Below are 143,017 nucleotides of genomic sequence, written 5' to 3'. Positions count from 1 at the left end.
ACAGTAATCCAGCCGAGTGGTCACAAAGGCGTGGATTACTGTTTCAAAATGCTGTCTCTGAAGGACTAGTTTGATTTTTGCCAGCTGCCTTAGCTGGAAAAAGCTGGACTTCACCACAGCTTTAATCTGGCTGTCAAATTTGAGGTCTGAGTCCACTTTTACCCCAAAATTTGTCACAATTGGCTTGGAATACTGTGCAAGAGAACCCAGATCAACTAGGGGGGGAAGTCACAGACGAGCCACCAAAGACCATGACTTCTGTCTTTTCTTCATTCAAATTTAGAAAATTTAAAGACATCCAAGCTTTAATGTCGTGTAAACACTGTAGCAGTTGGTTAACAGAGTAAGAATCAGACTTTTTAAGGGGGAGGTAGATCTGACTGTCGTCCGCATAGCAGTGAAAAGAAATGCCATGTTTCCTGAGAATGGAACCAAGTGGGAGTAAATATAGAGAAAATAAGAGAGGGCCAAGCACCGAGCCCTGTGGGACCCCACATGAGAGAGGAGCAGTGGAGGACATCAAGGCCGACACAGAAAGTCCGATGTGAGAGGTAGGACCTGAACCCTTCCAGTGCTGTGCCACCAACGCCCACCCACTGCTCCAAATGAGCAATGAGGATGTCATGGTCCACTGTATCAAATGCTGCAGTCAAATCTAAAAGTACAAGGATAACACAGTGACCAGAGTCAGTAGCTAAAAAGATATCATTAAAAACTCTTAAAAGCGCTGATTCTGTGCTGTGCAATGCTTTTAAACCAGATTGAAAAATTTCAAGAATATTTTGTTCATTTAAAAAGTCCATGAGCTGGGAATATACAATCTTCTCTAAGATTTTAGAGAAGAAGGGCAATTTGGAGATAGGCCTAAAATTGCCAAAATAGTAGGATCCAGCCCAGGTTTTTTTAATAAAGGCAGCACAACTGCATGTTTAAGATTTCCAGAGGAAAGACTGCTATTAATAACTGTGAGACAAGATGGCCCAACAGTGGTAAAAACCTTAAAAAATCGAGGTGGGACAGTATCATCAGGAGAACCCGAGGGCTTCAGATGACCCACAATCTCCTGCACAAAAGGCAGGGTCACAGGCTCAAACGTGTCGAACACAGCAGGGCAGGGGACAAACACCGAAGGATCAGAAGTAGAAGGTGAAATAAGTGCTCTGGTAGAAGTGACTTTATCAATGAAGTAGTGAAGAAAATACTCACACACAGCAGGAGAGGCCTCAATTACAGTCTGTGGTGCATTTAGAGCCGAGTTGATAACTTTAAACAACACACGAGGTTTACAACAGTTTAGAAGAACAATATCAGAAAAATATTTTCTTTTAGCCTCTTTCACAGTGGCAGCGCGAGGTTTAACTGTGTGACAGCAAACAGCAGCTTCAAAAAGTACAGGCATATGATCCGAGAAAAAAGCGTCACAGACCACCAGGTTAAGAACAGGCAAACCACAAGATAAAACAAGATCAAGTGTGTGACCACGTTCATGTGTAGGCCCAAGTACAGACTGTACAAGATTAAAAGAGTCAATGATGTTTAAAAAGTCTCGCGCCAAAGGGTTTTCAGGGCAACACACATGAATGTTACAATCTCCAACAATAAGGACCCTGTCATATTTTTTTCCTGTTCCCACACTGTTCTTATCTTTATGAGGATAGTCTGAGAGTTGCTTTTTTTCCCTCTCCTCTCCTTCATGTCATGCTGTATCTGTCCCTGTGAGAGTTAAGAGAGAGTTTTAAGTGCGCATGCGCGAAAGCTGCATGCTGCCTGTTCCTGCTCCAGCTGTTGTATATGTTGTTTGTATACCTGAGTGGTAACAAAAATAATTTCCCCCTGGGATTATAAAAGTATTTCTGATTCTGATTCTGATTCTGATATTTGGGCATAATATCAGCCAAAAACACAGAAAATTCTGTTAAAAAGTCTGTTGTATTTGGGAGGCCGGTAGACCACAGCACACAGCACCGTGTGAGAATGCCCCAGCTCAAACAAACTGAGTTCAAAGCTGGTGAAGAGGGATGACAGCGATAACTGTTCACATTTAAAGTCACTCTTAAAAACAGTCGCAATTCCTCCTCCACGACCAGACATCCGAGGAGAGTTAAAAAAGCAGCACTCATCAGGTAAAAGTTCTGTGAAGACACTAGACTCACCAACACTCAGCCAGGTCTCGGAGATAAAGAGGAAATCCAGTTCCCGGATATGAAGAAATCCTTAAGGATAAATGATTTATTCGCAAGCGATCTGGCGTTTACCAGGCCAAACCTGGCAAAAGCTGGTGGATCAGGGCGAACAGCCGACAAGGATGCCCGACACAGAGGCCGCAGGTTCCCCAGATTTACTCCGCGCCAGCGGAGACGAGGAGAGCAGGGTCCGCGGGGGCGGAACACCACATCCGGGCCCGCCACCGGCACCAACCAGGCAGCGACAGGCTCCAGCGAACGTCGAGAGGCAAAAAGGCGAGGCCCTGCTCCACATCCACCCCGATCACGACGTACCAACCCAGCCCTCAACCTCACAAGATAGCCACCACGCTTACCTCGACGGCGGTGCTGCTTTCGCCGCGGGAGTGGTGCTGCAGCGCGGCAGAGGTGTGTTGGGATGTCCAACAGAAAGGGAGGCAGAGTTTTTTGTCCATAACAATCAAAGTTGGCAAGGTTTTTGGCGGAGGTTCTCAGATCTAGCAGCGTTTGGCGATCATACACCAGCAGAGTGTTGACGGTATGTGCAACAAGTGTTAGAAACAACAGAAACACACAACAGTCGGAGCAGCTGACGGCCCGCCTCACACACTGGCGCCATCTTCCTCAAACAACCCAAGTAAAACAGAGCTAGATTTTCTGTGTAGGCATCTTGCACTTTATCACTCTCAGCAGCCTTACTTTGGTCTACATCAACATCATTACTTTGGTCTGCATTACTCACATCAATTCCTTCATTCTCTGCAACATGTGCCCTCTCACCTGGAAAATACTGTTCTGCAGCTTCACACAGATGAACAGGTGCTATCTGGGTGACACTCCACCCTCTGTGATATCTGGACAGATGAGATGAAAAGGATGTATTTACATTAAATGTCTTAGAACATCCATCAAAGGGACAAGTTACAGTCAGACCCTCTTGTATGTGGTCACTCAAGTGAGACACAAGCCGTTTAACATCTGCGTATTCTCTGCTGCAAAAATTGAACAAACACTTCAACTGCACAGACACACTCCGGTTCCAAGTTTTTCTGATCCCTGTGTCTGTGTGTGTTCGTGACATGTGAACAGCAAGGCAGTTGAATGAGGAAAACCTTCTTCCACAATCTTTAAGGCCACATGATAAAAGTACATGATTAAGATGTCTGTGCGATCTGCAGTGCTTCAGGTATTCTGTCAGTGAGACGCATTTAAATTCACAGACATTACAAGCCAATGTGACGGCACTCGTTAACTGGCGTTAGCCGGCCCAACTAGCCAAAACAGACGGCTAATGGCTAAGTTTGTTTGTGCATCATAACCGAATAGGTGGATCGACTGAGTCTGGTAACTAAAGCTATGGTAACTTTAGCCCGTTGTCTCGCTAACTGGTGTTAGCTAGCTGGTTAGCTACTAATGGCGCATTGTACTTATCCGGTAATGTTAACGGTAGGTTAACGTTAAAGACAGGTTAACACAGACTGGACAACTCTTTCTAATTAAAACTATACAGAAATATATATATATATATATATATACTACATTATTTTAGTTAAAGAAAATATAATTTGTACCACAGAAGTGCAATAAAGATTTCCCCAACTCCGAAGATGAAACTTGAAAGGTAAACGTCCATTGATGACCGCTTCTTCATTCAAACGTTAGCGCGTAACGGCGCGTCATGCTCCCACAATGCAATGCGTTCTTAAAAAATACGGTTAAAACTCCTGTAAAAAAATATTACGGAAAATTCCTTCACATTAACATGGTACATTGTGCCGTATATTTACGGACTTTTCTTACAGTGTATTTTCATAAACGGATATTTCAACCTCTCTGTTTTCAAAAATAACATTGTGCACAGCTGTCAGTTTTCAGAACAGTGTTCGTTTACATGTAACCGTGTATATATGCCATCAATGCCGTCAAGAGCATGCCAAACCTGTAGGTGGCAGTGTAACGAGAAGCTCAAGCCCTCGTTAGCCAATCAGAATCCCGAAAATAGCAACAACTCGGGGCTCCGGAGCTGGCCGGCTGCCAGCTGCTGGCATAACTATCGTATATTTACAGTTTGAATTTCGTCACGGCATGTATATCACAGCTACCCTAAGGTCTTAACAAAGCTAACACTTTTGTCCAATTTCAATTTAAGGCATTTTTGTGAATTTGAGGGGTCTCCTTAGGAGGAGCTCTAAACCTTTATTGCACTTCTGTGGTACAAATTATATTTTCTTTAACTAAAATAATGTAGTATATATATATAGTTCTGTATAGTTTTAATTAGAAAGAGTTGTCCAGTCTGTGTTAACCTGTCTTTAACGTTAACCTACCGTTAACATTACCGGATAAGCACAATGCGCCATTAGTAGCTAACCAGCTAGCTAACACCAGTTAGCGAGACAACGGGCTAAAGTTACCATAGCTTTAGTTACCAGCCTCAGTCGATCCACCTATTCGGTTATGATGCACAAACAAACTTAGCTAGGCTATGTGTCCCATTTAATCCTATGGGAAAAGATCACCGCTACACTTTCGGCATAACTATAGTATATTTACACTTTGAATTTCGTCACGGCATGTATATCACAGCTCCCTAAGGTCTTACAAAGCTTAGCTAACACTTCCGATTTCTGTCCGATTTCAATTTAATGCATTTTTGTGAATTTTAGAGGTCTTGTTAGGAGGAGGCAAGCTAGCTCTCATTGATAGAGCTCCATCCAGCTCACTCGCGGACAACAGACGTTTATTTCTCCGATCGTTTGTTTAAATAACTCAACACACATATCCATTATAAGATTAACTGGAACCTGTAGTAAGATATTGCGGGCGTAACAAGCTCGCTGGCCGCGCTCTCACTCACACATACCGGCCATTTAGCAGGAAGAGGGGAGGAAGAGCAGCGAGCTTCAGGCCCTGGAGCTCTGTCAGGGCAGCGGCATTTGGTAGTCCAGTAACCCAGAAACGGTGACTTTGCACGGGCTGCCGGCCGTGACGGAGCTCCATCTAGCTCAAAGCGGGCCGAGGTCTGTTAAGGACAGGCCGGGTGGCGAGGCAGTAACCCAGGCAGCACCGGCCGCTGAATTCCGACACACAGTCGGACAAAATTTGCAATTAGCCATCAATTTTTGTAAAACAGCCCATATTTGACCTCTACATAGTTGATTTCTCGCATTAAAAAGTCTCAGAAGTGAATTTAGTGATAAAATAGCAGATGAACAATGTATACAATTTCTGAGATCTGCGCGACCTATTCAGATCAGTGGTGTAGCCTATGTAAATGTTGGGGCGTGACAAAGGTAGAGACTAGAGCCAAATAAGGAGGAGTTGAGGAGTTGACGTCAACTCGGTGGTTCGTTGAGATTCGCCCGTTTTCAGAGGCAGTTTCAAATTGTGAGATTTGCAGAGGAAAGAGGTGTCAATGGGATTTTGAGGTTCTATGTATGTCCTATGTACCCTCCAAACTGTCGTTTTTCAAGTATGACCGGGTAAAATCGGTTTTGCATTCTATCACCCCTTTAATTGTTGTTTTACTTGTCTTACCTCTGTGACTACTCTTAGATATTTAAAACCTGACTTCAGAAAATATGTCTTAAAGGTCCTATGACATGGTGGTCTTTGGGTGCTTTTATAGAGTGGTCCCCTTGATACAGTATATGTAGTGTCTTTCCCCAAATTCAGCCTTGATGCAGAATTACAGCCACTGGTTTCATTCCCTCAATGAGCTTTCTTCAGGACGTACCATTTCTGTGTCTGTAGCTTTAAATGCTAATGAGGAGGAGATTGGCAGGGCAAGGTGAAGGGTGGGGGTGTGGCCTTGACCAACTTGGGGCCACGGCACCATGCGCTAATGTTTACAGTGGATGTATCGCAATGGCTTGCAGACTCGCAGTCGTTGAAGCTTTCCAGTTTGACCCAGAATCTGGTCCGGAGGGAGAAGCACCTGAAGAAGTTGCAACTCTGCGGCTACAACAATAGGTCTCTGAATGGTTAGTTTAAAATATTGTGTCTGGATACAGTACTTTAGTTGGTTTGTTTATGTATGCTGTTACAGTTATTATCATGTAGCTAACGCTAGCCTACATTGTTGGTTTTTCATGTTGCTGTAATTTGCTAGCGTTCTAAAGCTGTATTAGCATCTATATCAGTCATATCAGTAATCTTTGTATTTTAGAGAAGACTGTACTTTGGTTTATTTTTTAATTGTGTCTGGATATGGTACTTTAGTTGGTTTGTTTATGTGTGCTGTTACAGCCTGCGTTGTTGGCTTTTCATGTTGCTATAATTCTAAAGCTGTAATGTAATGTTTGTATTTTAGAGAATACTGCACTATGGCTCATTTTGTAATTAGGCCATGTACTGTATATTGCAGTCATGTTACACATAACCCATGATTTACCCCGGAAATGTTTCCTATATATAATAAAATATCAGCTATAGACACTAACCAGCGCCATTATTACATCTACCTTTTTGATGACCTCAAAAATGAGGTCCATCATGTCAGCAACATAACCTGTATCATAAAACAAAAGCACAAACATATTTCTGTTTTTAATTGTTGTTTATTTTTACTGTGTTTCTGTATTTAATTGTCTTTTCATTAAGAGAAATAAATGTTAGAATTCGAAAATATGTGTTTTTTAATTGAATTGAACCCTTACCAAAGGTCGGCTCTGTCTTTTGTGGTTTAGCTCTGCACTCTCCCTTCCTAGCCTTTGGAAAGTAGATTTTGAAGAGAGGTTAACCTTCCTGACAATATACCTTTTGCCATGTGCCAGACATCATAGTAATGGGTTATGTTTCTCTCCCTGAGGAACTTCTGTACTTGTGGATGACGATCAGTGACAATGCAATCAAGTTTGACGCCACGTGACTCCAGTAATGCTAGACTCCTTGTCAAGCCCTCTTTCTCCATCTGGTAGCTACCACCAACCTCGTTGCTCTGTTAATACAGAAAACAATATATTAAGAGAAAATGCATTACAGACTTCGACTTTCAAATTCCAACCAATAACCCCTTTGCAAAATAAATTTGGGCAAATTACCTGAACCAACTGAATGTCCACAACGGTGTTACTCTGGAGATCCATCGTTGTATAACTCCCATACTTTGCAGAGTGGCCTGTTTTTGTTCAAATAGGGACATTAGTAATCACTATTTAATGCTTATTATAGCTGGCATTTTATTTAGGTCACTCCTTTTAACTTCAAACAATATCTAACCCATGTATAAACTACACTTATTCAATAAAGTATCAATACCTGGTGAGTCAGCTCTCATGTCACCACCAAGGATTACTTTTTCCTCCTGACTCAGCCGCTGCAGATTCACATCCTGTGTGACTTTCCAGTGGTGAATAACTGCCGGTTCAATGAAAGATCTGGCATGGCGGCGAAATGTTTCATACCGAAACAACTGTAGCTTCATTGCCTTGAAGACCTGTTGGTTTGGGAGATAAATAATACATGTAATTTGATCTAAATGGAAGTAATTCACAGTGAAAGTAACTACAGTTGCACATCATTTACCTTTTCAATTTTGATGAAAGATGCACCACTGAGGTACACGGCGGCAGAAAGGTGTAGATTTCCAGCTGGCGTGCTCCCAAGGACAGGCTGGCTATTCCAGTGTCTTGTAAATGTGCAATGGGGGCACCACTGCTTCACCGACAGGAATGTCCCCAGCCTTTGGGTCTTCACATCACATGCCCGTGTGCAGACTCATCATCATCATCATCATCATCTTCGTCCACTTATCCGGTATCGGGTCGCGGGGGTAGCAGCTCCAGCAGGGGACCCCAAACTTGCCTTTCCCGAGCCACATTAACCAACTCCGACTGGGGGATCCCGAGGCGTTCCCATGCCAGGTTGGAGATATAATCCCTCCACCTAGTCCTGGGTCTTGCCCGAGGCCTCCTCCCAGCTGGATGTGCCTGGAACACCTCCCTAGGGAGGCGCCCAGGGGGCATCCTTACCAGATGCCCGAACCACCTCAACTGGCTCCTTTCGACGCGAAGGAGCAGCGACTCTACTCCGAGCTCCTCACGGATGATTGAGCTTCTCACCCTATCTCTAAGGGAGACGCCAGCCACCCTCCTGAGGAAACCCATTTCGGCCGCTTGTACCCTGGATCTTGTTCTTTCGGTCATGACCCAGCCTTCATGACCATAGGTGAGGGTAGGAACGAAAACTAACCGGTAGATTGAGAGCTTTGCCTTCTGGCTCAGCTCTCTTTTCGTCACAACGGTGCGATAAATTGAATGTAATACCGCACTCGCTGCGCCGATTCTCCGACCAATCTCCCGCTCCATTGTCCCCTCACTCGCGAACAAGACCCCAAGGTACTTGAACTCCTTCATTTGGGGTAAGGACTCATTCCCTACCTGGAGAAGGCACTCCATCGGTTTCCTGCTGAGAACCATGGCCTCCGATTTAGAGGTGCTGATCCTCATCCCAGCCGCTTCACACTCGGCTGCGAACCAATCCAGTGAGTGCTGAAGGTCACAGGCCGATGATGCCATCAGGACCACATCATCCGCAAAAAGCAGCGATGAGATCCCCAGCCCACCGAACTGCAACCCCTCCCCACCCTGACTACGCCTCGATATCCTGTCCATAAATACTACAAACAGGATTGGTGACAAAGCGCAGCCCTGGCGGAGGCCAACCCTCACCTGAAACGAGTCCAACTTACTGCTGAGAACCCGGACACAGCTCTCGCTTTGGTTGTACAGAGATTGGATGGCCCTGAGAAGGGACCCCCTCACCCCATACTCCCGCAGCACCTCCCACAGTATCTCCCGGGGGACCCGGTCATACGCCTTCTCCAGATCCACAAAGCACATGTAGACCGGTTGGGCATACTCCCAGGCTCCCTCCAGGATCCTTGTGAGAGTAAAGATCTGGTCCGTTGTTCCACGACCAGGACGGAATCTGCATTGTTCCTCTTCAACCTGAGGTTCGACTATCGACCGAACCCTCCTTTCCAGCACCTTGGAGTAGACTTTACCGGGGAGGCTGAGAAGTGTGATACCCCTGTAATTAGCACACACCCTCTGGTCCCCCTTTTTGAAAAGTGGAACCACCACCCCGGTCTGCCACTCCTTAGGCGCCGTCCCCGACTTCCACGCAATGTTGAAGAGGCGTGTCAACCAAGACAACCCCTCCACACCCAGAGCTTTAAGCATTTCTGGACGGATCTCATCAATCCCTGGGGCTTTGCCACTGTGGAGTTGTTTAACTACCTCAGCAACTTCCACCAGGGAAATTGACGACAATCCCCCATCATCCTCCAGCTCTGCCTCTACCATAGAGGGCGTATTAGTCGGATTTAGGAGTTGCTCAAAGTGCTCCTTCCACCGCCCTATTACCTCCTCAGTTGAGGTCAACAGCGTCCCATCCTTACTGTACACAGCTTGGATGGTTCCCCACTTCCCCCTCCTGAGGTGGCGAACGGTTTTCCAGAAGCACCTTGGTGCCGACCGAAAGTCCTTCTCCATGTCTTCTCCGAACCTCTCCCACACCCGCTGCTTTGCCTCTTTCACGGCAGAGGCTGCAGCCCTTCGGGCCCTTCGGTACCTTGCAACTGCCTCCGGAGTCTTCTGGGATAACATATCCCGGAAAGACTCCTTCAGTCGGATGGCTTCCCTGACCACCCGTGTCCACCACGGTGTTCGTGGGTTACCGCACCTTGAGGACATGCATTAAACAACTCCATGATGCAGTTCTCATACACCATGTATATTTTGCTGTTGTGGGTGGAAGTGGATGAATATTCTCTGTATAAAAAAACAAAGAAAGGAAATCTCATTTTGAGTTAAACAGATTGAGCTTTCATCTGGACTGTACTTTAAACCATCATTCTGTTTGCAGCTGGTTTAACAATCTTTATGCACATAAACAGTCCGAAAAGTATTGATAAAAACAACAGTCTCACTGAGACTATTCCTTTATGTCAGAATGGCATACAATTTAGAAAAATTATGAAAGTTATCACGAGCATACATATCTTCACACTCAGTAACTTACGACATTAGCGTAGAGTCTAACGATACTGTGATGGAGTCGGCAGGATCATAACTGGAATCCTGTCCCTTTGAAGCTCCCACAAAAGAGCTGCCCTCCAATGGATTGTCCTTGAGCTCTTCATCAAGGTCTAGACAAGGTCTTTTGGGTGGTCTCTTTATAGGTGTCGATGACAGGCACAAAGGGTCTGCATTTGAGGGCCCCACACCAAAATCTCTGCAGGAGACACTTGCCTGGATACCTACGGCCAAAATTTAAAAAGGCAAGTCCAATGAAACAACACATAATGAAAGCATTGGCAAATGCCAGAATACTTACTGAGTACATGAAAAGTAAATGTACTGAAGGTGGCAAGTACATACCTTCACTTCTAAAGTGGGGCCGCAGAGTCTTCGAGGCTAGCTGTGTGCCTATAGTACGTGTTTCCAGGTGGTCTGTCTGGCAGGCAACATGCCTTGAGAAAGGCAGCTTAATGGAAGCAGTTGATGTGCTGGCCTGTGTACAGACAACAATGTCAAATTAGCACTCAATTTATTACTTTGTATATATTTGCAGAGGTGCACACTCAATAATTTAGAAGATGGCATAGGCAGATATTGCACGAGCCATAACACCAAAAGCAGAACGGTTATCCAAATAACAAAGAAGTGAACAACACACACGTTACAGTGTGTATTCACACCAGGGCTGTTGTCAAGACAAGACAACTTTGTTGAGTCCAAGACAAGAACAAGTCCAAAAAGGTTCAGGAGTCCAGGACATAAAAAATAATCGTATGCATGACAGTATCAAGACAATAAGTTTGGGTTATTATTTGTTGATCTAAAAGCAAAAACAGTGTCAACACCGACGATTTGTATGTATATCCATTCCCCTTGATATCATATAATCTAATGATCTAAAGAAAACAGAATGACATATGATGAAACCTCATAACAGTAGTGTTATAACTGATACAAACACCAATCCACTACTATTACCACTGCTAGGTACTAGTACACAGCATTTGAGCAACTAAATGACAATATAGCTTCACTCCAGATGTACCGTAGAAAAGAAGTGACCAGTATTACAGAGTGTACCCCTATGGTTGGTTTAGCTATGCCTTAAAATAATGGCCTGGATCTCCGTGAAAAGGCAAAATATGTGTGTCTCCATTTCAAACATTATTGCAGGTTAAATGCTTTTAGCAGCAGAGGTTGATTGTGGGCGACAAGAATGTCATGGTTAGCTCGTCGAAATTCTACTGCCGCAGTTGCTGGCTGGCTCTGCAAAGTTAGCTAATGTCCGCTAGCATACGTACAGGCTAACTATAGCCAGTTATCTGTGTGTATAACATAACAAAAACCCACCCATTTCGACCCAGGTCTTATGTTGACAACGTAGATATAGCTAGGAAACTCCGAAAGCATTCGTAATATTTTGCTACCTAGCAGGCTTGGCTAACGCTGTTGGGCTAACGTTCGTTAGTGTGAACAACCCTGTCCAAGCTGTGTTTCTCCAAGACCGGACTCCAGTAGCTACTGCAGCCCTGATTCACACACATACTTGATGCTATCCATCTTTACATTAGCGTCAGTAACTGGGCTGCTAGCTGCAGAGCTAGCTAATGTTACAGCCACGTTCTAAGTGTAACAACCTAGGTAACCATATGCAGTGAAGCAAAAAAATATGGCGTTAGTTGACTTACCTGTCCGAGGTTTGTAGCTGAGCCACAAAGAGTTGGTACCGCACCAGGCTTTAACCTCAGACGATCAGCAAGGCCAGCTTTGTATTGGCCCAAGTTGAGGAAACTGTCGTCGGTGAAATGTTTTTCGCACACTAAGACAAGTTTGGGGATTTCTGTCGTCGCATTTACAGATAAATAAAATTAACCCACTGGCTCTGCACAGGCTCAGATGATGGAACAGAAAAAACATATTTGGGTACTTCTGAACATCCAAACACTGAGCAAACATGCTTCCCTCGTTTGCTAGTCATGATGTCTCTCGATGAAAAACAATGGCGCACGTACGGTACGATGGCTATCTCTCTACCCTGGAAATTCTAATGGGCGGGGCCCAAATGCTCTAGGCGGGCAAAGCAGAGAAAGGGGAGGTAACCTTACGCGATATGACGACATATGGAGCAGGTTCCTGAATGGCTCATCTGAGCTTTCATTTTCTCAAAGGCAGAGCAGGATACCCAGGGCTCGGTTTACACCTATCACCATTTTAAACCAATTGGGGACCATAAAAAGGCTGGGGGAACTCATATTAATGTTAAAAAACCTCATAAAGTTAACATGTGTGCTTGTATAGCAAATCAAACAGAGTAGTAGGCCTACTTATTGCAATCAGCTTTTTAGTGAATTAAGGAATAGATACATAGTAGGACTTTTAGTTTCTGAAGCCACATTACTCTTACTACAGTCTCAAGAAAAGTATGTTTATGAGTATGACAGTATGTGGACCGTTTGGAATTATCTGGGTTTCTGCATTAATTGGTCATAAAATGTGATCTGTTGTGCAGATCGGAATCAGTTAACAGGAGAATATGCTTGAGCTTATTCCTGCCAAAAGGAGTTCAACCAGTAATGGATAAGGGTTCACTTACCTTTCCCAACAGGACTAATGTTTTAGGGGGGTTTTCATTCATTCATTTTTGAGCCAATAGCTTCTAGCTTCTGCTATACTTGTGACATTACTTTCTATGTGCAATTAATGCAGAAAACCACACAACCTCAAAAGGGTTCCCTTATTATAATTTTTAATGACGACTGTATTAAAAGATTATGGGAATAATAATAATAATTAAAGCTGCAAGCAGCATTGGACGGGCCCTCGCGCCTCTGCGTGCGTCGGGGTTACTGGCGGACGCTGCTCCTTGCGACCGTGCATTTGCGCGGCACTCAGATACTGCAAATCGTCACCAATGAAAAGGGAACTCCCTGCTGAGTTCAATGATACCTCACACAAGACTCTACATCAAACGGGTCAATAGTTCTGAAAAGGGGTGTGGCTAACACATAGGGGGCGGGCCAAACCATGACCAATGAAAACAGAACTCTCTGTTGAGTTCAATGGTACCTCACACAATAGTGTACAAGAAACGGGTCAGTAGTTATTAAAGGGGGCGTGGCTTAAGCATATGGGGTGGTGCAAATCGTCACCAATGAAAAGGGAACTCTATGCTGAGTTTAATGATACCTCACACAAAACTCTAACTTAAATGGGTCACTAGTTATGAAAGGGGGCATGGCTTAAACATAGGGGGGAGGGGGGGCAAACCATGATCAATGACAAACGAACTCTCTGCTGAGTTCAATGATACCTTTTTTATTTATTTTTTTATTATTTCAGGACAATGCACATTTGATGAACATGTACAGCAGTACACGTAAAAGTGCCAGATTGTTAGCCTGGCTCTGCCCTCCTACTTACTTCCGCTCAATTTTCATTTCCCTTCAGTACTACGTCTGGGTTTGCGGTATATTCTTGGATTTTCTCCGGTCAAATATTTGTAGGTCCAATCAGCGAACAGAGGGAGTGGCTAAGAACGACGTTGAGGACGTGCACTAGAAAGATGCGAGCAAAGCCATTCGGTCTGTTGTGGCAACGCTGCCGAATATCCAGAAGTTAAAGCCCGAGCAAGAACAATCTTTGCTGAGTTGTGTTGGTGGCCATGATGTTGTGGCCCTCCTCCCCACGGGGTTCGGGAACAGTTTGATTTTCCAGCTCGCTCCGTTAGTGGTGAAGGAGTTGGCTCAGACGCCGCAAATCGTCATCAATGAAAAGGGAACTCCCTGCCTAGTGCAACAATACCTCAGACAAGACTATGTCATACAGTTAATTTAGTGTGAAAAGGGGCGTGGCTAAATTATAGGGGGCGGATCAAACCATCACCAATTAAAAAGGAAGTCTCTGCTGAGTTCATTGATACCTCACATAAGACTCTACCATAAATGGGTCACCATGTATGAAAGGGGGCGTGGCTAAGCACAGAGGGGCGGGCCAAACAATCACCATTGAATAAGGAACTCTCTGCTGAGTTCAATGATACCTCACACAAGGGTCTACCTTAATCGGTTCAAATGTTATGAAAGGGGGCGTGGCTTAGCCATAGGGGGCGGGCCTAACCATCACCAATGAAGAAGAAACTCTCTGCTGAGATCACTGATACCTCACACAATGGTCAACCTTAAATCGTTCAAATGTTATGAAAGGGGGTGTGGCTTAAGCATAGGGGGCAGGCCAAACATCACCAATGAAGAAGCAACTCTCTGCTGAGTTCAATGACACCTCACACAAGACCCTACCTTAAACGGTTCAAATGTTATGAAAGGGGGCGTGGCTTAAGCATAGGGGGCGGGCCAAACGATCACCAGTGAAGAAGGAACTCTCTGCTGAGTTCAATGACACCTCACACAAGACTCTACCTTAGATGGATCAGCATTCATGAAAGGGGGCGTGGCTTAAGCATAGGGGGCGGGCCAAACCATCACCAATGAAGAAGCAACTCTCTGCTGAGTTCAATGACACCTCACACAAGACTCTACCTTAAACGGTACAAATGTTATGAAAGGGGGCGTGGCCTGAGTAAGTGGGCGTGGTTATATTATAGGGGCCGGCTCATTATCACATGTAGACCACACATTCTAAGTTTCATGTAAATCGGATGATGTTTGTCATATAAGGCGCATTTCCTGTTGCCAGCGGGGGGCGCTATGACCAAAAGTCAAATATGGCCTGTAGGTGTCCTCAGGCTTGGACCCTTGTCAATTGTGAGAATTTTCGGGCAGATACGACAACGTACACTCAAGTTACAACAACTTCTTTGTTAATCGCTAAACACTCAAAATGGCCGCCACGCCACGCCCACACCGTCAGACGAAAAGTTTTTCTTTTAATAACTTTTCATCTTTAAGGTGTTGGGATGATACAGACCAAGTTTAAAGTACATCGGATGAAATCTCTAGGAGGAGTTCGTTAAAGTATAGCACCTTGACTTTTAGGCCTACTTCCTGTTGCCACTAGGGGGCGCTATGACTTTAAGTAAACATCGGCCTTTATTTGTCCTCAGGGTTGGACTCTTATAAATCCTGAAAGGTTTCGAGCCAATCGGACAATGTACACTCGAGTTACACCCACTTCCTGTTTCGGCGGCGAAACGCACAAAATGGCCGCCCCGCCACGGCCATGCCCTATGACGAAAAGTTTTTCTTTTAACAATTTTTCATCTTTAACTTCTTAAAATGACACAGACCGAATTTGAAGTTGATCGGATGAAATCTCTAGGAGGAGTTCGTTAAAGTACGACATGTGGAAATGGCCAAAATCGCACTAATTTCGAACTTTGACATCAAAATGGCGGACTTCCTGTTGTTCTTAGGGTATGACTTCAATGAGGTTTTTTGTACATCTTGAAATGATACATATGTCTACCAAGTTTCGTGAGTCTACGTTAAACGCACTGCAGGGGCTCAATTTTTTTAACTTTGTAGGGGGCGGTAGCGAGCCATTTTTGCGCGCCTATTCCCGAATCCCTTAAAATACGTAAATTTTCACCAGACTTGATGCGACCGCCATATTTGGTGAGTTTTTGAATATGTTAAGCCCCTCAAAAAGCCAATTCATTTGCCGGGAAAATAATAATAATAATAATTCCTTCAGTTTCAATAGGGCCTTCACCACTGTCGGCGCTCGGGCCCTAATAATAATTCCTTCAGTTTCAATAGGGCCTTCGCCGCTGTCGGCGCTCGGGCCCTAATAATAATAATAATTCCTTCAGTTTCAATAGGGCCTTCGCCGCTGTCGGCGCTCGGGCCCTAATTAGTATGCTCCACTGGGCTAATACGGTACAGCATACAGTTAGAGGTGGTTGCACGTTTGGTTAGCTCTAAGCCACACCTTTACCTGGCTCTTAAAGGTGGCCAGAGTGGGACATTCCCTTATAGTTGGGGGTAGTGTGTTCCATAATGCACTACCTTTAATAGATAGTGCATTATGGCTGAAGGAGGTTTTTCTAAAAGGAACCTCACAGTCCCTGTTTACAACAGCTCTGGTGATCCGAGTCTGTCTGTATTTAATAAACTCTAGCAGTGGGGGTGGCGCCAAGCAATGTAGTACTTTATAAATTAAGCATATTGAAGAAAATTTACAAGCTTATATTTATAAGTTATGTTTCTCTAAGATCTTGCAGTGATGATAAGAGAAAGGTTTTTTATCTAGAGTTTTGAGTGCCTTTTTGTACAAAAGCTCAACTGGTTTTCGGATAGTAGAACCCAACATAGACCAGCTGGTGATGCAGTAGTTCAGATGTGAAAATATCACTGAGTGCAGAAACATCATAGCAGCTGCATCTGACATAAAATTACAAAGATTGAATTTAATTATTTTGGATATCATTTTAACATGATTTTTGAAAGAGAGTTTGGAGTCTATAATCACGCCCATTTTTTAAAACTCATTAACAACTTCCAACTCTTCTGTGCCCAAGAACACCCCAGATTGAGAAAGCATAGTAGTAGAAGGTTGCTGCGAGACAAGATGAATCAAAACAAGAGGAAGACACAACAAAGTGCGGCAGTGATCCACCACAGCCCCCACCTGAACAAAGATTTGAGCATGGGAGACCACAGAGCTAGACGAGAAATCTCAACCCCCTTCACCCGTCCAACACTCCTCAAACCCCCTTACCAACACCAACGACTTTGAGGATCCATCGCTTTCCCCATTCACCCTTTCCCCTGTTTCCCCCTGCCACATGTTGGGGTTCACTGACCGGATGGAGCAGCTGGTAGATGCTGGAACCACGTTTGCCCCACTACCTTCTCCCATCATTCGCCCCCAGCATTAAACTGACCCTGTTTTGACTCAACCACTGAAAGTAAAACGCCAGGCACCTCTGCCCCCTCAAGGACGGCAGCTAACTCCTTCTCCCCAGACTGATAAGTATGCTTGTGTACAAAATGCAACAAGCTTTAACTGATATGTGCTGGGTCCAGGCTGCATGCCTAGTGGCACTCATGACTCTTTCCAGGACAAGCCTGGGCCCTGTGTATTCAATTCTTCCTCAATCTATGTTGTGATAGGTAATAGAAAAAGAATGGTGAATCCGCTAAGTAAGAAAAAGAAGCACTTAACTGCCAACTTAGCAAATTTAGCATCCATTCCTCGTCAGCCACAGCCTGTCCCAAAAAACGAGACAGATAATTATTTTAACACACTAACATTAGCCTTACTAAACGTCAGGTCTTTGGCGGGTAAATCATTTTTAATCAGTGATTTTATTATTAAGCACAATCTTGATTTTATGTTTTTAACTGAAACCTGGTTAGACCATAATAACAGTGATGCTGTTCTCATTGAGTCAGCTCCCCCTAACTTCAGTTTTATGAGTGAGAATAGAGCGAATAAGAAAGGAGGTGGAGTCGCCATTTTGTTTATTGACTCATTCAATGTACTCAAATAGCTTATGGAAACTTTGCTTCTTTTGAATATGTGGCTCTTCAGTTAAGGTCCCCCTTTCGACCTATATTTCTAATTATCTACAGGCCACCTAAATACTGTGCATCCTTCTTTGACGACTTTACTGAACTGCTGTCTATAATCTGTATTAACTTTGACTGTGTAGTTATTGCTGGTGATTTCAACAACAAGGGGCACACTCTGGACTTGATTATCTCGAAGGGTCTGAACATTTCCAAGGTTGTGGTGACTGATGCTGCTCTCTCTGATCATTCCTGTGTTTTCTTTAATGGCACTATCTCTGTGCACAAAAGTGTCCAAACAAAGTTAATAAAAAAAACGGTATATCACTGACAACACCAGTGAAACATTCATTCAGCTTTTCTCCTCCACACCCACCCTCTCAGGGATCTCAGTCACTGAGCTTGTAGACAATTTCAATTGTAAAATTACAAATGTTATTGATGCCATTGCTCCCATTAAGGTAAAAACTGTCTCTGATAAGAAAAGATCTCCATGGAGAAATGCCATACTGGTAAGAACAGAAAAAAGAGAGTGTCGAAAAGCAGAACGCAGGTGCCGAAAAACTAATCTCCAGGTCCATTACAACACCTATAAAGAGAGACTTAGCATTTATAATTTGAAACTGAGGAATGCAAGGCAGTCCTTCTTCTCGGACATTATTGCCAAAAACAATAATAATTCACGTGCTTTGTTTGCTACTGTTGATAGGTTAACAAACCCTCCAGTACCAGTAGCATCTGAACTTTTATCCACCAAGGCCTGCAATGATTTTGCCACCTTCTTCAATGACAAAATTCAGAAAATTAGACAACAGTCAGTTCTTCCATATCGAGTACAAGTTATGTGTTGTCACAGTGTCCAGGCAAAACAGATTCCAATATGACCCAATTTCATATGATTAACCGTAAAAACCTGGAGGACATTATACAACATCTGAAAACCTCCTCCTGTTGCCTCCATATTCTACCAACGGGCCTTTTCAAAAATGTTGCAAATTGTTTGGCTACAGATCTTCTACAGATTGTAAACATGTCTCTTCTCTCAGGTATCTTCCCACAGGCCCTGAAAACTGCAGTCATTAAGCCACTCTTAAAAAAGAACAATCTAGACACGTCACTAATGAGCAACTATAGGCCGATATCAAACCTTCCATTTTTAAGTAAAATCATTGAAAAAACGGTTTCTCAACAACAACCTTTTCTTGTCACTAACCAACAGTTTTGATGCCTTCCAGTCGGGTTTTCGACCACACCACAGCACTGAGACAACTCTTGTTAAAGTCTTTAATGACAACACGCAATAAGTCGGCGTGTTCCTTTAAGACAATTACAAAGTCAGCCTATTACCACCTTAAAAATATATCAAGGGTTAAAGGACTTATGTCTCAGCAGGATTTGGAAAAACTTGTCCATGCTTTTATCTTCAGTAGACTTGACTACTCTAACGGAGTCTTTACAGGTCTCCCTAAAAAATCAATCAGACAGCTGCAGCTGATTCAGAACGCTGCTGCTCCAGTCCTCACTAAGACCAAGAAAGTGGATCACATCTCTCCAGTACTGAAGTCTCTACGGTGGCTTCCAGTGCCTCAAAGAATTGATTTCAAAATACTTTTGCTGGTTTATAAATCACTAAACGGTTTAGGGTCAAAATACATTTCTGATCTGCTGCTTCACTATGACCCACCCAGACCTCTCAGGTCGCCTGGGACAGGTCTGCTTGTTGTCCCCAGAGTCAGAACTAAACAGGGGGAAGCAGCGTCCAGTTTTTATGCTCCAAATATCTGGAACAAACTCCCAGAAAACTGCAGGTCTGCTGCAACTCTTAGTTCTTTTAAATCAAAGCTAAAGACCTATCTTTTTGATGTTGCCTTTCTTTAAATAACTCTTCATTTGTTACACTGAAGTTGCATTGATGACACTGTATGATATTCTATAACTGCTCTTTAATGTTTAATTTCTTATACTGCACTGTAACTTTTATTTGCGTATTATATCTCTCAGTTCTTTAATTTCTTATACTGCACTGTCAATTTTATTCTTGTCTTTTATCTAGTGGTATTTTTGAACAGATAACGGACATATTTCTGAGAATTTCTCCAATGTCGGTGTGACATAGATTAAAAACAGGATTTAGAGAAGGAAGAGAAAAACATTTCTAGCTATGAGAGCTATGCGAAAGCCTCGAAAATAGAGAAAACGGACATATTTATAAAATATTACCTCTCAAAAAACACGGGTGTGACAATAGATTATCCATACAAGGACCACGTCTGTGAACTGGTCAGATTTAGTCTGTGAACTAGGTCAATAAGAAAGACAACGTCTGTGAACTTGTCAGATATTTCTGTGAACTTATCAAGTGACAGACTGTGAACTGTCCCGGATTTAGCAAGGTTTACTGAGATTAAACTAAGCTTTGTAGCGACGGCTACATCGTAGTGAAAAGTAGAACTACTGCAGTCTTGTAATGGGTAACGAAAACACAGATTCACCTGAGCCAAAAGGACCTGTGGTCAGAGAAATGACAAGAAGAAATATGGACCGGCAGATAACGGACATATTTCTGATATTACCTCTCCAACACGGGTGTGACAATAGATTATCCATACAAGGACCACGTCTGTGAACTTATCAGATATTTCTGTGAACTTATCAAGAGACAGACAGTGAACTGTCCCGGATTTTTGTACGTCTTGATATGCTTCATATGTGTACCAAGTTTTGTGAGTCTACGTTAAACGTACTGCAGGGGCTCAATTTTTTAAGCTTTGTAGGGGGCGCTAGCGAGCCATTTTTGTGCGCCTATTCCCGAAACCCTTAAAACGCGTAAATTGTCACCAGAATTGATGCGACCGCCAATTTTGGTGAGTTTTTGAGTAAGTTAAGCCCCTCAAAAAGGCGATTCATTTGCCGTCCATGAGATATAAACTTTTTGTACTTACCCCCTAGTGGCCAATTTTCGTAAAATGTGTGGGGCACCTCCAGAGGGTCATGGCAATTGAGAATCTAAAGTTTTGCGTTGATAGCATTCATTTTGGCCGAGATATGGCAAAGGTGGTGTTTTCATACTTAGCTACACAAATTTGTTTGTGTGTAATATGCGCTAACTTAGATAAGATGCCAATATTTGTGCTTCAACCACCAAATTAATTTGTAATAGCCAACAGAGGGGAAAATGAAGCACTTACCATAGACGTCTTCACAACAAAACAATATGTCTGATGCTGTGATTGAGTTCGAATACATCAATGATGTTGTCGCAGTCAAGGGTCCTCGTGTCTCCACTGCTGTTCCTCAGGTAGTTTTTTACACGACCCAGGCAAGAAAGTCTGCGTTCACAGCCTGATGAGTTTGGTCCACATAGTCCTTGTCTTTTCATCCGCCAGGAAGCAAAAGAAATATAGATAGGTCAAAGGGGTCAAAATTGGTGGCCTGTAGCTGATCTGACATGAACTTTGTTGTTCTAAATACATTTTCAAACATGATGAGATGCAAAACAAACTTCTCATCGATGATGGTACTGATGGCTCTTGCCTCTGCCCTCCAATGTGGGTTTGACTGAGTGATGACATCACGCAGGGTGGCTCGGATAGCGGGGAGAGTTTTCTTGACGGCGCAGATGGCATTATGCTGGCAAGCCCAGCGAGTATCGCCCAGTCTCTTGAGTTCCACTGGTTGTGCTGTTGGGTCGAGCTCTTTTTGTTTTCTCATGAATAGATCGTGCACCACGGATCCAGAAAAAAACTTGTAGAGCATTTGTAGTGTCTCAAAAAACTCTACTGCATTGCTGACATTATGTACACAGTCCACTAACACTAAATTCAGCTTATGTGCATGGCAACGTATATTAGAGCTTAGATCTGGCCCAAAAAATCAAGCCTGACCCAACCTGAGCCCGTGCACATTGTGTCCGAGACCGGCTCAGCCCGACACATTAACTGGAATTATGAGCCAGAGCACGATTTAAACCCGACACTTTTTTAATACGTGGGCCGTTATAACTGACGTTCTCAACTACAATTCTGAGTTGTTTGAACTCAACGCATTTCTCTGTGAGGGCTTGCTTCGCCCTCATGCTTGGAGAAGTAACAAAAGAGGACGTTGAAGGCTGACTATCATCTTTTCTGTCACGGCGAGCCTGCTTCATGTGTCTGTTCATCATCCAAGTCCCCGTTTTATTTGCTGTCATAGGCGAGCAGCGTGCCACTTAGCCTAATGCACTCGACAAAGCCGACACATATGTTGTCACTGCCCACGACTTGTTTAAAATGGTTCCATACCTCCGACTTTCCTCCAAACTTGCTCAAAGGTAATTCTCCTGTTTTTCTTTTTTTTCTTTACATCCTCAAGTTCCATGTTGCACTTAAGCTACATCATACAGCCCAGCAGCCCTGGTGTGATATGTGCGAGAGGAGGAGACTCCGCGCATGACACGTGTTGCATTTTGTAACTGCAGTCCAACTTGTGTAAATTTTTGGACACATTTGTTACTTTGGCCTAAATATAGCCTATATAGATAATATTTCTGATTATGGCATAGCTTTCTCCCCACTCAATTAGGCTAATAAAGTAATGATTAAAAAGAACACAAATGCTTGATCAAGGGCCCGGCCCAGCCCGAGGATAGTGGCGGAAAATAACGGCCCGAGAATCTAAACTGTAATGTATATAGATGGCTTGCGGCACCTCCTTTCTGAATTTTTCCTGCACACCATTATTACATCCTGACATCACAGATGCTCCATCGTAGCGTTGACCGACACAGCGATGTATATCAATATTACACTGACTGAGTGTGTGTTTGATGCTGGCTAGCAGAGAGTCTGCATCCAATCCAATCCAATCTGCGGCAGTGAAATGCAAAAACTCCTCATGCACTTCCCCTGACTCTGGTTGCAAATACCGCACGATAACCGAAATCTCCTTTTTACTCATATCTTTACTCTCATCCACCAAAACAGCAAAGCACTCGGCATCTCTCACCTCATCACTTATATTCTTTCTTATAATTTCTGCCATTACAGCAAATATCTCATTTTGAATATCATGGTGAATGTATTTGGCGTTTGATGGGTTAGTAGCTAACTTCTTGTCCACTGGTGGATCAAACTTAGCAATGACATGCAGCAGCTCACGAAAGTTTCCCAAGTTGTGTGACTCCTCACCCTCTCTGTGGCCTCGCTGTGCAATCCCCTGGCAGGCTGTGAAGCGCAGGCTGTCCACCACAGCTTTCATGTATTTTCTGTTCTCCATAACTAACGCAGAATGTCCCTTATCAAGCATGTTTGCTATTTTAGATCCGCTTGTCTCTTTTTGCTTGACATCACTTCATCCTTCCATTGCAAATTTGTGCCCCATACTTACATGATGGCTCTTCAGAGATGCTGATGCTTTCCGCCAGTTGTTAAATCCGTTGCTGGTAAATGTTAGCTCTAAATGAAATCCGTGCCCTCGTTTCAGAAAATGCCTACACGCAAAACAAAATGCTGCATTTTTGGCCACGCTGTATTCCAGCCATGAATACTGATCCATCCAACTTTTGTTAAAACTTCTCTGCTGATTCCCAAATTGCCGTGTGGGGTATTTTTGAAGGACTAGCCTTCTTGGGCCCTCTTGAGGATGGTTGCTAATATCACCTGCAGCACAAACCGTAACGTTAGCATCCCCAATGGAAACCGCTGCCGGCGATTCTCTTTCGTCTTCATCCCCAGGATTTTCTTGTTCCTGGGGCTCTGTGACGACGAACGCTGTGTCTGCACCTTCACAGTCTCATTTCCCTTCAGGTTGTGACTCAGAACGTGGACGTTTAGGGAGCAAAAAACGATCCATTTTGGTGTATTTTACTTTGCTAAATTTCCAAAATCGCTATCAAAAACAAGCTGCCATACGTTAAGGTCAAAGGTTCACCGGGCACTGTGCCCATTGGCCAAAGAAGATCACCTGTTTGGGCCTCATGTTATTTTAGACTAAAATATATATTTTTAAATTATTATTTAATTCTCATTTTTAACAACATGAAAAAGACTATTCAAACATGACATTCAAATATAAATATATAAAATTACAGACATTTCTTGGGGGGTGCTGGGCAGGTGCTATGGCAATTATAGGGGGAGCTACAGCACCACCTAGCTCCTCCCTGGCGCCACCACTGCGTAGCAGGCAGAGGCGGGGGAGAGAGAGATACGTTTCTCTTCGGGAGACTTGTTTAAATTATGACAAATATGCTATATACATACATAGATTTAGTATTTAATTCATACTTTTTTTGGTGTATTTGTTTTCTGATTTTAACGCTATAAAGACCATTGCTGTGCTTGCATCACTCCCTTACCCCTCCTACCAGTCCCTATGGCCACTTGGCCAGTGCGAATGCAATTGGAAAAAATGGTTTTGGGGAGAGTAGTTAGTAGATCTCTTTAGAAGTGGACTTTTCCTATAACTACGTTCCTGTAACTACTTGGTCGGAAAGCGGGTTATGATGCACCCGAGTTTCAGAATATGCCAAAAAATGACTGCTTGACCTGTGGCACATCTGTTCCTCTTCAGTTGCTGCCTACCACTTCAAATCCTGTCAGTGTCATAATGATAATGTAAGTGATCTGATTCAATGCTGTTGCAAAGAACAATACATTCCCTTTGTTGTTTAAGGCTTTATAGTCTATACCTATTCCTAACATATAATACATGTATGTGGGTTGTGTTCTGCATATTAGAGTTAGATATTACACATTTGTAGAAAAAATGATAATGATACTTTTTTCCCATTCCTTGTGGAGAATTTTGAACTTGTGGCAGAAGAGGAGAAGGACCAGGAACCACCCAGCTAACAGGGAACGTTCCCAGAACTTTCACTAACGTTCTTTAAAAGTTGTGTAAATGTTAGTACAAAACGTTATTAAAATAATGTTTTCGGAACGTTCATGTAACATTATTAACGTTCTTGTAACGTTGAAAAAAAACGTTCTTGGAACGTCTTCATGCCGTTATTTTTGATTGATGAAAGTTCTCATAATGTTGATAGAAAACATTCTTAGAACGTTATCGGAACGTCTTTATCATGTTATTTGTGCTTGATGAACGTTCATAGAAAACGTTCTTAGAATAATGTTCTTGGAACGTCTTTATGCCGTTATTTTTGATTGATGAACGTTCTCATAATGTTGATAGAAAACGTTCTTAGAACAACGTTTAAGGAATGTCTTAATCACGTTATTTGTGCTTGATGAAAGTTCTCATAATGTTGATAGAAAACGTTCTTAGAACAACGTTTAAGGAATGTCTTAATCACATTATTTGTGCTTGATGAACCTTCTCATAAAGTTCATAGAAAACGTTCTTAGAACAACGTTCTTGGAATGTCTTTATGCCGTTATTTTTCATTGATGAAAGTTCTCATAATGTTGATAGAAAACGTTCTTAGAACAACGTTTAAGGAATATCTTAATCACGTTATTTGTGCTTGATGAAAGTTCTCATAATGTTGATAGAAAACATTCTTAGAACGTTATTGGAACGTCTTTATCATGTTATTTGTGCTTGATGAACGTTCATAGAAAACGTTCTTAGAACAACGTTCTTGGAACATCTTTATGCCGTTATTTTTGATTGATGAAAGTTCTCATAATGTTGATAGAAAACGTTCTTAGAACAACGTTTAAGGAATGTCTTTTTTTTTTTTTTTACTTTTATTTAACCAGGAAAAAATCCCATTGAGATTAAAAAACCTCTTTTTCAAGGGAGTCCTGGCCAAGAAGCAGCAAAAAAGTTATAAACATACAATACGATTACATATGCATTATGAAAAACAATTACAAAGGATCGACTCAAGTGCTCTCTATCTGGACTTAAAAGCGTTCAATGAAAGTAATTCAGTCAATTTCCAGTCTTTTTGCAACATGTTCCATGTGTGGGGGGCTGAGTGAACAAAAGCCCTTTTTCCCAGTTCTGTACGGGCAAGTGGAACAGCGAGCAACAAAAGATCATTCGAACGCAAACAGTGAGAGCCAACACTCCTCTGTGAGATTAAATTACAGATGTAGGAAGGCAAAAGACCAAGCATGGCCTTATAAATGAAAGTATACCAGTGACCCAGCCTCCTGGAGGACAAAGAAGGCCATCCCACTCGAGAATACAGTTCACAGTGATGGGTCAAGACCTTGCAATTAGTAATGAACCGCAAAGAAGCATGATATGCAATATCAATCTTGTGGAGACATTTAGCAGAAGCATTCATGTACAACAGGTCTCCATAGTCTAAAATAGATAAAAATGTTGCATTAACAAGGCGCTTTTTTGCCTCAAAAGAAAAACAGAATTTATTTTGAAAGAAAAAGCCCAATTTTAGTTTAAGCATTTTCACAAGATTGTCTATATGGGGCTTAAAAGTCAGGGAGTCATCAAACAAAATACCAAGGTACTTGTAGGTGTGAACCATCTCTATGACATTCCCCTTAAGAGTGGACACAAAGGGGATAGATTGAGGGACCTTCTTATTGTTTGAAAACAACATTAGTTTGGTCTTTTCAGCGTTAAGGACCACTTTTAGCTGGATAAGTGTATGCTGGACCACGTCAAAAGCTTTCTGCAGAGATTCTACAGCTTTAACAGGGTTCTGTCCAAAACAGTAAATTATTGTGTCATCAGCATAAAAATGCATATTAGCGTCAGACACATCTTGTCCTAAATCATTAATATACATGATGAACAAGAGGGGTCCTAATATAGAACCCTGCGGCACCCCCTTGTGGACATTCAAAAAATCAGAACACAGACCGTCACATTTAATGCACTGGGTCCTGTCACTCAAATAATTTGTGAACCATGAAACAACATGATTAGACAGTCCCAGACATAAAAGCCTATGCTTTAAAATAACATGATTCACAGTGTCAAAAGCTTTTGACAAATCAATAAAAAGGGAAGCACAATATTGTTTTTTATCAAGAGCAACAAGTATATCATTTATCACTTTTGCAGCAGCCGTGATGGTGCTGTGTTTTTTCCTGAAGTCGGATTGCAGTTTAGAGAGTAGGTCACTAGAGTACAGGAATTCTTTAAGTTGATCACAAACAAGAGATTCAAGAAGTTTTGACAAAACACACAAGTTTGATATTGGTCTGTAGTTCGTCATAACAGCTGGATCACCTCCTTTTAATAAAGGGGTAACAAAAGCAGACTTCCAAACAAGTGGAATTTCTTTGTTTTGGATTGAAAGATTAAAGAGGACCGTAAGAGGTTGAGCTACATAATCAGCTGCTATTTTCAAGAAGTAGGGATCTATCAAGTCCGGTCTGTTTGATTTCCTGTGATCTAATGCTTTGAGAGCTTTATGCACTTCCTGCACAGTAAAAGGAACAAAATTAAAATACTCTCCAGAAGACATTTGAGGTTCTGTGCAGGGAGTCACGGGGGCCACTCCTGTGGAGTCAAACAAAGAACCAGAAGCTATGAAATGGTTGTTAAAGCTATTTAAGACCTCGGTCCTATCGTAGACAGGGACAGAGTTTTTTAAGACATATTTTGGAAGAGCCTGAGGTCTTCTATTTACAGATACTTTATCACTTTCCAAAATTTCTGTGGATTGTTGAGGTTTTCTGTTGTGACAGATAAGTAATAATCTGATTTAGCCTTCTTAATAAGAGAAGTACATTTATTTCTTAAATGCCTTAAATTAGACCAATCAGAGGGAGAATCGCCTTTTCTGGCTTTGGCCCATACCACATTGCGCTGATGGATGGACTCTGACAATTCTGGAGAAAACCAAGGGTTCTCTCGTCCCTTGACTCTAAATTTCCTAATAGGAGCATGTTTATTTACAATCTTAATCACATTATTTGTGCTTGATGAACATTCTCATAAGGTTCATAGAAAACGTTCTTAGAACAACGTTCTTGGAACGTCTTTATGCCGTTATTTTTCATTGATGAAAGTTCTCATAATGTTGATAGAAAACATTCTTAGAACGTTATCGGAACGTCTTTATCATGTTATTTGTGCTTGATGAACGTTCATAGAAAACGTTCTTAGAACAACGTTCTTGGAACGTCTTTATGCCGTTATTTTTGATTGATGAACGTTCTCATAATGTTTATGCCATTATTTTTTATTGATGAAAGTTCTCATAATGTTGATAGAAAACGTTCTTAGAACAACATTTAAGGAATGTCTTAATCACGTTATTTGTGCTTGATGAAAGTTCTCATGTTGTTAGAAAACATTCTTAGAACAACATTATCGGAACGTCTTTATCATGTTATTTGTGTAACGTTAACGTTGATTTAGCTCGGTTTAAGGAAAGGTTACTAACGATAGCTAATCCACCGACCGTTAGTAATGTACGGACATTGCCAATGGTAAATTATTTTTTTATATTTTAATTTAGAAGTGTAAAAATGGGCGGCAAAAGCGTTTTTCACCGGCAACTGTCACTGTCCTCAGCCGTACATTGCGCTACGTTACGTAACGTCTATATTAAAAGATGAACGCCGCCATCTTGCTTGCTGAAAAGTGAACATGCAGAAAAAGGAGGAAAATTTGTTTTCGCCGATCATGTAGCCTATTTTGAATGGTCACCTTTCCATGTTGTATGTGTTTTTAATTGTTTGTGTAACGTTACTATATACGTGTGTGTGTGTGTGTGTGTGTGTGTGTGTGTGTGTTTTCAGATTCAGACCTCAATGTTAAATGTTACTCAGATCATTTTAAATGTGTGTTCACAGGAAACTACTTCCGGGACTACCAGCTGTACCACAAGGGCAGCTGCCCCACTGCCAAGCAGCTGGAAAATGCACAGTCCAAGGTGTTGAGAGTCAGGTCTTTTATATTTTACCTGGCAGGTAAAACCAAGGGTCAGACTGAATTGTTCAGTTGGCTGTTTTTAAGGAATATTGATGGCATCGAAAAGTAAGTGACTTTCCAAAACAATTATTGTGAAGTGGTTATGACACACGCCTGCTGTGAACAGTGACTGACTCAAAGCCTATGTTTCTGCAGATACCCAGCCCACCTCCAGTCCGTAGGCAAGACCATCACAACGGCAGATTTCAACCTGAGGAACATACAGGAGTTCCTCGAATACTTTCGGGAAACCCTACCTGCCCAGTCTCGCCTGAATGCGATGGATGTGGTGAGCGTGCTGCACAGGGGATTTTGTGATCTCTGTATGTATTAAAATCTCGACTTGTGTCCTGTTGTCATCACTGCTTGTGAGTCTGTTGTTTTTGTTAATGTCTCCTCTGAAAGAGTCTGTCCGTTTTCTGTGTCAGGGAATACAAGACTCTTGGAGACTGACGAGTTTCGCTGGCTGGAGAGGTGGCTGGAGCTGCGGGCTTAATATCTCAAGTTATTAAAAATGCAATGGTGTGTTCATGTATATTTTTGATGTTGAGTACAAATGCAAACATATGACTTATTTGACCATTAAAATAAACAGATTGTGATGTATTATGATCTTGTAAATGTATAATATATTCATTCAACTTGTTATCGTATTTCTCATTTTCAGCTGATGTGGCCGTAGATGTTCCTGCATCAGGCCAGGAAACAAATTTGTGTGAGTACAAGTTTTGTATTTTTCTTTCATTCAAAAGTTTGGTGCCAGTAAGATTGTTTTTGAAAGAAGTCTCTTCTGCTCACAAATGTTGCATTTATTTGATCAAAAATACAGTGATATTGTGAAATCATATTACAACTTAATATTTGTCAAATTTAATTTATTCCTGTGATCAAAGCAGAATTTACAGCGTCATTACTCCACACTTCATCCTTTAGAAATCATTCTAATATTCCAATAATATAATAATTTACTGTAACTGTTGTTATATATTAAGTCATATTAAATTAAAATGTACAAAAGAACATATTGTACAGTTTTATACAATGTATAACATGTAATATGACATAATATGTCCCGCTGTTTGTTGTTCTGTATCTGTGTGGTATATGTTGCTGATATTGAAATTCTATTTAAAGCTGCAGTCTGTCACTTTTTTTGTGTTCAAAATTTACAAAATTTATATAATGAGCGAGTACACCATGAATGCATTTTCCATCTGTGATTTTGTCTTAACTACGGTACACCTGTAATAAGTGTTTATATGGGGACTACTTTAGACTGGTCGGGTCGCACAGCTGTGGAGTTGCCCAGTACCTGCGTGACTCGCCATCGACATAAACACAGACAAGAATCTCTGGCTACGATGTCCGTTTGCAAGACACATTATTTTGTTAATAAACACATGTTTATTAACCACTAGAGTGTCAAAAATTATGGACTGCAGCTTTACATATAGAAATTATTTTACATCAGTTGAATGTAGATAGTTATTTCACCCTGCTTTCTTTTTGCATGTTAACATGTGAACTGTACATTTCAGACAACACGGAGTTGAAGAAATTTGAAAGGGCCATTTGTATTCGTCTTGACAAAATGGACCAAAAGCTGTCAGCGATTGAAAATCTTTTAAGGAGGGGTGGCCAGCCAACAGGAGACATGTCTGAGTTTCTGCTCAATCCTTGCCGTACTACGCAGGAACTTAATGATTTATGCTGTAAAATGCAAGATGAATACAGGAAAAAAAACTGTAAGTACATTTAACAGCAGATTATAAGTATATATATAAGTACAATATCATCTCCCGACGTAAACTCTCTGTGAAGTAATACAGCTTTTTCATCAACGGGATCGTCGATAAAAGGACATGACATGTTTGAGAAAAAAACGTTTTATAATCTGCCTAACAATAAGTTTTATTTATTAAGTTTTTATTCATGCAGATAACAAACTGCATTAAAATGCACCTGATACAGACTGAATGAATGAATGAGGAAATGAAAGAGAAGAAACCTCGAGTTTCTCTCAGTCCCCTCCCTCTGACACAGTGTCAGAGGGAGGGGACTGTGTGAGTGTCTGTGTGTGAGTGTGTGTGTCTGTGTGAGAGTATCTGTGTGTGTGTGAGTGTGTCTGTGTGTGTGTGTGTGTGTGTGTGTGTGTGTGTGTGTGTGTGTGTGTGTGTGTGTGTGTGAGTGAGTGAATGAGTGTGTCTGTGTGTGAGTGAGTGAGTGCGTCTGTGTGAGTGTGTCTGTGTGTGAGTGTCTGTGTTTGAGTGAGTGTGTGAGTGTCTGTGTGTGAGTGAGTGTGTGAGTGTCTGTGTGTGAGTGAGTGAGTGTTGTATTGTCATGTCTAAAACGCTACAATCTGACCTTGCGAGCTTTGACCTCAGCAAATCTTGCTATCACTGATTCCTTATCCATAACGTTAGCAGCAATATCACTTGAGCAGCCTGGGCTGGCACTGTCGGCAGCAACAGGTAGCTCCTCCTTGCTAGCAGCAGTGCTAATGGTCGTGATGGTGGTTGTGGCATGGGTTGTAGCGTTGTTGTCATTGTCAGCGGCGGGCATCACAAAAAACTTTGTTAACTTTGGCAATTTTTTTAAAAACGTTTTGCTTTCCTCCCGCTTCCTCCTTTTTTCAGCACCACTTGGGTAGTTTCACTTCATTGTTACTCTACTCTGTACACTGTCTGTTACTCTACACACGCACGCTTTCTGTCTGTCACTTTTTTTCTCCGTATTTTGGCGCATTACAGCCTTGTCACTTTCGCAGATGCGCAGTAAGTGAGATAATGGAATAGTCCAATCATGTAGTGAGGTGGGGGGGCCCCCTCCGGTCTGCGAAACTAATGATTTGATGCCATTTTTCGCAAATGGAGTTTTAGAAATATATAATTTGCGAAAAGTAAAAAAAAAAAAAAAACCTTAAGCATAAGTTAATGGGGCATTTTGGGGGCCCCTAGGTAGCTCGGGGCCCAAGGCAATTGCCGACCTTTGCCTAATGGTAAAGTCCGCCTCTGGTGCTCAGCAGGTAAAAGTTATTTTTGTTACGGTACTGAGAGACCGGTCCATCGCTCATCACATGGAGAGTAGTAGGACGTGGGTTCTGACTGCCCAACACATCTTTTATCACAGGCTCAAGGTGGGCCCACACAGCTCTCTCATCATGCCGAAGGCACCCAGAGATACTGGCATAGGACTGCACACCAGCAGAGGTGTAGGCAACACAGGAGTGGACAGTAGCCTGCCTTCTGTTCCCACCAAAGTGAAAAGCCTGCACTTCTCTGTTCAGTTTGCAGCCAAGGTTTTCTGCAAAATCAAGGACCATTTCATCCTCTCTCGGGCTTTCCTTTAATGCCCTGCACTCTTTGGCCTGGTGAAGCCATTTGAAGTGGTGTTTCGCAAGGCCATCAAGCTTGCGATTAAAAAGTTCCAACAAATCAGTGAAAGTGCCATTCTGTGTCTCTTTGACGAAGTTCATAAAGGTCCTCTGCTCTTCTGTGACAGGTTTTCTTACCCACTGAGACCACATCACCATCTCTTCTGTCTGGGGTTTTGAAACTTCCACTTCATCATGGCAGCATTTTGCACAGACTCGGTACATGCAGGCCTTGTTGTCTGGATTGCACACAATTGCGGACAACAGCTGAGAGACACTGGTTGTTTTGAGAAGACCTTTCTGCTGCAGTTTTTCAGAAAACAGTTTGACATTCTCATGTTCCATGCTGGCATGTGTTCCTGTCAGACTTTTTTGGCTGAGTCACATAGAAAGGACATTATCTGACAAATTGTCTGTAAGAGAGCTTGTGGGACCTTTCCATTTCAGAATTAAATGAAAAATGGAGTTCAGCTAGGGGTTTAACAAGAACACGCCTCTGCTGTTTTGTTTTTTTCATTGTCACTGTGTCTTTTTTCCCTGGCAGCAAGCGACTGTTCTCATCACGACAGAGGAACTCCACAACTTTCTCTTTCTTTTCTACAGCCAGTTTCTTTGCACCTCTGTTTCCTTCTGTTGTAGATTTAGAATTTCCCTGTCTCCTGGCTCTGTTTTGTCTTAATCTTTCTAGGCGTTTTTGAAATTTTTCGGTTTCTTTTCTGGCAGCCTCCATTTCTCTTTTCATCATGTTCATATCACGGTGCAACTTTGCTCTCTCTCTTTGCCATCTAAAGCTGCTTGCTCTCAGTGGTGTGGAAGATGCTCTTGGTTGCTGTTGATCTAAACTGTTCTCTGCATCAATGTTAGGGGGGTCAGGCTGAAGCTGTGCTATGGGAGGTGGATCCACTGACTCAGGTGCTACAATGGGAGTTGTCAGACATGGAGGACTCGAGTCACATGACTTGACCCAAGTTAGACTCGAGTCACAAATTTTAGGACTTGAGACTTTATAAACATTCATAAAAGACTCGACGTGACTTTGACTTTATATTTATGACTTGAGACTTAACCCTTGTGTTGTCCTTCATGTCATGGGGACTTGTTTAGTTTATGTACTGTCCTACTACCCTGGCGTTGTGCTTCGGGTCCCCGGACCCTTTCGTGTGTGTGTGTGTGTGTGTGCGTGCGTGTGCGTGCGTAACATCATCTCACATCTCACACAGCAGACACATGCCAAAGGGTTTTTATTCAAAAGATTTTCAACAGTGTTGTTCATGTCACTTTGTTGCACCTGTTCACATCTCAATAGCACACACTGTGTGTGGGTTGACGTCGCTCGTCTCTCGTGGTGTTCAGTGTCAGGCCGTAGGCGATTCCAGGTCGACACGGTCTAAAGCACGAGCGAGACAACGGGTGTTGTCGTCGTCGTTGTCGTCGTCGTCGTCGTCGTTGTTGTTGTGTTTGTCTGCTCGTTGTTGTGCAGAGCAAAGCCCAAGCCCAAACCGGCGGATTCCGAGCCAAGAGGCTACAGTCCGCACACACATTCCGCGCAGTTGAGCCGCGTGCATCTCCCGCAGATGTATCTCTTGCAGGCCCCGCACGCGGTGTATGTCTTGCGGTCCTTTGTCTTTGGACAGAGCTGACACCTCTTCCTCTTGCTGGCCACTCTGGGCGCGGTCGGTTCCACATCGTCGTCGTCGTCGTTGTCACCACCCTCTCCGTGCTCTCGAGCGGCCGCGGCCCTGTTCGTCAAGGCTGTGACAAGCGCGGCGGACGCTTCCGTGCGAGGGAGACGCGAGCGTCTCTCGATGAGCGGAGTCAGGAGCGCCCTGCCCAGCTGCTCCAGGAACACGCGCCTCCTGTAGAGCTTGCCGCGCATCCACTGGGGCCTGAGCTCTCGCCAGAGCACAAGGGCGTAAAACACTATTTTTTGTTCCTCGTTGGTCTAGAGGTATGATTCTCGCTTAGGGTGCGAAAGGTCCCGGGTTCAAATCCCAGACGAGCCCCAATGGTGAAATCTGTGTAATACCGAATCCCTAATTTAAAATTGGCATTAGAATCAAGTCTGCCCACATGGTGGTAACAAGGCATATTTGTTCATGCAAAAAGTAGAAGAATGGGTAATACGCAATGAAGAAGACTTTGCTCTCGGCAGTCGATTTGCGTTTCAACCTATCTGACCTCTGAATGCCCTGGGATCCCATAATAGGTTTAGGAGGAAGCAAAAGTGTAGTATAGGATTTTGGCCCCTTTGCAGAACCTGCTTCAACTGCAATCAACAGAAAAATATGAGGAACAAACAAGCAGGACATGCCTCTCGTGGCTCGCTGGTCTAGGGGTGTGATTATTACTTAGGGTGCGAGAGGTCCCAGATGAGACCACTTTGCTTAGAAGAGGATGCATGGATTGAATGATGTGGCTTATTTATCAAGTGAAGGCTGAACCTGGCAGTGGAGCCATGGAAAGAGCCCATACCAACCAATGTAATCAGAAAGCTGAATCTGGCTGTGGAGACATGGAAAGAGCCCATGCAACCAAACTACTTGACCATTGCCTTTCAAGTCAGTGACAGACCGGAGCGGCATTTCCTTGATGGAAAATTGTTAAATCATTGTTTTACGTGGCTTGTTGGACTAGGGGTATGATTCTCGCTTAGGATGTCCTGTATTTAGTCCCAGACGAGCCTTAAGGGTAAATTCTGTTTAATACCAAATCCTTAATTTAAAATCCACATTAGAACTAAGTTCACCCAGGTGGTGGAAACTAGGCAATATAACTATTAACCTCTTCAGATTTAATCCGAAAACTGAAGACTTGGCCCTCAGCAGTCAATTTGCATTTCAACCTATCTGGCCTTGGAATGCCCTGGGTTCCCCTAACAAGATTGGGAGGAAGCAAAAGTGGAGTGAAGCATCTGGGTGACAATGCAGAGCCTGCTTCCACTGCCACCAACAGAAAGAACTGGGAAACATATAAGGAACAAACGAGCAGGATATGGCACTCGTGGATTTGGTGCCATGGAAAGAGCCCATGACAACCAAACTACTTGACCATTGCCTTTCAAGCCAATGACAGATCGGAGCCACATTTCCTTGATAGAAAATTGCTAAAACACTATTTTATGTGGCTCGTTGGTCTAGGGGTATGATTCTCGCTTAGGGTGACGAACCCCAATGGTGAAATCTGTTCAATACCAAACTCCTAATTTAAAATTGGCATTAGAATCAAATCTGCCCACATGGTGGTAACAAGGCATATTTGTTCATGCAAAAAGTAGAAGAATGGGTAATACGCAATGAAGAAGACTTTGCTCTCGGCAGTCGATTTGCGTTTCAACCGTTTCAACCTATCTGACCTCTGAATACCCTGGGATCCCCTAACATGCCTGTCGTGGCTCGCTGGTCTAGGGGTATTATTATTACTTAGGGTGCGAAAGGTCCCAGATGAGACCACTTTGCTTAGAAGAGGATGCATGGATTGAATGATGTGGCTTATTTATCAAGTGAAGGCTGAACCTGGCAGTGGAGCCATGGAAAGAGCCCATGCCAAACAATGTAATCAGAAAGCTGAATCTGGCAGTGGAGACATGGAAAGAGCCCATGCAACCAAACTACTTGACCATTGCCTTTCAAGTCAGTGACAGATGGGAGCCGCTTTTCCTTGATAGATATTTGCTAAAACACTGTTTTATGTTGCTCGTTGGTCTAGGGGTATGATTCTCGCTTTGGGTGCAAAATGTCCCAGATGAGACTACTTTGCTTAGAATAGGATGCATGGATTGAAAGATGTGGCTTATTTATCAAGTGGGATGAAAAACAGAGTGTCTAGGGGTATGATTCTCGCTTTGGGTGGGAGAGGTCCCGGATTCAAATCCCGGACGAGCCCCAATGGTAAAATCTGTTTAATTCCTAATTTAGAGTTGGCATTAGAATCAAGTCTGCCCACATGGTGGTAACAAGACATATTTGTTCATGTAAAAAGTAGAAGAATGGGTAATACGCAATAAAGAAGACTTTGCTCTCGACAGTCCACAGGCTTCAATTCCCGGACGATCCCTAAGGGCAAATGGGCAATGTAATCAGAAAGCTGAATCTGGCAGTGGAGCCATGGAAAGAGCCCATGCCAAACAATGTAATCAGAAAGCTGAATCTGGCAGTGGAGACATGGAAAGAGCCCATGCAACCAAACTACTTGAACATTGCCTTTCAAGTCAGTGACAGACCGGAGCGGCATTTCCTTGATGGAAAATTGTTGGCTTGTTGGACTAGGGGTATGATTCTCGCTTAGGATGTCCTGGATTTAGTCCCAGATGAGCCTTAAGGGTAAATTCTGTTTAATACCAAATCCTTAATTTAAAATCCACATTAGAACTAAGTTCACCCAGGTGGTGGAAACTAGGCAATATAACTATTAACCTCTTCAGATTTAATCCGAAAACTGAAGACTTGGCCCTCAGCAGTTGATTTGCATTTCAACCTATCTGGCCTTGGAATGCCCTGGGTTCCCCTAACAAGATTGGGAGGAAGCAAAAGTGGAGTGAAGCATCTGGGTGACAATGCAGAGCCTGCTTCCACTGCAACCAACAGAAAGAACTGGGAAACATATAAGGAACAAACGAGCAGGATATGGCACTCGTGGATTTGGTGCCATGGAAAGAGCCCATGACAACCAAACTACTTGACCATTGCCTTTCAAGCCAGTGACAGATCGGAGCCACATTTCCTTGATAGAAAATTGCTAAAACACTACCTTATGTGGCTCGTTGGTCTAGGGGTATGATTCTTGCTTAGGGTGCGAGAGGTCCCGGGTTCAAATCCCGGACGAGCCCCAATGGTGAAATCTGTTTAATACCAAATTCCTAATTTAAAATTGGCATTAGAATCAAGTCTGCCCACATGGTGGTAACAAGGCATATTTGTTCATGCAAAAAGTAGAAGAATGGGTAATACGCAATGAAGAAGACTTTGCTCTCGGCAGTCGATTTGCGTTTCAACCTATCTGACCTCTGAATGCCCTGGGATCCCCTAATAGGTTTAGGAGGAAGCAAAAGTGTAGTATAGGATTTTGGCCCCTTTGCAGAACCTGCTTCAACTGCAATCAACAGAAAAATATGAGGAACAAACAAGCAGGACATGCCTCTCGTGGCTCGCTGGTCTAGGGGTATGATTATTACTTAGGGTGCGAGAGGTCCCAGATGAGACCACTTTGCTTAGAAGAGGATGCATGGATTGAATGATGTGGCTTATTTATCAAGTGAAGGCTGAACCTGGCAGTGGAGCCATGGAAAGAGCCCATGCCAAACAATGTAATCAGAAAGCTGAATCTGGCAGTGGAGACATGGAAAGAGCCCATGCAACCAAACTACTTGACCATTGCCTTTCAAGTCAGTGACAGATCGGAGCCAGGTTCATTACGATTCTGCTGTCACTTTTGACTGAAATATTCAAATACGAATTTTGGTTAAATGTTTTGCGTCAAAGTATGGTGTCGTCCAATGTTATCTGAAGGCTGAATCTGGCAGTGGAGCCATGGAAAGAGCCCATGCCAAACAATGTAATCTGAAGGCTGACTCTGGCAGGGGAGCCATGGAAAGAGCCCATGCCAAACAAACTACTTGGCCATTGCCTTTCAAGTCAGTGACAGATGGGAGCCGCTTTTCCTTGATAGAAATTTGCTAAAACACTGTATTATGTTGCTCGTTGGTCTAAGGGTATGATTCTCGCTTTGGGTGCAAAAGGTCCCAGATGAGACTACTTTGCTTAGAAGAGGATGCATGGATTGAAAGATGTGGCTTATTTAACAAGTGGGATGAAAAACAGAGTGTCTAGGGGTATGATTCTCGCTTTGGGTGGGAGAGGTCCCGGATTCAAATCCCGGACGAGCCCCAATGGTAAAATCTGTTTAATTCCTAATTTAGAGTTGGCATTAGAATCAAGTCTGCCCACATGGTGGTAACAAGACATATTTGTTCATGCAAAAAGTAGAAGAATGGGTAATACGCATTAAAGAAGACTTTGCTCTCGACATTCCATTTGCGTTTCAACCTATCTGACCTCTGAATGCCCTGTGATCCCCTAATAGGTTTAGGAGGAAGCAAAAGTGTAGTATAGGATTTTGGCCCCTTTGCAGAACCTGCTTCAACTGCAATCAACAGAAAAATATGAGGAACAAACAAGCAGGACATGCCTCTCGTGGTTCGCTGGTCTAGGGGTATGATTATCACTTAGGGTGCGAAAGGTCCCAGATGAGACCACTTTGCTTAGAAGAGGATGCATGGATTGAAAGATGTGGCTTATTTATCAAGTGGGATGCAAAAGAGAGTGTCTAGGGGTATGATTCTCGCTTTGGGTGCGAGAGGTCCCGGCTTCAATTCCCGGACCATTTCTAAGGGCAAATGGTCAATGTAATCTGAAAGCTGAATCTGGCAGTGGAGCCATGGAAAGAGCCCATGCCAAACAATGTAATCAGAAAGCTGAATCTGGCAGTGGAGACATGGAAAGAGCCCATGCAACCAAACTACTTGACCATTGCCTTTCAAGCCAGTGACAGACCGGAGCGGCATTTCCTTGATGGAAAATTGTTAAAACATTGTTTTACGTGGCTCGTTGGTCTAGGGGTATGATTCTCGCTTAGGATGTCCTGGATTTAGTCCCAGACGAGCCTTAAGGGTAAATTCTGTTTAATACCAAATCCTTAATTTAAATTCCACATTATAACTAAGTTCACCCAGGTGGTGGAAACTAGGCAATATAACTATTAACCTCTTCAGATTTAATCCGAAAACTGAAGACTTGGCCCTCAGCAGTCGATTTGCATTTCAACCTATCTGGCCTTGGAATGCCCTGGGTTCCCCTAACAAGATTGGGAGGAAGCAAAAGTGGAGTGAAGCATCTGGGTGACAATGCAGAGCCTGCTTCCACTGCAACCAACAGAAAGAACTGGGAAACATATAAGGAACAAACGAGCAGGATATGGCACTCGTGGATTTGGTGCCATGGAAAGAGCCCATGACAACCAAACTACTTGACCATTGCCTTTCAAGCCAGTGACAGATCGGAGCCACATTTCCTTGATAGAAAATTGCTAAAACACTATTTTATGTGGCTCGTTGGTCTAGGGGTATGATTCTCGCTTAGGGTGCGAGAGGTCCCGGGTTCAAATCCCGGACGAGCCCCAATGTTGAAATCTGTTTAATACCAAATTCCTAATTTAAAATTGGCATTAGAATCAAGTCTGCATATTTGTTCATGCAAAAAGTAGAAGAATGGGTAATACGCAATGAAGAAGACTTTGCTCTCGGCAGTCGATTGGCGTTTCAACCTATCTGACCTCTGAATGCCCTGGGATCCCATAATAGGTTTAAGAGGAAGCAAAAGTGTAGTATAGTATTTTGGCCCCTTTGCAGAACCTGCTTCAACTGCAATCAACAGAAAAATATGAGGAACAAACAAGCAGGACATGCCTCTCGTGGCTCGCTGGTCTAGGGGTAGGATTATTACTTAGTGTGCGAGAGGTCCCAGATGAGACCACTTTGCTTAGAAGAGGATGCATGTATTGAAAGATGTGGCTTATTTATCAAGTGGGATGCAAAATTCAATTCAATTCAATTCAATTTTATTTATAGTATCAAATCATAACAAGAGATATCTCGAGACACTTTACAGATAGAGTAGGTCTAGACCAAACTCTGTACTTTACGAAGCCCCAACTATTACAGTGGTTGCCTCAATAGCAAGCATTAGCAGTAGCTATTGCGACAGTGGCAAGGAAAAACTCCCTTTTAGGAAGAAACCTCGGCAGACCCAGACTCTTGGTGGGCGGTGTCTGACGGCACCAGTTGGGGGAGTGGTGAATGGTGGCAATAATAGTCATAATAAAGATAGTGAAGCAGTGATCACAATGGTAGTCATAGTAGTTCATGTCATAGTAGGGCACAGCAGGGCGTTACGGGGTGTAGTGTGGCACAGCAGCCTGGGTGGACGCGGTTGGACGCGGCAGGACGCAGTCGGACACTGCGGGGAAACGCAGAGCGTAGCAGGGTGTAGTAAGTCCATAGCGTCAGCTGCACCCAGGACCCCGGTGTAGGTGCCACCCAATTCCAAGGCGATGTTCTGGGTGAAGAAGAAGCAAAGGGACTCCGGGGAGAAAACTCCCCAGAGCTAGGTTAGTAACAGGCATTTCTGGGACTAAGATGCACACAAAAGGAGACAAGTGAAAAGAGAGAAGAGGGAGCGGCTCATTGTGTCCTTGGAAGGAGCTTCCCACAGCAGTCTAGAGTTATAATAGCATAACTAAGAGAGGCAGGCTAAAGAGAGGGGCCCTGGACCGGGCTCGTACTCTCCCCTGCCGGAACGGGCTTGTACTTCCTGCCTCCCTCTACTCTACTCTACTATGCTGCAACTCCTCACTCCCTAACTATAAGCTTTATCAAAGATGATGGTTTTCAGTTTATTCTTAAATGTGGCGACGGTGTCAGCCCCCCGAACCCAAGTTGGGAGCTGGTTCCACAGGAGAGGAGCCTGGTAGCTGAAGGCTCTGGCTCCCATTCTACTTTTAGAGACTCTAGGAACCACAAGTAGCTCTGAGTTCTGGGAGCGCAGTGCTCTAGTGGGACAATAAGGTACTAAAAGCTCTTCTATGTATGATGGTGCTTGACCATTTAGTGCTTTGTAGGTCAGGAGAAGGATTTTAAATTCAATCCTGGATTTTACAGGAAGCCAATGCAGAGAAGCTAATACAGGAGAAATGTGATCTCTTTTGTTAGTTCTTGTCAGAACGTGCTGCAGCATTCTGGATCAGCTGGAGGGTCTTGAGGGACTTATTTGAGCAGCCTGATAGTAAAGAATTACAGTAGTCCAGCCGGGAAGTTACGAATGCATGGACTAGTTTTTCAGCATCGTTTTGAGACAGGATGTTCCTGATTTTGGCAATGTTACGAAGATGGAAAAAGGCTGTTCTTGAGGTTTGTTTTAAGTGGGCGTTAAAGGATAGATCCTGGTCAAAAATGACTCCTAGATTTCTGACAGTAGTGCTGGAGGCCAGGGCAATACCATCTAGGGTAGCTATATATTTAGATAATGAAGTTCGGTGGTGCTTGGGTCCCAGCACAATAACTTCCGTTTTGTTTGAGTTCAACATCAGAAAATTGTGGGTCATCCAGGATTTTATATCTTTAATGCACGCTTGAAGTTTAGCTAACTGACCGCTTTCGTCTGGCTTAATTGACAGATATAATTGGGTGTCGTCTGCGTAACAGTGAAAGTTAATTGAGTGTTTCCTAATAATATTGCCTAGAGGAAGCATATATAAAGAGAATAGAATTGGTCCAAGCACTGAGCCTTGAGGAACGCCATGGCTAACTTTAGCGTATTTGGATGGTTTATCGTTAATATTAACAAATTGGGATCGCTCAGAAAAATAGGACTTAAACCAGCTTAGTGCGATTCCTTTAATGCCAACTAAATGTTCCAGTCTCTGTAAGAGGATGGTATGGTCAATAGTGTCGAATGCAGCACTAAGATCTAATAAGACAAGTACGGAGACAAGTCCTTTGTCAGCAGCAGTTAGAAGGTCGTTAGTGATTTTCACCAGTGCCGTCTCTGTGCTATGATGCATTCTAAATCCTGACTGAAAGTCTTCAAATAGACTATTTCTATGCAGAAAGTCACACAATTGATTAGCGACTACCTTCTCAAGGATTTTGGAGAGAAACGGGAGGTTAGATATAGGTCTATAGTTGGCTAAGACCTCAGGGTCGAGGGTGGGTTTTTTCAGAATAGGTTTTATCACAGCTACTTTAAAAGACTGCGGTACGTGACCCGTTAATAAGGACATATTGATCGTATCTAGTAATGTGGTGTTGACCACGGGTAGTGCTTCTTTAAGTAGCTTCGTTGGAATGGGGTCTAAGAGACAGGTAGTTGGCTTAGCTGAAGAGACCCTTAACATTAATTGTTGGAGGTCTAAAGGATAAAAGCCGTCTAAATAAGTATCAGGTCTTATCGTTCTCTCTAGCCCTCCTGCGCCCAATGGTGAGTCGTTGGAAGCTGTGGGCAGAAGGTGATGAATTTTTTCTCTAATTGTTATAATTTTATCATTAAAAAAGGTCATGAAGTCATCACTGCTCAGAGCTATAGGAATAGATGGCTCAATAGAGCTGTGACTATCTGTCAGCCTGGCTACAGTGCTGAAAAGAAACCTTGGGTTGTTCTTATTTTCTTCTATTAGTATTGAGTAATAGTCTGATCTGGCATTTCTGAGGGCCCTCCTATAATTTTTTAGACTATCTTGCCAATCCACACGAGATTCTTCCAGTTTGGTGGAACGCCATTTACTTTCAAGTTTTCGTGAGATTTGTTTTAATTTGCGAGTTTGGGAGTTATACCAAGGTGCTAGTTTCCTTTCCTTCATCATCTTCTTTTTGAGAGGAGCAACCGAGTCTAAAGTAGTCCGTAGGCAGGCCGTAGCAGCGTCTACAAAGTTATCAAGTTGGGAGGGACTAGAGTTAACATAACAGTCCTCTGTTATATTAAGGCATGACATTGAGTTAAGTGCTGTTGGAATAGCTTCCTTAAATTTAGCTATAGCACTGTCAGATAAGCATCTAGTGTAGAAACTTTTATTTAATTTCGTATAGTCTGGTAGTAGGAATTCGAAAGTTATTAAAAAATGGTCTGATAATAAAGGATTCTGCGGAAATACTATTAAATCGTCAATTTTGATGCCATATTCTAGCACAAGGTCGAGGGTGTGGTTAAAACAGTGCGTGGCCTTATGCACCCTCTGACTGAAACCAATAGAATCTAGCAGTGAATTGAAAGCAGTACTAAGGCTATTGCTCTCAATGTCCACATGGATATTAAAATCACCTACAATAAGTACTTTGTCTGATTGAAGGACTACGCATGATAAAAACTCTGAGAATTCAGATAAAAACTCAGAATATGGACCTGGTGCTTGGTAAACAACAACGAATATAATTGGCTGTACTGTTTTCCATGTTGGGTGTTGAAGATTAAGAACAAGGCTTTCAAACGAGTTATAATTTAGTTTAGGTTTAGGATTAATTAACAGGCTCGAGTCAAATATGGCTGCAACTCCCCCTCCTCGGATTGAGCCTCGTGGAATTGGGGTATTATTATGACTGGGAGGAGTGGCTTCGTTTAAACTAACATATTCGTCATGGCCCAGCCAGGTTTCGGTGAGGCAGAATAAATCAATGTGGTTATCTGATATCAATTTGTTTACCAATAATGCTTTCGATGACAGAGATCTAATATTTAATAGTCCACATTTGATTTTCCTATTCTGTTCTATCGTTGCAGTGGTTGTTTTAATTCCAATTAGGTTGTTTAGTATAGCACCTCTTTTGTTAGCGTTTGGTTTAAACGGTCTCAGTCGGGGGACAGACACGGTGGTTATGGGATTATGAATGGGTGATTGCTCTGAAGGGAGCACAGAGGGGCGTGTAGCGCTGTATCTCTGATTATTGACTTTGGGAGAGTGTGTCTGGTCAGTGTGCTTGTGGGAGTGTTTACGGGATGTAAACAGTCAATCAGAGGTCTGGGTATGCAGGGCGTGGTGCAAATTTCCACGTAGCATCTGGGTACCGCGTGTATTGGGATGAATCCCATCCCTGCTGAACAGGGAGCCACGTTCCCAAAACAGATTGAAGTTGTCAATAAAACCTATCCTGTGAATACTGCATGTGAGCTGGAGCCAGGTGTTAAGGGAGAGTAGTCTGCTAAAGAGGCCTGATCCGCGACCTAGAGATGGAAGTGGGCCCGAAATAAAAACCGACTTCCCAGTGCTTTTTAAAGCCTCAATGAGAGTGGTAAAGTCTCGCCTTGTGCGCTCACACTCCTGAATCCGAGTGGACATGTCGTTATGTCCACAATGGACCACGATGCGTTTGATAGAGGTCGGAAATGAATGCCCTGGGATCCCATAATAGGTTTAGGAGGAAGCAAAAGTGTAGTATAGTATTTTGGCCCCTTTGCAGAACCTGCTTCAACTGCAATCAACAGAAAAATATGAGGAACAAACAAGCAGGACATGCCTCTCGTGGCTCGCTGGTCTAGGGGTAGGATTATTACTTAGTGTGCGAGAGGTCCCAGATGAGACCACTTTGCTTAGAAGAGGATGCATGGATTGAAAGATGTGGCTTATTTATCAAGTGGGATGCAAAAGAGAGTGTCTAGGGGTATGATTCTCGCTTTGGGTGCGAGAGGTCCCGGCTTCAATTCCCGGACCATTTCTAAGGGCAAATGGTCAATGTAATCAGAAAGCTGAATCTGGCAGTGGAGCCATGGAAAGAGCCCATGCCAAACAATGTAATCAGAAAGCTGAATCTGGCAGTGGAGACATGGAAAGAGCCCATGCAACCAAACTACTTGACCATTGCCTTTCAAGCCAGTGACAGACCGGAGCGGCATTTCCTTGATGGAAAATTGTTAAAACATTGTTTTACGTGGCTTGTTGGACTAGGGGTATGATTCTCGCTTAGGATGTCCTGGATTTAGTCCCAGACGAGCCTTAAGGGTAAATTCTGTTTAATACCAAATCCTTAATTTAAAATTGGCATTAGAATCAAGTCTGCATATTTGTTCATGCAACAAGTAGAAGAATGGGTAATACGCAATGAAGAAGACTTTGCTCTCGGCAGTCGATTGGCGTTTCAACCTATCTGACCTCTGAATGCCCTGGGATCCCATAATAGGTTTAGGAGGAAGCAAAAGTGTAGTATAGTATTTTGGCCCCTTTGCAGAACCTGCATCAACTGCAATCAACAGAAAAATATGAGGAACAAACAAGCAGGACATGCCTCTCGTGGCTCGCTGGTCTAGGGGTAGGATTATTACTTAGTGTGCGAGAGGTCCCAGATGAGACCACTTTGCTTAGAAGAGGATGCATGTATTGAAAGATGTGGCTTATTTATCAAGTGGGATGCAAAAGAGAGTGTCTAGGGGTATGATTCTCGCTTTGGGTGCAAGAGGTCCCGGCTTCAATTCCCGGACCATTTCTAAGGGCAAATGGTCAATGTAATCAGAAAGCTGAATCTGGCAGTGGAGCCATGGAAAGAGCCCATGCCAAACAATGTAATCAGAAAGCTGAATCTGGCAGTGGAGACATGGAAAGAGCCCATGCAACCAAACTACTTGACCATTGCCTTTCAAGTCAGTGACAGACCGGAGCGGCATTTCCTTGATGGAAAATTGTTAAAACATTGTTTTACGTGGCTTGCTGGACTAGGGGTATGATTCTCGCTTAGGATGTCCTGGATTTAGTCCCAGACGAGCCTTAAGGGTAAATTCTGTTTAAAACCAAATCCTTAATTTAAAATCCACATTAGAACTAAGTTCACCCAGGTGGTGGAAACTAGGCAATATAACTATTAACCTCTTCAGATTTAATCCGAAAACTGAAGACTTGGCCCGAAGACTCTGTACTTTACGAAGCCCCAACTATTACAGTGGTTGCCTCAATAGCAAGCATTAGCAGTAGCTATTGCGACAGTGGCAAGGAAAAACTCCCTTTTAGGAAGAAACCTCGGCAGACCCAGACTCTTGGTGGGCGGTGTCTGACGGCACCAGTTGGGGGAGTGGTGAATGGTGGCAATAATAGTCATAATAAAGATAGTGAAGCAGTGATCACAATGGTAGTCATAGTAGTTCATGTCATAGTAGGGCACAGCAGGGCGTTACGGGGTGTAGTGTGGCACAGCAGCCTGGGTGGACGCGGTTGGACGCGGCAGGACGCAGTCGGACACTGCGGGGAAACGCAGAGCGTAGCAGGGTGTAGTAAGTCCATAGCGTCAGCTGCACCCAGGACCCCGGTGTAGGTGCCACCCAATTCCAAGGCGATGTTCTGGGTGAAGAAGAAGCAAAGGGACTCCGGGGAGAAAACTCCCCAGAGCTAGGTTAGTAACAGGCATTTCTGGGACTAAGATGCACACAAAAGGAGACAAGTGAAAAGAGAGAAGAGGGAGCGGCTCATTGTGTCCTTGGAAGGAGCTTCCCACAGCAGTCTAGAGTTATAATAGCATAACTAAGAGAGGCAGGCTAAAGAGAGGGGCCCTGNTATCCATCCATCCATCTTCTTCCGCTTATCCGGTAACGGGTCGTGGGGGGTAGCAGCTCCAGCAGGGGACCCCAAACTTCCCTTTCCCGAGCCACATTAACCAGCTCCGACTGGGGGATCCCGAGGCGTTCCCAGGCCAGGTTGGAGATATAATCTCTCCACCTAGTCCTGGGTCTTCCCCGAGGCCTCCTCCCAGCTGGACGTGCCTGGAACACCTCCCTAGGGAGGCGCCCAGGGGGCGTCCTTACCAGATGCCCGAACCACCTCAACTGGCTCCTTTCGACGCGAAGGAGCAGCGGCTCTACTCCGAGCTCCTCACGGATGACTGAGCTTCTCACCCTATCTCTAAGGGAGACGCCAGCCACCCTCCTGAGGAAACCCATTTCGGCCGCTTGTACCCTGGATCTCGTTCTTTCGGTCATGACCCAGCCTTCATGACCATAGGTGAGGGTGGGAACGAAAACTGACCGGTAGATTGAGAGCTTTGCCTTCTGGCTCAGCTCTCTTTTCGTCACAACGGTGCGATACATTGAGTGTAATACCGCACCCGCTGCGCCGATTCTCCGACCAATCTCCCGCTCCATTGTCCCCTCACTCGCGAACAATACCCCAAGGTACTTGAACTCCTTCACTTGGGGTAAAGACTCATTCCCTACCTGGAGAAGGCACCCCATCGGTTTCCTGCTGAGAACCATGGCCTCAGATTTAGAGGTGCTGATCCTCATCCCAGCCGCTTCACACTCGGCTGCGAACCGATCCAGTGAGTGCTGAAGGTCACAGGCCGACGATGCCATCAGGACCACATCATCCGCAAAAAGCAGCGATGAGATCCCCAGCTCATCAAACTGCAACCCCTCTCCACCCCGACTACGCCTCGATATCCAGAGGCCAACTCTCACCTGAAACGAGTCCGACTTACTGCCGAGAACCCGGACACAGCTCTCGCTTTGGTCGTACAGAGATTGGATGGCCCTGAGAAGGGACCCCCTCACCCCATACTCCCGCAGCACCTCCCACAGTATCTCCCAGGGGACCCGGTCATACGCCTTCTCCAGATCCACAAAGCACATGTAGACCGGTTGGGCATACTCCCAGGCTCCCTCCAGGATCCTTGCGAGAGTAAAGATCTGGTCCGTTGTTCCACGACCAGGACGGAATCCGCATTGTTCCTCTTCAACCTGAGGTTCGACTATCGACCGAACCCTCCTTTCCAGCACCTTGGAGTAGACTTTACCGGGGAGGCTGAGAAGTGTGATACCCCTGTAATTGGCACACACCCTCTGGTCCCCCTTTTTGAAAAGGGGAACCACCACCCCGGTCTGCCACTCCTTAGGCACCGTCCCCGACTTCCACGCAATGTTGAAGAGGCGTGTCAGCCAAGACAACCCCTCCACACCCAGAGCTTTAAGCATTTCTGGACGGATCTCATCAATCCCTGGGGCTTTGCCACTGTGGAGTTATTTAACTACCTCAGCAACTTCCACCAGGGAAATTGACGACAATCCCCCATCATCCTCCAGCTCTGCCTCTACCATAGAGGGCGTATTAGTCGGATTTAGGAGTTCCTCAAAGTGCTCCTTCCACCGCCCTATTACCTCCTCAGTTGAGGTCAACAGCGTCCCATCCTTACTGTACACAGCTTGGATGGTTCCCCGCTTTCCCCTCCTGAGGTGGCGAACGGTTTTCCAGAAGCACCTTGGTGCCGACCGAAAGTCCTTCTCCATGTCTTCTCCGAACTACTCCCACACCCGCTGCTTTGTCTCTTTCACGGCAGAGGCTGCAGCCCTTCGGGCCCTTCGGTACCTTGCAACTGCCTCCGGAGTCCTCTGGGATAACATATCCCGGAAAGACTCCTTCTTCAGTCGGACGGCTTCCCTGACCACCGGTGTCCACCACGGTGTTCGTGGGTTACCGCCCCTTGAGGCACCTAAGACCCTAAGACCACAGCTCCCCGCCGCATTGTCCACTCGGGTTCAATGCCCCCAGCCTCCACAGGGATGCACGAAAAGCTCCGCCGGAGGTGTGAGTTGAAAGTCTGTCGGACAGGGGCCTCCTCCAGACGTTCCCAATTTACCCGCACTACCCGTTTGGGCTTACCAGGTCTGTCCAGAGTCTTCCCCCACCCTCTGACCCAACTCACCACCAGATGGTGATCAGTTGAAAGCTCTGCCCCTCTCTTCACCCGAGTGTCCAAAACATACGGCCTCAGATCAGATGAAACGATTATAAAATCGATCATTGACCTTTGGCCTAGGGTGCTCTGGTACCAAGTAAACTTATGAGCATCCCTATGTTCGAACATGGTGTTCGTTATAGACAATCCATGACTAGCACAGAAGTCCAACAACAAACAACCACTCTGGTTTAGATCAGGGAGGCTGTTCCTCCCAATCACGCCTCTCCATGTGTCTCCATCATTTCCCACGTGCGCGTTGAAGTCCCCCAGCAGAACTATGGAGTCCCCTACTGGAGCCCCATACAGGACTCCATTCAAGGTCTCCAAGAAGGCCGAATACTCCGAGCTCTTGTTTGGTGCATACGCACAAACAACAGTCAGAGTTTTCCCCCCCCACAACCCGCAGGCGTAGGGAGGCGACCCTCTCGTCCACCGGGGTAAACTCCAACGTAGCGGCGCTCAGCCGGGGGCTTGTGAGTATCCCCACACCCGCCCGGCGCCTCACACCCTGGGCAACTCTGGAGAAGAAAAGAGTCCAACCCCTATCCAGGAGTATGGTTCCAGAACCGAGACTGTGCGTAGAGGTAAGCCCCACCAGATCCAACTGGTAGCGCTCCACCTCCCGCACAAGTTCCGGCTCCTTCCCCCACAGAGAGGTGACGTTCCACGTCCCCAGAGCCAGCGTCTGCCGCCCGGGTCTGGTCCGTCGAGGCCCCTGACCTTCACTGCCACCCATGTGGCAGCGCACCCGACCCCTGCGGTTCCTCCCACAGGTGGTGGGCCCATGGGTTGGAGAGATAGGTGCCACGTAGCTATTTCGGGCTGTGCCCGGCCGGGCTCCGTGGCAAACCCGGCCACCAGGGGCTCGCTGACGGGCCCTCCATCTGGGCCTGGCTCCAGACGGGGGCCCCGGGCTTCCTCCGGGCAGGGTCACTCCATCTCTACCTCGTTTTTTCATAGGGTTTTTGAACCATTCTTTGTCTGGCCCCTCCCCTGAGACCACTTTGCCTTGGGAGAACCTACCAGGAGCACAAAGCTCCAGACAACACAGCCCTCAGGTTCATAGGGACACACAAACCTCTCCACCACGATAAGGTGATGGTTCGAGGAGAGGTGTCCAATGTTATCGGAAAGCTAAATCTGGCAGTGAAGCCATGGAAAGAGCCCGTGCAAAACAAACAACTTGGCCGTTGCCTTTCATGTCATTGACAGACCGGAGCAGCATTTCCTTGATGGAAAATTGTTAAAACTCTATTTTACGTGGCTCGTTGGTCTAGGGGTATGATTCTTGCTAGAAAGCTTATATGAGTTGATCAAGTCACAGTTACACACTAAGCTTTTTCATTACGATTCTGCCGTCACTTTTGACTGAAATATTCAAATTCGAATTTTGGTTAAATGTTTTGCGTCAAAGTATGGTGTCGTCCAATGTAATCTGAAAGCTGAATCTGGCAGTGGAGCCATGGAAAGAGCCCATGCCAAACAATGTAATCAGAAAGGTGAATCTGGCAATGGAGCCATGGAAAGAGCCCATGCCAAACAAACTACTTGACCATTGCCTTTCAAATCTGTGACAGATCGGAGCCGCATTTCCTTCATAGAAATTTGCTAAAACGCTGTTTTACGTGGCTCGTTGGTCTAGGGGTATGATTCTCGCTTTGGGTGTGAGAGGTACCAAATTCCTCATTTAAAGTTGGCATTAGAAACAAGTCGGCACATGGTGGAATCTAGGTGTATTTGCTCATGCACAAAGTAAAAGAATTGGCAATGAAACACATAATCTCTTTCTAATTTAATTCAAAAACTGAAGACTTTGGTCTCAGCAGTCGATTTGCATTTGAACCTATCTGGCATTGGAAGGCCCTGGGATCTCCTAACCCTTCTTGTAAGTAAGATGAAATGCCAGGTAAGTAACGTGCAGCTGAGAATGGTGTAGGGAAATGGTCATTGTGCTGGAATCCATTATTTTACATCTTTTCTAAAGTTGAAGAATGAGTAAAGGGCAATATAGCCATTAAACCTTTCTGATTTAATCCGAAAACTGAAGACTTCGCTCTCAGAGGTCGATTTGCGTTTCAGGGTATGGCTCTCGTTTGTCGCCAAATCCCTAATTTAAAGTCCACCTTACAGTTAAGGTGGTGGAAACAAGGCATATTTGTTAATGCAAAAAGTAGAAGAACGGGTAATAGGCAATGAAGCCATTTATCTTCTTTGCTTTTATCCAAAAAATGAAGACTTTGCTCTTGGCAGTCGATTTGCATTTCAACCTATCTGACTTCTGAATGCCCTGGGATCCCCTAACAAGTTTAGGAGGAAGCAAAAGTGTAGTATAGGATTTGGGCCCCTTTGCAGAACCTGCTTCAACTGCAATCAACAGAAAAATATGAGGAACAAACAAGTAGGACATGCCTCTCGTGGCTTGCTGGTCTAGGGGTATGATTATCACTTAGGGTGCGAGAGGTCCCAGATGAGACCACTTTGCTTAGAAGAGGATGCATGGATTGAATGATGTTGCTTATTTATCAAGTGGGATGCAAAAGAGAGTGTCATCGGTGTGGCAAGTTCATCACGATTTTACTATCACAGAATCGAGTCTGAGTTTTGGTACAACGTTTTGTGTCAAATGTTTCCTGTTGTCCAATGTTATCGGAAAGCTAAATCTGTCAGTGAAGCCATGGAAAGAGCCCGTGCAAAACAAAGTACTTGACCATTGCCTTTCAAATCTGTGACAGATCGGAGCCGCATTTCCTTGATAGAAATTTGCTAAAAGGCTGTTTTACGTGGCTCGTTGGTCTAGGGGTATGATTCTCGCTTAGGATGTCCCGGATTTAGTCCCAGACGAGCCTTAAGGGTAAATTCTGGTTAATACCAAATCCTTCATTTAAAATCCACATTAGAACTAAGTTCACCCAGGTGGTGGAAACTAGGCAATATAACCATTAACCTTTTCAGATTTAATCCGAAGACTGAAGACTTGGCCCTCAGCAGTCGATTTGCATTTCAACCAATCTGGCCTTGGAATGCCCTGGGTTCCCCTAACAAGATTGGGAGGAAGCAAAAGTAGAGTGAAGCATCTGGGTGACAATGCAGAGCCTGCTTCCACTGCAACCAACAGAAAGAACTGGGAAACATATAAAGAACAAACGAGCAGAATATGGCACTCGTGGATTTGGTGCCATGGAGAGAGCCCATGACAAACAATGTAATCAGAAAGCTGAATCTGGCAGTGGAGACATGGAAAGAGCCCATGCAACCAAACTACTTGACCATTGCCTTTCAAGTCAGTGACAGATCGGAGACAGGTTCATTACGATTCTGCTGTCACTTTTCACTGAAATATTCAAATTTGAATTTTGGTTAAATGTTTTGCGTCAAAGTATGGTGTCGTTCAATGTAATCTGAAGGCTGAATCTGGCAGTGGAGCCATGGAAAGAGCCCATGCCAAACAAACTACTTGACCATTGCCTTTCAAGTCAGTGACAGATCGGAGCCACATTTCCTTGATAGAAAATTGCTAAAACTCTATTTTACGTGGCTCGTTGGTCTAGGGTTATGATTCTTGCTTTGGGTGCGAGAGGTCTGGGTTTCAAATCCCTTACGAGTCCCAATGGTGAAATCTATTTAATACCAAATTCCTAATTTAGAGTTGGTATTAGAATCAAGTCTGCCCACATGGTGGTAACAAGACATATTTGTTCATGCAAAAAGTAGAAGAATGGGTAATACACAATAAAGAAGACTTTGCTCTCGACAGTCCATTTGCGTTTCAACCTATCTGACCTCTGAATGCACTGGGATCCCCTAACAGGTTTAGGATGAAGCAAAAGTGTAGTATAGGATTTTGGCCCCTTTGCAGAACCTGCTTCAACTGCAATCAACAGAAAAATTTGAGGAACAAACAAGCAGGACATGCCTCTCGTGGCTCGCTGGTCTAGGGGTATGATTATTACTTAGGGTGCGAGAGGTCCCAGATGAGACCACTTTGCTTAGAAGAGGATGCATGGATTGAATGATGTGGCTTATTTATCAAGTGAAGGCTGAACCTGGCAGTGGAGCCATGGAAAGAGCCCATGCCAAACAATGTAATCAGAAAGCTGAATCTGGCAGTGGAGACATGGAAAGAGCCCATGCAACCAAACTACTTGACCATTGCCTTTCAAGTCAGTGAGAGATCGGAGCCAGGTTCATTACGATTCTGCTGTCCCTTTTGACTGAAATATTCAAATTCAATTTTGGTTAAATGTTTTGCGTCAAAGTATGGTGTTGTCCAATGTAATCTGAAAGCTGAATCTGGCAGTGGAGCCATGGAAATAGCCCATGCCAAACAAACTGCTTGACCATTGCCTTTCAAGTCAGTGACAAATCGGAGCCACATTTCCTTGATAGAAAATTGCTAAAACTCTATTTTACGTGGCTCGTTGGTCTAGGGGTATGATTCTTGCTAGAAAGCTTATATGAGTTGATCAAGTCACAGTTACGCACTAAGCTTTTTCATTACGATTCTGCTGTCAGTTTTGACTGAAACATTCAAATTCGAATTCTGGTTAAATGTTTTGCGTCAAAGTATGGTGTCGTCCAATGTAATCTGAAAGCTGAATCTGGCAGTGGAGCCATGGAAAGAGCCCATGCCAAACAATGTAATCAGAAAGCTGAATCTGGCAATGGAGCCATGGAAAGAGCCCATGCCAAACAAACTACTTGACCATTGCCTTTCAATCTGTGACAGATCGGAGCCGCATTTCCTTGATAGAAATTTGCTAAAACGCTGTTTTACGTGGCTCGTTGGTCTAGGGGTATGATTCTCGCTTAGGATGTCCCGGATTTAGTCCCAGACGAGCCTTAAGGGTAAATTCTGGTTAATACCAAATCCTTCATTTAAAATCCACATTAGAACTAAGTTCACCCAGGTGGTGGAAACTAGGCAATATAACCATTAACCTTTTCAGATTTAATCCGAAAACTGAAGACTTGGCCCTCAGCAGTCGATTTGCATTTCAACCTATCTGGCCTTGGAATGCCCTGGGTTCCCCTAACAAGATTGGGAGGAAGCAAAAGTAGAGTGAAGCATCTGGGTGACAATGCAGAGCATGCTTCCACTGCAACCAACAGAAAGAACTGGGAAACATATAAAGAACAAACGAGCAGGATATGGCACTCGTGCATTCGGTGCCATGGAAAGAGCCCATGACAAACAAACTACTTGACCATTGCTTTTCAAGTCAATGTCAAGTCAGCCTTCAAGTGACAGATCGGAGCCGCATTTCCTTAAAAGAAATTTGCTAGAACGCTGTTTCACGGGGCTCGTTAGTCTAGGGGTATGATTCTCCCTAGAAAGCTTATATGAGTTGATTAAGTCACAGTTACACACTAAGCTTTTTCATTACGATTCTGCTGTCACTTTTGACTGAAATATTCAAGTTCGAATTTTGGTAAAGTGTTTTGCGTCAAAGTATGGTGTCGTCCAATGTAATCTGAAAGCTGAATCTGGCAGTGGAGCCATGGAAATAGCCCATGCCAAACAAACTACTTTACCATAGCCTTTCAAGTCAGTGACAGATCGGAGCCACATTTCCTTGATAGAAAATTGCTAAAACTCTATTTCACGGGGCTCGTTAGTCTAGGGGTATGATTCTCCCTAGAAAGCTTATATGAGTTGATTAAGTCACAGTTACACACTAAGCTTTTTCATTACGATTCTGCTGTCACTTTTGACTGAAATATTCAAATTCGAATTTTGGTTAAATGTTTTGCGTCAAAGTATGGTGTCGTCCAATGTAATCTGAAAGCTGAATCTGGCAGTGGAGCCATGGAAATAGCCCATGCCAAACAAACTACTTGACCATTGCCTTTCAAGTCAGTGACAGATCGGAGCCACATTTCCTTGATAGAAAATTGCTAAAACTCCATTTTAAGTGGCTCGTTGGTCTAGGGGTATGATTCTCGCTTCGGGTGCGAGAGGTCCCGGGTTCAAATCCCGGACGAGCCCTAAGGGCAACGTCTTGTAAATGCCAAATCCCTAATTTAATGTCCACCTTACAGTTAAGGTGGTGGAAACAAGGCATATTTGTTCATGCAAAAAGTAGAAGAATGGGTAATAGGCAATGAAGCCATTTACCTTCTTTGATTTTATCCAAAAAATGAAGACTTTGCTCTTGGCAGTCGATTTGCGTTTCAACCTATCTGACTTCTGAAGGCCCTGAGATCCCCTAACAAGTTTAGCAGGAAGCAAAAGTGTAGTATAGGATTTTGGCCCCTTTGCAGAACCTGCTTCAACTGCAATCAACAGAAAAATATGAGGAACAAACAAGCAGGACATGCCTCTCGTGGCTCGCTTGTCTAGGGGTATGATTATTACTTAGGGTGCGAGACGTCCCAGATGAGACCACTTTGCTTAGAAGAGGATGCATGGATTGAATGATGTGGCTTATTTATCAAGTGGGATGCAAAAGAGAGTGTCATCGGTGTGGCAAGTTCATCACGATTTTACTATCACAGAATCGAGTCTGAGTTTTTGTATAATGTTTTGTGTCAAATGTTTCCTGTTGTCCAATGTTATCGGAAAGCTAAATCTGTCAGTGAAGCCATGGAAAGAGCCCGTGCAAAACAAACAACTTGGCCGTTGACTTTCATGTCATTGACAGATCGGAGCAGCATTTCCTTGATGTAAAATTGTTAAAACATTGTTGTACGTGGCTTATTGGACTAGGGGTATGATTCTCGCTTAGGATGTCCCGGATTTAGTCCCAGACGAGCCTTAAGGGTAAATTCTGGTTAATACCAAATCCTTCATTTAAAATCCACATTAGAACTAAGTTCACCCAGGTGGTGGAAACTAGGCAATATAACCATTAACCTTTTCAGATTTAATCCGAAAACTGAAGACTTGGCCCTCAGAGGGTCGATTTGCATTTCAACTAATCTGGCCTTGGAATGCCCTGGGTTCCCCTAACAAGATTGGGAGGAAGCAAAAGTGGAATGAAGCATGTGGGTGACAATGCAGAGCCTGCTTCCACTGCAACCAACAGAAAGAACTGTGAAACATATAAAGAACAAACGAGCAGGATATGGCACTCGTGCATTCGGTGCCATGGAAAGAGCCCATGACAAACAAACTACTTGACCATTGCTTTTCAAGTCAATGTCAAGTCAGTCTTCAAGTGACAGATCGGAGCCGCATTTCCTTGAAAGAAATTTGCTAGAACGCTGTTTCACGGGGCTCGTTGGTCTAGGGGTATGATTCTCCCTAGAAAGCTTATATGAGTTGATTAAGTCACAGTTACACACAAAGCTTTTTCATTACGATTCTGCTGTCACTTTTGACTGAAATATTCAAATTTGAATTTTGGTTAAATGTTTTGCGTCAAAGTATTGTGTCGTCCAATGTAATCTAAAAGCTGAATCTGGCAGTGGAGCCATGGAAAGAGCCCATGGCAAACGCTCTACTTGACCATTGCCTTTCAAGTCAGTGACAGATCGGAGACACATTTCCTTGATAGAAAATTGCTAAAACTCTATTTTACATGGCTCGTTGGTCTAGGGGTATGATTCTTGCTAGAAAGCTTATATGAGTTGATCAAGTCACAGTTACACACTAAGCTTTTTCATTACGATTCTGCTGTCGCTTTTGACTGAAATATTCAAATTTGGAATTTTGGTTAAATGTTTTGCGTCAAAGTATGGTGTCGTCCAATGTAATCTGAAAGCTGAATCTGGCATTGGAGCCATGGAAATAGCCCATGCCAAACAAACTACTTTACCATAGCCTTTCAAGTCAGTGACAGATCGGAGCCACATTTCCTTGATAGAAAATTGCTAAAACTCTATTTCACGGGGCTCGTTAGTCTAGGGGTATGATTCTCCCTAGAAAGCTTATATGAGTTGATTAAGTCACAGTTACACACTAAGCTTTTTCATTACGATTCTGCTGTCACTTTTGACTGAAATATTCAAATTCGAATTTTGGTTAAATGTTTTGCGTCAAAGTATGGTGTCGTCCAATGTAATCTGAAAGCTGAATCTGGCAGTGGAGCCATGGAAATAGCCCATGCCAAACAAACTACTTGACCATTGCCTTTCAAGTCAGTGACAGATCGGAGCCACATTTCCTTGATAGAAAATTGCTAAAACTCCATTTTAAGTGGCTCGTTGGTCTAGGGGTATGATTCTCGCTTCGGGTGCGAGAGGTCCCGGGTTCAAATCCCGGACGAGCCCTAAGGGCAACGTCTTGTAAATGCCAAATCCCTAATTTAATGTCCACCTTACAGTTAAGGTGGTGGAAACAAGGCATATTTGTTCATGCAAAAAGTAGAAGAATGGGTAATAGGCAATGAAGCCATTTACCTTCTTTGATTTTATCCAAAAAATGAAGACTTTGCTCTTGGCAGTCGATTTGCGTTTCAACCTATCTGACTTCTGAAGGCCCTGAGATCCCCTAACAAGTTTAAGCTGAATCTGGCAATGGAGCCATGGAAAGAGCCCATGCCAAACAAACTACTTGACCATTGCCTTTCAAATCTGTGACAGATCGGAGCCGCATTTCCTTGATAGAAATTTGCTAAAACGCTGTTTTACGTGGCTCGTTGGTCTAGGGGTTTGATTCTCGCTTAGGATGTCCCGGATTTAGTCCCAGACGAGCCTTAAGGGTAAATTCTGGTTAATACCAAATCCTTCATTTAAAATCCACATTAGAACTAAGTTCACCCAGGTGGTGGAAACTAGGCAATATAACCATTAACCTTTTCAGATTTAATCCTAAAACTGAAGACTTGGCCCTCAGCAGTCGATTTGCATTTCAACCTATCTGGCCTTGGAATGCCCTGGGTTCCCCTAACAAGATTGGGAGGAAGCAAAAGAAGAGTGAAGCATCTGGGTGACAATGCAGAGCATGCTTCCACTGCAACCAACAGAAAGAACTGGGAAACATATAAAGAACAAACGAGCAGGATATGGCACTCGTGCATTCGGTGCCATGGAAAGAGCCCATGACAAACAAACTACTTGACCATTGCTTTTCAAGTCAATGTCAAGTCAGCCTTCAAGTGACAGATCGGAGCCGCATTTCCTTAAAAGAAATTTGCTAGAACGCTGTTTCACGGGGCTCGTTAGTCTAGGGGTATGATTCTCCCTAGAAAGCTTATATGAGTTGATTAAGTCACAGTTACACACTAAGCTTTTTCATTACGATTCTGCTGTCACTTTTGACTGAAATATTCAAGTTCGAATTTTGGTAAAGTGTTTTGCGTCAAAGTATGGTGTCGTCCAATGTAATCTGAAAGCTGAATCTGGCAGTGGAGCCATGGAAATAGCCCATGCCAAACAAACTACTTTACCATAGCCTTTCAAGTCAGTGACAGATCGGAGCCACATTTCCTTGATAGAAAATTGCTAAAACTCTATTTCACGGGGCTCGTTAGTCTAGGGGTATGATTCTCCCTAGAAAGCTTATATGAGTTGATTAAGTCACAGTTACACACTAAGCTTTTTCATTACGATTCTGCTGTCACTTTTGACTCAAATATTCAAATTCGAATTTTGGTTAAATGTTTTGCGTCAAAGTATGGTGTCGTCCAATGTAATCTGAAAGCTGAATCTGGCAGTGGAGCCATGGAAATAGCCCATGCCAAACAAACTACTTGACCATTGCCTTTCAAGTCAGTGACAGATCGGAGCCACATTTCCTTGATAGAAAATTGCTAAAACTCCATTTTAAGTGGCTCGTTGGTCTAGGGGTATGATTCTCGCTTCGGGTGCGAGAGGTCCCGGGTTCAAATCCCGGACGAGCCCTAAGGGCAACGTCTTGTAAATGCCAAATCCCTAATTTAATGTCCACCTTACAGTTAAGGTGGTGGAAACAAGGCATATTTGTTCATGCAAAAAGTAGAAGAATGGGTAATAGGCAATGAAGCCATTTACCTTCTTTGATTTTATCCAAAAAATGAAGACTTTGCTCTTGGCAGTCGATTTGCGTTTCAACCTATCTGACTTCTGAAGGCCCTGAGATCCCCTAACAAGTTTAGCAGGAAGCAAAAGTGTAGTATAGGATTTTGGCCCCTTTGCAGAACCTGCTTCAACTGCAATCAACAGAAAAATATGAGGAACAAACAAGCAGGACATGCCTCTCGTGGCTCGCTTGTCTAGGGGTATGATTATTACTTAGGGTGCGAGACGTCCCAGATGAGACCACTTTGCTTAGAAGAGGATGCATGGATTGAATGATGTGGCTTATTTATCAAGTGGGATGCAAAAGAGAGTGTCATCGGTGTGGCAAGTTCATCACGATTTTACTATCACAGAATCGAGTCTGAGTTTTTGTATAATGTTTTGTGTCAAATGTTTCCTGTTGTCCAATGTTATCGGAAAGCTAAATCTGTCAGTGAAGCCATGGAAAGAGCCCGTGCAAAACAAACAACTTGGCCGTTGACTTTCATGTCATTGACAGATCGGAGCAGCATTTCCTTGATGTAAAATTGTTAAAACATTGTTGTACGTGGCTTATTGGACTAGGGGTATGATTCTCGCTTAGGATGTCCCGGATTTAGTCCCAGACGAGCCTTAAGGGTAAATTCTGGTTAATACCAAATCCTTCATTTAAAATCCACATTAGAACTAAGTTCACCCAGGTGGTGGAAACTAGGCAATATAACCATTAACCTTTTCAGATTTAATCCGAAAACTGAAGACTTGGCCCTCAGAGGGTCGATTTGCATTTCAACTAATCTGGCCTTGGAATGCCCTGGGTTCCCCTAACAAGATTGGGAGGAAGCAAAAGTGGAATGAAGCATGTGGGTGACAATGCAGAGCCTGCTTCCACTGCAACCAACAGAAAGAACTGTGAAACATATAAAGAACAAACGAGCAGGATATGGCACTCGTGCATTCGGTGCCATGGAAAGAGCCCATGACAAACAAACTACTTGACCATTGCTTTTCAAGTCAATGTCAAGTCAGTCTTCAAGTGACAGATCGGAGCCGCATTTCCTTGAAAGAAATTTGCTAGAACGCTGTTTCACGGGGCTCGTTGGTCTAGGGGTATGATTCTCCCTAGAAAGCTTATATGAGTTGATTAAGTCACAGTTACACACAAAGCTTTTTCATTACGATTCTGCTGTCACTTTTGACTGAAATATTCAAATTTGAATTTTGGTTAAATGTTTTGCGTCAAAGTATTGTGTCGTCCAATGTAATCTAAAAGCTGAATCTGGCAGTGGAGCCATGGAAAGAGCCCATGGCAAACGCTCTACTTGACCATTGCCTTTCAAGTCAGTGACAGATCGGAGACACATTTCCTTGATAGAAAATTGCTAAAACTCTATTTTACATGGCTCGTTGGTCTAGGGGTATGATTCTTGCTAGAAAGCTTATATGAGTTGATCAAGTCACAGTTACACACTAAGCTTTTTCATTACGATTCTGCTGTCGCTTTTGACTGAAATATTCAAATTTGGAATTTTGGTTAAATGTTTTGCGTCAAAGTATGGTGTCGTCCAATGTAATCTGAAAGCTGAATCTGGCATTGGAGCCATGGAAATAGCCCATGCCAAACAAACTACTTTACCATAGCCTTTCAAGTCAGTGACAGATCGGAGCCACATTTCCTTGATAGAAAATTGCTAAAACTCTATTTCACGGGGCTCGTTAGTCTAGGGGTATGATTCTCCCTAGAAAGCTTATATGAGTTGATTAAGTCACAGTTACACACTAAGCTTTTTCATTACGATTCTGCTGTCACTTTTGACTGAAATATTCAAATTCGAATTTTGGTTAAATGTTTTGCGTCAAAGTATGGTGTCGTCCAATGTAATCTGAAAGCTGAATCTGGCAGTGGAGCCATGGAAATAGCCCATGCCAAACAAACTACTTGACCATTGCCTTTCAAGTCAGTGACAGATCGGAGCCACATTTCCTTGATAGAAAATTGCTAAAACTCCATTTTAAGTGGCTCGTTGGTCTAGGGGTATGATTCTCGCTTCGGGTGCGAGAGGTCCCGGGTTCAAATCCCGGACGAGCCCTAAGGGCAACGTCTTGTAAATGCCAAATCCCTAATTTAATGTCCACCTTACAGTTAAGGTGGTGGAAACAAGGCATATTTGTTCATGCAAAAAGTAGAAGAATGGGTAATAGGCAATGAAGCCATTTACCTTCTTTGATTTTATCCAAAAAATGAAGACTTTGCTCTTGGCAGTCGATTTGCGTTTCAACCTATCTGACTTCTGAAGGCCCTGAGATCCCCTAACAAGTTTAAGCTGAATCTGGCAATGGAGCCATGGAAAGAGCCCATGCCAAACAAACTACTTGACCATTGCCTTTCAAATCTGTGACAGATCGGAGCCGCATTTCCTTGATAGAAATTTGCTAAAACGCTGTTTTACGTGGCTCGTTGGTCTAGGGGTTTGATTCTCGCTTAGGATGTCCCGGATTTAGTCCCAGACGAGCCTTAAGGGTAAATTCTGGTTAATACCAAATCCTTCATTTAAAATCCACATTAGAACTAAGTTCACCCAGGTGGTGGAAACTAGGCAATATAACCATTAACCTTTTCAGATTTAATCCTAAAACTGAAGACTTGGCCCTCAGCAGTCGATTTGCATTTCAACCTATCTGGCCTTGGAATGCCCTGGGTTCCCCTAACAAGATTGGGAGGAAGCAAAAGAAGAGTGAAGCATCTGGGTGACAATGCAGAGCATGCTTCCACTGCAACCAACAGAAAGAACTGGGAAACATATAAAGAACAAACGAGCAGGATATGGCACTCGTGCATTCGGTGCCATGGAAAGAGCCCATGACAAACAAACTACTTGACCATTGCTTTTCAAGTCAATGTCAAGTCAGCCTTCAAGTGACAGATCGGAGCCGCATTTCCTTAAAAGAAATTTGCTAGAACGCTGTTTCACGGGGCTCGTTAGTCTAGGGGTATGATTCTCCCTAGAAAGCTTATATGAGTTGATTAAGTCACAGTTACACACTAAGCTTTTTCATTACGATTCTGCTGTCACTTTTGACTGAAATATTCAAGTTCGAATTTTGGTAAAGTGTTTTGCGTCAAAGTATGGTGTCGTCCAATGTAATCTGAAAGCTGAATCTGGCAGTGGAGCCATGGAAATAGCCCATGCCAAACAAACTACTTTACCATAGCCTTTCAAGTCAGTGACAGATCGGAGCCACATTTCCTTGATAGAAAATTGCTAAAACTCTATTTCACGGGGCTCGTTAGTCTAGGGGTATGATTCTCCCTAGAAAGCTTATATGAGTTGATTAAGTCACAGTTACACACTAAGCTTTTTCATTACGATTCTGCTGTCACTTTTGACTGAAATATTCAAATTCGAATTTTGGTTAAATGTTTTGCGTCAAAGTATGGTGTCGTCCAATGTAATCTGAAAGCTGAATCTGGCAGTGGAGCCATGGAAATAGCCCATGCCAAACAAACTACTTGACCATTGCCTTTCAAGTCAGTGACAGATCGGAGCCACATTTCCTTGATAGAAAATTGCTAAAACTCCATTTTAAGTGGCTCGTTGGTCTAGGGGTATGATTCTCGCTTCGGGTGCGAGAGGTCCCGGGTTCAAATCCCGGACGAGCCCTAAGGGCAACGTCTTGTAAATGCCAAATCCCTAATTTAATGTCCACCTTACAGTTAAGGTGGTGGAAACAAGGCATATTTGTTCATGCAAAAAGTAGAAGAATGGGTAATAGGCAATGAAGCCATTTACCTTCTTTGATTTTATCCAAAAAATGAAGACTTTGCTCTTGGCAGTCGATTTGCGTTTCAACCTATCTGACTTCTGAAGGCCCTGAGATCCCCTAACAAGTTTAAGCTGAATCTGGCAATGGAGCCATGGAAAGAGCCCATGCCAAACAAACTACTTGACCATTGCCTTTCAAATCTGTGACAGATCGGAGCCGCATTTCCTTGATAGAAATTTGCTAAAACGCTGTTTTACGTGGCTCGTTGGTCTAGGGGTATGATTCTCGCTTAGGATGTCCCGGATTTAGTCCCAGACGAGCCTTAAGGGTAAATTCTGGTTAATACCAAATCCTTCATTTAAAATCCACATTAGAACTAAGTTCACCCAGGTGGTGGAAACTAGGCAATATAACCATTAACCTTTTCAGATTTAATCCGAAAACTGAAGACTTGGCCCTCAGCAGTCGATTTGCATTTCAACCTATCTGGCCTTGGAATGCCCTGGGTTCCCCTAACAAGATTGGGAGGAAGCAAAAGAAGAGTGAAGCATCTGGGTGACAATGCAGAGCATGCTTCCACTGCAACCAACAGAAAGAACTGGGAAACATATAAAGAACAAACGAGCAGGATATGGCACTCGTGCATTCGGTGCCATGGAAAGAGCCCATGACAAACAAACTACTTGACCATTGCTTTTCAAGTCAATGTCAAGTCAGCCTTCAAGTGACAGATCGGAGCCGCATTTCCTTAAAAGAAATTTGCTAGAACGCTGTTTCACGGGGCTCGTTAGTCTAGGGGTATGATTCTCCCTAGAAAGCTTATATGAGTTGATTAAGTCACAGTTACACACTAAGCTTTTTCATTACGATTCTGCTGTCACTTTTGACTGAAATATTCAAGTTCGAATTTTGGTAAAGTGTTTTGCGTCAAAGTATGGTGTCGTCCAATGTAATCTGAAAGCTGAATCTGGCAGTGGAGCCATGGAAATAGCCCATGCCAAACAAACTACTTTACCATAGCCTTTCAAGTCAGTGACAGATCGGAGCCACATTTCCTTGATAGAAAATTGCTAAAACTCTATTTCACGGGGCTCGTTAGTCTAGGGGTATGATTCTCCCTAGAAAGCTTATATGAGTTGATTAAGTCACAGTTACACACTAAGCTTTTTCATTACGATTCTGCTGTCACTTTTGACTGAAATATTCAAATTCGAATTTTGGTTAAATGTTTTGCGTCAAAGTATGGTGTCGTCCAATGTAATCTGAAAGCTGAATCTGGCAGTGGAGCCATGGAAATAGCCCATGCCAAACAAACTACTTGACCATTGCCTTTCAAGTCAGTGACAGATCGGAGCCACATTTCCTTGATAGAAAATTGCTAAAACTCCATTTTAAGTGGCTCGTTGGTCTAGGGGTATGATTCTCGCTTCGGGTGCGAGAGGTCCCGGGTTCAAATCCCGGACGAGCCCTAAGGGCAACGTCTTGTAAATGCCAAATCCCTAATTTAATGTCCACCTTACAGTTAAGGTGGTGGAAACAAGGCATATTTGTTCATGCAAAAAGTAGAAGAATGGGTAATAGGCAATGAAGCCATTTACCTTCTTTGATTTTATCCAAAAAATGAAGACTTTGCTCTTGGCAGTCGATTTGCGTTTCAACCTATCTGACTTCTGAAGGCCCTGAGATCCCCTAACAAGTTTAGCAGGAAGCAAAAGTGTAGTATAGGATTTTGGCCCCTTTGCAGAACCTGCTTCAACTGCAATCAACAGAAAAATATGAGGAACAAACAAGCAGGACATGCCTCTCGTGGCTCGCTTGTCTAGGGGTATGATTATTACTTAGGGTGCGAGACGTCCCAGATGAGACCACTTTGCTTAGAAGAGGATGCATGGATTGAATGATGTGGCTTATTTATCAAGTGGGATGCAAAAGAGAGTGTCATCGGTGTGGCAAGTTCATCACGATTTTACTATCACAGAATCGAGTCTGAGTTTTTGTATAATGTTTTGTGTCAAATGTTTCCTGTTGTCCAATGTTATCGGAAAGCTAAATCTGTCAGTGAAGCCATGGAAAGAGCCCGTGCAAAACAAACAACTTGGCCGTTGACTTTCATGTCATTGACAGATCGGAGCAGCATTTCCTTGATGTAAAATTGTTAAAACATTGTTGTACGTGGCTTATTGGACTAGGGGTATGATTCTCGCTTAGGATGTCCCGGATTTAGTCCCAGACGAGCCTTAAGGGTAAATTCTGGTTAATACCAAATCCTTCATTTAAAATCCACATTAGAACTAAGTTCACCCAGGTGGTGGAAACTAGGCAATATAACCATTAACCTTTTCAGATTTAATCCGAAAACTGAAGACTTGGCCCTCAGAGGGTCGATTTGCATTTCAACTAATCTGGCCTTGGAATGCCCTGGGTTCCCCTAACAAGATTGGGAGGAAGCAAAAGTGGAATGAAGCATGTGGGTGACAATGCAGAGCCTGCTTCCACTGCAACCAACAGAAAGAACTGTGAAACATATAAAGAACAAACGAGCAGGATATGGCACTCGTGCATTCGGTGCCATGGAAAGAGCCCATGACAAACAAACTACTTGACCATTGCTTTTCAAGTCAATGTCAAGTCAGTCTTCAAGTGACAGATCGGAGCCGCATTTCCTTGAAAGAAATTTGCTAGAACGCTGTTTCACGGGGCTCGTTGGTCTAGGGGTATGATTCTCCCTAGAAAGCTTATATGAGTTGATTAAGTCACAGTTACACACAAAGCTTTTTCATTACGATTCTGCTGTCACTTTTGACTGAAATATTCAAATTTGAATTTTGGTTAAATGTTTTGCGTCAAAGTATTGTGTCGTCCAATGTAATCTAAAAGCTGAATCTGGCAGTGGAGCCATGGAAAGAGCCCATGGCAAACGCTCTACTTGACCATTGCCTTTCAAGTCAGTGACAGATCGGAGACACATTTCCTTGATAGAAAATTGCTAAAACTCTATTTTACATGGCTCGTTGGTCTAGGGGTATGATTCTTGCTAGAAAGCTTATATGAGTTGATCAAGTCACAGTTACACACTAAGCTTTTTCATTACGATTCTGCTGTCGCTTTTGACTGAAATATTCAAATTTGGAATTTTGGTTAAATGTTTTGCGTCAAAGTATGGTGTCGTCCAATGTAATCTGAAAGCTGAATCTGGCATTGGAGCCATGGAAATAGCCCATGCCAAACAAACTACTTTACCATAGCCTTTCAAGTCAGTGACAGATCGGAGCCACATTTCCTTGATAGAAAATTGCTAAAACTCTATTTCACGGGGCTCGTTAGTCTAGGGGTATGATTCTCCCTAGAAAGCTTATATGAGTTGATTAAGTCACAGTTACACACTAAGCTTTTTCATTACGATTCTGCTGTCACTTTTGACTGAAATATTCAAATTCGAATTTTGGTTAAATGTTTTGCGTCAAAGTATGGTGTCGTCCAATGTAATCTGAAAGCTGAATCTGGCAGTGGAGCCATGGAAATAGCCCATGCCAAACAAACTACTTGACCATTGCCTTTCAAGTCAGTGACAGATCGGAGCCACATTTCCTTGATAGAAAATTGCTAAAACTCCATTTTAAGTGGCTCGTTGGTCTAGGGGTATGATTCTCGCTTCGGGTGCGAGAGGTCCCGGGTTCAAATCCCGGACGAGCCCTAAGGGCAACGTCTTGTAAATGCCAAATCCCTAATTTAATGTCCACCTTACAGTTAAGGTGGTGGAAACAAGGCATATTTGTTCATGCAAAAAGTAGAAGAATGGGTAATAGGCAATGAAGCCATTTACCTTCTTTGATTTTATCCAAAAAATGAAGACTTTGCTCTTGGCAGTCGATTTGCGTTTCAACCTATCTGACTTCTGAAGGCCCTGAGATCCCCTAACAAGTTTAAGCTGAATCTGGCAATGGAGCCATGGAAAGAGCCCATGCCAAACAAACTACTTGACCATTGCCTTTCAAATCTGTGACAGATCGGAGCCGCATTTCCTTGATAGAAATTTGCTAAAACGCTGTTTTACGTGGCTCGTTGGTCTAGGGGTATGATTCTCGCTTAGGATGTCCCGGATTTAGTCCCAGACGAGCCTTAAGGGTAAATTCTGGTTAATACCAAATCCTTCATTTAAAATCCACATTAGAACTAAGTTCACCCAGGTGGTGGAAACTAGGCAATATAACCATTAACCTTTTCAGATTTAATCCGAAAACTGAAGACTTGGCCCTCAGCAGTCGATTTGCATTTCAACCTATCTGGCCTTGGAATGCCCTGGGTTCCCCTAACAAGATTGGGAGGAAGCAAAAGAAGAGTGAAGCATCTGGGTGACAATGCAGAGCATGCTTCCACTGCAACCAACAGAAAGAACTGGGAAACATATAAAGAACAAACGAGCAGGATATGGCACTCGTGCATTCGGTGCCATGGAAAGAGCCCATGACAAACAAACTACTTGACCATTGCTTTTCAAGTCAATGTCAAGTCAGCCTTCAAGTGACAGATCGGAGCCGCATTTCCTTAAAAGAAATTTGCTAGAACGCTGTTTCACGGGGCTCGTTAGTCTAGGGGTATGATTCTCCCTAGAAAGCTTATATGAGTTGATTAAGTCACAGTTACACACTAAGCTTTTTCATTACGATTCTGCTGTCACTTTTGACTGAAATATTCAAGTTCGAATTTTGGTAAAGTGTTTTGCGTCAAAGTATGGTGTCGTCCAATGTAATCTGAAAGCTGAATCTGGCAGTGGAGCCATGGAAATAGCCCATGCCAAACAAACTACTTTACCATAGCCTTTCAAGTCAGTGACAGATCGGAGCCACATTTCCTTGATAGAAAATTGCTAAAACTCTATTTCACGGGGCTCGTTAGTCTAGGGGTATGATTCTCCCTAGAAAGCTTATATGAGTTGATTAAGTCACAGTTACACACTAAGCTTTTTCATTACGATTCTGCTGTCACTTTTGACTGAAATATTCAAATTCGAATTTTGGTTAAATGTTTTGCGTCAAAGTATGGTGTCGTCCAATGTAATCTGAAAGCTGAATCTGGCAGTGGAGCCATGGAAATAGCCCATGCCAAACAAACTACTTGACCATTGCCTTTCAAGTCAGTGACAGATCGGAGCCACATTTCCTTGATAGAAAATTGCTAAAACTCCATTTTAAGTGGCTCGTTGGTCTAGGGGTATGATTCTCGCTTCGGGTGCGAGAGGTCCCGGGTTCAAATCCCGGACGAGCCCTAAGGGCAACGTCTTGTAAATGCCAAATCCCTAATTTAATGTCCACCTTACAGTTAAGGTGGTGGAAACAAGGCATATTTGTTCATGCAAAAAGTAGAAGAATGGGTAATAGGCAATGAAGCCATTTACCTTCTTTGATTTTATCCAAAAAATGAAGACTTTGCTCTTGGCAGTCGATTTGCGTTTCAACCTATCTGACTTCTGAAGGCCCTGAGATCCCCTAACAAGTTTAGCAGGAAGCAAAAGTGTAGTATAGGATTTTGGCCCCTTTGCAGAACCTGCTTCAACTGCAATCAACAGAAAAATATGAGGAACAAACAAGCAGGACATGCCTCTCGTGGCTCGCTTGTCTAGGGGTATGATTATTACTTAGGGTGCGAGACGTCCCAGATGAGACCACTTTGCTTAGAAGAGGATGCATGGATTGAATGATGTGGCTTATTTATCAAGTGGGATGCAAAAGAGAGTGTCATCGGTGTGGCAAGTTCATCACGATTTTACTATCACAGAATCGAGTCTGAGTTTTTGTATAATGTTTTGTGTCAAATGTTTCCTGTTGTCCAATGTTATCGGAAAGCTAAATCTGTCAGTGAAGCCATGGAAAGAGCCCGTGCAAAACAAACAACTTGGCCGTTGACTTTCATGTCATTGACAGATCGGAGCAGCATTTCCTTGATGTAAAATTGTTAAAACATTGTTGTACGTGGCTTATTGGACTAGGGGTATGATTCTCGCTTAGGATGTCCCGGATTTAGTCCCAGACGAGCCTTAAGGGTAAATTCTGGTTAATACCAAATCCTTCATTTAAAATCCACATTAGAACTAAGTTCACCCAGGTGGTGGAAACTAGGCAATATAACCATTAACCTTTTCAGATTTAATCCGAAAACTGAAGACTTGGCCCTCAGAGGGTCGATTTGCATTTCAACTAATCTGGCCTTGGAATGCCCTGGGTTCCCCTAACAAGATTGGGAGGAAGCAAAAGTGGAATGAAGCATGTGGGTGACAATGCAGAGCCTGCTTCCACTGCAACCAACAGAAAGAACTGTGAAACATATAAAGAACAAACGAGCAGGATATGGCACTCGTGCATTCGGTGCCATGGAAAGAGCCCATGACAAACAAACTACTTGACCATTGCTTTTCAAGTCAATGTCAAGTCAGTCTTCAAGTGACAGATCGGAGCCGCATTTCCTTGAAAGAAATTTGCTAGAACGCTGTTTCACGGGGCTCGTTGGTCTAGGGGTATGATTCTCCCTAGAAAGCTTATATGAGTTGATTAAGTCACAGTTACACACAAAGCTTTTTCATTACGATTCTGCTGTCACTTTTGACTGAAATATTCAAATTTGAATTTTGGTTAAATGTTTTGCGTCAAAGTATTGTGTCGTCCAATGTAATCTAAAAGCTGAATCTGGCAGTGGAGCCATGGAAAGAGCCCATGGCAAACGCTCTACTTGACCATTGCCTTTCAAGTCAGTGACAGATCGGAGACACATTTCCTTGATAGAAAATTGCTAAAACTCTATTTTACATGGCTCGTTGGTCTAGGGGTATGATTCTTGCTAGAAAGCTTATATGAGTTGATCAAGTCACAGTTACACACTAAGCTTTTTCATTACGATTCTGCTGTCGCTTTTGACTGAAATATTCAAATTTGGAATTTTGGTTAAATGTTTTGCGTCAAAGTATGGTGTCGTCCAATGTAATCTGAAAGCTGAATCTGGCATTGGAGCCATGGAAATAGCCCATGCCAAACAAACTACTTTACCATAGCCTTTCAAGTCAGTGACAGATCGGAGCCACATTTCCTTGATAGAAAATTGCTAAAACTCTATTTCACGGGGCTCGTTAGTCTAGGGGTATGATTCTCCCTAGAAAGCTTATATGAGTTGATTAAGTCACAGTTACACACTAAGCTTTTTCATTACGATTCTGCTGTCACTTTTGACTGAAATATTCAAATTCGAATTTTGGTTAAATGTTTTGCGTCAAAGTATGGTGTCGTCCAATGTAATCTGAAAGCTGAATCTGGCAGTGGAGCCATGGAAATAGCCCATGCCAAACAAACTACTTGACCATTGCCTTTCAAGTCAGTGACAGATCGGAGCCACATTTCCTTGATAGAAAATTGCTAAAACTCCATTTTAAGTGGCTCGTTGGTCTAGGGGTATGATTCTCGCTTCGGGTGCGAGAGGTCCCGGGTTCAAATCCCGGACGAGCCCTAAGGGCAACGTCTTGTAAATGCCAAATCCCTAATTTAATGTCCACCTTACAGTTAAGGTGGTGGAAACAAGGCATATTTGTTCATGCAAAAAGTAGAAGAATGGGTAATAGGCAATGAAGCCATTTACCTTCTTTGATTTTATCCAAAAAATGAAGACTTTGCTCTTGGCAGTCGATTTGCGTTTCAACCTATCTGACTTCTGAAGGCCCTGAGATCCCCTAACAAGTTTAAGCTGAATCTGGCAATGGAGCCATGGAAAGAGCCCATGCCAAACAAACTACTTGACCATTGCCTTTCAAATCTGTGACAGATCGGAGCCGCATTTCCTTGATAGAAATTTGCTAAAACGCTGTTTTACGTGGCTCGTTGGTCTAGGGGTATGATTCTCGCTTAGGATGTCCCGGATTTAGTCCCAGACGAGCCTTAAGGGTAAATTCTGGTTAATACCAAATCCTTCATTTAAAATCCACATTAGAACTAAGTTCACCCAGGTGGTGGAAACTAGGCAATATAACCATTAACCTTTTCAGATTTAATCCGAAAACTGAAGACTTGGCCCTCAGCAGTCGATTTGCATTTCAACCTATCTGGCCTTGGAATGCCCTGGGTTCCCCTAACAAGATTGGGAGGAAGCAAAAGAAGAGTGAAGCATCTGGGTGACAATGCAGAGCATGCTTCCACTGCAACCAACAGAAAGAACTGGGAAACATATAAAGAACAAACGAGCAGGATATGGCACTCGTGCATTCGGTGCCATGGAAAGAGCCCATGACAAACAAACTACTTGACCATTGCTTTTCAAGTCAATGTCAAGTCAGCCTTCAAGTGACAGATCGGAGCCGCATTTCCTTAAAAGAAATTTGCTAGAACGCTGTTTCACGGGGCTCGTTAGTCTAGGGGTATGATTCTCCCTAGAAAGCTTATATGAGTTGATTAAGTCACAGTTACACACTAAGCTTTTTCATTACGATTCTGCTGTCACTTTTGACTGAAATATTCAAGTTCGAATTTTGGTAAAGTGTTTTGCGTCAAAGTATGGTGTCGTCCAATGTAATCTGAAAGCTGAATCTGGCAGTGGAGCCATGGAAATAGCCCATGCCAAACAAACTACTTTACCATAGCCTTTCAAGTCAGTGACAGATCGGAGCCACATTTCCTTGATAGAAAATTGCTAAAACTCTATTTCACGGGGCTCGTTAGTCTAGGGGTATGATTCTCCCTAGAAAGCTTATATGAGTTGATTAAGTCACAGTTACACACTAAGCTTTTTCATTACGATTCTGCTGTCACTTTTGACTGAAATATTCAAATTCGAATTTTGGTTAAATGTTTTGCGTCAAAGTATGGTGTCGTCCAATGTAATCTGAAAGCTGAATCTGGCAGTGGAGCCATGGAAATAGCCCATGCCAAACAAACTACTTGACCATTGCCTTTCAAGTCAGTGACAGATCGGAGCCACATTTCCTTGATAGAAAATTGCTAAAACTCCATTTTAAGTGGCTCGTTGGTCTAGGGGTATGATTCTCGCTTCGGGTGCGAGAGGTCCCGGGTTCAAATCCCGGACGAGCCCTAAGGGCAACGTCTTGTAAATGCCAAATCCCTAATTTAATGTCCACCTTACAGTTAAGGTGGTGGAAACAAGGCATATTTGTTCATGCAAAAGTAGAAGAATGGGTAATAGGCAATGAAGCCATTTACCTTCTTTGATTTTATCCAAAAAATNGAAAACTGAAGACTTGGCCCTCAGCAGTCGATTTGCATTTCAACCTATCTGGCCTTGGAATGCCCTGGGTTCCCCTAACAAGATTGGGAGGAAGCAAAAGTGGAGTGAAGCATCTGGGTGACAATGCAGAGCCTGCTTCCACTGCAACCAACAGAAAGAACTGGGAAACATATAAGGAACAAACGAGCAGGATATGGCACTCGTGGATTTGGTGCCATGGAAAGAGCCCATGACAACCAAACTACTTGACCATTGCCTTTCAAGTCAGTGACAGACCGGAGCGGCATTTCCTTGATGGAAAATTGTTAAAACATTGTTTTACGTGGCTTGTTGGACTAGGGGTATGATTCTCGCTTAGGGTGCGAGAGGTCCCGGGTTCAAATCCCGGACGAGCCCCAATGTTGAAATCTGTTTAATACCAAATTCCTAATTTAAAATTGGCATTAGAATCAAGTCTGCATATTTGTTCATGCAAAAAGTAGAAGAATGGGTAATACGCAATGAAGAAGACTTTGCTCTCGGCAGTCGATTGGCGTTTCAACCTATCTGACCTCTGAATGCCCTGGGATCCCATAATAGGTTTAGGAGGAAGCAAAAGTGTAGTATAGTATTTTGGCCCCTTTGCAGAACCTGCTTCAACTGCAATCAACAGAAAAATATGAGGAACAAACAAGCAGGACATGCCTCTCGTGGCTCGCTGGTCTAGGGGTAGGATTATTACTTAGTGTGCGAGAGGTCCCAGATGAGACCACTTTGCTTAGAAGAGGATGCATGGATTGAAAGATGTGGCTTATTTATCAAGTGGGATGCAAAAGAGAGTGTCTAGGGGTATGATTCTCGCTTTGGGTGCGAGAGGTCCCGGCTTCAATTCCCGGACCATTTCTAAGGGCAAATGGTCAATGTAATCAGAAAGCTGAATCTGGCAGTGGAGCCATGGAAAGAGCCCATGCCAAACAATGTAATCAGAAAGCTGAATCTGGCAGTGGAGACATGGAAAGAGCCCATGCAACCAAACTACTTGACCATTGCCTTTCAAGCCAGTGACAGACCGGAGCGGCATTTCCTTGATGGAAAATTGTTAAAACATTGTTTTACGTGGCTTGTTGGACTAGGGGTATGATTCTCGCTTAGGATGTCCTGGATTTAGTCCCAGACGAGCCTTAAGGGTAAATTCTGTTTAATACCAAATCCTTAATTTAAAATTGGCATTAGAATCAAGTCTGCATATTTGTTCATGCAACAAGTAGAAGAATGGGTAATACGCAATGAAGAAGACTTTGCTCTCGGCAGTCGATTGGCGTTTCAACCTATCTGACCTCTGAATGCCCTGGGATCCCATAATAGGTTTAGGAGGAAGCAAAAGTGTAGTATAGTATTTTGGCCCCTTTGCAGAACCTGCTTCAACTGCAATCAACAGAAAAATATGAGGAACAAACAAGCAGGACATGCCTCTCGTGGCTCGCTGGTCTAGGGGTAGGATTATTACTTAGTGTGCGAGAGGTCCCAGATGAGACCACTTTGCTTAGAAGAGGATGCATGGATTGAAAGATGTGGCTTATTTATCAAGTGGGATGCAAAAGAGAGTGTCTAGGGGTATGATTCTCGCTTTGGGTGCGAGAGGTCCCGGCTTCAATTCCCGGACCATTTCTAAGGGCAAATGGTCAATGTAATCAGAAAGCTGAATCTGGCAGTGGAGCCATGGAAAGAGCCCATGCCAAACAATGTAATCAGAAAGCTGAATCTGGCAGTGGAGACATGGAAAGAGCCCATGCAACCAAACTACTTGACCATTGCCTTTCAAGTCAGTGACAGACCGGAGCGGCATTTCCTTGATGGAAAATTGTTAAAACATTGTTTTACGTGGCTTGCTGGACTAGGGGTATGATTCTCGCTTAGGATGTCCTGGATTTAGTCCCAGACGAGCCTTAAGGGTAAATTCTGTTTAAAACCAAATCCTTAATTTAAAATCCACATTAGAACTAAGTTCACCCAGGTGGTGGAAACTAGGCAATATAACTATTAACCTCTTCAGATTTAATCCGAAAACTGAAGACTTGGCCCTCAGCAGTCGATTTGCATTTCAACCTATCTGGCCTTGGAATGCCCTGGGTTCCCCTAACAAGATTGGGAGGAAGCAAAAGTGGAGTGAAGCATCTGGGTGACAATGCAGAGCCTGCTTCCACTGCAACCAACAGAAAGAACTGGGAAACATATAAGGAACAAACGAGCAGGATATGGCACTCGTGGATTTGGTGCCATGGAAAGAGCCCATGACAACCAAACTACTTGACCATTGCCTTTCAAGTCAGTGACAGACCGGAGCGGCATTTCCTTGATGGAAAATTGTTAAAACATTGTTTTACGTGGCTTGTTGGACTAGGGGTATGATTCTCGCTTAGGGTGCGAGAGGTCCCGGGTTCAAATCCCGGACGAGCCCCAATGTTGAAATCTGTTTAATACCAAATTCCTAATTTAAAATTGGCATTAGAATCAAGTCTGCATATTTGTTCATGCAACAAGTAGAAGAATGGGTAATACGCAATGAAGAAGACTTTGCTCTCGGCAGTCGATTGGCGTTTCAACCTATCTGACCTCTGAATGCCCTGGGATCCCATAATAGGTTTAGGAGGAAGCAAAAGTGTAGTATAGTATTTTGGCCCCTTTGCAGAACCTGCTTCAACTGCAATCAACAGAAAAATATGAGGAACAAACAAGCAGGACATGCCTCTCGTGGCTCGCTGGTCTAGGGGTAGGATTATTACTTAGTGTGCGAGAGGTCCCAGATGAGACCACTTTGCTTAGAAGAGGATGCATGGATTGAAAGATGTGGCTTATTTATCAAGTGGGATGCAAAAGAGAGTGTCTAGGGGTATGATTCTCGCTTTGGGTGCGAGAGGTCCCGGCTTCAATTCCCGGACCATTTCTAAGGGCAAATGGTCAATGTAATCAGAAAGCTGAATCTGGCAGTGGAGCCATGGAAAGAGCCCATGCCAAACAATGTAATCAGAAAGCTGAATCTGGCAGTGGAGACATGGAAAGAGCCCATGCAACCAAACTACTTGACCATTGCCTTTCAAGTCAGTGACAGACCGGAGCGGCATTTCCTTGATGGAAAATTGTTAAAACATTGTTTTACGTGGCTTGCTGGACTAGGGGTATGATTCTCGCTTAGGATGTCCTGGATTTAGTCCCAGACGAGCCTTAAGGGTAAATTCTGTTTAAAACCAAATCCTTAATTTAAAATCCACATTAGAACTAAGTTCACCCAGGTGGTGGAAACTAGGCAATATAACTATTAACCTCTTCAGATTTAATCCGAAAACTGAAGACTTGGCCCTCAGCAGTCGATTTGCATTTCAACCTATCTGGCCTTGGAATGCCCTGGGTTCCCCTAACAAGATTGGGAGGAAGCAAAAGTGGAGTGAAGCATCTGGGTGACAATGCAGAGCCTGCTTCCACTGCAACCAACAGAAAGAACTGGGAAACATATAAGGAACAAACGAGCAGGATATGGCACTCGTGGATTTGGTGCCATGGAAAGAGCCCATGACAACCAAACTACTTGACCATTGCCTTTCAAGTCAGTGACAGACCGGAGCGGCATTTCCTTGATGGAAAATTGTTAAAACATTGTTTTACGTGGCTTGTTGGACTAGGGGTATGATTCTCGCTTAGGGTGCGAGAGGTCCCGGGTTCAAATCCCGGACGAGCCCCAATGTTGAAATCTGTTTAATACCAAATTCCTAATTTAAAATTGGCATTAGAATCAAGTCTGCATATTTGTTCATGCAACAAGTAGAAGAATGGGTAATACGCAATGAAGAAGACTTTGCTCTCGGCAGTCGATTGGCGTTTCAACCTATCTGACCTCTGAATGCCCTGGGATCCCATAATAGGTTTAGGAGGAAGCAAAAGTGTAGTATAGTATTTTGGCCCCTTTGCAGAACCTGCTTCAACTGCAATCAACAGAAAAATATGAGGAACAAACAAGCAGGACATGCCTCTCGTGGCTCGCTGGTCTAGGGGTAGGATTATTACTTAGTGTGCGAGAGGTCCCAGATGAGACCACTTTGCTTAGAAGAGGATGCATGTATTGAAAGATGTGGCTTATTTATCAAGTGGGATGCAAAAGAGAGTGTCTAGGGGTATGATTCTCGCTTTGGGTGCGAGAGGTCCCGGCTTCAATTCCCGGACCATTTCTAAGGGCAAATGGTCAATGTAATCAGAAAGCTGAATCTGGCAGTGGAGCCATGGAAAGAGCCCATGCCAAACAATGTAATCAGAAAGCTGAATCTGGCAGTGGAGACATGGAAAGAGCCCATGCAACCAAACTACTTGACCATTGCCTTTCAAGTCAGTGACAGACCGGAGCGGCATTTCCTTGATGGAAAATTGTTAAAACATTGTTTTACGTGGCTTGCTGGACTAGGGGTATGATTCTCGCTTAGGATGTCCTGGATTTAGTCCCAGACGAGCCTTAAGGGTAAATTCTGTTTAAAACCAAATCCTTAATTTAAAATCCACATTAGAACTAAGTTCACCCAGGTGGTGGAAACTAGGCAATATAACTATTAACCTCTTCAGATTTAATCCGAAAACTGAAGACTTGGCCCTCAGCAGTCGATTTGCATTTCAACCTATCTGGCCTTGGAATGCCCTGGGTTCCCCTAACAAGATTGGGAGGAAGCAAAAGTGGAGTGAAGCATCTGGGTGACAATGCAGAGCCTGCTTCCACTGCAACCAACAGAAAGAACTGGGAAACATATAAGGAACAAACGAGCAGGATATGGCACTCGTGGATTTGGTGCCATGGAAAGAGCCCATGACAACCAAACTACTTGACCATTGCCTTTCAAGTCAGTGACAGACCGGAGCGGCATTTCCTTGATGGAAAATTGTTAAAACATTGTTTTACGTGGCTTGTTGGACTAGGGGTATGATTCTCGCTTAGGGTGCGAGAGGTCCCGGGTTCAAATCCCGGACGAGCCCCAATGTTGAAATCTGTTTAATACCAAATTCCTAATTTAAAATTGGCATTAGAATCAAGTCTGCATATTTGTTCATGCAACAAGTAGAAGAATGGGTAATACGCAATGAAGAAGACTTTGCTCTCGGCAGTCGATTGGCGTTTCAACCTATCTGACCTCTGAATGCCCTGGGATCCCATAATAGGTTTAGGAGGAAGCAAAAGTGTAGTATAGTATTTTGGCCCCTTTGCAGAACCTGCTTCAACTGCAATCAACAGAAAAATATGAGGAACAAACAAGCAGGACATGCCTCTCGTGGCTCGCTGGTCTAGGGGTAGGATTATTACTTAGTGTGCGAGAGGTCCCAGATGAGACCACTTTGCTTAGAAGAGGATGCATGTATTGAAAGATGTGGCTTATTTATCAAGTGGGATGCAAAAGAGAGTGTCTAGGGGTATGATTCTCGCTTTGGGTGCGAGAGGTCCCGGCTTCAATTCCCGGACCATTTCTAAGGGCAAATGGTCAATGTAATCAGAAAGCTGAATCTGGCAGTGGAGCCATGGAAAGAGCCCATGCCAAACAATGTAATCAGAAAGCTGAATCTGGCAGTGGAGACATGGAAAGAGCCCATGCAACCAAACTACTTGACCATTGCCTTTCAAGTCAGTGACAGACCGGAGCGGCATTTCCTTGATGGAAAATTGTTAAAACATTGTTTTACGTGGCTTGCTGGACTAGGGGTATGATTCTCGCTTAGGATGTCCTGGATTTAGTCCCAGACGAGCCTTAAGGGTAAATTCTGTTTAAAACCAAATCCTTAATTTAAAATCCACATTAGAACTAAGTTCACCCAGGTGGTGGAAACTAGGCAATATAACTATTAACCTCTTCAGATTTAATCCGAAAACTGAAGACTTGGCCCTCAGCAGTCGATTTGCATTTCAACCTATCTGGCCTTGGAATGCCCTGGGTTCCCCTAACAAGATTGGGAGGAAGCAAAAGTGGAGTGAAGCATCTGGGTGACAATGCAGAGCCTGCTTCCACTGCAACCAACAGAAAGAACTGGGAAACATATAAGGAACAAACGAGCAGGATATGGCACTCGTGGATTTGGTGCCATGGAAAGAGCCCATGACAACCAAACTACTTGACCATTGCCTTTCAAGTCAGTGACAGACCGGAGCGGCATTTCCTTGATGGAAAATTGTTAAAACATTGTTTTACGTGGCTTGTTGGACTAGGGGTATGATTCTCGCTTAGGGTGCGAGAGGTCCCGGGTTCAAATCCCGGACGAGCCCCAATGTTGAAATCTGTTTAATACCAAATTCCTAATTTAAAATTGGCATTAGAATCAAGTCTGCATATTTGTTCATGCAAAAAGTAGAAGAATGGGTAATACGCAATGAAGAAGACTTTGCTCTCGGCAGTCGATTGGCGTTTCAACCTATCTGACCTCTGAATGCCCTGGGATCCCATAATAGGTTTAGGAGGAAGCAAAAGTGTAGTATAGTATTTTGGCCCCTTTGCAGAACCTGCTTCAACTGCAATCAACAGAAAAATATGAGGAACAAACAAGCAGGACATGCCTCTCGTGGCTCGCTGGTCTAGGGGTAGGATTATTACTTAGTGTGCGAGAGGTCCCAGATGAGACCACTTTGCTTAGAAGAGGATGCATGGATTGAAAGATGTGGCTTATTTATCAAGTGGGATGCAAAAGAGAGTGTCTAGGGGTATGATTCTCGCTTTGGGTGCGAGAGGTCCCGGCTTCAATTCCCGGACCATTTCTAAGGGCAAATGGTCAATGTAATCAGAAAGCTGAATCTGGCAGTGGAGCCATGGAAAGAGCCCATGCCAAACAATGTAATCAGAAAGCTGAATCTGGCAGTGGAGACATGGAAAGAGCCCATGCAACCAAACTACTTGACCATTGCCTTTCAAGCCAGTGACAGACCGGAGCGGCATTTCCTTGATGGAAAATTGTTAAAACATTGTTTTACGTGGCTTGTTGGACTAGGGGTATGATTCTCGCTTAGGATGTCCTGGATTTAGTCCCAGACGAGCCTTAAGGGTAAATTCTGTTTAATACCAAATCCCTAATTTAAAATTGGCATTAGAATCAAGTCTGCATATTTGTTCATGCAACAAGTAGAAGAATGGGTAATACGCAATGAAGAAGACTTTGCTCTCGGCAGTCGATTGGCGTTTCAACCTATCTGACCTCTGAATGCCCTGGGATCCCATAATAGGTTTAGGAGGAAGCAAAAGTGTAGTATAGTATTTTGGCCCCTTTGCAGAACCTGCTTCAACTGCAATCAACAGAAAAATATGAGGAACAAACAAGCAGGACATGCCTCTCGTGGCTCGCTGGTCTAGGGGTAGGATTATTACTTAGGGTGCGAGAGGTCCCAGATGAGACCACTTTGCTTAGAAGAGGATGCATGGATTGAAAGATGTGGCTTATTTATCAAGTGGGATGCAAAAGAGAGTGTCTAGGGGTATGATTCTCGCTTTGGGTGCGAGAGGTCCCGGCTTCAATTCCCGGACCATTTCTAAGGGCAAATGGTCAATGTAATCAGAAAGCTGAATCTGGCAGTGGAGCCATGGAAAGAGCCCATGCCAAACAATGTAATCAGAAAGCTGAATCTGGCAGTGGAGACATGGAAAGAGCCCATGCAACCAAACTACTTGACCATTGCCTTTCAAGTCAGTGACAGACCGGAGCGGCATTTCCTTGATGGAAAATTGTTAAAACATTGTTTTACGTGGCTTGCTGGACTAGGGGTATGATTCTCGCTTAGGATGTCCTGGATTTAGTCCCAGACGAGCCTTAAGGGTAAATTCTGTTTAAAACCAAATCCTTAATTTAAAATCCACATTAGAACTAAGTTCACCCAGGTGGTGGAAACTAGGCAATATAACTATTAACCTCTTCAGATTTAATCCGAAAACTGAAGACTTGGCCCTCAGCAGTCGATTTGCATTTCAACCTATCTGGCCTTGGAATGCCCTGGGTTCCCCTAACAAGATTGGGAGGAAGCAAAAGTGGAGTGAAGCATCTGGGTGACAATGCAGAGCCTGCTTCCACTGCAACCAACAGAAAGAACTGGGAAACATATAAGGAACAAACGAGCAGGATATGGCACTCGTGGATTTGGTGCCATGGAAAGAGCCCATGACAACCAAACTACTTGACCATTGCCTTTCAAGCCAGTGACAGATCGGAGCCACATTTCCTTGATAGAAAATTGCTAAAACACTATTTTACGTGGCTCGTTGGTCTAGGGGTATGATTCTCGCTTAGGGTGCGAGAGGTCCCGGGTTCAAATCCCGGACGAGCCCCAATGTTGAAATCTGTTTAATACCAAATTCCTAATTTAAAATTGGCATTAGAATCAAGTCTGCATATTTGTTCATGCAAAAAGTAGAAGAATGGGTAATACGCAATGAAGAAGACTTTGCTCTCGGCAGTCGATTGGCGTTTCAACCTATCTGACCTCTGAATGCCCTGGGATCCCATAATAGGTTTAGGAGGAAGCAAAAGTGTAGTATAGTATTTTGGCCCCTTTGCAGAACCTGCTTCAACTGCAATCAACAGAAAAATATGAGGAACAAACAAGCAGGACATGCCTCTCGTGGCTCGCTGGTCTAGGGGTAGGATTATTACTTAGTGTGCGAGAGGTCCCAGATGAGACCACTTTGCTTAGAAGAGGATGCATGGATTGAAAGATGTGGCTTATTTATCAAGTGGGATGCAAAAGAGAGTGTCTAGGGGTATGATTCTCGCTTTGGGTGCGAGAGGTCCCGGCTTCAATTCCCGGACCATTTCTAAGGGCAAATGGTCAATGTAATCAGAAAGCTGAATCTGGCAGTGGAGCCATGGAAAGAGCCCATGCCAAACAATGTAATCAGAAAGCTGAATCTGGCAGTGGAGACATGGAAAGAGCCCATGCAACCAAACTACTTGACCATTGCCTTTCAAGCCAGTGACAGACCGGAGCGGCATTTCCTTGATGGAAAATTGTTAAAACATTGTTTTACGTGGCTTGTTGGACTAGGGGTATGATTCTCGCTTAGGATGTCCTGGATTTAGTCCCAGACGAGCCTTAAGGGTAAATTCTGTTTAATACCAAATCCTTAATTTAAAATCCACATTAGAACTAAGTTCACCCAGGTGGTGGAAACTAGGCAATATAACTATTAACCTCTTCAGATTTAATCCGAAAACTGAAGACTTGGCCCTCAGCAGTCGATTTGCATTTCAACCTATCTGGCCTTGGAATGCCCTGGGTTCCCCTAACAAGATTGGGAGGAAGCAAAAGTGGAGTGAAGCATCTGGGTGACAATGCAGAGCCTGCTTCCACTGCAACCAACAGAAAGAACTGGGAAACATATAAGGAACAAACGAGCAGGATATGGCACTCGTGGATTTGGTGCCATGGAAAGAGCCCATGACAACCAAACTACTTGACCATTGCCTTTCAAGTCAGTGACAGACCGGAGCGGCATTTCCTTGATGGAAAATTGTTAAAACGTTGTTTTACGTGGCTGTTGGACTAGGGGTATGATTCTCGCTTAGGGTGCGAGAGGTCCCGGGTTCAAATCCCGGACGAGCCCCAATGTTGAAATCTGTTTAATACCAAATTCCTAATTTAAAATTGGCATTAGAATCAAGTCTGCATATTTGTTCATGCAACAAGTAGAAGAATGGGTAATACGCAATGAAGAAGACTTTGCTCTCGGCAGTCGATTGGCGTTTCAACCTATCTGACCTCTGAATGCCCTGGGATCCCATAATAGGTTTAGGAGGAAGCAAAAGTGTAGTATAGTATTTTGGCCCCTTTGCAGAACCTGCTTCAACTGCAATCAACAGAAAAATATGAGGAACAAACAAGCAGGACATGCCTCTCGTGGCTCGCTGGTCTAGGGGTAGGATTATTACTTAGTGTGCGAGAGGTCCCAGATGAGACCACTTTGCTTAGAAGAGGATGCATGTATTGAAAGATGTGGCTTATTTATCAAGTGGGATGCAAAAGAGAGTGTCTAGGGGTATGATTCTCGCTTTGGGTGCGAGAGGTCCCGGCTTCAATTCCCGGACCATTTCTAAGGGCAAATGGTCAATGTAATCAGAAAGCTGAATCTGGCAGTGGAGCCATGGAAAGAGCCCATGCCAAACAATGTAATCAGAAAGCTGAATCTGGCAGTGGAGACATGGAAAGAGCCCATGCAACCAAACTACTTGACCATTGCCTTTCAAGTCAGTGACAGACCGGAGCGGCATTTCCTTGATGGAAAATTGTTAAAACATTGTTTTACGTGGCTTGCTGGACTAGGGGTATGATTCTCGCTTAGGATGTCCTGGATTTAGTCCCAGACGAGCCTTAAGGGTAAATTCTGTTTAAAACCAAATCCTTAATTTAAAATCCACATTAGAACTAAGTTCACCCAGGTGGTGGAAACTAGGCAATATAACTATTAACCTCTTCAGATTTAATCCGAAAACTGAAGACTTGGCCCTCAGCAGTCGATTTGCATTTCAACCTATCTGGCCTTGGAATGCCCTGGGTTCCCCTAACAAGATTGGGAGGAAGCAAAAGTGGAGTGAAGCATCTGGGTGACAATGCAGAGCCTGCTTCCACTGCAACCAACAGAAAGAACTGGGAAACATATAAGGAACAAACGAGCAGGATATGGCACTCGTGGATTTGGTGCCATGGAAAGAGCCCATGACAACCAAACTACTTGACCATTGCCTTTCAAGTCAGTGACAGACCGGAGCGGCATTTCCTTGATGGAAAATTGTTAAAACATTGTTTTACGTGGCTTGTTGGACTAGGGGTATGATTCTCGCTTAGGGTGCGAGAGGTCCCGGGTTCAAATCCCGGACGAGCCCCAATGTTGAAATCTGTTTAATACCAAATTCCTAATTTAAAATTGGCATTAGAATCAAGTCTGCATATTTGTTCATGCAAAAAGTAGAAGAATGGGTAATACGCAATGAAGAAGACTTTGCTCTCGGCAGTCGATTGGCGTTTCAACCTATCTGACCTCTGAATGCCCTGGGATCCCATAATAGGTTTAGGAGGAAGCAAAAGTGTAGTATAGTATTTTGGCCCCTTTGCAGAACCTGCTTCAACTGCAATCAACAGAAAAATATGAGGAACAAACAAGCAGGACATGCCTCTCGTGGCTCGCTGGTCTAGGGGTAGGATTATTACTTAGTGTGCGAGAGGTCCCAGATGAGACCACTTTGCTTAGAAGAGGATGCATGGATTGAAAGATGTGGCTTATTTATCAAGTGGGATGCAAAAGAGAGTGTCTAGGGGTATGATTCTCGCTTTGGGTGCGAGAGGTCCCGGCTTCAATTCCCGGACCATTTCTAAGGGCAAATGGTCAATGTAATCAGAAAGCTGAATCTGGCAGTGGAGCCATGGAAAGAGCCCATGCCAAACAATGTAATCAGAAAGCTGAATCTGGCAGTGGAGACATGGAAAGAGCCCATGCAACCAAACTACTTGACCATTGCCTTTCAAGCCAGTGACAGACCGGAGCGGCATTTCCTTGATGGAAAATTGTTAAAACATTGTTTTACGTGGCTTGTTGGACTAGGGGTATGATTCTCGCTTAGGATGTCCTGGATTTAGTCCCAGACGAGCCTTAAGGGTAAATTCTGTTTAATACCAAATCCTTAATTTAAAATTGGCATTAGAATCAAGTCTGCATATTTGTTCATGCAACAAGTAGAAGAATGGGTAATACGCAATGAAGAAGACTTTTCTCTCGGCAGTCGATTTGCGTTTCAACCTATCTGACCTCTGAATGCCCTGGGATCCCATAATAGGTTTAGGAGGAAGCAAAAGTGTAGTATAGTATTTTGGCCCCTTTGCAGAACCTGCTTCAACTGCAATCAACAGAAAAATATGAGGAACAAACAAGCAGGACATGCCTCTCGTGGCTCGCTGGTCTAGGGGTAGGATTATTACTTAGGGTGCGAGAGGTCCCAGATGAGACCACTTTGCTTAGAAGAGGATGCATGGATTGAAAGATGTGGCTTATTTATCAAGTGGGATGCAAAAGAGAGTGTCTAGGGGTATGATTCTCGCTTTGGGTGCGAGAGGTCCCGGCTTCAATTCCCGGACCATTTCTAAGGGCAAATGGTCAATGTAATCAGAAAGCTGAATCTGGCAGTGGAGCCATGGAAAGAGCCCATGCCAAACAATGTAATCAGAAAGCTGAATCTGGCAGTGGAGACATGGAAAGAGCCCATGCAACCAAACTACTTGACCATTGCCTTTCAAGTCAGTGACAGACCGGAGCGGCATTTCCTTGATGGAAAATTGTTAAAACATTGTTTTACGTGGCTTGTTGGACTAGGGGTATGATTCTCGCTTAGGATGTCCTGGATTTAGTCCCAGACGAGCCTTAAGGGTAAATTCTGTTTAATACCAAATCCTTAATTTAAAATCCACATTAGAACTAAGTTCACCCAGGTGGTGGAAACTAGGCAATATAACTATTAACCTCTTCAGATTTAATCCGAAAACTGAAGACTTGGCCCTCAGCAGTCGATTTGCATTTCAACCTATCTGGCCTTGGAATGCCCTGGGTTCCCCTAACAAGATTGGGAGGAAGCAAAAGTGGAGTGAAGCATCTGGGTGACAATGCAGAGCCTGCTTCCACTGCAACCAACAGAAAGAACTGGGAAACATATAAGGAACAAACGAGCAGGATATGGCACTCGTGGATTTGGTGCCATGGAAAGAGCCCATGACAACCAAACTACTTGACCATTGCCTTTCAAGTCAGTGACAGATCGGAGCCACATTTCCTTGATGGAAAATTGCTAAAACACTATGTTTTACGTGGCTTGTTGGACTAGGGGTATGATTCTCGCTTAGGGTGCGAGAGGTCCCGGGTTCAAATCCCGGACGAGCCCCAATGTTGAAATCTGTTTAATACCAAATTCCTAATTTAAAATTGGCATTAGAATCAAGTCTGCATATTTGTTCATGCAAAAAGTAGAAGAATGGGTAATACGCAATGAAGAAGACTTTGCTCTCGGCAGTCGATTGGCGTTTCAACCTATCTGACCTCTGAATGCCCTGGGATCCCATAATAGGTTTAGGAGGAAGCAAAAGTGTAGTATAGTATTTTGGCCCCTTTGCAGAACCTGCTTCAACTGCAATCAACAGAAAAATATGAGGAACAAACAAGCAGGACATGCCTCTCGTGGCTCGCTGGTCTAGGGGTAGGATTATTACTTAGTGTGCGAGAGGTCCCAGATGAGACCACTTTGCTTAGAAGAGGATGCATGGATTGAAAGATGTGGCTTATTTATCAAGTGGGATGCAAAAGAGAGTGTCTAGGGGTATGATTCTCGCTTTGGGTGCGAGAGGTCCCGGCTTCAATTCCCGGACCATTTCTAAGGGCAAATGGTCAATGTAATCAGAAAGCTGAATCTGGCAGTGGAGCCATGGAAAGAGCCCATGCCAAACAATGTAATCAGAAAGCTGAATCTGGCAGTGGAGACATGGAAAGAGCCCATGCAACCAAACTACTTGACCATTGCCTTTCAAGTCAGTGACAGACCGGAGCGGCATTTCCTTGATGGAAAATTGTTAAAACATTGTTTTACGTGGCTTGCTGGACTAGGGGTATGATTCTCGCTTAGGATGTCCTGGATTTAGTCCCAGACGAGCCTTAAGGGTAAATTCTGTTTAAAACCAAATCCTTAATTTAAAATCCACATTAGAACTAAGTTCACCCAGGTGGTGGAAACTAGGCAATATAACTATTAACCTCTTCAGATTTAATCCGAAAACTGAAGACTTGGCCCTCAGCAGTCGATTTGCATTTCAACCTATCTGGCCTTGGAATGCCCTGGGTTCCCCTAACAAGATTGGGAGGAAGCAAAAGTGGAGTGAAGCATCTGGGTGACAATGCAGAGCCTGCTTCCACTGCAACCAACAGAAAGAACTGGGAAACATATAAGGAACAAACGAGCAGGATATGGCACTCGTGGATTTGGTGCCATGGAAAGAGCCCATGACAACCAAACTACTTGACCATTGCCTTTCAAGTCAGTGACAGACCGGAGCGGCATTTCCTTGATGGAAAATTGTTAAAACATTGTTTTACGTGGCTTGTTGGACTAGGGGTATGATTCTCGCTTAGGGTGCGAGAGGTCCCGGGTTCAAATCCCGGACGAGCCCCAATGTTGAAATCTGTTTAATACCAAATTCCTAATTTAAAATTGGCATTAGAATCAAGTCTGCATATTTGTTCATGCAAACAAGTAGAAGAATGGGTAATACGCAATGAAGAAGACTTTGCTCTCGGCAGTCGATTGGCGTTTCAACCTATCTGACCTCTGAATGCCCTGGGATCCCATAATAGGTTTAGGAGGAAGCAAAAGTGTAGTATAGTATTTTGGCCCCTTTGCAGAACCTGCTTCAACTGCAATCAACAGAAAAATATGAGGAACAAACAAGCAGGACATGCCTCTCGTGGCTCGCTGGTCTAGGGGTAGGATTATTACTTAGTGTGCGAGAGGTCCCAGATGAGACCACTTTGCTTAGAAGAGGATGCATGGATTGAAAGATGTGGCTTATTTATCAAGTGGGATGCAAAAGAGAGTGTCTAGGGGTATGATTCTCGCTTTGGGTGCGAGAGGTCCCGGCTTCAATTCCCGGACCATTTCTAAGGGCAAATGGTCAATGTAATCAGAAAGCTGAATCTGGCAGTGGAGCCATGGAAAGAGCCCATGCCAAACAATGTAATCAGAAAGCTGAATCTGGCAGTGGAGACATGGAAAGAGCCCATGCAACCAAACTACTTGACCATTGCCTTTCAAGTCAGTGACAGACCGGAGCGGCATTTCCTTGATGGAAAATTGTTAAAACATTGTTTTACGTGGCTTGCTGGACTAGGGGTATGATTCTCGCTTAGGATGTCCTGGATTTAGTCCCAGACGAGCCTTAAGGGTAAATTCTGTTTAAAACCAAATCCTTAATTTAAAATCCACATTAGAACTAAGTTCACCCAGGTGGTGGAAACTAGGCAATATAACTATTAACCTCTTCAGATTTAATCCGAAAACTGAAGACTTGGCCCTCAGCAGTCGATTTGCATTTCAACCTATCTGGCCTTGGAATGCCCTGGGTTCCCCTAACAAGATTGGGAGGAAGCAAAAGTGGAGTGAAGCATCTGGGTGACAATGCAGAGCCTGCTTCCACTGCAACCAACAGAAAGAACTGGGAAACATATAAGGAACAAACGAGCAGGATATGGCACTCGTGGATTTGGTGCCATGGAAAGAGCCCATGACAACCAAACTACTTGACCATTGCCTTTCAAGTCAGTGACAGACCGGAGCGGCATTTCCTTGATGGAAAATTGTTAAAACATTGTTTTACGTGGCTTGTTGGACTAGGGGTATGATTCTCGCTTAGGGTGCGAGAGGTCCCGGGTTCAAATCCCGGACGAGCCCCAATGTTGAAATCTGTTTAATACCAAATTCCTAATTTAAAATTGGCATTAGAATCAAGTCTGCATATTTGTTCATGCAAAAAGTAGAAGAATGGGTAATACGCAATGAAGAAGACTTTGCTCTCGGCAGTCGATTGGCGTTTCAACCTATCTGACCTCTGAATGCCCTGGGATCCCATAATAGGTTTAGGAGGAAGCAAAAGTGTAGTATAGTATTTTGGCCCCTTTGCAGAACCTGCTTCAACTGCAATCAACAGAAAAATATGAGGAACAAACAAGCAGGACATGCCTCTCGTGGCTCGCTGGTCTAGGGGTAGGATTATTACTTAGTGTGCGAGAGGTCCCAGATGAGACCACTTTGCTTAGAAGAGGATGCATGGATTGAAAGATGTGGCTTATTTATCAAGTGGGATGCAAAAGAGAGTGTCTAGGGGTATGATTCTCGCTTTGGGTGCGAGAGGTCCCGGCTTCAATTCCCGGACCATTTCTAAGGGCAAATGGTCAATGTAATCAGAAAGCTGAATCTGGCAGTGGAGCCATGGAAAGAGCCCATGCCAAACAATGTAATCAGAAAGCTGAATCTGGCAGTGGAGACATGGAAAGAGCCCATGCAACCAAACTACTTGACCATTGCCTTTCAAGTCAGTGACAGACCGGAGCGGCATTTCCTTGATGGAAAATTGTTAAAACATTGTTTTACGTGGCTTGCTGGACTAGGGGTATGATTCTCGCTTAGGATGTCCTGGATTTAGTCCCAGACGAGCCTTAAGGGTAAATTCTGTTTAAAACCAAATCCTTAATTTAAAATCCACATTAGAACTAAGTTCACCCAGGTGGTGGAAACTAGGCAATATAACTATTAACCTCTTCAGATTTAATCCGAAAACTGAAGACTTGGCCCTCAGCAGTCGATTTGCATTTCAACCTATCTGGCCTTGGAATGCCCTGGGTTCCCCTAACAAGATTGGGAGGAAGCAAAAGTGGAGTGAAGCATCTGGGTGACAATGCAGAGCCTGCTTCCACTGCAACCAACAGAAAGAACTGGGAAACATATAAGGAACAAACGAGCAGGATATGGCACTCGTGGATTTGGTGCCATGGAAAGAGCCCATGACAACCAAACTACTTGACCATTGCCTTTCAAGTCAGTGACAGACCGGAGCGGCATTTCCTTGATGGAAAATTGTTAAAACATTGTTTTACGTGGCTTGTTGGACTAGGGGTATGATTCTCGCTTAGGGTGCGAGAGGTCCCGGGTTCAAATCCCGGACGAGCCCCAATGTTGAAATCTGTTTAATACCAAATTCCTAATTTAAAATTGGCATTAGAATCAAGTCTGCATATTTGTTCATGCAAAAAGTAGAAGAATGGGTAATACGCAATGAAGAAGACTTTGCTCTCGGCAGTCGATTGGCGTTTCAACCTATCTGACCTCTGAATGCCCTGGGATCCCATAATAGGTTTAGGAGGAAGCAAAAGTGTAGTATAGTATTTTGGCCCCTTTGCAGAACCTGCTTCAACTGCAATCAACAGAAAAATATGAGGAACAAACAAGCAGGACATGCCTCTCGTGGCTCGCTGGTCTAGGGGTAGGATTATTACTTAGTGTGCGAGAGGTCCCAGATGAGACCACTTTGCTTAGAAGAGGATGCATGGATTGAAAGATGTGGCTTATTTATCAAGTGGGATGCAAAAGAGAGTGTCTAGGGGTATGATTCTCGCTTTGGGTGCGAGAGGTCCCGGCTTCAATTCCCGGACCATTTCTAAGGGCAAATGGTCAATGTAATCAGAAAGCTGAATCTGGCAGTGGAGCCATGGAAAGAGCCCATGCCAAACAATGTAATCAGAAAGCTGAATCTGGCAGTGGAGACATGGAAAGAGCCCATGCAACCAAACTACTTGACCATTGCCTTTCAAGTCAGTGACAGACCGGAGCGGCATTTCCTTGATGGAAAATTGTTAAAACATTGTTTTACGTGGCTTGCTGGACTAGGGGTATGATTCTCGCTTAGGATGTCCTGGATTTAGTCCCAGACGAGCCTTAAGGGTAAATTCTGTTTAAAACCAAATCCTTAATTTAAAATCCACATTAGAACTAAGTTCACCCAGGTGGTGGAAACTAGGCAATATAACTATTAACCTCTTCAGATTTAATCCGAAAACTGAAGACTTGGCCCTCAGCAGTCGATTTGCATTTCAACCTATCTGGCCTTGGAATGCCCTGGGTTCCCCTAACAAGATTGGGAGGAAGCAAAAGTGGAGTGAAGCATCTGGGTGACAATGCAGAGCCTGCTTCCACTGCAACCAACAGAAAGAACTGGGAAACATATAAGGAACAAACGAGCAGGATATGGCACTCGTGGATTTGGTGCCATGGAAAGAGCCCATGACAACCAAACTACTTGACCATTGCCTTTCAAGTCAGTGACAGACCGGAGCGGCATTTCCTTGATGGAAAATTGTTAAAACATTGTTTTACGTGGCTTGTTGGACTAGGGGTATGATTCTCGCTTAGGGTGCGAGAGGTCCCGGGTTCAAATCCCGGACGAGCCCCAATGTTGAAATCTGTTTAATACCAAATTCCTAATTTAAAATTGGCATTAGAATCAAGTCTGCATATTTGTTCATGCAAACAAGTAGAAGAATGGGTAATACGCAATGAAGAAGACTTTGCTCTCGGCAGTCGATTGGCGTTTCAACCTATCTGACCTCTGAATGCCCTGGGATCCCATAATAGGTTTAGGAGGAAGCAAAAGTGTAGTATAGTATTTTGGCCCCTTTGCAGAACCTGCTTCAACTGCAATCAACAGAAAAATATGAGGAACAAACAAGCAGGACATGCCTCTCGTGGCTCGCTGGTCTAGGGGTAGGATTATTACTTAGTGTGCGAGAGGTCCCAGATGAGACCACTTTGCTTAGAAGAGGATGCATGGATTGAAAGATGTGGCTTATTTATCAAGTGGGATGCAAAAGAGAGTGTCTAGGGGTATGATTCTCGCTTTGGGTGCGAGAGGTCCCGGCTTCAATTCCCGGACCATTTCTAAGGGCAAATGGTCAATGTAATCAGAAAGCTGAATCTGGCAGTGGAGCCATGGAAAGAGCCCATGCCAAACAATGTAATCAGAAAGCTGAATCTGGCAGTGGAGACATGGAAAGAGCCCATGCAACCAAACTACTTGACCATTGCCTTTCAAGTCAGTGACAGACCGGAGCGGCATTTCCTTGATGGAAAATTGTTAAAACATTGTTTTACGTGGCTTGCTGGACTAGGGGTATGATTCTCGCTTAGGATGTCCTGGATTTAGTCCCAGACGAGCCTTAAGGGTAAATTCTGTTTAAAACCAAATCCTTAATTTAAAATCCACATTAGAACTAAGTTCACCCAGGTGGTGGAAACTAGGCAATATAACTATTAACCTCTTCAGATTTAATCCGAAAACTGAAGACTTGGCCCTCAGCAGTCGATTTGCATTTCAACCTATCTGGCCTTGGAATGCCCTGGGTTCCCCTAACAAGATTGGGAGGAAGCAAAAGTGGAGTGAAGCATCTGGGTGACAATGCAGAGCCTGCTTCCACTGCAACCAACAGAAAGAACTGGGAAACATATAAGGAACAAACGAGCAGGATATGGCACTCGTGGATTTGGTGCCATGGAAAGAGCCCATGACAACCAAACTACTTGACCATTGCCTTTCAAGTCAGTGACAGACCGGAGCGGCATTTCCTTGATGGAAAATTGTTAAAACATTGTTTTACGTGGCTTGTTGGACTAGGGGTATGATTCTCGCTTAGGGTGCGAGAGGTCCCGGGTTCAAATCCCGGACGAGCCCCAATGTTGAAATCTGTTTAATACCAAATTCCTAATTTAAAATTGGCATTAGAATCAAGTCTGCATATTTGTTCATGCAACAAGTAGAAGAATGGGTAATACGCAATGAAGAAGACTTTGCTCTCGGCAGTCGATTGGCGTTTCAACCTATCTGACCTCTGAATGCCCTGGGATCCCATAATAGGTTTAGGAGGAAGCAAAAGTGTAGTATAGTATTTTGGCCCCTTTGCAGAACCTGCTTCAACTGCAATCAACAGAAAAATATGAGGAACAAACAAGCAGGACATGCCTCTCGTGGCTCGCTGGTCTAGGGGTAGGATTATTACTTAGGGTGCGAGAGGTCCCAGATGAGACCACTTTGCTTAGAAGAGGATGCATGGATTGAAAGATGTGGCTTATTTATCAAGTGGGATGCAAAAGAGAGTGTCTAGGGGTATGATTCTCGCTTTGGGTGCGAGAGGTCCCGGCTTCAATTCCCGGACCATTTCTAAGGGCAAATGGTCAATGTAATCAGAAAGCTGAATCTGGCAGTGGAGCCATGGAAAGAGCCCATGCCAAACAATGTAATCAGAAAGCTGAATCTGGCAGTGGAGACATGGAAAGAGCCCATGCAACCAAACTACTTGACCATTGCCTTTCAAGTCAGTGACAGACCGGAGCGGCATTTCCTTGATGGAAAATTGTTAAAACATTGTTTTACGTGGCTTGCTGGACTAGGGGTATGATTCTCGCTTAGGATGTCCTGGATTTAGTCCCAGACGAGCCTTAAGGGTAAATTCTGTTTAAAACCAAATCCTTAATTTAAAATCCACATTAGAACTAAGTTCACCCAGGTGGTGGAAACTAGGCAATATAACTATTAACCTCTTCAGATTTAATCCGAAAACTGAAGACTTGGCCCTCAGCAGTCGATTTGCATTTCAACCTATCTGGCCTTGGAATGCCCTGGGTTCCCCTAACAAGATTGGGAGGAAGCAAAAGTGGAGTGAAGCATCTGGGTGACAATGCAGAGCCTGCTTCCACTGCAACCAACAGAAAGAACTGGGAAACATATAAGGAACAAACGAGCAGGATATGGCACTCGTGGATTTGGTGCCATGGAAAGAGCCCATGACAACCAAACTACTTGACCATTGCCTTTCAAGTCAGTGACAGACCGGAGCGGCATTTCCTTGATGGAAAATTGTTAAAACATTGTTTTACGTGGCTTGTTGGACTAGGGGTATGATTCTCGCTTAGGGTGCGAGAGGTCCCGGGTTCAAATCCCGGACGAGCCCCAATGTTGAAATCTGTTTAATACCAAATTCCTAATTTAAAATTGGCATTAGAATCAAGTCTGCATATTTGTTCATGCAACAAGTAGAAGAATGGGTAATACGCAATGAAGAAGACTTTGCTCTCGGCAGTCGATTGGCGTTTCAACCTATCTGACCTCTGAATGCCCTGGGATCCCATAATAGGTTTAGGAGGAAGCAAAAGTGTAGTATAGTATTTTGGCCCCTTTGCAGAACCTGCTTCAACTGCAATCAACAGAAAAATATGAGGAACAAACAAGCAGGACATGCCTCTCGTGGCTCGCTGGTCTAGGGGTAGGATTATTACTTAGTGTGCGAGAGGTCCCAGATGAGACCACTTTGCTTAGAAGAGGATGCATGGATTGAAAGATGTGGCTTATTTATCAAGTGGGATGCAAAAGAGAGTGTCTAGGGGTATGATTCTCGCTTTGGGTGCGAGAGGTCCCGGCTTCAATTCCCGGACCATTTCTAAGGGCAAATGGTCAATGTAATCAGAAAGCTGAATCTGGCAGTGGAGCCATGGAAAGAGCCCATGCCAAACAATGTAATCAGAAAGCTGAATCTGGCAGTGGAGACATGGAAAGAGCCCATGCAACCAAACTACTTGACCATTGCCTTTCAAGTCAGTGACAGACCGGAGCGGCATTTCCTTGATGGAAAATTGTTAAAACATTGTTTTACGTGGCTTGCTGGACTAGGGGTATGATTCTCGCTTAGGATGTCCTGGATTTAGTCCCAGACGAGCCTTAAGGGTAAATTCTGTTTAAAACCAAATCCTTAATTTAAAATCCACATTAGAACTAAGTTCACCCAGGTGGTGGAAACTAGGCAATATAACTATTAACCTCTTCAGATTTAATCCGAAAACTGAAGACTTGGCCCTCAGCAGTCGATTTGCATTTCAACCTATCTGGCCTTGGAATGCCCTGGGTTCCCCTAACAAGATTGGGAGGAAGCAAAAGTGGAGTGAAGCATCTGGGTGACAATGCAGAGCCTGCTTCCACTGCAACCAACAGAAAGAACTGGGAAACATATAAGGAACAAACGAGCAGGATATGGCACTCGTGGATTTGGTGCCATGGAAAGAGCCCATGACAACCAAACTACTTGACCATTGCCTTTCAAGTCAGTGACAGACCGGAGCGGCATTTCCTTGATGGAAAATTGTTAAAACATTGTTTTACGTGGCTTGTTGGACTAGGGGTATGATTCTCGCTTAGGGTGCGAGAGGTCCCGGGTTCAAATCCCGGACGAGCCCCAATGTTGAAATCTGTTTAATACCAAATTCCTAATTTAAAATTGGCATTAGAATCAAGTCTGCATATTTGTTCATGCAAAAAGTAGAAGAATGGGTAATACGCAATGAAGAAGACTTTGCTCTCGGCAGTCGATTGGCGTTTCAACCTATCTGACCTCTGAATGCCCTGGGATCCCATAATAGGTTTAGGAGGAAGCAAAAGTGTAGTATAGTATTTTGGCCCCTTTGCAGAACCTGCTTCAACTGCAATCAACAGAAAAATATGAGGAACAAACAAGCAGGACATGCCTCTCGTGGCTCGCTGGTCTAGGGGTAGGATTATTACTTAGTGTGCGAGAGGTCCCAGATGAGACCACTTTGCTTAGAAGAGGATGCATGGATTGAAAGATGTGGCTTATTTATCAAGTGGGATGCAAAAGAGAGTGTCTAGGGGTATGATTCTCGCTTTGGGTGCGAGAGGTCCCGGCTTCAATTCCCGGACCATTTCTAAGGGCAAATGGTCAATGTAATCAGAAAGCTGAATCTGGCAGTGGAGCCATGGAAAGAGCCCATGCCAAACAATGTAATCAGAAAGCTGAATCTGGCAGTGGAGACATGGAAAGAGCCCATGCAACCAAACTACTTGACCATTGCCTTTCAAGCCAGTGACAGACCGGAGCGGCATTTCCTTGATGGAAAATTGTTAAAACATTGTTTTACGTGGCTTGTTGGACTAGGGGTATGATTCTCGCTTAGGATGTCCTGGATTTAGTCCCAGACGAGCCTTAAGGGTAAATTCTGTTTAATACCAAATCCTTAATTTAAAATTGGCATTAGAATCAAGTCTGCATATTTGTTCATGCAACAAGTAGAAGAATGGGTAATACGCAATGAAGAAGACTTTGCTCTCGGCAGTCGATTGGCGTTTCAACCTATCTGACCTCTGAATGCCCTGGGATCCCATAATAGGTTTAGGAGGAAGCAAAAGTGTAGTATAGTATTTTGGCCCCTTTGCAGAACCTGCTTCAACTGCAATCAACAGAAAAATATGAGGAACAAACAAGCAGGACATGCCTCTCGTGGCTCGCTGGTCTAGGGGTAGGATTATTACTTAGTGTGCGAGAGGTCCCAGATGAGACCACTTTGCTTAGAAGAGGATGCATGGATTGAAAGATGTGGCTTATTTATCAAGTGGGATGCAAAAGAGAGTGTCTAGGGGTATGATTCTCGCTTTGGGTGCGAGAGGTCCCGGCTTCAATTCCCGGACCATTTCTAAGGGCAAATGGTCAATGTAATCAGAAAGCTGAATCTGGCAGTGGAGCCATGGAAAGAGCCCATGCCAAACAATGTAATCAGAAAGCTGAATCTGGCAGTGGAGACATGGAAAGAGCCCATGCAACCAAACTACTTGACCATTGCCTTTCAAGTCAGTGACAGACCGGAGCGGCATTTCCTTGATGGAAAATTGTTAAAACATTGTTTTACGTGGCTTGCTGGACTAGGGGTATGATTCTCGCTTAGGATGTCCTGGATTTAGTCCCAGACGAGCCTTAAGGGTAAATTCTGTTTAAAACCAAATCCTTAATTTAAAATCCACATTAGAACTAAGTTCACCCAGGTGGTGGAAACTAGGCAATATAACTATTAACCTCTTCAGATTTAATCCGAAAACTGAAGACTTGGCCCTCAGCAGTCGATTTGCATTTCAACCTATCTGGCCTTGGAATGCCCTGGGTTCCCCTAACAAGATTGGGAGGAAGCAAAAGTGGAGTGAAGCATCTGGGTGACAATGCAGAGCCTGCTTCCACTGCAACCAACAGAAAGAACTGGGAAACATATAAGGAACAAACGAGCAGGATATGGCACTCGTGGATTTGGTGCCATGGAAAGAGCCCATGACAACCAAACTACTTGACCATTGCCTTTCAAGCCAGTGACAGACCGGAGCGGCATTTCCTTGATGGAAAATTGTTAAAACATTGTTTTACGTGGCTTGTTGGACTAGGGGTATGATTCTCGCTTAGGGTGCGAGAGGTCCCGGGTTCAAATCCCGGACGAGCCCAAATGTTGAAATCTGTTTAATACCAAATTCCTAATTTAAAATTGGCATTAGAATCAAGTCTGCATATTTGTTCATGCAAAAAGTAGAAGAATGGTTAATACGCAATGAAGAAGACTTTTCTCTCGGCAGTCGATTGGCGTTTCAACCTATCTGACCTCTGAATGCCCTGGGATCCCCTAATAGGTTTAGGAGGAAGCAAACGTGTAGTATAGGATTCTGGCCCCTTTGCAGAACCTGCATCAACTGCAATCAACAGAAAAATATGAGGAACAAACAAGCAGGACATGCCTCTCGTGGCTCGCTGGTCTAGGGGTAGGATTATTACTTAGTGTGCGAGAGGTCCCAGATGAGACCACTTTGCTTAGAAGAGGATGCATGGATTGAAAGATGTGGCTTATTTATTAAGTGGGATGCAAAAGAGAGTGTCTAGGGGTATGATTCTCGCTTTGGGTGCGAGAGGTCCCGGCTTCAATTCCCGGACCATTTCTAAGGGCAAATGGTCAATGTAATCAGAAAGCTGAATCTGGCAGTGGAGCCATGGAAAGAGCCCATGCCAAACAATGTAATCAGAAAGCTGAATCTGGCAGTGGAGACATGGAAAGAGCCCATGCAACCAAACTACTTGACCATTGCCTTTCAAGTCAGTGACAGACCGGAGCGGCATTTCCTTGATGGAAAATTGTTAAAACATTGTTTTACGTGGCTTGTGGACTAGGGGTATGATTCTCGCTTAGGATGTCCTGGATTTAGTCCCAGACGAGCCTTAAGGGTAAATTCTGTTTAAAACCAAATCCTTAATTTAAAATCCACATTAGAACTAAGTTCACCCAGGTGGTGGAAACTAGGCAATATAACTATTAACCTCTTCAGATTTAATCCGAAAACTGAAGACTTGGCCCTCAGCAGTCGATTTGCATTTCAACCTATCTGGCCTTGGAATGCCCTGGGTTCCCCTAACAAGATTGGGAGGAAGCAAAAGTGGAGTGAAGCATCTGGGTGACAATGCAGAGCCTGCTTCCACTGCAACCAACAGAAAGAACTGGGAAACATATAAGGAACAAACGAGCAGGATATGGCACTCGTGGATTTGGTGCCATGGAAAGAGCCCATGACAACCAAACTACTTGACCATTGCCTTTCAAGTCAGTGACAGACCGGAGCGGCATTTCCTTGATGGAAAATTGTTAAAACATTGTTTTACGTGGCTGTTGGACTAGGGGTATGATTCTCGCTTAGGGTGCGAGAGGTCCCGGGTTCAAATCCCGGACGAGCCCCAATGTTGAAATCTGTTTAATACCAAATTCCTAATTTAAAATTGGCATTAGAATCAAGTCTGCATATTTGTTCATGCAAAAAGTAGAAGAATGGGTAATACGCAATGAAGAAGACTTTGCTCTCGGCAGTCGATTGGCGTTTCAACCTATCTGACCTCTGAATGCCCTGGGATCCCATAATAGGTTTAGGAGGAAGCAAAAGTGTAGTATAGTATTTTGGCCCCTTTGCAGAACCTGCTTCAACTGCAATCAACAGAAAAATATGAGGAACAAACAAGCAGGACATGCCTCTCGTGGCTCGCTGGTCTAGGGGTAGGATTATTACTTAGTGTGCGAGAGGTCCCAGATGAGACCACTTTGCTTAGAAGAGGATGCATGGATTGAAAGATGTGGCTTATTTATCAAGTGGGATGCAAAAGAGAGTGTCTAGGGGTATGATTCTCGCTTTGGGTGCGAGAGGTCCCGGCTTCAATTCCCGGACCATTTCTAAGGGCAAATGGTCAATGTAATCAGAAAGCTGAATCTGGCAGTGGAGCCATGGAAAGAGCCCATGCCAAACAATGTAATCAGAAAGCTGAATCTGGCAGTGGAGACATGGAAAGAGCCCATGCAACCAAACTACTTGACCATTGCCTTTCAAGCCAGTGACAGACCGGAGCGGCATTTCCTTGATGGAAAATTGTTAAAACATTGTTTTACGTGGCTTGTTGGACTAGGGGTATGATTCTCGCTTAGGATGTCCTGGATTTAGTCCCAGACGAGCCTTAAGGGTAAATTCTGTTTAATACCAAATCCTTAATTTAAAATCCACATTAGAACTAAGTTCACCCAGGTGGTGGAAACTAGGCAATATAACTATTAACCTCTTCAGATTTAATCCGAAAACTGAAGACTTGGCCCTCAGCAGTCGATTTGCATTTCAACCTATCTGGCCTTGGAATGCCCTGGGTTCCCCTAACAAGATTGGGAGGAAGCAAAAGTGGAGTGAAGCATCTGGGTGACAATGCAGAGCCTGCTTCCACTGCAACCAACAGAAAGAACTGGGAAACATATAAGGAACAAACGAGCAGGATATGGCACTCGTGGATTTGGTGCCATGGAAAGAGCCCATGACAACCAAACTACTTGACCATTGCCTTTCAAGCCAGTGACAGATCGGAGCCACATTTCCTTGATAGAAAATTGCTAAAACACTACTTTACGTGGCTCGTTGGTCTAGGGGTATGATTCTCGCTTAGGGTGCGAGAGGTCCCGGGTTCAAATCCCGGACGAGCCCCAATGTTGAAATCTGTTTAATACCAAATTCCTAATTTAAAATTGGCATTAGAATCAAGTCTGCATATTTGTTCATGCAAAAAGTAGAAGAATGGGTAATACGCAATGAAGAAGACTTTGCTCTCGGCAGTCGATTGGCGTTTCAACCTATCTGACCTCTGAATGCCCTGGGATCCCATAATAGGTTTAGGAGGAAGCAAAAGTGTAGTATAGTATTTTGGCCCCTTTGCAGAACCTGCTTCAACTGCAATCAACAGAAAAATATGAGGAACAAACAAGCAGGACATGCCTCTCGTGGCTCGCTGGTCTAGGGGTAGGATTATTACTTAGTGTGCGAGAGGTCCCAGATGAGACCACTTTGCTTAGAAGAGGATGCATGGATTGAAAGATGTGGCTTATTTATCAAGTGGGATGCAAAAGAGAGTGTCTAGGGGTATGATTCTCGCTTTGGGTGCGAGAGGTCCCGGCTTCAATTCCCGGACCATTTCTAAGGGCAAATGGTCAATGTAATCAGAAAGCTGAATCTGGCAGTGGAGCCATGGAAAGAGCCCATGCCAAACAATGTAATCAGAAAGCTGAATCTGGCAGTGGAGACATGGAAAGAGCCCATGCAACCAAACTACTTGACCATTGCCTTTCAAGTCAGTGACAGACCGGAGCGGCATTTCCTTGATGGAAAATTGTTAAAACATTGTTTTACGTGGCTTGTTGGACTAGGGGTATGATTCTCGCTTAGGATGTCCTGGATTTAGTCCCAGACGAGCCTTAAGGGTAAATTCTGTTTAATACCAAATCCTTAATTTAAAATCCACATTAGAACTAAGTTCACCCAGGTGGTGGAAACTAGGCAATATAACTATTAACCTCTTCAGATTTAATCCGAAAACTGAAGACTTGGCCCTCAGCAGTCGATTTGCATTTCAACCTATCTGGCCTTGGAATGCCCTGGGTTCCCCTAACAAGATTGGGAGGAAGCAAAAGTGGAGTGAAGCATCTGGGTGACAATGCAGAGCCTGCTTCCACTGCAACCAACAGAAAGAACTGGGAAACATATAAGGAACAAACGAGCAGGATATGGCACTCGTGGATTTGGTGCCATGGAAAGAGCCCATGACAACCAAACTACTTGACCATTGCCTTTCAAGCCAGTGACAGATCGGAGCCACATTTCCTTGATAGAAAATTGCTAAAACACTACTTTACGTGGCTCGTTGGTCTAGGGGTATGATTCTCGCTTAGGGTGCGAGAGGTCCCGGGTTCAAATCCCGGACGAGCCCCAATGTTGAAATCTGTTTAATACCAAATTCCTAATTTAAAATTGGCATTAGAATCAAGTCTGCATATTTGTTCATGCAAAAAGTAGAAGAATGGGTAATACGCAATGAAGAAGACTTTGCTCTCGGCAGTCGATTGGCGTTTCAACCTATCTGACCTCTGAATGCCCTGGGATCCCATAATAGGTTTAGGAGGAAGCAAAAGTGTAGTATAGTATTTTGGCCCCTTTGCAGAACCTGCTTCAACTGCAATCAACAGAAAAATATGAGGAACAAACAAGCAGGACATGCCTCTCGTGGCTCGCTGGTCTAGGGGTAGGATTATTACTTAGTGTGCGAGAGGTCCCAGATGAGACCACTTTGCTTAGAAGAGGATGCATGTATTGAAAGATGTGGCTTATTTATCAAGTGGGATGCAAAAGAGAGTGTCTAGGGGTATGATTCTCGCTTTGGGTGCGAGAGGTCCCGGCTTCAATTCCCGGACCATTTCTAAGGGCAAATGGTCAATGTAATCAGAAAGCTGAATCTGGCAGTGGAGCCATGGAAAGAGCCCATGCCAAACAATGTAATCAGAAAGCTGAATCTGGCAGTGGAGACATGGAAAGAGCCCATGCAACCAAACTACTTGACCATTGCCTTTCAAGCCAGTGACAGACCGGAGCGGCATTTCCTTGAAAAATACGAATTTTGGTTAAATGTTTTGCGTCAAAGTATGGTGTCGTCCAATGTTATCTGAAGGCTGAATCTGGCAGTGGAGCCATGGAAAGAGCCCATGCCAAACAATGTAATCTGAAGGCTGAATCTGGCAGGGGAGCCATGGAAAGAGCCCATGCCAAACAAACTACTTGACCATTGCCTTTCAAGTCAGTGACAGATGGGAGCCGCTTTTCCTTGATAGAAATTTGCTAAAACATTGTTTTACGTGGCTTGTTGGACTAGGGGTATGATTCTCGCTTAGGATGTCCTGGATTTAGTCCCAGACGAGCCTTAAGGGTAAATTCTGTTTAATACCAAATCCTTGATTTAAAATCCACATTAGAACTAAGTTCACCCAGGTGGTGGAAACTAGGCAATATAACTATTAACCTCTTCAGATTTAATCCGAAAACTGAAGACTTGGCCCTCAGCAGTCGATTTGCATTTCAACCTATCTGGCCTTGGAATTCCCTGGGTTCCCCTAACAAGATTGGGAGGAAGCAAAAGTGGAGTGAAGCATCTGGGTGACAATGCAGAGCCTGCTTCCACTGCAACCAACAGAAAGAACTGGGAAACATATAAGGAACAAACGAGCAGGATATGGCACTCGTGGATTTGGTGCCATGGAAAGAGCCCATGACAACCAAACTACTTGACCATTGCCTTTATGTGGCTCGCTGGTCTAGGGGTATGATTCTCGCTTAGCGTGCGAGAGGTCCGGGGTTCAAATCTCGGACGAGCCCCAATGGTGAAATCTGTTTAATACCAAATTCCTAATTTAAAATTGGCACTAGAATCAAGTCTGCCCACATGGTGGTAACAAGGCATATTTGTTCATGCAAAAAGTAGAAGAATGGGTAATACGCAATGAAGAAGACTTTGCTCTCTGCAGTCGATTTGCGTTTCAACCTATCTGACCTCTGAATGCCCTGGGATCCCCTAACAGGTTTAGGAGGAAGCAAAAGTGTAGTATAGGATTTTGGCCCCTTTGCAGAACCTGCTTCAACTGCAATCAACAGAAAAATATGAGGAACAAACAAGCAGGACATGCCTCTCGTGGATCACTGGTCTAGGGGTATGATTATCACTTAGGGTGCGAGAGGTCCCAGATGAGACCACTTTGCTTAGAAGAGGATGCATGGATTGAATGATGTGGCTTATTGAGTGAAGGCTGAACCTGGCAGTGGAGCCATGGAAAGAGCCCATGCCAAACAATGTAATCAGAAAGCTGAATCTGGCAGTGGAGACATGGAAAGAGCCCATGCAACCAAACTACTTGACCATTGCCTTTCAAGTCACTGACAGATCGGAGCCGCATTTCCTTGATAGAAAATTGCTAAAACTCTATTTTACGTGGCTCGTTGGTCTAGGGGTATGATTCTTGCTAGAAAGCTTATATGAGTTGATTAAGTCCCAGTTACACACTAAGCTTTTTCATTACGATTCTGCTGTCACTTTTGTCTGAAATTGCTAAAACTGTGTTTTACGTTGGTCTAGGGGTACGATTCTTGCTTTGGGTGCGAGATTTCCCGGCATCAATTCCCGGACGATTCCTAAGGGCAAATGGGCAATGTAATCAGAAAGCTGAATCTGGCAGTGGAGCCATGGAAAGAGCCCATGCCAAACAATGTAATCAGAAAGCTGAATCTGGCAGTGGAGACATGGAAAGAGCTCATGCCAAACAAACTACTTGACCATTGCCTTTCAAGTCAGTGACAGACCGGAGCGGCATTTCCTTGATGGAAAATTGTTAAAACATTGTTTTACGTGGCTTGTTGGACTAGGGGTATGATTCTCGCTTAGGATGTCCTGGATTTAGTCCCAGACGAGCCTTAAGGGTAAATTCTGTTTAATACCAAATCCTTAATTTAAAATCCACATTAGAACTAAGTTCACCCAGGTGGTGGAAACTAGGCAATATAACTATTAACCTCTTCAGATTTAATCCGAAAACTGAAGACTTGGCCCTCAGCAGTCGATTTGCATTTCAACCTATCTGGCCTTGGAATGCCCTGGGTTCCCCTAACAAGATTGGGAGGAAGCAAAAGTGGAGTGAAGCATCTGGGTGACAATGCAGAGCCTGCTTCCACTGCAACCAACAGAAAGAACTGGGAAACATATAAGGAACAAACGAGCAGGATATGGCACTCGTGGATTTGGTGCCATGGAAAGAGCCCATGACAAACAATGTAATCAGAAAGCTGAATCTGGCAGTGGAGCCATGGAAAGAGCCCATGCCAAACAAACTACTTGACCATTGCCTTTCAAGTCAGTGACAGATCGGAGCCGCATTTCCTTGATAGAAAATTGCTAAAACTCTATTTTACGTGGCTCGTTGGTCTAGGGGTATGATTCTTGCTAGAAAGCTTATATGAGTTGATTAAGTCCCAGTTACACACTAAGCTTTTTCATTACGATTCTGCTGTCACTTTTGACTGAAATTGCTAAAACTGTGATTTACGTGGGTCGTTGGTCTAGGGGTACGATTCTTGCTTTGGGTGCGAGAGATCTGAGGTTCAAATCCTGGACGAGCCTTAAGGGCAAAATCTGGTTAATACCAAATTCTTCATTTAAAGTTCACATTAGAATCAAGTCCACACAGATGGTGGAATTTAGGCGTATTTGTTCATGCACAATGTAAAAGAATTGTGAATAGGCAATGAAGTCAATAATCTTTTTCTAATTTATTTCAAAAACTGAAGACTTTGGTCTCAGCAGTCGATTTGCGTTTGAACCTATTTGGCCTTGGAAGGCCCTGGGATCCCCTAACCCTTCTTGTAAGAAGATTACTATCAATATGTCTTTCAACATAAAATTGACAATGAAAACCATCAGTTTAACCCTGCCTGAACTGAACTATGCTTGTTTATTTTACCGCCACATCCAAACACGAAACCGATGTGTTTAATTTGTAATGAGTGCGTTGGCGTACTTAAAGATTACAATGTGTGGAGGCACCACATTGAGAAACACCAGACTTTCCGCACCAATTTTCATCAAAAATTGCAAAGTTTGATTGCATCTTACAACTGGAGCAGTACTACATGGTGCGGTCATTCACAGCCCAAGAGAGAGCTACCGCAGCATCCCTCCGTGTTTCCTGGATATTGGCAAAAAAGAAAAGACCATTCACAGACTCTGAAACCGTTAAGGACTGTATGCTGGCCGTCGTGGATGAGGTGATAAATGACGATAAAACGAGCGTCTGCTATAAAAAAAATGTACCCCTGTCAGATACTTCCAACAATTCTTGCTAAAGACAGTGGTGGAAAAAGTACTAAAATATTGTACTTAAGTAAAAGTACCAATATTTTGATGAAATATTACTCAAATTGTCTTGGACCCAAATGCGTTGGAGACGAGAGCAGAGTAGCATTCAAAGATTTAATAAGCAAAAGGTACAACAAAAGGTGTCCTGAAGTCACATGCAAAACATGTTTCCAAAAAAATACTGAGGAGCACAAAAAGACCAGGAACATGGAAACAAACTGGAACACCGACAACATACCTTACAAGACAAGAGAAGCACAACACGACAGAACCCTTCAAACAGAAACAATCATCCGACAAAACACCAAGGAAACACAGAGACTAAATACACAGGGTAACGAAGTTAAACAAGGAACAGGGGACACAAGGGAAAGGAACAGGTATAACATATCAGGGCTGGGCAGACAATCACTAAGGTGGGAAACACAAAGCAGGAAGTAAAACAAGACATGACAAGGGAGAAAAACAGACTACTACAAAATAAAACAGGAAACACTACACAGACACTCACAAACGTAATACAACAGTTATAATGCAAACCAAGGCCAAATCACGTGTTTTGACTCCATAAATGGGTTAGACCCTAATGTTCACAGCCCAGACTAGCAGCTGGCTTCTGCACACCTCAGTAGCCTGTATGGGCTAATTAGATGCATGTGAATTAATTTAGCCAGTGTCCTACATACGTTGTCCTATGGACGGCAATTCATTTTCCCAAGGGGCCACATGAGAAACAGGGACTGTTGTGGAGGGCCGCGAACCAATAGGCCAAAATCAATTCTGCTCAATATTGATTTTATGTCAGGTGGCACATACTCAAACGTCTCTTTTTTCTCTGGGCATATTAGCGCAGCAGAGTCCACCAAACACTCTTTAATAAACTCCCCTTCAGAAAATGGCTTACTGTTTTTGCCGATTTTGTGGGATATCACAAAGCTGGTCTTGACTGCTGCATCCCTGGAAGCCTTGTTGCTTTTGCAAAGCTTCAGATGTCCGTGCCCGCTCTGCATCAGTCAAATTGTTGTATTTCTTCTTTCTTCTATTTCTTTTGAATTGTGACTTACAACCAGAGAAGAAAAATCTGCATACCTTCGCACAAAAAAAAGGAATGCCCAGGTCTGGTATAGTGGTTCCGGGCGCGATTTTTCTTTCTTCCTTTCGGTTTTCGTTAGTTAACTTTTTTTTTTTTTACTCGGATAGGATTTGTAATGTAGCGAAATACAATACTTCACTCAAAACGTAATCAAGTACATTTTAAAATACCGATTTTAAAAACTACTTGAAAAATACAAAATATACAACAAAACTACTCAATACACTAACGTCAGTAAATGTATTTCATTACTTTCCACCTCTGGCTGCAGATGTATATGAAACGCTGTTAGGAGACCTGATGAAAGCTAATACTATTTCTATAGCAGTAGATGAGTCCACAGACAAAACTGATACTGCTCAGTTGTGCATATATGTCCGTTTTTTTGATCGGCAAATGATTCCGAGAGGAGCTGCTCGGCCTACTGCCATTAGAAGGGCACACAACTGGCGATATAGTCTTTGGGAAAATTTCCGTTTTTTTTTTAAAGACAATGGTCTGGATATGAAGTTTGTGTTTATGCTTGTGACAGATGGGGCTCCATCCATGACAGGGAAAGTGAATGGTTTGGCAGCATGTTGGTCCGCTGTTGCACCTCAGTTGATCTCCTTACACTGCATTGTGCATCAGGCTGTGTTGTGCACAAAATTAAGTGGGGCGCTCAAAACGGCAATGGACAGCGTGATGGCTACAATTAATTTATTTGCTCCACATCAAGCCTCCAACAATGCTTATTCCGCATGCTGCTGTCAGAAATGCTGAAAGGCTGTCCAAAGGCAAGGCACTGGAGCGTTTCTGTGGTCTCAGAGAGGAGATCATAAATTTCCTCCTCCTCCGCAGCAGCAGCAGGCAAAAAAAAGCAAGAAACACACTTTAGTCGCATACTGGACGACAACTTCATGGCTGATGCCTGCTTTCTGAGCGACATATTCAAAGACCTGAATGATGTCAATTTGGGACTACAAGGCAGACACAAAATTGTCATCGACCTTGTGGAACAGATGTGCGCATTCCAAGTTAAACTGGACCTTTTCGCAACTGATTTGAGCACAGGCCGAATGCTGCATTTTCCGACACTCTGCAAATGCAACTCATCCCCCGCACAAATCACGGATGTGATGACAGATTTCATTGCGAGCCTGAAAAAGAACTTTGCTGGTCGATTGGATCGACTTGTTGACTAAAGACTTTGCTCTCAGCAGTCAATTTGCGTTTCAACCTATCTGGTCTTGGAATGCCTTGGGTTCCCCTAACAAGATTGGAAGGAAGCAAAAGTGGAGTGAAGCATCTGGGTGACAATGCAGAGTCTGCTTCCACTGCAACCAACAGAAACAACTGGGAAAGATATGAGCAACTAATGAGCAGGATATGGCACTCGTGGCTCATTGGTCTAGGGGTATGTTTCTCACTAGTGAAGTTGGCAGCTCCAGCAGCCGCGGTCGTGTACGTCCCTGGGGCCAGAGCGGGTGATGTGGAATCCTATCTAAAGCTGCTGGCTAAAGATAACCGTAAATACAGTAAGATAATACTTCACGTAGGTGGTAATGATACCCGATTACGCAAATCGGAGATCACTAAAATTAATGTTGAGTCACTTTTTCTCTGGACCCTTGCCAAACCTGATCAGCGATGACATGTACAGCCGCATGTCATCCTTCCCCCACTGGTTGTCGGGGTGGTGCCCAGCTAATAATGTGAGCTACATAAATAACTGGAGGGCGTTCTGGGGAAAGCCTGGTCTGATTAGGAGAGACGGCATTCATCCCACTTTGGACGGAGCCGCTCTCATATCAAAAAATCTGACCGAGTCTATTATCAGTCATAAACCATGACAACCTCTGATATTAGTAATCAGAGGTGCAGTGCTACGCCCTCCTCTGTGCTTCCATTGGAGCAGTCGCCCACTCATAGTCCCATAACTAGTGTCTGTCCCCCGACTCAGATCAGTTAAATTAAAAGTAAACAAAAGCAGGGCTATACTTAACAACCTAATTGGAATTAAAACTACCACTGCAATGACAGAACAGAATAGGAAAATTAGATGTGGACTATTAAATATTAGATCTCTGTCTTCTAAAGCAATATTGGTAAACGATTTGATATCAGATAATCAAATTGATCTATTCTGTCTTACCGAAACCTGGCTGGGCCATGAAGAATATGTTAGTTTAAATGAAGCCACTCCTCCAAGTCATAATACTCAAATTCCGGAGTTGCAGCCATATTTGACACAAGCCTGTTAATTAATCCTAAACCTAAACTAAATTGTAACTCGTTTGAAAGCCTTGTTCTTAATATTCAACATCCAACATGGAAATCATTACAGCCAATTATATTTGTTGTTATTTACCGAGCTCCAGGTCCGTATTCTGAATTGTTATCTGAATTCTCAGAGTTTTTATCATGTGTTATCCTTAAATCAGACAAAGTACTTATTGTAGGTAATTTTAATATCCATGTGAACGTTGACAGCAATAGCCTTAGTATTGCTTTCAACTCAATACTAGATTAAACTGGCTTTAGTCAGAGTGTGCATAAGGCCACTCACTGTTTTAACCACATCCTCGACCTTGTGCTAGCATTTGGCATTGAAATTGAAGATTTAATAGTATTTCCGCACAATCCTATATTATCAGACCATTTTTTAATAACTTTCGAATTCTTACTACCCGACTATACAAAATTAGATAAAAGCTTCTACACTAGATGCCTATCTGACAGTGCTATAGCTAAACTTAATGAATCTATTCCAACAGCATTTAACTCAATGTTGTGCTTTAATATAACAGAGAACCTTTATGTTAACTTTAGTCCCTCCCAAATTGATAATTTTGTAGAAGGTGCTACGGCCTGCCTACGGACTACTTTAGACTCCGTTTGTCAGGTTTGGGGGACAGAACTCAGACGCGGACACTGGAGTAGTGAAAAAAGAAAAATATTTATTTGTCAAAAAATAACTTGTGGTAGGAGGTGAACTGGTCCGTAGTGGTAGGAACTGGTAGCGGAGTGTGGCGAGGAGATCAAGGTTTGTAGAAGCAGGGGACTGGAGTGGAGCTGACTGGGTCCAAGATCTGGTGGTTGCTGGAGGTGAGTATTTCTTCTAGGACACGGAAACAGACAAGTTAGATCGAGGCAAAAACTCAGAACAAGAAAACACTAGTGAGAGCAGCAAAGAACTCATACTCAAGGTAAGTAACAATCCGGCATCGAGCAGAAGGTCACACTGATCTTTAAAGGAGGTAGATGAGCTGATGAGTAGCAGGTGAGTTTATTGAATTGGAACCAGGTGCGAGGAGAAGGCAGCAGGAGGAGGCGTGTCCACACACTGTGGAAAATGACGTTAGAGAAAGGGGGAAAACAAAAACACACCAGCCAAACTGCAAGCAACCAAACGAGGGAAAAAAAACAAAAACACAGTCACACCAGCCCAGAAAGTCACTGGGGTGTGACACTGTTGCTCCCCTCAAAAAGAAGATGATGGAGACACGAATGCAGTACTAGATTTAAATCAGGATAGATCAGGGGTCAATCACACGAAAGCCCAAAAACGTGTATCGGACATGTTTAAAGCAGTTGTGGAATCCCACTATCTTACAGATATATGGAGGATGCACAATCCTACTAGCAAGGATTACACCTTCTTTTCCACACGTCACCTCACCCACTCCTGCATTGATTATATTTTGTGCTCCAGTGAACTTAAGGCAATGTTCCACACGATAGCAATAGAACCAGCAATTCTGTCTGATCACAATGCGCTGATAACCACATTCCGTTGTGATATGTTAGGAGAAAGATCTAGGAGATGGCAATTTAATAATTCCCTTCTCCAAAACACAGATTTTGATACAGAGTTTAGAGCCAAGCTGGCAGAGTTTATATAAATCAATACTGACTTAGTTTCGGACCCGGCGTATATCTGGCAAGCCACTAAAGGATTTATTAGAGATTTCACATCTTCCTTTGTGGTCAATTTGAACAAAAAGAGAGAGGCAAGGATTGCGGAGTTGGAAGAACGTTGTAAATCGTTAGAGCAGTCTCTAAAGACGTGTTTTTCTAAACCTACCCATACTCTTTTAGGCACAAATCGAGCAGAGCTAAATGATTTGCTAAGAAGGAGAGCTGAATATAATGCACAGAGTGAGACCAAGCAAACCAAGCAAATTGCTGGCTCTGAAATTAAAACAAAGCGAATCCAGAGCTACTATCAACAGCATCCGCACAGGCAGAGGTATCTCAACGAATCCTAAAGATATCACCGCCACTTTCCAATCCTTTTATTCAAAGTTGTATGAATCCTCCTGCAATCTGGATCTGACACAGTGCCAAAAGTTCTTGAAAGAGATAAACCTGCCTCTTCTTGACCCAGAGGAGGCAGAAGAACTGGGTCAACCTATAACGTTAGAGGAACTTAAATTAGTGTTAAAAACAGCTAAGAAAGGGAAACACATTGGACGGAATTCCATCAGAACTTCTACAATACTTTGACATACTAGGACCTACCATTTTACAAACTTTAACCTCGGCCATAGAGAGGGGCACCTTTCATCAACAAACCAACACTGCACTAATTTCGGTCATACACAAAAAGGGCAAAGATCCTAAGGAGTGCTCAAACTACAGGCCCATCAGCCTCATTGGGACGGATATTAAGCTCTACTCCAAAGTCTTGGCACTATGCCTAGAATGATTTATTGAGAAGCTAGTCCACACTGACCAATCAGGGTTTATACCAAAGCGTTACGCTGTAGACAATAGCCAACAACAGCCATTCCCCATCGCGCGGGGCTTGAGGCAGGGATGCCCGCTATCTCCCATGCAATTTGCGATCTCTCTTGAACCGTTAGCCCAGGCCATAAGGCAAAATAAAATATGTAATATCCAGATTAAATCCAATAACAACTCAATATCATTATTTGCAGATGATATTTTGCTGTACATATCTGACCTTGAGGACTCTGTTCCAAAGATCTTTAATGAATTTGGCTCAATCTCCAGCTATAAAATCAATTGGAATAAATCTAATTTTCTTCTGTTGAACAACAGACAGGTGACATCAATACCAACCCAAAGCAAAATGACATATTTGGGCATCGCCATTCACGCATCGCTACAGCGAGTTGTCCAGGACAACTATGAAACTATACTAAGTAGTGTTCAAAGGGCTCTGACCAATTGGCATCGCTACAGTCCCGGATTGCTGTTGTTAAAATTAACATAGTTCCTCGTGTGAATTTCTTAAGTACAATGATCCCCTTACCCCCACCAATACATTTCTGGAAGAAACTTGATACTGTAATTCGGCAGTATACTTGGAATAATAAACAACCTAGGCTAAAATACTCTACCCTGCAACATACCACAAACACGGGGGGGCCTGGCCCTCCCTAACGTTAAAGTGTACCACAGAGCCTTTCAGCTACGGGCCCTCAGAGTGTGGATGGACATCATCTACAGTCCCATGGAGAGAAATACAGCAAAACCTCACTGGAAGTCTAAGACTGCAAGACCTTGCCTTTGCAGGTGTGTGCCCAAAAAAGTGTATGCTAGCCTATGGCCCTATTATCACCAACACACTGACCAACTTTAAACAGGTGGAGGAGCAACTACGCTACACCAATAAGTGGAATTTGAGCATCCCAATTTGGCACAACATACACTTAAAGTGGCCATATTATGCTTATTTTCAGGTTCATAATTGTATTTTGAGGTTGTACCAGAATAGGTTTACATGGTTTCATTTTCAAAAAAACATATTTTTGTTGTACTGCACATTGCTGCAGCTCCTCCTTTCACACGCTGTCAGTTTGGGACAACATTTCCCACTGTTCCAAGAACCCAAATCACCAGCAGATCCACTTCAACATATGTCATAGGACATATTGGACTCCTCAGAAGAGATACGTCTCTAAAGTCATTCCTACTCCCTATTGTACATTCTGTCAACCTGAACAAACTGGAACTTAACCTCACATGGTCTGGGAGTATGAACAGGTGCATGAGTTTTGGAATAAAACAACATGAATAATATCTGATGTGATAGGATGTCGAATTCCTACTGACCCGATTGTTTTGTTACTTAATGATGACTCTAAATTACACCTACTACACCCCCCCACTCGCTTTGTATAAAACAGTGGTTGGTGTATTTTCTAGACATAGTTATGCTTAAGCTCTCTACAACAAGGATTAACAAAGCCAAGTCATCGACTATAGATCTATGGAAAAACGCAGTAGCACAAGTATCAGTCCTAATCACAAGAATTAGAGGAGAGTGACTAGGCAAGGTGTGATTTCTGTTTTTGTTCTCCTCGAGACCGCACAGGGTGGGGGGTGGGAGAGGGTTGTTGTTCTTGTTCAATTATGTTTACCTGTTCTGTATGTTTAAAAATATAAAATCAATAAAAATTGATCTTAAAAAAAGAATACTTCAGCTGAGAAATGTAGCAAAAGACTGAAGAAGGAGAAGGGAACACTAGAAAAGCAGATCTTTTATCTGAGGAAACAGCTGGCAGAAATGAGAAAACTAAAGGATAAATGTAGAAGGAGAGAGATGAGATTGATGGCAAGACAAAGTCAAGGCCTAAGTGAAAAATTCAAGCAAAGGGGAGGCAAGAAAGTATCAGTAGAGAGAAAGCAGGCTGTTATCAAGTTTTTGTCCAGAGATGAAAACAGTTTTCTTTTAGCTGGGAAAAAAGACACCATCGCCAAAAATAAACAGATGGTACAAAGAAGAGTTCTAACAAAGCCCCTCATTGAGCTCCACACGCAGTATCAGACTGAGGTTGAACAGCATCTGTCCATGTCTTACAGACAATTTGTTCGAAGGCGGCCATTTTACATCACAGAGCCCAAGTCCAGGGACCGAGATACCTGTGCATGTTCAGAACACGAAAACATCTGTCTGTTGGTGAACAAACTTACCAAGAGAGGGCTGCTGAAGACAAACAGCATCTCAGAGTTAGTGGGAATCATTGTATGTGACCCCAAAAATAACGTATGGATCGCGTTTGTCCTAAGTGCTGCTTTGACGAAGTTGAATTTCCTGAAACAGACAGTATTACGGTCTCTTGAGAACAATGGGAGCAGGTAACTTCAAGAAATGGAGAGAAAACCTTTGCAAATGTTGTAAAGCGCACACATACAGGGCCAATACAGGAATTGAAAGAGCTGTTCCAAAAAAATGCTAGAAGCTTTAGCCATCAGTTCAATTGGATCCACCAAACAGAGCAGTTTCGTTACATAAAACAAAATCTCATTGACTCTGAAGCGGTTCTTCACATTGATTTCTCAGAGAACTATGCATGCAAGATGAGCACAATGATACTAGCTTATCATTTCGGAGGCAGTCGAAAGCAAGCCACAATCCACACTGCTATCCTCTACACTGTCCATGGCACAAAATCACATGCAACACTGTCAGACACCATCCGTCATGATGAGCGGGCAGTGTGGGCACACTTGGAGCCCATACTGAAGGAGCTACGGGCAACCTAACCAAAGATGACAGCTTTGCATATTATTAGTGATGGACCTGTTACACAGTACAGGAACAAAGTAAACTTTTACATGCTTAGCACTGTGCCTTTCCTATCTGGATTTGATTATGTTTCATGGAACTATTCTGAACGATCCCATGGAAAGGGTGCCCCGGACGGTATTGGTGGTGCCGTTGCTGTCCAAAAAGTCAGGATCAAGCATTCATCATCACTGGATAAGCGAAGAGGCAATAAAAAAGTATAATGAGCTAATTCCAGGCAAGATGATCGTTGTGAAGGGCACCTTAAAGATCCAGCAGTTTTTGTATTCACAAGCTGCACAGATAAGCCATAGGGAGGAGATGTGCTTCTGCAAGCATGCAGAAATGAAGACCCGGGGCCTGTTTCACAAAAGCAGAATATATAAATCCAGGATAACTGATAAAGCGAGGCTTGACCTAGTCTAATCTGTGCATCCTGGCTTGCTGCGTTTCACGAAGGCCAAGCCAGGCTGAGGAGGAGCGACTAGGTCGAGCCAGGCTGAAGTAATTCAGATAGATGCGCGTCCACAGCTTTCCTCAAAAGACCACGAGGTCGATCACAGATTTACTGATGCCAAAATGGAGAATACGCATTGTACATACTTTATACAGAGTGAGCAGCAGCTTCTTGTGGAAGTATGATCACGTGAAACACATTATTTGTATAAAAAGAAAAGAAACATGGCCGCTGTAATGAAACAGCGAGAGAAAGCGTAGCTGACGATCACGGACTGACTGAATGTGTAAGCAGCCTAAATATATACATTAACTGACCACTGCTCTGAACTGAAACCGTCATAATCGTACCATTCAAGGATTAGGCTACTAATCATTTGCACAAATTAACAGTTGTACTCTTTGCCTTAAAAGTAAGCAGAAGATAATGTTACTCAGAAAATTTACATGAAGATCAATTTTCTACAACGCTAGAGTATGATGCGTAAATATCTCTTTCACTCTGTTTTGCCCTCTCTCTTTAATGGGCTAAAATATAAATTTCTTAAGTCATATTAACTTCCACTGCTCGCTTTTAATGCAAAGTGTACAACTGTTCGTTTGTGCAAATGACAAGTGACTCATTGAATGGTTTCAATTAAGAGCAGTAGTTCATTAATGTATATTTTTAGATAGCCTATATCATTCAGTCGGTCCGCTATTATCAGCCATGCTTTTTCTCGCGTTTTTTTTATTTTTTATAGAGGACGAGTTTCCTTCTCTACATATTATATTCCTTGCACCCTTGTATATATGGACATAGAAAATAAAGACACTGAAGAAATTGGACTCTAAAATCTAACTATAAAAATAATTAAATGATAAATTCCATGCACACTGTAAACATGAATGGAACAGAGTATATTCATCAGTTATTTCCCCCCCCCAGCAAGGTCAAAAACCATTGAGGTGTCCTCTCCCTGTTGTAACATGAGTGTACAGTAGCCTACAACACTAGATAGTTACTGGTCCAGTGAACTAAGACTATAATTTGGAAGGATTGTACAATTAGGATATGTTCTTCAAATTGTACAATCCTCCCAAATTATAGTCCCAGTTTACTGGACAACACAATTTGTGTGCTAAGAATGCCAAATACAATGCACATGGAAGAGGAACAAACATGATCCTTATTGTTAAAGAATTAAAAAAAAAATTAATCAACTAAAATAATTCGAGGTGTATTGGTCAACTATAGAAATGTACAGCGTTGTGTGTATTGCCCTTAGTAACAGACTTCATTTAAAACACATTTGAAATTGTATCAGCCTTTTCTAATTATCTCAACAACTGCCATAATATATTAATCATACTTCTAACAACAATATGAACAGCAGTCTTCATACAGCAATATAACAGTAACAATGACTGTCACATGAATAATTATAATTTAAAACTTTAAATAATAACAGTACTTAAATGAACAGCAATATGCACCTGTTGTATTTTAATCCAGGCTGATAACAATAGGGTAAAACCACTGCTGGGTGATCAGAAAAGGCTCCAGGATTAAATAAATCCTGGCTGTTAGCCTGGTCGGGAGCAGGCTAGCTGTACAGAATAAATCTCCATGGTGATTTATGTGCCTCCACTTTCGTGAAACCGAGTCAAGGCTTAACCCTTGTGTGGTCCATCGGCCTTGTGCGAGTTAGGTGCGTGCATGCGACACAATGACATACACAGGGGTCTCTGCGACCCCCTAGGACGAGTCGAGGCGGTCCATGTGAAATGAAATGCAATGAAATGAAATGCAATGAAATGAAATGAAGGGAGGGTCCCAGAGACCCGAAGGATCGAGGCATGGGTAAAATACAGAGTAATGCAGAGTCATGCTTAATGTTTTATTTGTTTATTTGTTTATTTGTTTATTTGTTTATTTGTTTGTTTTTACGACCGGCGCACCCCGGAAGTCCGCCCTCAGACGAGCAGCAGAGAAGGGCTACGGGCTCGCACATTCCGCGCAATAGGCGCAGCTCCCGCAGACGTACCTCCGGCAGCCGGCGCAGACGGCGTTTGTTTTGCGGTCGTTGCTCCTGGGACAGAGCTGACACCTCTTCCTCTCGCCGGCCGCTCTCGGCGCGGGCGGCTCCCGCTCGCCGTCCGGTCGTCGCGGTCCCTCGGCGGGCCCTCTCGTCGCGGCTCTGACGAGCGCGGCGGCCGCCTCCGTGCGAGGGAGGCTCCTCCTCCTCTCCATGAGCGGCGCGACGAGCGCCCGTCCCAGCTGCTCGAGGAACGCCCTCCTCCTGTTGAGCTTGCCGCGCATCCACGCGGGCCTGAGCTCTCGCCAGATCACGAAGGCGTTGTAGGCGGACACGTCGAGGACGTTGTGGAACACGGCGAGGGGCAAGCGCGCGGTCTTCCTACGGCAGCTGTACGTGGCCACGAGCTTGTCCAGGTTGTCCACGCCGCCCTTGGTGGCGTTGTAGTGGAGCACGATCTCGGGTTTGGCCGCGCGGCCGCCGGACGCCACCAGGAGCCGCGCGTCCCCCGCGTGCAGCGTGCTCAGCAGCAGCACGTTCTTGTTCCTCTTGGGCACGTAGGACACCAGAGCGGCGTCGGGCGTGAAGGCGAACCTGGACGAGGCGACCGCGCGGCCCCTGGTGTCGAGCAAGGCGGCCGGCAGCTCCGGCTTGTTTTTGCGCATCGTGCCCACCAGGGTGAGGCGCCTCTCGCGCAGGAGCCGCCGCGCCAGGTCGTACGAGGTGAAAAAGTTGTCGCACGTGACGTTGCGAGGGCCCGCGAGCCCCTCGGTCAGGTCCAGCACCACCCGGGCGCCCTGGTTCCTCTCGGACGCGCCGCACGCGGACTTTCCGGTGTAGGCCTGCACGTTCCACGCGTAGCTGGACTTGGCGTCGCAGGCCACCCACAGCTTGACGCCGTACCTCGCGGGCTTGCTGGGCATGTACTGGCGGAACGGGCATCGACCTTGGATGTGAGGCACAAGAAGAAGAAGAAGAAGAAGAAGAAGAAGAAGACAGAAGAAGAATAAGAAGAAGCACAAGAACAACACCAAGAAGAAGATGATGAATAAGACGAATAAGAAGAAAGAGTTAGGTACACAAAAAAAAAAGAAAAAAAAACAACAACACAAGAAACGATGATGACGACGACGATGACAAACCTCGAAAGGGGACCAGCTGCTCGTCCACGGTCACGTCGGGGCCCGGGTTGTAGAGGCCGGGAAGCCGGCGCGCCCACGCGTCAAACACGTCCCGCACGGCCGCTCGTCTGGCGGCTCTCGACTCGCGGTCGTCGAATCGCAGCAGTCTCGAGTACGCGTGGAACCGTTTGACCGGCATCGTGGCGCGGAATATGGGCCTGCCGCTCTCCTCGTGCCACAGGCTCTCCGCGGCCTCGTTGCGGGACCTGTACACGCCCGAGAGGATCAGCAGCCCGAGGTAGCCGCGCAGGTCCGCGGCCTCCATCGTTTTCCAGTCGTGGCCGCATTTCCTCAGGCCCTCGAGGTTCGTCGGCGCCACCACGATCTCCTCCACGTCCCGCGTGACAAACTAGGAGACTATGTCGTGCACGCGGGCCGCCGCGTACTCTGTGGGTCCCGGGGTCTGGGGAGCGGCGGCGGCGGCTGCGGCGGCGGCAGCAGCGGTAGCAGCAGAAGAAGAAGCAGAAGCAGAAACAGCAGAAGCAGAAACAGCAGAAGCAGCAGCAGCAGCAGCAGCAGCAGCAGAAGCAGCAGCAGTAGAAGCAGCAACAGCAGACGCGGAAGCAGTAGCAGTAGAAGCAGAGCGTGTGTGCTCGTGTTGTTGTTGTTGTTGTTGTTGGTCTTCATTTTCGTATTCGCTGCCACAGCGACGAGGTGGAGGGCCGCCGGGATGATACGTTTTCGAGGACCACTCGATTTTACCGTCTTTTGACACAAACGATTCCTCTTCTTGTTCTACTACTACTACTGCTGCTGCTGCTGCTGCTGCTGCTGCTGCTGCCGCTACCACTCCCCCGTTGTCTTGTTCTTGTTCTTGTTCTTGTTCTTCTTCTTCTTCTTCTTCTTCTTCTTCGTCTTCTTGTCCTCGTCCCCGTTCAATGTCCTCGTCTCGGCTTGTCTCGTCATCTGACGCGCAACCGAAAGATTCGCATTCTTGGTCCTCGTCAGAGTCACGTTCTTTTTCTTCTTCTTCTTCTTCTTCTTCTTCTTCTTGAACATCGCGTACGGTGCCGGTGAGTAGCCGCCGCAGGTTCCCATCTAGAGTCACACAGCGGGCCATGCTGGCTTTGCACCTGGCTGCTAAATTTAGGATCAAATGTCCACAAGAATAAAAAAAAATAAAAAATAAAATCGGACACCCACGACAAAAAAACAAAAACACAAAAACAAGAAGACAAATGTGTACAGTATGTGTGTGTGTGTGTGTGTGTGTGTGTGTGTGTGTGTGTGTGTGTGTGTGCATATAGTAAAAGTGTTTAGTATGCCGAGGTCAAGCCGGGACATTCCCTTTCCCTTACCCCTTCCCCTTTCCCTTTCCCTTGCCCTTTCCCTTTCCCTTGTCCGAAGGGACCGGGATCGTGTAGTGGAATCGGTTCTTTGCGTAGTACAAACCAGACGCCGCGAGCAACGCGGGGGTCTCCGGGACCCGAGAGGGCCGAGGCTCGTGTGGTAGAAACCGAACGCCGTCGGCGCGTTGATGAACAAGCCAACGGTCGGGGGGTCTCCGGGACCCGAGAGGGACGCTAGGCTCGTGCGGTAGAAAAGCCGTCGGCGAAGCGCGGGGTCTCCGGGACCCCGACGGGGACGCTAAGGCTCGTGTAGTAGAAACGGCGCGTTGATGAACAAGCCAACGGTCGGGGGGGTCTCCGGGACCCGAGAGGGACGCTAGGCTTGTGCGGTAGAAAAGCCGTCGGCGAAGCGCGGGGTCTCCGGGACCCCGACGGGGACGCTAAGGCTCGTGTAGTAGAAACGGCGCGTTGATGAACAAGCCAACGGTCGGGGGGGTCTCCGGGACCCGAGAGGGACGCTAGGCTCGTGCGGTAGAAAAGCCGTCGGCGAAGCGCGGGGTCTCCGGGACCTCGACGGGGACGCTAAGGCTCGTGTAGTAGAAACGGCGCGTTGATGAACAAGCCAACGGTCGGGGGGTCTCCGGGACCCGAGAGGCTAGAAAAGCCGAACGCCGTCGGCGAAGCGCGGGGTCTCCGGGACCTCGACGGGGACGCTAAGGCTCGTGTAGTAGAAACGGCGCGTTGATGAACAAGCCAACAGTCGGGGGGGTCTCCGGGACCCGAGAGGCTAGAAAAGCCGAACGCCGTCGGCGAAGCGCGGGGTCTCCGGGACCTCGACGGGGACGCTAAGGCTCGTGTAGTAGAAACGGCGCGTTGATGAACAAGCCAACGGTCGGGGGGTCTCCGGGACCCGAGAGGCTAGAAAAGCCGAACGCCGTCGGCGAAGCGCGGGGTCTCCGGGACCCCGACGGGGACGCTAGGCTCGCGTGCGTGATGAGCGGCGGGGTCTCCAGGACCCGAGAGGGACGCTAGGCTCGTGCGGTAGAAAATGGAACGCCGTCGGCGAAGCGCGGGGTCTCCAGGACCCCCCCGACGGGGACTAGGCTTGTGTAGTAGAACCGGAGCCTGATGAGCAATGGGGTCTCAGGGACCCGAAGCGCGAGGAGAGGAGAGGAGAGGCCAAAAATCTACTCAAATACACTGAACCAGTCCCCGTGACCCCCGAGGACAACACAAGGGCTAAGGCTCGTGTGGTACAAACGGCGCGTTGATGAAAAAAAAAAAAAAGCAACGGGCTGAGGTCTCAGGGACCCGAAGCGCGAGGAGAGGAGAGGAGAGGCCAAAAATCTACTCAAATACACTGAACCGGTCCCCGTGACCCCCGAGGACAACACAAGGGCTAAGGCTCGTGTAGTACAAACGGTGCGTTGATGAACTATCGACGGGCGGGGGTCTCCGGGACCCGAGAGGGACGAGGCGCGTGTGGTAGAAACCGAACGCCGTCGGCGGTGGGGTCTCCGGGACCCGAGAGGGACCCTAGGCTCGTTGTGCGGTACAAACCGAACGCCGCCGGCAAAGCGCGGGGTCTCCGGGACCCCCCCGACGGGGACTAGGCTTGTGTAGTAGACCCGGAGCGTGACGAGCAATGGGGTCTCAGGGACCCGAAAGCGCGAGGAGAGGAGAGGAGAGGAGAGGCCAAAATCTACTCAAATGCACTGAACCGGTCCCCCGTGACCCCCGAGGACAACACAAGGGTTAAATCATCCAGGATAACTGATAAATTCCAGCTTAATCCCTTATCTTGGTTTTGTGAAACAGGCCCCTGCTTATGCTACAAGCCAGTAAAAGTTGACGTGAGGGACAACACATGCTACACTGAGGATGCGTCAAGAAATTCTGAGCAACCAATGGAACAAGATAGTCTTCAGTACTTATGTGGTAAATTTGTGATTATAACATATGATGAGCTTCCATACATTGGCCAGGTCCTTGAGGTTGTGAGAGAGGAGGTCAAGGTCAATGCCATGCGGCAGTCAGGAAATAAGAACTTATTCATGTGGCCACAAACTCCAGATGCCATTTTCTACTTAAAGAAGGATGTCCAGTCAGTGATCTCAGAACCTGAGCCACAGAGTCGGCGCCAGAGCAGATCTACTGGAGGGGCATTGGGTCATTTGAGAAATATTTTAACGCAGTGGCGACATAGTCCAACACAGCAGAAATGTTGCTCAAAAACGAAATACGTTTTTCTTTATTATTATTCATTATTATTTCATTAGCGAATTTAGTTTTTTTGTTGTTGTTGTTAATTTCCATATCATGCCACCACGTAGCAGATCTATCTAACTTTACTTACTCCACTTAATTGGGAACACACTGTGCGCAGGAGAGAGACAAAGAGACATTGTCATTGTGTATCTCCTTTTTAATATAAGAATCTTTTAACCCTTGTATGGTGTTCGGGTCTGTGGGACCCGTTTTCAATGTTTGCTAAAAGAAACATTATGCTATTTATTATTTCTTCTAACTCAAACTCATTGGCCTTGGCTCATTTTCTGTGAAGAACATAAAAAATAACTTATTTTCAATGACTACACACTAGAGTTGAGCCGGATACTCGGCTGAAACAAGTATCCGGTACGGATAAAGCACTTTTGCCGAGTATGAGTATTATACGAGTAATACGAGTCAATATCTGTGCTCGGATTGAATAAAAATCCTCATTGGGTAGCTGACTGTGTCTGCGTTCTGTGATAGGCTAGTCGTCACAGCGCCCCTCCCCTACACACATACAGATTTATTGGGTTGCTGTGTCCCGCTCTGCTCACTTACACAGAACAACTCTCTCTGTCTCTGTCTCTCCCTCAGTCACTCAGGTTCGCGGATCTTTTCCGTTAACGTTGAGGGTTTCTTCAGCTTCAGGTTTGTTTTTTACTTCGGTTTGTAGTACTTACTTATTAACCAGTAGAGTTCTGGTAAACGTGGGGTTTGTTCAGACGTGGTGCTTGGTAGAATGTGACTCGCGTTGCGTCTCTGCCTGTCGGAGATTTTTTTTCTTTTTTAAACGGTCAGCTGGCTCTAAACAGATCTGAAAAACAGCGTCGGACTATTTGATCCGTAGAACACAGTCCCCCCCGCCCCCCTCTCTCTCTTTCTCTCTCTCTCTCTCTCTCTCTCTGTCTCTCTCTTACTCACTCACACACACACACACACACACACACACACACACACACACACACACACACACACACATACCTGGTGTGGAAATAAAAAAAATAAAAAAGAACCAAAAAAAAAAAAAGAAATCACACTGATCATAAAAAAATTAAAAGTTAAAAAAAGAAAGTTATGTTGAGTATGAAAACTCTTGTTCATTACATTTTACTTCATAATTGCAACCGCATGTGTTGTATTCATTGTTCTTGTTCTGTATATAGTTTGTTTGTTATTGTGATCAAAACCATTGATCTGAAGCTCAATGCTGATGCTGTCATGTAAATAGTTTTCTAATCAGCAATAAATATAACAATTTCTGATCAACCCATATCAATTGCATGCTTAAAATAACATACCGGTTAAAGCCCCACCCATTTCAAGACAACCCGACCCACTTCCGGGTTAAATCCTGCCCACTTCCGGGTTAGGCCCCGCCCAGTCCGAGTACAGATACAGATACAGATAATTCATATGGTTAACAGATACAGATAATGCTGTACTCGCTCATCCCTACTACACACTGTACACCCCCCCCCCCAAATATCTGTTAGATTTGAATAAAAATATGTTTAAAATTTTTGCATGCAACTTATTGTTTCTAATCTATTGATTTTTGACAATATATGGTTGCCTCATCATTTGGTGCGACCACACATCATGTGGTGTGACCAGAAATGGCAATAACTGTATTAAAATAAAAATGCAATATGTAAATTTCTGAGGCTAAAATATTAATCTCTGATCGAGTATGCTGAAGGGAATTATATTGTTTAGACAACTTTTTCAGTTTTTGCAATTCACAGGAAAAATGTGTATGTGTGTTAACTACATGTAGGTAGGTGACTGTGATGTTATAAAACAAAACCAAATATCAACAACTATAGAATTTCAGAAGAAATCCAAATAATTTGCTTCTACAGACTTCATATTACTGAGAACTTGTAAAATAAATGTAAACAGGTTAAGGAAATACAGCGGAGAAAATAAGTATTGAACGCGTCAACATTTTTCCCAGTAAATATATTTCCGATGGGGCTATTGGAATTAACTTTTTACCAGATGTCAGGAACAACCCAAGTAATCCACACATACACAGAAATCAAAACATGTATGTCCATGACAAAAGTTATGTGTAATAAAGTAGAATTATGATGGGAATAAATATTGAACACATGAAGAAAAGGGGTGTAAAAATGCATGGGAAGCCAATAAACCAGCTGAAATCTGTCAGTATTTAGGAAGCAACCCTGCCCCCTATTAGTGCAAATTAATATCAGCTGGATTAGTCCTAATTGATGGCCTATAAAAAAGGTTTCTCATTACCAATGTGTCACTCAAGAAGCATGTCATGATGGGTAAAAGCAAAGAGCTGTCCCAAGACCTTCGCAAGCTTATTGTAGAAAAACATATGGATGGCTTTGGTTACAGATGAATATCTAAACTTCTGAAAGTTCCAGTGAGCACTTTTGGGGCCATTATCCGGAAGTGGAAGGAACATCCTTTCACCATTAACCGGCCACGACCAGGTGCTCCTCGCAAGATTTCTGACAGAGGAGTCCATAGAATACTTAGAAGAGTTGTCGAAGAACCAAGGACCACTCGCAGAGATCTTCAGGAAGACCTGGAAGAACCAGGTACAGTTGTTTCAAAGAAAACAATTAGTAATGCACTCAACCACCATGGCCTCTATGCACGCACACCACGCAAGACACCACTGCTCAAGAAAGGCATGTGGAAGCTCACTTAAAGTTTGCTGCACAACATCTGGACAAGCCAATCACATACTGGGAGAATATAATCTGGTCAGATGAGACCAAAATTGAACTCTTTGGCTTTCATAGCATGCACCATGTTTGGAGGAGAAATGGCACTGCACATCACCCTAAAAACACCATACCAACAGTGAAGTTTGGAGGTGGGAGCAACATGGTGTGGGGCTGTTTTTCAGCATCTAGCACTGGCAGACTTCATATATTGAAGGAAGGATGAATGGAGAAATGTACAGTGACATTCTTGATAAGAGTCTGCTGCCATCCACCAGGATGCTGAAGATGAAACAAGGGTGTACATTTCAGCAAGACAATGATCCCAAACACACAGCCAAGGAAACTCTCAATTGGTTTCAGAGAAAGAAAATCAAGCTGTTAGAATGGCCCAGGCAATCACCCGACTTGAATCCAATTGAAAACCTCTGGAAAGAACTGAAGATAAGAGTTCATAGAAGATGCCTCCGGAACCTTCAAGATTTGAAAACAGTTTGTGTGGAAGAATGGGCAAAAATCACAGCTGAGCAGCATTGAATGAATGAACTTGCTAGTAAAGACAAAAAGTTATATAGGTGTCCAAGAAAATGCCTGTATCATTTGAAATTAGTAGCAAAAGTCAGGTGGCACAACCAGAAGGTATGTCACTTCTGGATTAAATAAACATGTTAACTTCAATTATTTAATTGAATATTTTTACAAATATTAATTAAATGTACATTAGTAGTTACTATACACATTAAATACCTTTTTATGATTATATTTAAAAAATATCTCTTTCAATGATTTTAGATGCCACTATCAAGTAAAGAAAAAGCTGCACGCTACAGGAAGCGCATTAAAAATTATCCAGCTGCAACAGAAAGATATCTTGCAAAAAGGAAAGAAAGGTAATAAATCTTAATAAGCCACAGTTTTTGTGTAGTTGATCATTTTGTGCAGCAATCAGACTTTTCAGATTTTCAAATTATAATATGCCAGTTAACCTTAGTGTTTATGATGTTTTCATAGTTATCAAAAGAGAAAGGGAGAGGGAAAAATTGTGAAGCCCCCAATCAGCAAGCTGTCCAGAGCAGAACAGAATAAAGTGAGGAAACAATGGAAGGAAGATCAGAGAAGGCACAGGGAAAGGGAAAGAGCTTTGGAGGAAATCTTAAATTGCACAACAGAGTCGATGTGAGTAAGTCACACATGGGCAAGTCACAAGTAAGTCCCAAGCCTTAACCTTCAAGTCTCAAGCAAGTCCAAGTCATTTTTTGTGACAATCAAGCAAGTCAAGTCATAGCTTTGGTCAAGCAAGTCACAAGTCAAGTCATACAAAAGTTTCCATTTTTAAACAAGCTAAAGACAGTGGTTATGAACTGCTGGAGTTTTATTTGCATTTTTTCCTACTCAATATTCAAAAGGCATTGCGTCCAAGCCACATACATCTGAACAGTTTAAATTTATACAGATAAAATCACAGCCTAAAACTGATATTAGGCCAACAATAAATCAACATAAATATTTGTGCAATATGCCTCAAACATGACATCAAATCATGAAATTCATTCAAACAATTCAAGTATAATGGTTTCTAGTCAAATAATATTCTTCAAACATGTCTCACTTTTATGGGACAGAAACCTTTCCTTCTCTTAAAGAGTTTAAGAGTAGCTGAATCCCACCACCTTTGCATAAAGGAGACATTGGAGAGATTGACTGAGTGTATAGGTGTGTCTCAAATCGCGCACTTCTGTACTTATACTAGCTTTTTGAGTACACTCAAAATGTCACTCGTCGAAGTGTGGTCAATGCAGTGCACTACAAGTACCCGGATGGTGCACTCATAACACTCAAAAAAACAGCGGCACAGTTAAACCAAAGAGTATGAAGTTACTTCTATACCCCTGATGTTGAAAATGTGTTAAATTGAAATCCGACACCATTGTTAGCTTTACTAGACCTTGGGGTAGATGTTACATAAGTGGCGTGACGAAATTCAAACTGTAAATACTCTAATTACGCCGAAAATGAGGCTATCTAGCCACACTATCGTCCTCGCTGTAGAAGATTTAGCGTTAGATGTGTGATCTTGTAAATATAAATTACATATTAGCAGTAATGTTACAGTACGTTAATGCATGTAATGTTATAACGTATTAACAGTGCTGTTTCTGTCCTGATCTGACTTATATAATCGTTAGGGACAGACGAGGACACAAGGTCCCTCATTCAGTGGAGGACGGTGAACGCCTCCAGCTTTACGGGCAAACGGAATACTTCCCTGAATGGATATGAGTAAGTAAATGTGTATAATATCTTCCTATCGTTATATATTGTACTGTGGACCTATATTTTACATTGCTAGCCTCATACAAATTGTATTTTCATTAGGGCGTACATTGAAAGTCGAGGGCTGAAGGACAGGGTTACCCCCCTTTTTTTTAAAAAAAAATGGGAGAACCTGAAACAAAAATACGAGGGTTAACTGTCAGAATAATTGTGAGTTAATCAGCCCTAAGGATGTAAGCATTTCATTTTAGTTTGTTTTGATCTTAAATTGAAGTGTTTTCTGTTGTCCGTAGGATCTGAAATGCCCCAGAACTGGGGTCAGCACTGAGGGGGGTGAGGCAAACGCTGCGTCCTGGAAGTGGTATGCTTTGATGGATGAGGCAATTGGGGGCAGGCCATCTGTAACGCCACCTGTCCTCATTGCCTCATCATCCCAGGACGTGGCGGTTGTTGAACCCCCCTCGGTGGTGACCCCAGAAAGGGACACAGCCAGGGCTTCCACGGCATCCACTCCAAAACGGAGGCGAGTGGATGTCGTGGAGGCCCTGAAGGAATTAGAAGAGAGGGAGCAGATGTACGAGCAGGAGATGAAGAAGATGGAGGAGAAGGCAAGAGAGAGAGAGGAAGCAAGAGATGAAAGAGAGGAGAGGTGGCACCGTGAGGCAGTGGAGAGAGAGGAACGGCGTTTCGCAGAGATGAGGGATGAGAGCAGAGACAAAGAGATGAGGGAGAGGGATGAGAGGAGAGACAGGGAGGTAGGCATGAGGGAGGAGCTCTTCCTGTCTTTGCTGGAGAAGCTTGTAAATAAATAAATAATAACTATATGATCTGTCTATTATTACTGTACTCTGAAAGTGTGATGGTTACCCTCAGATATTTATATATAATACGGGGGTGTGATGAACAGTGGCAATAATAATCACAGTAAAGATAATGGAACAGTGACTAGAAATAGATGTAGTAGTTCATGGCACTGCAGGGCGATACAGGATGTAGCAGGACACTGGAGGGCACTGCAGGGTGTAACAGGGCATGCATCAGGACCACGGCATCAGCTGCAATCATGATTTAGGTGCCACCCTAATCCAAGGAAATATGCTGGGCTGAAAAAAAAAAACATAATGACTCCGGGGAGTAAACTCCCCAGAGCTAAATTGGTAACAAGCATTTCTGGGATTGCTTAAATTTTTTTGAACTGATTATTGAACTGATTATGGAACTGATTAGTGAACTGATTAGTGAACTGATTAACAAGAACAACATACGATTTCACAACAGAACAAGAACAACATAAGATTTCACAAAAGAACAGGAACAGCATAAGATTTCACAAAAGAACAAGAACAGCAGAACATTTCACAAAAGAACAGCAGAACAACAATACATTTAAATTGCATAATCGTGGTCTGGTACAACACACGTGATTGCCATCCTGTGCCTGTCCTCTGCTCCACAGATAGCACCTTGAGGGGCTGGTTGTGGATGGTCCCCTGCTTCTCCCTCCACATGATTTTCTGCCTCCAACAGGTCCCCATTGCTTAGGCAGATGTTATGAAGGACCGTGCAGCAGGCAATGACCTCCGGGACATAGAGGACATCCACCTCCAGCGCCTTCAAAAATATGGACCTCCATCTGGTCTTCAGGATGCCAAAGGCTCTCTCCACAACACACCTCGCTCTAGACAGGTGCGCATTGAAGCGGACCTGGAGTTGGTTTTGTAGAGGATGCCTGTAGGGAGTCATGAGGGTGATGGGTTGCCTGAGGCAGGGGTAGCCATCATCCCCAATGATGTAGAAACCAGGTGGAGGGTACCTTTGCTGGTAGTACAGGGGGCTGTGTTTTAAAACCCTTGCATCATGAGCCGACCCGGGGAAGCCAATGAAAACGTCGATGAATTTTTTATTCTGTTCAATTTCAGGCTGTGTGGTCACACACAGCCTGAAATTGAACAGAATAAAAAATCTTCCTGTTCAGGTAACAGGCTGTGTCATCGATGGGGGGGCGTCACACGGACATGGCAGCCATCAATGCTGCCAACAACCCTGTTGAAGGCCGCTGACCCGGCCAATCGTGCAAAACCTGCACCAACATGAGGCAAGTCCTCCTCTGATGGAAGGCGAACGACCTGGGGGAGGAGAGAGAGGACTTTCCTGCTGGTCTTGTGGACAGCAATAAGGGCATAGCAAAGTCTCTGGCTACAACACGGTAAGAGGTACCGCTTGCGAGCCAAAAGAGGAAGACGAGAGCCTCGATGACAGGTCCCCAGCCATGGTCACACGCCGTGCCGAGGATAGCCATCAGACCGTTAAAAGATCCCCTGGAGAGTCTGAAGTCTACCCTCATGTCGCTTTCCCCATCAAAGTACAGTGCCAGCAACGGCACCGTATTGTTGAGCTGGAAGTACTGCCTGGGGTTGGGAGCCTGTAGAACAATTAACACAGGACCATCTTTTAAAATAAAATTTTATTGAATGTATTTCATGTGGTGTGTTATCTTTAGCGTTGTACTTTGCATGACTGTAGCTAGAATCTATTTAAATGTCTATTGGGTTTCCTATGCCTTTATTGTCACTGTAATTGGCTAGCTAATAGATGAATCATTAAAATTAAACATTCTTATATAAACATATGACTATCTATATTAACGTTAGCTAATATCAGTTGGACACAATTTTATTCCTCCACTTTTGCTATAATAACTCATAATGGTCATTTTGGGGTATTTAAAAAAAAATGAATTAAGAGCAAAGTATGAATATCAACATACCGGTATGTTTTCCGCTAAAAGGAGTTGGATGACACGACGGCGTCGTCGCAATCCTCTCATTCTCGCGAAAAACAGAGGGCAAATACAAGCAACAATAAAAACAATCGCATTCATTTTGAAGAACAAAGCAGAAAATGTAATTCTCGCGGGCGACAATAGGTGGTGGGAATGCTCTGCCCTGGGTACAATTCACAATTTCACAGAAGAAGAAGGAGGAGGACTGCGATGTTTTGAACGTCACTTCCGGTAAGTATATAAGGCAGTGCGCGATTTGAGACAACACTCCCCCGTCAAATTTTACGCACTATGCAAGTAAGTACATAATGTACGAAGTGCACTTCCCTTAGTGCACTAAGGGAAGTGCGCGATTTGAGACACACTCCATGTATCACATGGAATGGATAGCATATGCTAATATTTGTCAGTGTATTTGTGAGTGAATGTGTGTGTGTGTGAGAGAGTGAGTGAAAAGTTATTAATATTGGTGAGTGAATGTGTGTGCAGTGTGTTGGATGTGTATGTGTGCCTAGCTTTATTCACATACTTGTGTGTGTGTGTGAGAGAGAGAGAGTGAAAGAGAGAGAGAGAGAGAGAGAGAGAGAGAGAGAGAGAGAGAGAGAGCAGTTTGTGTTGTGTGTAATAAGTATGTATGTGTGTGCCTAGTTTTATTCGCTCTTACCGCCACCTTGAACAAAGAGGGGAGGGTGTGCTTATTCATGGCCCAAAACTGAAGGGAGTTCTGTCCATCACAACCGTCCAAATAGTGGTTCAGCTGAATATGGGGACTGGAACCCGAATCTCTCCCGATTTGAAGTGTCTGATGAAATTCGACGTGGTGGTGGTTGACGTCGGAAATTGTTGTACTGCAGACAGTTCGTTTCTTCTTTGCCTGGTCAGATATGTAATCCTTATAGCCAAACATTTTTTATTTTCGGTGCAGATAGATCCATGATGTTAAGTTACTAGCCGTAGCCAGTCTTGTGTGCCGCGTCATCATATCAACGGGTTCCCGCTATGCAATAGCACTAAAATCGTAAAGTTAACTCCTCCTCAATATCAGAGGGGGAAAAAAAATATATTTGTTAAACAGAAAATCAAATCATTTCAAGTCATTTGACTCAAGTCTAAGTTAAGGAAAAGTCTGTGTGATCTTGAAACCTGCCTTCAAAGGGGGGTGTTTTTAAATCCACATCCAAACACACAGTGGTCCCACAAGGGCTCACCCAGGGGAGACAAGCAATCTGTAGACATGTGTAATCGCTGATATATTCCTGTTTTTTTTTTTTCCCACTATGTGATTTCAAAGGCACTTGTGTTGTTATACTCATTGATGTATAAGGACAGAATCTGGGCAAAGTTAGGTGACAAGCATTCTGGAGACATTATATTTATATATATTATATATGTATTCACTGTCATATCCCTGTTATACTATGTCTTTTCAAAGTACTCGTGTTATAATGATCAATGTCAATATGTGAATAAAGGCAAACATGTGTTTCTGGAAGCAAATGGCAATTTATTGATTGAGTAAATTATTCCTCGAACCGGTCACTGGCCATGGAGGCAGTCATCAAACATAAACAATACACACTGTTGAGAATGAATGGGCTGTGGTTGTTATCCATCTTCCAGCTCCTCGTCCTCATCATCGGCCATGTACTTGAGAGAAAGATAAATGTAATTACCATGAGGCCATACACGGATAAGCTGTCAACACGTAATGAGAACATTATTACCATGTTGGCGTTCACATCATTCACAGGGGGAACGGGAGGCAATGCAGCATTGGCATGTGCACGGTTGAGGAGTTCTGGGGGTAACAGTGGATGCACTTGTACCACAGGGTTTTCAGGTGCCTCTTCGTCTGAGGATAGCATGTAATCGCTCTCCTGCAATATATGCACGGTATATCACGTACAGGAATAAGAACCATGTTTGACATTAGTCTCTATCTATATCAGATACCTACAGTGCGGTCCAGGGTTATGGTAGACGCCTGTTGAGTAGAGTACAGTTGTGGTTAGCGTAAATTGATGACTTTAACCTGACAAATTGTGTTAACTGACAATACTGATCTCACCTGGCTAAGACCACTGTGGTCTGTTTCTATGCCGCTTTCCTCTGACATTTTTAGTGTCACGAGTGGTGGCACGAGTAGTGAGTTGAGCCTGTTTTAAGTAGTGTATAATACTCACACATTAAGCGTGGCGAACATAGTCATATGCGCTACACAGAGGCTATGTCGTTTGTCGAGCCAATCATTTTAGATTCGTTCAGTGTTTGTATTCGGGGTAGGATGGCCTTATAGTGGTTCACTGTAGTCACCCAAACCTCAAATCATATCTGTCCGCCAGTGACCAAGCTAGGATGAACGACTCCTAACCCTAACCCTAACCCTAACCCGTGAACATAGAACCCTTGACATGTCTATTTCACACCCAAATGTGTGCATCGGTATTGCTTTGTTATACCCAGTGATGTAAAATTCATTTATGTTGTCTTTATTCACATTGCAATGTATGTACTGAGCTTGCACATTTCCCCCATTAAAGACAGTGAACGACCATTCGTTTGTATTGTGTTTATTTACATGTTCTCAGCTTACATTGCACCCGGTAAAGACAGTGAATGACCATTCGTTTGTATTGTTTTTTATTTACATGTATTCAGCTTGCACATTTCACCCATAGTAGAAGCGAGACCAATCCTTCAATGACATATGATTATTCAACACAAAAGCCAACTGTGTTCTCCTGATCAACACGTCAGGGCTCAACTGTGTAATGTTGACAACGCTGTCGAGTTGTTGTTCCTCACGCACCTCGGAATTGTGGAGGCCATGAATGAGTTTGTTGTAAATGTCAAGGAGAGTTGATCCGTAGATTTTGGTTAGGGACACAGAGCCGGTGACTTCACCTATGTTCTCCGAAGGGCTCTCAATCAAGACTTTGATGTAGTGCCTATTACGGTCCACTATGGCGAAGTTGTCTGCGTACTCGCTCATGGTCTGGTACAGGGTGCTGATGTATTTCACCACCATGTATGGGATTTCTATGGTCCTCTTTTGTACATGTGTTTGATGGCCATATGTACACTCAAGCTCTTCAAAGGCTGGGTCGGTGGATATCTCCTCACTGATTCGTGTTACAATGTCAAGGTTGTCCATGGAAGCGGATCTCAAGAGAGTTAGGAGATTCCGGAGAGTGTCGTAGTCTTTGTCAGCGAAGGCTTGTGGGGAAGGTATGCACACATAGCCGTCTAGACATGACGGGAAAGAGAATGACAGCAGTTCACTCGGGGGCTCTTTTTTGACGCAGGCAACGCCGATCTGCAAACACCGTTGGCAGGTGAATGCATATTCTCCTCGGGTAGACTCGACGAGGAGGTCGAAAGCGCCTTGCGCCTTGTCCGAGGCCCAGAGGCTTTCTGACATCATGAAGGCCAATACATTGACGAGGGCCTGCCTGTTTTCTTCATCGTACACAGGTAGGGTACGACGGAAAGGTTCAGTGTCGGTGCCCGCTATCTTCATACGGGATCCACAGTCAATGTTGACATTCCACTTTGAGGAAAGCCTGCCCGGCTCGTTGGTCAGGATCCTGTTGTCAGTGTCGTTCACAATAGCAAACTTGACTGGTATTTTTTCCACGGTGCCTTGTTTGTATGCCGTAAGGTTCATCTTGTCAACCAGAAACAGAGTGCTGCTCTCACCGATGGATATGAGGCCACACAGGTCCACTTTTAAAATGACAGGCTGATGGGGCTTACTGGCATTGGTCATGGTGTGGGATACAACGTACTCACTTTGACTGAAAGACATCTTGACTGAGTATGGTTCACGTTGCGAGGAGCGTATAATTGCCACGGTTAGGGGTTAGGGTTTTTGGATTAACACAGCGTTTTTGGATCTGTATCTCAATACACGTTGAAGAAAGGGGTCATGTGGCGAGAGAAGATCAAGAGCACTACGGTGTTTCGCTGACACACTGTCCTATCTTTCGCCTCTTGTCCTGCCCTAAACCAATTCTAGAAGCTTGTGACCTGGAATGTTGTTGGCAAACAGGTCCATGTAGAAGTTTTTACAGCCTGTGCAATGATACGTGACCTCCCTGTAGTCGTAGCCGACAGGCCGCTTCCTTTTGCCGAGCTTGACTAGCGTGGGTTTGAGCCACTTTTTCCCCCTGAAGGCCTCGATCCACGTTCGCATGAGGTGTGCGTCCGCACATGAATAGGGCATGATACAGAGAACAGACTCGGGGTAGATCGTAGTCGCTGAGCTAAAGGCATCGGGAGTGTGTATCTGCAACATGATTACGGTCTGGTACAGGACGCCGGCCAGATCCACTAAAGGCCTCTCGCATAGCTCGCTTCTGGCTATGGAAAGCCTACCGGCGGAGGAAGCGATCCCCGCGTCTGCGAGTATGGCCGTGGGCAGCGAGAGCGATATAGAGGCTTCCGAACAGGGGAGACGCGACGTGTCGTCCGCGTCTCGCATGGACACTGTGCCTTGAGATATGGCTTCGGCGAGTTTCTTCCCAAGCTGAGCGCTCAGGTTCTTGTAGACAACGTCGGGCCTTAGTGACATGTCCTCTGTGATCACCTTGAGACAGGCCTCGAGTTTCTCACCCGGGAGACGAGTCACGGTCTCCCTGTTTATCCTCAGGTGCTCCAACTCACGAGTTCCGTGCACAGGTATCATGTGTTCGGGGCAGTTGTTGAAAGCCACGGTTGCCCGATCGACGCAAGCAGGTGTTCTTTACAGTCATCCAGGCTAGTGGGCCCCAGCGCGGAACTGTACATGTAGCGGGGCAGGCAGTAGTCTATGATGCAGTGAGCCACCAGCTTCCCCGAACGATTGACCAACGTGCGGTCTGCGCAGTGACCAATCAACACCCTGGAGTTTCCGTAACACTTGTTGAACGGCTGGTACGGGTGGGATACGAGTTCCGTGTGAGACGAGGGAGCGTTCTGGTTCTGTTCGTGACACTCGTCCAGGACTTTGTGCTCTGATTCGCTCCCGCAACCCTGCTCTGTGTCAGAGACCTTTCCAGATTTGGAACACCTGGCCTCGCACATGAGCGAACCTCCGAACATGGCCGTGATACACCCTGTGTTAGCCTGCAGGTTCAATGGGTATCTGTAGAAAGCGGCCTCGCACGGGTTGCACTTGTGATACTCGATGACTTCGACGGGCTTCACATAGAGTCCCGTGATGCGCTTTAGCCAGGTCTTTACAATTTCCACGTATGAGGTTTTTACACTGGAATTGGCCACTTTTAAGCGGTCCAGGGTTACTCGACTAAAGTGCTTGTTCTTTGACGATTTGATGAGGCTACTCCAAGGAAAGAACCCGGCTCCCATCTTTGACGCGATGAGTTCAGCCGCTTTGCACATCAGCAGGTCTCGGAGTATGCCTTGTTTGCTCGAGAACATGTGGTTCATGCAATACCCGTCTTTGTACAACATTCTCACAGTTAGCCCCCCGAGCGATCCAGACTCGTTTGCCCGCAAGGGGACGAGTGTCGTAGAGACCGCGGAGAAACCCGAGTCCAGCTGCAGCGTTACAACGTCTTTGACACTGTACTCAGTGAGAAATGAGCTAGCTCGATGTAGCTCTAACCACCGGCCGAGATAATCCACGCGGGGTTCCCGCTCCAGGTACAAGATGACATCTCCCGGATTGAGCTTGTGCCAGGGGCAGGTGGAAAAACATGACACTTGGTCCGTGTGAAGCTTGATACAGTTTCCCTTGATGACACACGCTACGAAGGTCTCCGTGACCGCGGAGTCGCAAGGCGAGCGCACACTTTTGAAGGCTGACAATCCCCTGACCTTAACGGAGAGGGACGAGAAATCGCCCTTGTCGTCGAGGTTGTGAGTGAGAGCCACGTAGGTCTTCTTGGCGACGTGACAGTATATGGAGCAACTGTTTTCGTATTCCAGCTTGACTCTCCTGTCTTTGACGAAGGGTCCCGTGACGTCCAAACGTTCTCGAGAGCCAGGTACTTCAGTCACGTACACAGGGTAGCCTTCCTTAGTGAACGTGCCTTGGGGTCTCTCTCTAGCTTTTGGTGCTTGTTACCGCTGCCTATCATGTACATCCTTGTGAGAGTGTCCTCCACCAATGCGCTGTGCACATAGTCCAGAAAGGCAGGCACCTGCTCGCCGGCCCGCCTAAACTTGTCACCCAAAGCCACGCGGGCCTTGCCGGCAAAGGTCTCGAGGAGTTCATTCTCAGGCTTCTGAGCGAGCGGATCTTCATCTCCTGTGATGTCAACGTCGGCCACTTGGCTCTCAGCCTGGTCCCCTGGTCCGTGTCCAACTGAGACCATAACGCTGTCAGTGTCTCCATAGACAACGGGGCAACGGTGCTTGTAAAAGGTAGACACGCAGCTGTTTACCACAGAAATCTGTTGCCTACCGTGGCCGGATATGAGCGGCCCACAGGGATGCGGAGCCGTTCCGTAGAAGGAGTTGGCCAGGACTTTACACTCTCCCTCAAGCGTCTTGCAGTAGACTCGCTCGGCCTCGCCGATCTCGGGGTCCTTGAGCTTCCTCTTGAACTCGGCTCGCTGGTTGAGATAGTACTCGACCGAGGAAGAGAATATGGCCGGCGCGCGGACAAAGCAACCTTGGGCCTGGTCGTACTTGAGAATGAGCGAGGCGTACTCGAAGCCCTCGGCCTCCCAGTTGTAACACACCCAACCCGATAGATCGTGGGGGAGGTCTACGGGCGGCCAGGGAATTGTGGTCTCGGGCGAGATGTTGAGCGCGCACATTATGGACGGGTACATGCTGGCAAAGTCGAACGCGAGTTCCAGGCCCATTCCAGGTCCCGAGTAGTGGAGGCCCGTGAGAGGGTCGCACACAGCTCCCCCCTTCCACTTGACACCGTCGTCGGCCTGGAACTCGGGATTCCATCGCGTGCGGCTTCTTAGTTGCACACCCGCGGGTCCCGCTTTGACTCTGAGAGTGTCGAGGGTAATCTTGAGCTGAGGGATCTGGACAGAGTGAATGCTCTGCACAAAGCCACCAAACAGATCCCCTCTTCCGTGTACCACGACATCTATGTTGAGAGTGGTCCTACATCGGTGGAAGAGTGCCGACACGGGCTTCAGGACCTTGGCCAGCCTGGCGCACAACTGCGAGTCCACTAAGTTGTAGACGAGCACGGCAAAGAGACTCTTCCCCCCGCTGTTGATCATCTCGTCCATTCTAGAGTAACTGACGTCTGCCAGCTTGTGAAGCTTTCTCGTGTCCTTCGGGGGCTTTCCATGTAACCTCCTGGCCTTGGCAATGACAAAGGGGGCCACGTCGTTCAACTTCATGCTGGTGCATGCAAACTTGATGTCTCTGGTCCCTGCCATCCTGTACAAATCTACGATGTTCATACCGCAGCTGTTCATCTTGAAGTGGCCCAGCTTCGCCTTCTCTTTGTTGAACCTTCCGATGTGCACGTATGCCTTGTGGAGCTTGTACTCTGTCACGGCACCGTCCAGCAACTCCGAACCTAAGCTCTTGAGCATCTGCTCGTACATGTCCAGATAGCGTACATTTTCAAACTGGAAGAAAGGCGCCACCGTGTCCACGGTCAGTGCCCTGGTCACAAAGAGCCCGTACCAGTTTTCCAATAGTGTTTTGGCTCGTTTCTGCGTGGCTAGGTCGCTGGACTTTGCGTAGTTTGATTCTGCGTAGAAATGCACACGCTGCTCAATCACCCTGACATCAAACTCTGCGTTGTACACGTAGAGTAGTTCTATGCCACACTTGTCCAGCACGTCGATCAATCTCTCAAGGAGCGCGAGTTCACCGGAGCACGGGCAGACCGAAATCCTTTTGACATCGCTTATGCCTGCGCCAGTGGCCAGTTCGTGCTTTGCTTCTGGGTTGCGTGTCACCTTGCATTTGTTGTAGAGCACTATCAGCACCTTCCTGTGGTGCTCGCGTGAGGTCTTGGGTACATGGGACTTGAGGATCACGAGAGAAATGCAAGTTATCTCGTGCTGCTGACCTGGCATGTCAGGCGCCAGAGCGGGGATGGAGACGTGTTTATTCTGTGTGGGCAATCGTTCCCTGGCCGTGTTTAGCGCACAAACCAGCTTATTCCTGTACTCTGTCATGTCTTTGATCATTTGCTCTGTGCAGTAGGGGGCCCTGTGGGCGAAGGTCTTGCATCGCAGGGACACATCCCGATACGACGGATCAAACACAGTCTCGATATCCAGACACACCGCCTTGTAGAAATAAGACGCGTGTGTACTGTCAAAGAGCTTAGCCTCGGCCTCGGAGTTGTCATGATCGTAGATGAGATCTGACACTGAGAGCTCCTGGTTCAGCTTGTTTGCGGGTATGAAGTACACCCTGCCAAACATAACATTGGAGCACAGTGCCGGCGTGTTACCGTCTCGAGCGAGGTAGTAACCCCGGTCTGGGCAGAAGTCAGCGCGCCCCTCACGGTTTCCAGATACCTTTTGGCCAACCGTATAGAGGTGAGCGGGAAGACCTGAGCATTTACTTTTCGCTTAATGTCATCATGGTGAACGTGGATGTGCACCGGCTCAGCAACAAAGTGTTTAGCCCAAGATTTCCGTACCGTGTCCCAGTTCTCTTCCTCGCCATCTTGATCGTACATCAGGTCTAGGTCATATGCCACAACAGGAGCTATACCAGTGACTTTGAAGTGTACCGTAGTATAGATTTTGACTTTTCGTGGTGCTTGTAACACCAGTCCTCTACACAAGAGCGCCTCTTCCTGCCTGTGAAACATTACGGATTTGATCATCACCCCAACCAGATTAGGCTCCAGGTCGAGCTTGACAGCTCTGCGCTCGGGGTAGATATTAGGGAAGAATTCCACGAAAGGCACCGCTTTGTTCATGATTCGGAATCGAGAGACCGTGGGGGTTTGACAAAGTGTAGTGACCTTTTTTTTTTTCCTTCCTTTGTCATCTAATGAGCTGGATAACGCTGTGTGGGTAGCATGCATCTAACCAAGGGTGAGCAATATCTAGTGTAGCTGTGTTCGGATACACAGCCTCGGTCGGACGCCTTGGCCTTTGGTCAGATGCGTGCTCAAGGTTTATTGTGGACAGGTGGGAGTTAAGTGAATGGGTAAAAACGGTACACACACACGTACACGCCTTTGCAGCTTGTACTGTAGCTGAAAGGACTCACTCACACTCAGCACACACTCAGGTGACAATGTCTGGCGTTTCACGCACTGGGACCCGCTCAAGCTCACGCTCGCAGTGTCCACCACATACCGCTGATGTACATGCAGCTGCGTCTTTTGTCTCCTCTCCTAACCAGATGCGTCACTCATTCAAGTACGAAATACCGGGGGTGACTACACCGTATTGGGTACAATGCTGCTGCATGGACCTGGACACTGTCAAGGCTGCTCTGGACAAGTGTCCTTTCTTTTACACAGTGTACGGGAGGATTGTGCACACTATGCGAATTTTGAGAGTTTCCGATGATGCGTGGGTGCCTGACAACTTCCCTTGTAACCTTATGTGTGACAGGGATATCATAGTTCTGGAACCTACGTCTACTCCCCAACCAAAGTACCCTGTGAGACACGTTAAGGCTCCCAACGAAGTCTTCGTTGTGCGGATACACATATCTCGAGGATATGAAGGTGTTCATCTACTCAATGTTCAACGGACAGCCCTGACCCCTAGAGCGTTATTACTGGTGGTGGACCCCCAGCTCACAAGTACTAGAGGGTCTCTACACTCATCTCGAATCAACCAACAACACCAACATCTTGATCCCTGTGGATCAACTCGGTCAGGCTCTGCAACACGATGCTCTGTACGATATACGCATCAAACTACCTGGACGTGTTTGGAGGAAATCTAAACTGCGCTCCTTGCTCAAAGGGGTTCCCAACTAACTGTAGACATTGCTGTGTTCAGTGTTTCATGATCAATGCTAACGACACCAAACCATTTGATGTTTATGAACCTGAATAAAGGCTTCTTCAATTGAAACAAACTGTGTGTGTGTGTGTGTGTGTGTGTGTGTGTGTGTGTGTGTGTGTGTGTGCTTTTCATTTTATTGTTGTGTGTCTTGCACATGCAGCAGTGCTTCATCGCTGTGTAGAAAGAGAACTCGAGAAGAGTCGTCTGGGCAGAAGTCTCCGAAGGTCAGCGCTGTCGTCTAATGAGGAGAGTTGGATAACGCTGTGTGGGTAGCATGCATCTAACCAAGGGTGAGCTATCACAATATCTAGTGTAGCTGTGTTCGGATACAGTCTCGGTCGGTCGCCTTGGCCATTGGTCCGATGCGTGCTCAATGTGTATCGTGAACCGGTTGGAGTTAAGTGAACGGGTATAAAAACGGTACACATACACGCCTTTGCAGCTTATACTATAGCTGAAAGGACTCACCGTGACAATGTCTGCCTTTTCACGCATCGGGTCCCCCTCAAGCTCACGCTCGCAGTCTCCACCATGCACAGGTGATGTGCATGCAGCTATGTCTCTTGTCTCCTCTCCTAACCAGACGCATCACTCATTCGGGTACGAAGTACGAGATGTGACTACACCGTACCGGGTACAGTGCTGCTACATGGACCTGGACACCATCGAGACTGCTCTGGACAAGTGTCCTTTTTTTTCCACAGTGTACGGGGGAACTGTGCGTACTATGCGGATTTTGAGATATCCTGATCAAGGTGCCTGGCAACTTCCCTTGTAACCTTATGTGTGACAGGGATAGCGTAATTCTGAAACATACGTCTACTCCTCAACCAAAGTACCCTGTGAGACACGTAAGTGCTCCCAACGATGTCTTCGTTGTACTGATATGCGTATGTCGAGGATCTAGAGGTGCTCATATGCTCAACGTTCGACGGTCAAAGTGGACCCCCACAAGGTTATTGGTGGTGGTGGACCCCAAGAAGACCATAAGGGAGTCATTAAAAGATGACGCTCGGTTCAGCTCACGTGTACTAGAGGGTCGCTACACTCAGCTCGGATCAATCAAGACCTTGATCCCTGTGGATCAACTCGGCCAGGCTCTGCAATGTGATGGGGAGTATCATATACACCTCAAACTACCTAGATGGGATCGGAATAAATCTAAACTGCCTCTCTGCTCATGCTCGCGGTCTCCAGCACACGACACAGCTGAGGTACGTGCAGCTGCGTCTCTTGTCCCCGCTCCTAACCAGACGCATCACTCATTCGGGTACGAAGTACAAGATGTGACTACACCGTACCGGGTACAGTGCTGCTGCGCGGACCTGGACACCGTCGAGAATGCTCTGGACAAGTGTCCTTTTTTTTCCACAGTGTACGGGAGAACTGTGCGTAATGTGCTGATTTTGAGATATCCTGATCAAGCGTGGGTGCCTGACAACTTCCCTTGTAACCTTATGTGTGACAGGGATAGCGTAATTCTGAAACATACATCTACTCCTCAACCAAAGTACCCTGTGAGACACATAAGAGCTCCCAACGAAGTCTTCGGTGTACTGGTATGCGTACTTGAAAGAACTGAAGGTGTTCATATACTCAATGTTCGACGGACAGTCAGTATCCCTACTCATTTATTAGTGGTGGTGGACCCCAGGAAGACCATAAGGGAGTCATTGAAGGATGACGGTCGGTTCAGCTCACAAGCACTGGAGGGTCGCTACACTCTACTCGATGCAAACAAAGCCAACACCTTGATCCCTGTGGATCAACTCGGTCAGGCTCTGCGAAGTGATCACGAGTATTATATAAGGACCAAACTACCTAGACTGCTTCGGAAGAAATCTAAACTGCGCTCCTTGCTCAAAGGTGTTCCCAACTAACTGTAGACATTGCTGTGTTCAGTGTTTCATGATCAGTGCTAATGATACCAAACCCTTTGATGTTTATGAACATGAATAAAGGCTTCTTCAATTGAAACAAACTCTGTGTGTGTGTGTGTGTGTGTGTGTGTGTGTGTGTTTCGTTATATTGTCGAGTGTCTTGCTGTAACTCGGTATTGTCAGTAAGAAACTGGTAAGTGTTTTCGGGATCATGCCTTTGACGCGCAGCAGTGCTTCATCTCTTTGCAGGAAGAGAACTCGGGAAGTGTCGTCTGGGCAGTGTGATGACCCCGCTCACGTGAAGATGATAGCAAACTTGAAATGTCAAATCGTGGAACTCAATAGCACACTGAATGCTGAGCGCAAACACAGAGTCGAGGGGGCTCTTCACGACAGACCGGTGTTGTGTTCAGCACGCTTGACGAGAGACGAAGAACAAAATGTTGCACGACAAGGAGGCAGGGGAGACACTGCAGACGCCTCAGCCAAGGCTGTTGACGACCACAGTGATGCTCTAAGGCATACGCTATATGAGCTTGAGCTGTGTAAAAAGGAACTTGAGGACACGAGAGGGGCTTTCCACGAGGCCTGTGAAGAGAGAGAATGTTTGAGGGTCAAACTGTCAGAGAGCCAGACCAAGGCTGTGGAGAATCACGGCTCGCTCGGCAGAACGCACAAGACCGAAGACTCGCACCCACACTTAGACTGGGTAGGGAGACATTACCTAGCCGTGTCACTCCCTGAAGATCGCATGTTCAAACCCGGTCAGTCTGTCACTCCAGTCGGGGTGTTACAGAAGCTGTTTGAAATGAGGGTAGGTGACAAACCTGCAACGGGGTTCAGCCTGCTCTTAGAGAATATAAACATCATGCTAGCTCAACGGGACCCTGAGTGGTACGGGAAGCACTTTGGACTGTGTAGAGCGTACATGCATGGCAACAAATACAAGTGTACAGACAGGGCGCATGCTCCGCTGATCGAAGTGATAGCTGGGCTCCTGAATGTTCTAAACAGCACGGGGAAGGGGGGCGTGACGACCACGGCTCTGTGCACGAGCAAGAGCATGTACACCTCGTATGTGACACTGTTCAGAGACACGGTGTCAAGGGCCTACGATGAGTTTGTACGCGTGCACGACAGGGCTCAGAGGGTGCGGATGGCACAAGGAGTCGTGTACGTGCCTCTCACGGCTGGTTTGAGTGATGATCGGAGCGAATCTCAAGGAGGTTCTCATACTGTCAGGAACACAGTCTTGCGCTCCGTACTGGAAGGCATCGAAGTGCCCCCTCGCATTGGCTGTGCGGCGACAAGCGCAGAGGTGGACAGAGTCTCGCGCGAAGACCCCTTTGGGTTAGAACAGTCCCTGTCTGCGTTCATGAAACGTAGATGTCTGCAGGGACAGGGTAGGACAGGAGCATTTTCCCCTTAAAGGAGCTGCGTCACACGACGTGCCAGGGCCTCTTTGTCTCTCTGTCAAAGAAGAGGGCGTTGAGGAGAGTAGAGAGAGTGTGTACACATAGTTAGACAGATACACATAGACAACCATACAGACATGAATGTGCACGCGAAGGGACTCGGAGGTGCGCCGCCGGTGAGCAGCTCTGAGAGCAAGAGACGACGTGTCGAAGAGGATGAGGACCTGAGAACAAAAGCACTCGTGGCCATGTCCAGGTACTGCCAGGAACAATGGGTGAGGAACATGGTAAAGCTGCACATGTCCCGAGGCGAGAGTATGAAAGTGGCATTGCTGAGCGGAGACGCCGGCTGTGGCAAGTCGTATGCTATTTCACTGCTCGTGAAGAAGCTCAGGAGCTTGAACATCAGCGTGGCTGTGAGCGCCATGACCAATAAGGCAGCAGGCACTCTGATGGAATCCGGGTCCTTGGACCGAGTCTACACGTTCCACAACATGATGGGATTCAATAAGGAACTCTTGGACGACAAGCTTTTGCTCAAAGACTTTACGCAGAAGTACCACCGGGTTCACGGGAGAGTGGTGTATTGTTTCAATACACTGTACCGGTCCGAGTTGCCTCGGAAGCGGAACGATGCGATCCTCAGACACTCGTGTAGACACCTGAGGCCAGAGTCGTGTGCCGTGTGCAGTAGAATGTTTGCGCAGCTGAGAGTGTCTGAGAACATGGAGGACACGCTGCCATTCCTTGGGGTGAACGTGCTGATCGTGGACGAGTACGGTCTGATGAACGTGGAGCTGCTGGAGAGGATGTTGGGCTGTCTGGCTCTCTTCTATGGACCCGGCAAGGGTCTGCTGATAGTCTTCGCGGGCAGCGTTTCGCAATTGCAGCCCGTGGGCTCGACCACGCGCATCTGGGCCACCGATCGCTTCTCTCTTCTTCAACTCCGCTCTTTGTCAACAGGCGACAGTTCAAGGACCCGGGTTATGCGGAGGCCATGACATACCTTCAGTTCAACACGGTCACGGAAGAGTCTCGGCGCATTTTCGAGAGCCAGGTGTCTGTAAGTGAGCGCGACGCAATGGACCCAGGGTATGAACCTGAGAAGCTGCGGATCTTTCACCAGGACGAGCAGCAGATCAAGTACACCGCGGCCTACATGACCACGGTGAGCTCAAAGACCCGGGAAAAGTTTCTGAGCGTGGCTCGGACACCCTGAGGTTCGAGCTGGCTTATCTTCACGCCGCCAGTGAGAGACAACGTGACGATCACCTTGTTGGCTCTGACACCTTGCCTGCAGCAGCGCCAAGAGGTACGACATAAGGCCCTCCGTGGACTTGTAACCTCTCCTGGACGCCCACATATTCTGACAGTGCCAGGCCTGGTCATGTTGACCGTACCCTGGGGCGTGACGAAAGCGTTGAACGCACGCAACTGTGAAAAGTCAATCTCCCCCAAGAGTCTGTGGGAACGGGGCAACCTGAGGAAGAGCGTGTACACCCCCTCTCTGGTCAGAGCCGATGCGAGATCCGCGGCAACCCTGGTGAAACTCGTGCCTTGCCAGTTTGTGCGAGAGCACGCGCCTGTTCCCCAGTCACTCGCGTCCAGCATGATAGCGGTCGAATACGTGGACACTCTCACCTTTGCCAGCGTTTCGGCAACATTACTGACGATCGCCGGGAATTCGGGGTTTGACGAGGGGACAAGACACTCGTCAAAGGGGACCTTCATGATGACATGGCCCGCTTCAGAAACGGTTTGAAATCTGGTCACGTTGAGCCTTACCGAGAGGTAGTTTGAGTTGTACACGGCTCGGTCCAAGGAAAGTATCGCGGCGTCACAGGACGAGGGTATGAGAAAGTCCCTGATCTCGGTTGCAGTGGGTTTGTTTGCGGGGTCCTGATCCCTTAGACTCGAGGAGCTTGAGATCTCGCACATGGCAATCGGTGCCGAAGCGGAACTGTCGGCATTGGTTATGCCCAGTGTAGGGCCTCTGGAATTGCCGCGTACACAGAACGTAACACGTTCGGACCAAAAGCAGTTGTCCCCTAGTTGTGCGTAACAGGTGCCAATGGACTCTGAGTCTCCGAGGCCCACGTAGGAGAGCACACAGGCATAGGGTGAGTTTCGGATAGCGAGGACATCATCGGTCTCGGGCCACGTTCTGGTATCATTGAGCGCTTGCAACGTCCTCCGCAGCAGCTTGAAGCTCGCGCACTGAGGTCCGGGTCCACAATCGGCCATGGGGTCCTTGCCGAAGTAATAGTCTCTGTTACGAGGCACGGCGTGGAGCTGAATCGATATCTTGTTCAAGGGGGTGTCCCGGACAACACGGTCCGAACACTTGAAGCCTCCGGGCACCGTGAGACAGGACCCTCTGTCCAGCTTCTTCACGTGTGCCCCGAGGAAGGAGCCTTCAGTCTTGTACTTGGTGAGGTCGACACTCCAATCCTGCGAGGGCCTCCAGTGAGCGTTGATTGTCCCCGGGCAATAGTCGGTGCACATGTCGCTCACGCGGTTGTACTCGCCCATGGCCAATGCGAATCCACTGGCGCTGCTGCCCTGACACCAGCCTCCGTTGCATGTGTCTACGTTGATCCAAACGTAGGGAGCGTACCCATAAGACTTGGTGTTGTCCACCGGCAAGCCCATGGAGTGTGGAAGCCACAAGAGTGCCAGGATCAGGAGCATCATGTGTGCTGCTGATTCAGTGGATGTGGTGGGCAGTAATGACACGACAATGCTTGGCACCTACAAGTGTATCCTGGGTCTCACAAGAAGGTTAGGGTGACATGATTGCTGAAATGATTACAACAGAGGATTGGTGGCAAGCACTCTTTCGTTCTCATTGTGCTTGTATTTCATCAACGTCTGACATGCAGACGCGAGACCTATGAACTGCTTAACGGCATCGCTGTGAACCTTAGCCACATCCAGGTCCGGTACGAAAAGCGGTCTACCCATGTGCGTTGTCAAGCGGTTCATGATGCGAAGAGATGCCTTGTTCGCCAGCGAGTACGATTTGCTAATCAGGTCCACGGACATGTTCTGTATCACCCCGATGATGTTCTCATCCCTCACGCTGTGGGCCAGATGTACGTTGACTTGCTCCTCTGTGAATCTGTGGTCGTAGGAGTCGAGGTAGGCTTTAACCTCGTGGGGCTTAAGCACTTTCGTGGAGTCCAAGGTGTTCCTGTCCAATTTACACAGGGGACAGCCGGTGCTCTCATCTTCGTACTGCACGTTGACTATCGAGGGGTGCTCGTGTGCGTTCAGGTTCATGTACAGCATCGGGTACTGTTTTTGTATGAAGCGATCGTGCTCGCTGATCTTGTACACATCCTGGTCCCGTTGCTCCCCGGGCTCTGGGAACATGTGGAATATAGGGTCCGAGGCCATGTTCTGGCAATAGCCTCGCTGCGACATATCTCCTCGCAAGGCCACAGTACCATCGTCTGAGGACGGGGAAGGCCCATTTTGAGGCCTGTTAGGATTACTAACAGAAAGGGCTGCT

At 44.7% G+C, this 143,017-nt stretch overlaps 1 protein-coding gene and 30 non-coding genes across 31 annotated transcripts; 30 read left to right on the top strand and 1 right to left on the bottom strand.

Annotated features, from left to right (window-relative positions):
- Positions 1-36,641: 36,641 nt before the first annotated feature.
- Positions 36,642-36,713, top strand: trnap-agg. The gene has a single exon. It is a non-coding gene; the product is annotated as a tRNA-Pro (tRNA).
- A 2,274-nt stretch (positions 36,714-38,987) lies between these two features.
- trnap-agg lies at positions 38,988-39,059 on the top strand. Its single transcript has one exon. It is a non-coding gene; the product is annotated as a tRNA-Pro (tRNA).
- A 14,995-nt stretch (positions 39,060-54,054) lies between these two features.
- On the top strand, positions 54,055-54,126 carry trnap-cgg. The gene has a single exon. It is a non-coding gene; the product is annotated as a tRNA-Pro (tRNA).
- A 2,153-nt stretch (positions 54,127-56,279) lies between these two features.
- On the top strand, positions 56,280-56,351 carry trnap-cgg. The gene has a single exon. It is a non-coding gene; the product is annotated as a tRNA-Pro (tRNA).
- Positions 56,352-57,851: 1,500 nt separating this feature from the next.
- Positions 57,852-57,923, top strand: trnap-cgg. The gene has a single exon. It is a non-coding gene; the product is annotated as a tRNA-Pro (tRNA).
- A 2,153-nt stretch (positions 57,924-60,076) lies between these two features.
- trnap-cgg lies at positions 60,077-60,148 on the top strand. Its single transcript has one exon. It is a non-coding gene; the product is annotated as a tRNA-Pro (tRNA).
- A 1,500-nt stretch (positions 60,149-61,648) lies between these two features.
- On the top strand, positions 61,649-61,720 carry trnap-cgg. Its single transcript has one exon. It is a non-coding gene; the product is annotated as a tRNA-Pro (tRNA).
- A 1,500-nt stretch (positions 61,721-63,220) lies between these two features.
- Positions 63,221-63,292, top strand: trnap-cgg. Its single transcript has one exon. It is a non-coding gene; the product is annotated as a tRNA-Pro (tRNA).
- A 2,153-nt stretch (positions 63,293-65,445) lies between these two features.
- Positions 65,446-65,517, top strand: trnap-cgg. Its single transcript has one exon. It is a non-coding gene; the product is annotated as a tRNA-Pro (tRNA).
- A 1,500-nt stretch (positions 65,518-67,017) lies between these two features.
- Positions 67,018-67,089, top strand: trnap-cgg. The gene has a single exon. It is a non-coding gene; the product is annotated as a tRNA-Pro (tRNA).
- A 2,153-nt stretch (positions 67,090-69,242) lies between these two features.
- Positions 69,243-69,314, top strand: trnap-cgg. Its single transcript has one exon. It is a non-coding gene; the product is annotated as a tRNA-Pro (tRNA).
- A 1,500-nt stretch (positions 69,315-70,814) lies between these two features.
- On the top strand, positions 70,815-70,886 carry trnap-cgg. Its single transcript has one exon. It is a non-coding gene; the product is annotated as a tRNA-Pro (tRNA).
- Positions 70,887-71,363: 477 nt separating this feature from the next.
- Positions 71,364-71,435, top strand: trnap-agg. Its single transcript has one exon. It is a non-coding gene; the product is annotated as a tRNA-Pro (tRNA).
- Positions 71,436-73,404: 1,969 nt separating this feature from the next.
- Positions 73,405-73,476, top strand: trnap-agg. The gene has a single exon. It is a non-coding gene; the product is annotated as a tRNA-Pro (tRNA).
- Positions 73,477-74,680: 1,204 nt separating this feature from the next.
- Positions 74,681-74,752, top strand: trnap-agg. Its single transcript has one exon. It is a non-coding gene; the product is annotated as a tRNA-Pro (tRNA).
- A 1,204-nt stretch (positions 74,753-75,956) lies between these two features.
- trnap-agg lies at positions 75,957-76,028 on the top strand. Its single transcript has one exon. It is a non-coding gene; the product is annotated as a tRNA-Pro (tRNA).
- A 1,204-nt stretch (positions 76,029-77,232) lies between these two features.
- On the top strand, positions 77,233-77,304 carry trnap-agg. The gene has a single exon. It is a non-coding gene; the product is annotated as a tRNA-Pro (tRNA).
- A 1,969-nt stretch (positions 77,305-79,273) lies between these two features.
- On the top strand, positions 79,274-79,345 carry trnap-agg. The gene has a single exon. It is a non-coding gene; the product is annotated as a tRNA-Pro (tRNA).
- A 2,479-nt stretch (positions 79,346-81,824) lies between these two features.
- trnap-agg lies at positions 81,825-81,896 on the top strand. Its single transcript has one exon. It is a non-coding gene; the product is annotated as a tRNA-Pro (tRNA).
- A 1,971-nt stretch (positions 81,897-83,867) lies between these two features.
- trnap-agg lies at positions 83,868-83,939 on the top strand. The gene has a single exon. It is a non-coding gene; the product is annotated as a tRNA-Pro (tRNA).
- Positions 83,940-85,143: 1,204 nt separating this feature from the next.
- On the top strand, positions 85,144-85,215 carry trnap-agg. Its single transcript has one exon. It is a non-coding gene; the product is annotated as a tRNA-Pro (tRNA).
- Positions 85,216-86,420: 1,205 nt separating this feature from the next.
- trnap-agg lies at positions 86,421-86,492 on the top strand. Its single transcript has one exon. It is a non-coding gene; the product is annotated as a tRNA-Pro (tRNA).
- Positions 86,493-87,696: 1,204 nt separating this feature from the next.
- Positions 87,697-87,768, top strand: trnap-agg. The gene has a single exon. It is a non-coding gene; the product is annotated as a tRNA-Pro (tRNA).
- Positions 87,769-88,972: 1,204 nt separating this feature from the next.
- Positions 88,973-89,044, top strand: trnap-agg. Its single transcript has one exon. It is a non-coding gene; the product is annotated as a tRNA-Pro (tRNA).
- A 1,205-nt stretch (positions 89,045-90,249) lies between these two features.
- Positions 90,250-90,321, top strand: trnap-agg. The gene has a single exon. It is a non-coding gene; the product is annotated as a tRNA-Pro (tRNA).
- A 1,204-nt stretch (positions 90,322-91,525) lies between these two features.
- On the top strand, positions 91,526-91,597 carry trnap-agg. The gene has a single exon. It is a non-coding gene; the product is annotated as a tRNA-Pro (tRNA).
- Positions 91,598-92,801: 1,204 nt separating this feature from the next.
- Positions 92,802-92,873, top strand: trnap-agg. Its single transcript has one exon. It is a non-coding gene; the product is annotated as a tRNA-Pro (tRNA).
- Positions 92,874-94,842: 1,969 nt separating this feature from the next.
- trnap-agg lies at positions 94,843-94,914 on the top strand. Its single transcript has one exon. It is a non-coding gene; the product is annotated as a tRNA-Pro (tRNA).
- Positions 94,915-97,392: 2,478 nt separating this feature from the next.
- On the top strand, positions 97,393-97,464 carry trnap-agg. The gene has a single exon. It is a non-coding gene; the product is annotated as a tRNA-Pro (tRNA).
- Positions 97,465-98,668: 1,204 nt separating this feature from the next.
- trnap-agg lies at positions 98,669-98,740 on the top strand. The gene has a single exon. It is a non-coding gene; the product is annotated as a tRNA-Pro (tRNA).
- A 15,009-nt stretch (positions 98,741-113,749) lies between these two features.
- On the bottom strand, positions 113,750-116,008 carry LOC118495616 (piggyBac transposable element-derived protein 4-like). The gene is made up of 3 exons (XM_036004435.1): positions 115,889-116,008; positions 114,932-115,319; positions 113,750-114,735 (listed from the first exon to the last, which is right to left on the bottom strand). The coding sequence occupies exons 1-3, from the start codon at positions 116,006-116,008 to the stop codon at positions 113,750-113,752; spliced, it is 1,494 nt and encodes a 497-aa protein (XP_035860328.1).
- Between the last annotated feature and the right edge of the window lie 27,009 nt (positions 116,009-143,017).

Source organism: Sander lucioperca, chromosome 8, assembly GCF_008315115.2.
Source record: "Sander lucioperca isolate FBNREF2018 chromosome 8, SLUC_FBN_1.2, whole genome shotgun sequence".
In the NCBI taxonomy this organism is placed as follows: domain Eukaryota; kingdom Metazoa; phylum Chordata; class Actinopteri; order Perciformes; family Percidae; genus Sander; species Sander lucioperca.
Note: the sequence above shows the minus strand (reverse complement) of the source record. Positions and strands in the feature narration are given on the sequence as shown.

Bases quoted from the DNA above. Each gene is read 5' to 3' on its own strand.
- LOC118495616 (XM_036004435.1), bottom strand. From the start codon at position 116,008: ATGGGAACCTGCGGCGGCTACTCACCGGCACCGTACGCGATGTTCAAG. The intron at 115,320-115,888 runs GTTGCGCGTCAG...ATAGTCTCCTAG, and splicing joins CCAAGAATGCGAATCTTTCG to TTTGTCACGCGGGACGTGGA. The intron at 114,736-114,931 runs GTTTGTCATCGT...CTCACATCCAAG, and splicing joins GCAGCTGGTCCCCTTTCGAG to GTCGATGCCCGTTCCGCCAG.